General features: G+C 47.1%; 1 protein-coding gene and 1 long non-coding RNA gene across 2 annotated transcripts; both read right to left on the reverse strand.

The window, feature by feature from the left end:
• Positions 1-11,935: 11,935 nt before the first annotated feature.
• LOC143810214 (cysteine-rich venom protein-like) lies at positions 11,936-58,876 on the reverse strand. The gene is made up of 7 exons (XM_077293087.1): positions 58,766-58,876; positions 56,445-56,564; positions 51,412-51,502; positions 48,432-48,574; positions 47,068-47,162; positions 23,751-23,836; positions 11,936-12,720 (listed from the first exon to the last, which is right to left on the reverse strand). The coding sequence occupies exons 2-6, from the start codon at positions 56,445-56,447 to the stop codon at positions 23,818-23,820; spliced, it is 351 nt and encodes a 116-aa protein (XP_077149202.1). The 5' UTR covers positions 56,448-56,564; positions 58,766-58,876; the 3' UTR covers positions 11,936-12,720; positions 23,751-23,817.
• Positions 58,877-69,437: 10,561 nt separating this feature from the next.
• On the reverse strand, positions 69,438-79,891 carry LOC143810215 (uncharacterized). Its single transcript, XR_013222705.1, has 3 exons — positions 79,799-79,891; positions 69,626-69,674; positions 69,438-69,539 (listed from the first exon to the last, which is right to left on the reverse strand). It is a non-coding gene; the product is annotated as an uncharacterized LOC143810215 (long non-coding RNA).
• Positions 79,892-144,179: the final 64,288 nt, after the last annotated feature.

Genomic DNA, 144,179 nt, shown 5'->3' on the forward strand with positions numbered 1-144,179 from the left:
TTACGGGTGGTGATGGGGTGGAGTTTTTTATTATGGGTGGTGATGGGGTGGGGGTGCAAGATTACGGGTGGTGATGGGGTGGGGGGCGAGATTACGGGTGGTGATGGGGTGGGGGGGCGGGATTACGGGTGGTGATGGGGTGGGGGGTTTTATTACGGGTGGTGATGGGTGGGGGGCGAGCTTACGGGTGGTGATGGGGTGGGGGGGGCGGTATTACGGGTGGTGATGGGGTGGGGGGCGGGATTATGGGTGGTTATGTGGGGGGGTGGGACTACAGGTGGTGATGGGGTGGGGGGGCCGGATTACGGGTGGTGATGGGGCGGGGGGGCGGGATTACGGGTGGTGATGTGGTGGGGGGTGGGATTACGGGTGGTGATGGGGTGGGGGGCGGGATTATCTGTGGTAATGTGTGGGGGGGTGGGATTGTGTGGTAATGTGGTGAGGGGCGGGATTATGCGTGGTGATGGGGCGGGGGGCGGGATTTTGGGTGGTGATGTGGTGGGGGGCGGTATTATGGGTGGTGATGGGGTGGAGGGGCGGGATTACGGGTGGTGATGTGGTGGGGGGGCGGGATTATGGGTGGTGATTGGGTGGGGGGTGGGATTACGGGTGGTTATGTGGGGGGGCGGGATTACGGGTGGTGATGGGGTGGGGGGCGGGATTACTGGTGGTGATGTGGTGGGGGGTGGGATTACAGGTGGTGATGTGGTGGGGGGCGGGATTACAAGTGGTGATGGGGTGGGGGGGTGGTATTGTGTGTGGTAATGGGGTGGGATTATGAGTGGTAATGGGGTGGGATTGTGAGTGGTGATGGGGTGGGGGGTGGGATTGTGTGTCATGATGGGGTGGTGGGGCGGGATTGTGTGTGGTAATGGGGTGGGATTATGTGTGGTAAAGGGGTGGGATTGTGTGTGGTGATGAGGTGCGGGGGCGGGATTGTGTGTGGTGATGGGGTGGGGGGTCGGGATTGTGTGTAGTGATGGGGTGGGATTGTGTGTGTTGATGTAGTGTGGGCGGGACTATGTGTGGTAATAGGGTGGGTGGCGGGATTATGTGTGGTGATGTGGAGAGGGGCGGGATTATGTGTGGTAATGGGGTGGGGGGCGGGATTATGTGTGGTAATAGGGTGGGGGTGGGATTGTGTGTGGTAATGTGGTGGGGGGCGTGATTACGTGTGGTGGTGTGGTGGGGCGGGATAATGTGTGGTAATGTGGTGGGGGGCGGGCTTATGTGTGGTAATGTGGTGGGGGGCGGGATTATGTGTGGTAATGTGGTGGGAGAGCGGGATTATGTGTCGTAATGTGGTGGGGGGCGGGATTATGTGTGGTAATGTGGTGGGGGGGCGGGATTATGCATGGTGATGTGGTGGGGGAATGGAGTTATGCATCGTAATGTTGTGGGGGTGGGATTATATGCTGTAATGTGGTGGGGGCGGGATTATCTGTGGTGATGTGATGGGGTGGGATTATGCGTCGTGATGTGGTGGAGGGGCGGGATTAGGCGTGGTGATGCGGTGGGGGCAGGATTATCTGTTTTAATATGTGGAGGGGCGGGATTGTGTGGTAATGTGGTGAGGGGCGGGATTATGCGTGGTGATGGGGTGGGGGGTGGGATTACGGGTGGTGATGGGGTGGGGGGCAGGATTATGTGTGATAATGTGGTGGGGGGCAGGATTATGTGTGGTAATATGGTGGGGAGCGGGATTATGTGTGGTAATGTTGTGAGGGGGTGGGATTATGTGTGGTAATGTATTTGGGGGCGTGATTATGTGTGGTAATATGGTGGGGAGCGGGACTATGTGTGGTAATGTGGTGGGGGGGGCGGGATTATGTGTGGTGATGTGGTGGGGCGGATTATGTGTGGTAATGTGGTGGGGGGCCAGGATTATGAGTGGTAATGTGGTGGGAGGGATTATGTGTGGTAATGTGGTGGGCGGCGGGATTATGTGTGGTAATGTGGTGGGGGGTGGAATTATGTGTGGTAATGTTGTGGGGGGGTGGGATTATGTGTGGTAACGTGCTGGGGGTGCGGGATTATGTGTGGTGATGTGGTGGGGAGGAATTATGTCTGGTAATGTGGTGGGGGATTATGTGTGTTAAAGTACTGGGGTGGCGGGATTATGTGTGGTAGTGTGGTAGGGGGCGGGATTATGTGTGGTGATGTGGTGGGGGTGGGATTATGTGTGATAATGTATTGGGGGGCGTGATTATGTGTGGTAATATGGTGGGGAGCGGGATTATGTGTGGTAATGTGGTGGGGGGACGGGATTATGTGTGGTGATGGGCCAGGATTATGAGTGGTAATGTTGTGGGAGGGATTATGTGTGGTAATGTGGTGGGGGGCAGGATTATGTGTGGTAATATGGTGAGGGGCGGGATTATCTGTGGTAATGTGGTGGGGGGCGTGATTATGCGTGGTAATGTGATGGGGGCAGGATTATGTGTGGTAATGTGGAGGGGGGACAGGATTGTGTGGTAATGTGGTGGGGGGCGCGATTATGCGTGGTGATGTGGGGAGGGGCGAGATTATGTGTGGTAATGTGGTGGAGGGCTGGGGTTATGTATCTTAATGTGGTGGGGGAGCGGGATTACATGTGGTGGTGTGGTGGGGTGGGATAATGTGTGGTAATGTGGTGGAGGCGGGCTTATGTGTGGTAATGTGGTGGGAGGCGGGATTATGTATGGTGATGTGGAGGGGGTGGGATTATGTGTGGTAATGTGGTGGGAGAGCGGGATTATGTGTGGTAATGTGGTGGGGGGCGGGATTATGCGTGGTGATGTGGTGGGGGAATGGGTTTATGCGTCTAAATATGGTGGGGGGCAGGATTATATGTGGTAATGTGGTGGGGGCAGGATTATCTGTGGTGATGTGATGGGGTGGGATTATGCGTGGTGATGTGGTGGAGGGGCGGGATTAGGCATGGTGATGTGGTGGGGGCAGGATTATCTGTGGTAATGTGTGGGGGGGCGGGATTGTGTGGTAATGTTGCGGGGGGCGGGATTATGTGTGGTGATGTGGTGGGGGGCGGGGTTATTTGTGGTAATGTGGTGGGGGGGCGGGATTATGTGTGGTAATGTGGTGGGGGGGCGGGATTATGTGTTGTGATGTGGTGGGGCGGATTATGTGTGGTATTGTGGTGGGGGGCGGGATTATGTGTGGTAATGTTGTGAGGGGGTGGGATTATGTGTGGTAATGTGGTGGGGGGGGCGGGATTATGTGTGGTAATGTGGTGGGGGGTGGAATTATGTGTGGTAATGTGGTGGGGGCGGGATTATGTGTGGTAATATGGTGAGGGGCAGGATTATCTGTGGTAATGTGGTGGGGGGCGTGATTATGCGTGGTAATGTGATGGGGGGCAGGATTATGTGTGGTAATGTGGAGGGGGACAGGATTGTGTGGTAATGTGGTGGGGGGGCAGGATTATGCGTGGTGATGTGGGGAGGGGCGAGATTATGTGTGGTAATGTGGTGGGGGGGCGGGATTACCTGTGGTGGTGTGGTGGGGCGGGATGATGTGTGGTAATGTGGTGGAGGCGTTCTTATGTGTGGTAATGTGGTGGGAGGCGGGATTATGTATGGTGATGTGGTGGGGGGCGGGATTATGTGTGGTAATGTGGTGAGAGAGCGGGATTAAGTGTGGTAATGTGGTGGGGGGGCGGGATTATGCGTGGTGATGTGGTGGGGGAATGGGATTATGCGTCGTAATGTGGTGGGGGGCGGGATTATATATGGTAATGTGGTGGGGGCAGGATTATCTGTGGTGATGTGGTGGGGGTGGGATTATGCGTGGTGATGTGGTGGAGGGGCGGGATTAGGCGTGGTGATGTGGTGGGGGCAGGATTATCTGTGGTAATGTGTGGGGGGGCAGGATTGTGTGGTAATGTGGTGAGAAGCGGGATTATGCGTGGTGATGTGGTGGGGGGCGGGATTTCGGGTGGTGATGTGGTGGAGGGTGGGATTACGGGTGGTGATGTGGTGGGGGTGGGATTATGGGTGGTGATGGGGTGAGGGGGCGGGTTTACGGGTGGAAATGGGGTGGGGGGGCGTTCTTACGAGTGGTGATGAGGTGGGGGGTGAGATTATGGGTGGTGATGGGGTGGGGGGGCGGGATTACGGGTGGTGATGGGGTGGGGTTTTTTATTACGGGTGGTGATGGGTGGGGGCGAGCTTACGGGTGGTGATGGGGTGGGGGGTCGGTATTATGGGTGGTGATGGGGTGGAGGGGCAGGATTATGGGTGGTGATGGGGTGGGGGGCGGGATTATGGGTGGTTATGTGGGGGGCGAGATTACGGGTGGTGATGGGGTGGGGGGCGGGATTACTGGTGGTGATGTGGTGGGGGGTGAGATTACGGGTGGTGATGTGGTGGGGGGGCGTTCTTACGGGTGGTGATTATTACGGGTGGTGATGGGGTGGGGGGTTTTATTACGGGTGGTGATGGGTGGGGGGCGAGCTTAGGGGTGGTAATGGGGTGGGGGGGCGGTATTATGGGTGGTGATGGGGTGGAGGGGCGGGATTATGGGTGGTGATGGGGTGGAGGGGCAGGATTATGGGTGGTGATGGGGTGGGGGGCGGGATTATGGGTGGTTATGTGGGGGGGCAGGATTACGGGTGGTGATGGGGTGGGGGGCGGGATTACTGGTGGTGATGTGGTGGGGGGTGGGATTACGGGTGGTGATGTGGTGGGGGGTCGTTCTTACGGGTGGTGATTATTACGGGTGGTGATGGGGTGGGGTTTTTTATTATGGGTGGTGATGTGGTGGGGGTGCATGATTACTGGTGGTGATGGGGTGGAGGACGAGATTACGGGTGGTGATGCGGTGGGGGGGCGGGATTACGGGTGGTGATGTGGTGGGGGGGCATTCTTACGGGTGGTGATTATTACGGGTGGTGATGGGGTGGGGGGTTTTATTACGGGTGGTGATGGGTGGGGGGCGAGCTTACGGGTGGTAATGGGGTGGGGGGGCAGTATTACGGGTGGTGATGTGGTGGAGGGGCGGGATTACGGGTGGTGATGGGGTGGGGGGCGGGATTATGGGTGGTTATGTGGGGGGGCAGGATTACGGGTGGTGATGGGGTGGGGGGGCGGGATTACTGGTGGTGATGTGGTGGGGGGTGGGATTACGGGTGGTGATGGGGTGGGGGGCGGGATTATCTGTGGTATTGTGGGAGGGCGGGATTGTGTGGTAATATGGTGAGGGGCGGGATTATGCGTGGTGATGGGGTGGGGGGCGGGATTTCGGGTGGTGATGTGGTGGGGGGCGGGATTACGGGTGGTGATGTGGTGGGGGGTGGGATTACGGGTGGTGATGGGGTGAGGGGGCGGGTTTACGGGTGGTGATGTGGTGGGGGGCAGGATTATGGGTGGTGATGGGGTGGGGTTTTTCATTATGGGTGGTGATGGGGTGGGGGTGCGAGATTACGGGTGGTGATGTGGTGGGGGGCAAGATTACAGGTGGTGATGGGGTGGGGGGGTGGTATTATGGGTGGTGATGGGGTGGAGGGGCGGGATTACGGGTGGTGATGGGTGGGGGGGTGGTATTATGGGTGGTGATTGGGTGGGGGGCGGCATTACGGTTGTTATGTGGGGGGGCGGGATTACGGGTGGTGATGGGGTGGGGGGGGCAGGATTACTGGTGGTGATGTGGTGGGGGGTGGGATTACAGGTGGTGATGTGGTGGAGGGCGGGATTACGGGTGGTGATGGGGTGGGGGGGTGGTATTGTGTGTGGTAATGGGGTGGGATTATGAGTGGTAATGGGGTGGGATTGTGAGTGGTGATGGGGTGGGGGCGGGATTGTTTGTGGTGATGGGGTGGGGAGGTGGGATTGTGTGTGGTGATGGGATGGGGGAGCGGGATTGTGTGTGGTGATGGGGTGGGGGGGCGGGATTGTGTGTGGTGATGGGGTGGGGGGGCGGGATTGTGTGTGGTGATGGGGTGGGATTGTGTGTGTTGATGTGAAGTGGGTTGGATTATGTGTGGTAACGGGGTGGGGGGCGGGATTACAGTATGTGTGGTGATGTGGTGAGCGGCGTAATTATGTATGGTGATTGGGTGGGGGGCAGGATTACAGGTGGTGATGCGGTGGGGGGGAGGGATTATGGGTGGTGATGTGGTAAGGGGGCAGGATTACGGTTGGTGATGTAGTGGGGGTTGTTCTTACGGGTGGTGATGGGGTGGGGGGCGGGATTGTGTGTCATTATGGGGTGGTGGGGCGGGATTGTGTGTGGTAATGGGGTGGGATTATGTGTGGTAATGGGGTGGGATTGTGTGTGGTGATGAGGTGGGGGGGCGGGATTGTGTGTGGTGATGGGGTGGGGGGGCGGGATTGTGTGTGGTGATGGGGTGGGATTGTGTGTGTTGATGTGGTGTGGGCGGGACTATGTGTGGTAATAGGGTGGGTGGCGGGATTATGTGTGGTGATGTGGAGAGGGGCGGGATTATGTGTGGTAATGGGGTGGGGGGCGGGAATATGTGGGTAATAGGGTGGGGGGCGGGATTGTGTGTGGTGATGTGTTGGGGGGCAGGATTATGTGTGGTGATGTGTTGGGGGCAGGATTGTGTGTGGTGATGTGGTGTGAGGCAGAGCTACTGTGCAGGGAACGGGATTAGCGAGTAATCACGATGCCTCTAATATATATACTGTAGATTTAGTTTTTATGCTTATTAATATCGTGAGTGTATTTTCATAATAAATTGCTTTCTTTCTAAAATATAGATTTTTCCGCTGCATCTCTTTTTTGACACAAGGCATCTATTTTTATTTATTTCTTTATTGTTTTGTTTTGATCTACTAATAAAATATTGTCTATTTTACTTTGGATATATACACTACATTTTTTTTAGTCTGGATTTTTTCAATCTTGTTTTTGTTTTGTTTTTAAGTAGATGACATAGTAGAGGGTGCAATAAACTATACCCACTGGTAGTCACCGGTAAATGGAATATTACCATTTTTCTACTTTATCTACGCATGCGATGTGTGTGACATGGTCAGAAACATGATGTTCAATTTATGAAGGCGGGACTCTGAAACTTGCAAAGCCTTTACTGTCAATGCAAGAACTGACAAAAAGTCAAGGGATTCCAGACACCTTGTATTAAACAAAAAGGAGGGCCTCATATACATTCTATTAAAATTGTTAGGTAGTGGGACTCCATTACTCATAAAGGATATGCACTAAGTGCAAAGGCAGACCAAAAATTGAAGAAGGAACTGCAATATAACCTGGTAGACACATAGACGATGGCCTCAGAAAACATTTTTTCCCATTTTTAAGGATCGGGACTCGACCTAGACTGGTAAAGTCAACGCACTAAATGTAAGGGCTGGAAAACATTTACTCATGCAATTTATATGAGAACTGTAGAGGAAGGCCTCATACACATCCTATAAAAATTGTGAAGGACGTCATCAGACACACCCTGGAAAATTATGAACTAGGTTCGCATACTGACCCTCTAAAAATTTTGAGTGAGGGCTGCCTAATACCTGTGTAAAAATGTTAATTAAGGGCCGCATGATGACTCTATAAAAATATAGAGCAAAAGCTTTGAAATTACCCTATAAAGATTTTGAGTGAAGGTTGCCTGATGACCCTGTAAAAATTAAGCTGGTTTGGGTAGTAAGCTCTTTACCGAAGACCGCAGGCAACCATCTTCTGTTCATCCTCAGCCTCCACCCCATTGTTACCCAATCCATGCTGAGAAAATGGGATGAGGCTGGGCTGGGTATTATCACCCTGTGTACTCTCTTCCTCCATCTCCACTGTTTCTACATGCAAACCTTCCACTTTAATTGTGAGCAGCGAGCGTTTGAGTAGACACAGAATCGGGATGGCTATGCTGATTTTTACATCAGTGCTGCTCACTATCTTCGTTGTTTCCTCAGAGTTTTGGGGAACCTCACAGATGTCAGACATCCATACCCACTTGTTGGTTAAAATGTGCAGAGGCTGAAAGGAATACCGGCACGATGATGTAGGCGACATTCAATTACTATGATCTGCTGCTCACAAAGCCTTGCCAACAGTAGAGTTTCAGCATGTGGTAAAGATGTAAACCAGTCGGCGTGCTGGCACCTGAAAGGTCTGCTGCAGCACTGCCAGACTGGCACAGCTGTAGCTGACTAGTGGATATACTGTAAGCACACATGCAACATAAATTCATAAATGGCTCAGGCAAATCTGGGTAGTTTTTCAGAAATAGCTGAACCACTAAGTTTAGCACGTGGTCCAGGCATGGTACCTGTGCGAGGTTGCCAACTTTCAAAGCCACCACCAGGTTATGGCCATTATCAAACATGATCATGCCTGGTTGTAGGTTCAGTTGCAAAAGTCACAGATCTGTTTGGTCTGTTATACCTTTCAACAATTCTGCAGCAGTGTGCTGTTTGAGTTTGAGCAAAGCCTGTTACGGCATCACCAAGGCAGTGCTGCAGTGCTTCCAGCATGTGACAGGTATGGACGATGTGCTCCTAGATGAAAATTTGGAGATGGAGGATATGGGGCAGGGATTTGTGGGGCTCAAACATCTGCAATTCTCGAAAGAGTATCAAGCAGTGGAGAGCATGCTCGCTCTTCCTTAATATCCACTGTTGCTGCAGACACCCAGGAGAAAATTAGGAGAATTGATAGGTAATCAAATAAAAAATGATCCCAGCAGGAGCACATCAGCAGAACAGCAGCTCATTATGAGCTGAAATCCCTTCACCTTAATCTGCTGTGTGTCAGCAGTGCAAGGTTTAAATGAGGGGTGAATGGTCAAGTATGAAGAAGTATGTGGATATTGGCTGCTAAAAATATGTTGAAAGAAGGCCATTTGGAGGACTGATGAAGAGTAAATTACCTTAGACATTGCTATACTTCAGTATGAGGTGTAAAAACCTTTTCTTTTGGATAGGAATGTAGAAAATTAAAAGCATTAAAAATCATAAGCTGCTGAGGCACAAGCTCTAGTGATGTCACTGGCAGAATGTTGTGCACTTGATCTGTATTACTCCTTCGGCCTCACTCAATGGTCTTCTACAGCCACCCACAAAGATGGCCACACAATGGACCTCATCTTCACCAGCCTCTGCTCCCTATCTAACCTCTCTAACTCACCTCTTCCTCTCTCTGACCACAACCTTCTCACATTCTCTTCCCTCTCCACTCCATGTCTACAATCTCCACCCCACAAACTTTCACACCCTCGCAGAAATCTTAAACACCTTGACCTACACTCATTCTCTGAATCCCTCCTCCCTCTCACAGATATAAGTTCCTTACTAGTGTTGAGCATTCCGATACCGCAAGTATCGGGTATCGGCCGATACTTGCGGGTATCGGAATTCCGATACCGAGATCCGATACTTTTGTGGTATCGGGTATCGGTATCGAAACAACATTAATGTGTAAAATAAAGAATTAAAATAAAAAATATTGCTATACTCACCTCTCCGACGCTGCCTGGACCTCACCGAGGGAACCGGCAGCGTTCTTTGCTTAAAATGCACACGTTTCCTGCCTCCCGTGACGTCACGGCTTGTGATTGGTCGCGTGCCGCCCATGTGGCCGCGACGCGACCAATCACAGCAAGCCGTGACGTAATTTTCAGGTCCTGAATGCCTAATTCTAGGCATTCAGGATTTTGAAATTACGTTCCGGCTTGTGATTGGTCGCGTCGCGGTCACATGGGCGACGCGACCAATCACAAGCTGTGACGTCACGGGAGGCAGGAAACGCGCGCATTTTAAAATTACGTCACGGCTTGTGATTGGTTGCGTGCCGCCCATGTGACCGCGACGCGACCAATCACAGCAAGCCGTGACATAATTTCAGGTCCTGAATGCCTAATTCTGCATTCAGGACCTGAAAATTACGTCATGGCTTGCTGTGATTGGTCGCGTCGCCAAAAACCCTAGTCCATGCCCTCATCATCTCGCCTTGACTACTGCAACCTCCTGCTCTGTGGCCTCCCCTCGAACACTCTTGCACCCCTCCAATCTATTCTAAACTCTGCTGCTCCAGCTGTACCCCGCTATTCCCCAGCTTCTCCCCTCTGTCAATCCCTTCACTGGCTCCCCATTGCCCAGAGACTCCAGTACAAAACCCTAACCATGACATACAAAGCCATCCACAACCTGTCTCCTCCATACATCTGTGACCTCGTCTCCCAGTACTTTCCTGCACCCAACCTCCAATCCTCACAAGATTTCCTTCTCTATTCCCCTCTTATCTCCTCGTCCCACAATCGCATACAAGATTTCTCTCGCGCATCACCGCTACTCTGGAACCCTCTACCACAACACATCAGACTCTCGCCTACCATCGAAACCTTCAAAAAGAGCCTGAAGACCCACGTCTTCCAACAAGCCTACAACCTGCAGTAACCATCGATCGACCAAACCGCTCCATGACCAGCTCTACCCTCGCCTACTGTATTCTCACCCATCCCTTGTAGATTGTGAGCCTTCGCAGGCAGGGTCCTCTCTCCTCCTGTACCAGTTATGACTTGTATTGTTTAAGATTACTATACTTGTTTTTATTATGTATAACCCTCCTCACATGTAAAGCACCATTGAATAAATGGCGCTATAATAATAAATAATAATAATAATAATTATAATAATATAAATAATAGTAATATTACAGGTTCTAACTACAGGCTGATTATAATGATAGAAATGTACTGCTATGTTCAATCTATGTATTAGAATTCTAGAGGGGAAATACAAGCTTTTTTCATTCTATAAAATTTATTAAAAAAATAATAATGAAAAAAACACTTTATAATTTAAAAAATAATGTAATTTTTAATGTGTTTTGTTTAAAAAATAAACATAACAAATCAGCAAATAACATGAACCTATTTGGTGTCCCTTTAAGGGAATCTGTAAATGACGTGATTGATATTTTTTCTGTCTTAAATTTATAAAAAATGCATTAAAACTGTTCAAAGGTTGCATAAATGCTGCATTCTTTCTGCTGCTTTTCTTCTGCAGGTTTCGCAACACACAATGCAATAACAATCTTCCTTGATTATTGCGTGTTCGCTGTGTTTCTTTTAATCCTTTTCCTCCTTACTTTATTCTATTTTTTGGCAGATATGAAGCAGAGTTTGAACTCATTTTATTAGAATGAAAAAGCTTTGATTCTGCGCTTAAAAATGAAACGTCATGAAATCTGCGCCTAATATCAGAAATCAACAAACATTATTTTACATTATTAAAAAATGAGTATTTATCTATATGCTTCTCTCTCCTCCTGCTTTACGAATGTTCTTTCTTTCCCTTTTCTTTCCTTGCCTTTCCCTTTCCTTTTCTTTCCCTCCTTCCTCTTAAATGTTTTATATATAAGGTATCTTATATGTGTATCGTTACCTCTTTCCCTTTCCCCTCATTAGCGCAACGCGGGAGAGAACTCATTTGGCTGAGTGAGAAAACTCTGATAGAGGTTCTAAGAAATTACTACTTCCAATACGTGGCGCTAGAGTTCCAATTCTTTTTCACACTGAAGTGTCTACTTGCATAATTGCCAGATGAATATTTCATGGCCTATAAGTCTCCTTTCACTGACTTGGCATTCTCCACAAGGAGAAACTTTAGCCTTATACCTTCTGTTTTTTTATATGTATTGCATTCAAGTACAATAATATAGTGGCAATTTTTGATGATGCCACTGTACATTAACATGGTATATTACGTATAGAATACATAAAGATCTGCACAACCTCTCCTGTACTCCAGGCCGTTTTAATTTCTGCACATTATTGACATTTTTAGCATTGTCTATGGGGTCAGCATAAGTTATTATATGGTAACTGAACATTTTCTTTCTAGCAATTGCGTCCATATTTGTGCAAGTACGTGGGCGTCCTTTATACAAAATCTAGGGTGCATCCTTGAATGAGGCCATACTACCCAAAAAATGAGACAAAAAAACAGCAGAGATTGATTAAAATATTAGTTTTATTTCTCCATTTTGGTTACACACATCATGAAAATCATATGGGAATCATAACATAGTTGTCCTTAGGGTAAAATGCTAAAGCACCACTCAAGCATTGTTTTTTTTGTATTTATTTCATTGCGTCAGTGGTGCTTAAAATCCTAGTCCCTGTCCCCTGTCTAATACTCACTTTCCAGCATTTTCATCTGTTTTTGCCGCTGCTCCACTCCGTCCCCTGCAGTTTGTGACATGCCCGGCTGCTCCAGTGTTTCATGGGGAGTGCCAGAGGTCACTAATCAATGTAAATTTAGGAGAACCTCGTTCTGCCTCCCACAGACTTGCATTGAGAGCTTGTGATGAAGCTTCTGACTTACGGCCAGTCTGACGCTGAGCACACAAGATGGGCCCGCAAGACCTGAGCAGTGCCGAAAAATGGTGAAGATGCCGGAGGGTACCAGAGGGTGAATATAAGAGAGGGGGAAGGTAGCTTACATAAAAAGCACCACTTCAGTGGTGAAAAAAACCCTAAAAAATGCTGGAGTGGTGTTTTAAATAACCGCTATTAAAATATGCAAATAGTGTAATAGTAAAATAAAAGATAAATCATCTGAACTCGTAGGGACACAATCTGCTTGGATGGGGATACTGAAGAGCAGAGGGGCACTTATTTTATCTCTCCTTTTGTGCACTGACAGGTAGCAGGGCAGCTGCCAATCAAAGATTTGTCAGTGACACAATTATTTTTAAAGTCTGGACAGTTATTAAAGAAGTCTTGATATCCACAAGCATTTGCTGAAAAAGAAACAAAAATAGTTTACAGTATTTTGAAAAACACAACAATAAAGAGATGGTCTCCTAAAAGAAAAAAATACTCCTCACAGACCCCCTCTGATAGCCTTTTGGGAGTGATCACAGGTTATAGAATTAATTGTGACTATGGATTACTGGGGCTTCATGTTATGCCACATTTCTTCTGAAGTTTATTGGTAGACAAATGTGTAGCCACATGAGGCTTCCCCATGATTATTATGAATTGTTAATGACTAGTAAGATACATACTCCTTTCACAAAAAGGAGTACTCTAATGAATAGAGTGCCGTAATGAATAGAATGCTGTAATGAATAGAGTGCTGTAGTGAAAGGAGTGCTGTAATGAAAGAAGTGCTCGAATGAAAGGTGTGCTGTTATGAATAGAGTGCTGTAATGAAAGGCGTGCTGTAATGAAAGGCGTGCTGTAATGAAAGGCGTGCTGTAATGAAAGGCATGCTGTAATGAAAGGCGTGCTGTCATGAAAGGTGTGCTGTCATGAAAGGTGTGCTGTAATGAAAGGTGTGCTCTAATGAAAGGAGTGCTGTAATGGAAGGTGTGCTGTAATGAAAGGCATGCTGTAATGAAAGGCGTGCTGTAATGAAAGGTGTGCTGTAATGAAAGGCGTGCTCTAATGCAAGGTGTGTTGTAATGAAAGGTGTGCTGTAATGAAAGGTTTGCTGTAATGAAAGGTGTGCTGTGATGAAAGGTGTGCTGTAATGAAAGGCGTGCTGTAATGAAAGGCATGCTGTAATGAAAGGCGTGCTGTCATGAAAGGTGTGCTGTAATGAAAGGTGTGCTGTAATTAAACGTGTGCTGTAATGAAAGGTGTGCTCTAATGAAAGGAGTGCTGTAATGGAAGGTGTGCTGTAATGAAAGGCATGCTGTAATGAAAGGCATGCTGTAATGAAAGGTGTGCTGTAATGGAAGGTGTGCTCTAATGAAAGGTATGCTGTAATGAAAGGTGTGCTGCAATGAAAGGCGTGCTGTAATGAAAGGTGTGCTGTAATGAAAGGCGTGCTCTAATGCAAGGTGTGTTGTAATGAAAGGCGTGCTGTAGTGAAAGGTTTGCTGTAATGAAAGGCGTGCTGTAATGAAAGGTGTGCTGTAATGAAAGGCTGTTATGAGCTGGTGGTTTAGGAGCAACATGGGACGTGCTCTGGAGGAGGTGGTACCTGTACTGACCGCAGTTCCTGAGCTTAACACAACACTAGAAGTAGCCGTGGGATGTTCCTGTCACTCCCTAGACACCTCGTCACAGCCGGAGGACTAACTACCCCTAAAGATAGAAACAGGAAAGCTATCTTGCCTCAGAGAAAATCCCCAAAGGATAGGACAGCCCCCCGCAAATATTGACTGTGAGTGGAGAGGGAAATGACATACGCAGAATGAAACCAGGATGTAGCAAAGGAGGCCAGTCTAACTAGATAAATAGAACAGGAAAGAATACTGTGAGGTCAGTATTAAAAACTAGAAAAATCCACCACAGAGTTTACAAAAATCTCCACACCTGACTAAAGGTGCGGAGGGTAAATCTGCTTCCCAGAGCTTCCAGCTTAACTGAATAAATCCATACTGACAAGCTGGACTAGAAAAAACATAGAAAGTACAGAAAGATTAAGTCCACAACAAGTGGACGGAAAAAGAACAAAACAAGGACTTATATTTGCTGAACTGGTCAGAATATCAGGGAAAGGGAAATCCAAGCAGAGATGTGAATCCAACCAGGAACCATTGACAACTGGCACAGGCTGAAGGATAGAACCAGGCTAAATAGTCGAGCCAGAAAGACAATCAGTGGAAGCAGCTGCTGACTACTAAATCCAAGGAGCAGCAGTACCACTTAAAACCACCGGAGGGAGCCCAAGAGCAGAACTCGCAAAAATGCCACTTACAAGCACCGGAGGGACCCCAAGAGCGGAATTCACAACAGTACCCCCCCCTTGAGGAGGGGTCACCGAACCCTCACCAGAGCCCCCAGGCCGATCAGGACGAGCCAAGTGAAAAGCAAGAACCAAATCGGCGGCATGGACATCGGAGACAACAACCCAAGAATTATCCTCCTGGCCATAACCCTTCCACTTGAAAAGATACTGAAGCCTCCGCCTCGAAAAACGAGAATCCAAAATTTTCTCCACCACATATTCCAACTCCCCATCAACCAACACCGGGGCAGGAGGATCAACAGAGGGAACAACGGGCACCACATATCTCCGCAACAAAGATCTATGGAAAACATTATGGATGGCAAAAGAGGCTGGAAGGGCCAAATGAAAAGATACCGGATTGATAATCTCAGAAATCTTATAAGGACCAATAAACCGAGGCTTGAACTTAGGGGAAGAAACCTTCATAGGAACATGATGAGACGATAACCAGACTAAATCCCCCACCCGAAGCCAGGGACCAACACACCGACGACGGTTAGCAAAACGTTGAGCCTTTTCCTGAGACAACGTCAAATTGTCTACCACATGAGTCCAAATCTGCTGTAAACTGTCCATTACAGAATCCACACCAGGACAATCAGACGGCTCAACTTGCCCTGAAGAAAAACGAGGATGAAAACCAAAATTACAAAAGAAAGGCAAAACCAAAGTAGCCGAACTAGCCCGATTATTAAGGGCAAACTCGGCCAAGAAAGGCACCCAATTATCCTGGTCAGCAGACACAAAGCATCTCAAATAGGTTTCCAAGGTCTGATTAGTTCGTTCAGTTTGGCCATTTGTCTGAGGATGAAATGCCGAAGAAAAAGACAAATCAATGCCCATCCTAGCACAAAAGGCCTGCCAAAACCTAGAAACAAACTGGGAACCTCTGTCAGACACAATATTCTCCGGAATGCCATGCAAACGAACCACATGCTGAAAAAACAATGGAACCAAGTCAGAGGAGGAAGGCAATTTAGGCAAAGGTACCAAATGGACCATTTTAGAGAACCGATCACAAACCACCCAGATAACAGACATCTTCTGGGAAACAGGAAGATCCAACATAAAATCCATGGAAATATGCGTCCAGGGCCTCTCAGGGACCGGCGAAGGCAAAAGCAACCCACTAGCGCGGGAACAGCAAGGCTTGGCCCGGGCACAAGTCCCACAGGACTGCACAAAAGAACGCACATCCCGCGACAAGGAAGGCCACCAAAAGGACCTAGCAACCAAATCTCTGGTACCAAAAATCCCAGGATGACCAGCCAACACCGAACAATGAACCTCAGAATTACCTTACTTGTCCATCTATCAGGAACAAACAGCTTCCCCACAGGACAGCGGTCAGGTTTATCAGCCTGAAATTCCTGAAGCACCCGCCGTAAATCAGGGGAGATGGCAGAAAGAATCACCCCTTCCTTAAGAATGCCAACCGGCTCAAGGACTCCAGGAGAATCAGGCAAAAAACTCCTAGAGAGGGCATCAGCCTTAACATTCTTAGATCCCGGAAGATACGAGACCACAAAATCAAAACGGGAGAAAAACAGGGACCATCGAGCCTGTCTAGGGTTCAACCGCTTGGCCGACTCGAGGTAAATCAGATTCTTATGATCGGTCAAGACCACAACCCGGTGCTTAGCTCCCTCAAGCCAATGTCGCCACTACTCAAATGCCCACTTCATGGCCAACATTTCCCAATTGCCGACATCATAATTGCGCTCCGCAGGCGAAAACTTTCTGGAAAAAAAGGCACACGGTTTCATCAAAGAACCATCAGAACTCCTCTGAGACAAAACGGCCCCTGCCCCAATCTCAGAAGCGTCAACCTCAACCTGAAAAGGAAGAGAAACATCAGGCTGACGCAACACAAGGGCAGAAGTAAATCGGCATTTAAGCTCCTGAAAGGCCTCAACAGCCACAGAGGACCAATTCGTCACATCAGCGCCTTTCTTTGTCAAATCGGTCAGGGGCTTAACCACACTGAAAAAGTTGGCAATGAAACGGCGATAAAAATTAGCAAAGCCCAAAAATTTCTGAAGACTCTTCACAGATGTGGGTTGAATCCAGTCATGAATGGCTTGGACCTTAACAGTGTCCATTTCTATAGACGAGGGAGAAAAAATAAAACCCAAAAAAGAGACCTTCTGAACTCCAAATAGGCACTTAGACCCCTTCACAAATAAAGCATTATCACGAAGGATCTGGAATACCATCCTGACCTGCTTCACATGAGACTCCCAATCATCGGAAAAAATCAAAATATCATCCAAATGCACAATCATGAATTTATCAAGATAATTGTGGAAAATATCATGCATGAAGGACTGAAATACAGAAGGAGCATTAGAGAGCCCGAAAGGCATCACAAGGTATTCAAAATGGCCTTCGGGCATATTAAATGCAGTTTTCCATTCGTCACCCTGTTTAATACAAACAAGATTATATGCCCCTCGAAGGTCAATCTTAGTAAACCAACTAGCCCCCTTGATCCGAGCAAGCAAATCAGAAAGCAAAGGTAAAGGGTATTGGAATTTGACCGTGATCTTATTAAGAAGGCGATAATCAATGCAGGGTCTCAAGGAGCCATCCTTCTTGGCAACAAAAAAGAATCCCGCTCCCAATGGTGACGAAGACGTCCGAATATGCCCCTTCTCTAAAGACTCCTTAACATAACTCCGCATAGCGGCATGCTCTGGCACAGACAGATTGAAAAGTCGGCCCTTAGGGAACTTACAGCCAGGAATCAAGTTAATAGCACAATCACAGTCCCTATGTGGAGGAAGGGAACTGGACTTGGGCTCATCAAATACATCCTGGAAATCCGACAAAAACTCAGGAACTTCAGAAGAGGGGGAAGAGGAAATTGACATCAAAGGAGCGTCACTATGTACCCCTTGACAACCCCAACTAGTCACAGACATAGATTTCCAATCCAGCACAGGATTATGTCCCTGTAACCATGGAAAACCCAGTACAATAACATCATGCAAATTATGCAACACCAGAAAACGGCAATCTTCCTGATGTGCTGGAGCCATGCACATGGTCAGCTGAGTCCAATACTGAGGTTTATCCTTGGCCAACGGCGTAGCATCAATGCCCCTCAAAGGAATAGGGCTCTGCAAAGGCTGCAAGGAAAAACCACAGCGCCTGGCGAATTCCAAGTCCATCAAGTTCAGGGCAGCGCCTGAATCCACAAATGCCATGACAGAAAAGGACGATATTGAGCAAATCAAGGTCACAGATAAGAGAAATTTAGGCTGTACAGTACTGATGGTAACAGACCTAGCAACCCTCTTAGTATGCTTAGGGCAATCAGAAATAACATGAGCAGAATCACCACAGTAAAAACACAGCCTATTCTGGCGTCTGAATTCCTACCGTTCTGCTCTAGTCAAAATCCTATCACATTGCATAGGCTCAGGACTCTGCTCAGAGGACACTGCCATATGGTGCACAACTTTGCGCTCGCGCAGGCGCCGATCAATCTGAATGGCTAGAGACATAGATTCGCTCAAACCAGCAGGCATGGGGAACCCCATCATAACATCTTTAAGGGCTTCAGAAAGACCCTTTCTGAAAATTGCTGCCAGAGCCTCCTCATTCCATTTAGTGAGCACAGACCATTTTCTAAATTTCTGGCAATATACTTCTGCCGCTTCCTGGCCCTGACACAGGGCCAACAAGGTCTTTTCTGCATGATCCACAGAATTAGGTTCGTCATACAATAATCCGAGCGCTTGAAAAAATGTGTCTACATTAAGCAATGCCGGATCCCCTGATTCAAGGGAGAATGCCCAGTCCTGAGGGTCACCACGCAGCAGAGAGATGACAATTTTAACCTGCTGAATGGAATCACCAGAGGAACAGGGTTTCAAGGCAAAAAACAATTTGCAGTTATTTTTAAAGTTCAAAAACTTGGATCTGTCCCCAAAAAACAAATCAGGGGTTGGAATTCTAGGCTCTAAAGCCAGAGTATGGACATAATCTTGGATACTCTGTACTCTTGCAGAAAGTTGATCCACACGAGAAAACAAACCCTGAACATCCATGCCAGCTCCAAAATCATGAACCACCCAGAGATTAAGAGGAAAAAAAAAGACAAAACAGACTGCAGAAAAAAAATGGCTCAGAACTTCCTTTTCCTTCTTTTGAGATGCATTTAATTCATTTTTGGCCAGTTGTACTGTTATGAGCTGGTGGTTTAGGAGCAACATGGGATGTGCTCTGGAGGAGGTGGTACCTGTACTGACCGCAGTTCCTGAGCTTTACACAACACTAGAAGTAGCCATGGGATGTTCCTGTCACTCCCTAGACACCTCATCACAGCCGGAGGACAAACTACCCCTAAAGATAGAAACAGGAAAGCTATCTTGCTTCAGAGAAAATCTCCAAAGGATAGGACATCCCCCCACAAATATTGACTGTGAGTGGAGAGGGAAATGACATACGCAGAATGAAACCAGGATGTAGCAAAGGAGGCCAGTCTAACTAGATAAATAGAACAGGAAAGAATGCTGTGCGGTCAGTATTAAAAACTAGAAAAATCCACCACAGAGTTTACAAAAATCTCCACACCTGACTAAAGGTATGGAGGGTAAATCTGCTTCCCAGAGCTTCTCCAGCTTAACTGAATAAATCCATACTGACAAGCTGGACTAGAAAAAACATAGAAAGTGCAGAAAGATTAAGTCCACAACAAGTGGACGGAAAAAGAACAAAACAAGGACTTATCTTTCAAACACTGTAAAGTAACACACTGGCGCTATGTATTGGCCTGTACCTTCAGCTGCAAGCATCTTGGCACGTAGTGTGCAACCCTGCCAACCAATATTAAAATTAGAATAAAATCAACAAACAGGTGCTGCGCTAGCAGGAGGAACTGTGACTAGGAATACATCTCAGTCACCTACCTCACTGTTATGAACTGATGTGTCCACTTGGGACAATGAGCTGCTGCAGACCGTCCTCTGCTATCTTGGAAGATCTGTGATTAGACAGTGCAGCCACGTAAACGATGCACTACCATCCGGGGAGCGTCCTCCCGTAGTGCTGAAAACCCCACCAGTCTCGCCGCTGTAGTGTCCGGCAGGCAGCTACGGCCGATAGCGCCGCCGTGCAGTGGCGTGGTGAGCGGGGGGCGTGGCTACTAGGTGACATCACCAGTCCGTATGACGGACACTAACAGGGGCCAATCCCGACGCGTTTCGAGGGTACCGACCCTCTTTCTCAAGCTTGAGAAAGAGGGTCGGTACCCTCGAAACGCGTCGGGATTGGCCCCTGTTAGTGTCCGTTATACGGACTGGTGACGTCACCTAGTAGCCACGCCCCCCGCTCACCACGCCACTGCACGGCGGCGCTATCGGCCGTAGCTGCCTGCCGGACACTACAGCGGCGAGACTGGTGGGGTTTTCAGCACTACGGGAGGACGCTCCCCGGATGGTAGTGCATCGTTTACGTGGCTGCACTGTCTAATCACAGATCTTCCAAGATAGCAGAGGACGGTCTGCAGCAGCTCATTGTCCCAAGTGGACACATCAGTTCATAACAGTGAGGTAGGTGACTGAGATGTATTCCTAGTCACAGTTCCTCCTGCTAGCGCAGCACCTGTTTGTTGATTTTATTCTAATTTTAATAAAGGACTTATCTTTGCTGAACTGGTCAGAATATCAGGGAAATCCAAGCAGAGATGTGAATCCAACCAGGAACCATTGACAACTGGCACAGGCTGAAGGATAGAACCAGGCTAAATAGTGGAGCCAGAAAGACAATCAGTGGAAGCAGCTGCTGACTACTAAATCCAAGGATCAGCAGTACCACTTAAAACCACCGGAGGGAGCCCAAGAGCAGAACTCGCAAAAATGCCACTTACAACCACCGGAGGAGCCCAAGAGCGGAATTCACAACAAAAGGCGTGCTGTAATGAAAGGCATGCTCTAATGCAAGGTGTGCTGTAATGAAAGGTGTGCTGTAATGAAAGGTGTGCTGTAATGAAAGGTGTGCTGTAATGAAAGGAGTGCTGTAATGAAAGGAGTGCTCAAATGAAAGATGTGCTGTTATGAATAGAGTGCTGTAATGAAGAGTGCGCTAATGAAAAAAGTGCTGTAATGAAAGACGTGCTCTAATGCATGGTATGCTGTAATGAAAGGTGTGCTGTAATTAAAGGCGTGCTGTAACGAAAGGCGTGCTATAATGAAAGGCGTGCTGTAATGAAAGGTGTGCTGTAATGAAAGGCGTGCTGTAATGAAAGGCGTGCTGTAATGAACGTCGTGCTGTAATGAAAGGAGTGCTCTAATGCAAGGTGTGCTGTAATGAAAGGTGTGCTGTAATGAAAGGCATGCTGTAATGAAAGGTGTGCTATAATGAAAGGTGTGCTGTAATGGAAGGTGTGCTGTAATGAAAGGCGTGCTGTAATGAAAGGCGTGCTGTAATGAAAGGTGTGCTGTAATGGAAGGTGTGCTGTAATGAAAGGTGTGCTGTAATGAAAGGTGTGCTGTAATGAAAGGCGTGCTGAAATGAAAGGTGTGCTGTAATGAAAGGCGTGCTCTAATGCAAGGTGTGTTGTAATGAAAGATGTGCTGTAATGAAAGGCGTGCTGTAATGAAAGGTTTGCTATAATGAAAGGCGTGCTGTAATGAAAGGAGTGCTCTAATGCAAGGTGTGCTGTAATGAAAGGTGTGTTGTAATGAAAGGTGTGCTCTAATGCAAGGTGCGCTGTAATGAAAGGCGTGCTGTAATGAAAGGAGTGCTGTAATGAAAGGTGTGCCGTAATGAAAGTTGTGCTGTAATGAAAGGAGTGCTGTAATGAAAGGTGTGTTGTAATGAAAGGCGTGCTCTAATGCAAGGTATGCTGTAATGAAAGGCGTGCTGTAATGAAAGGTGTGCTGTAATGAAATGTGCGATGATGTTCGTTCTTCATTTTCGAACATGACCATAACTTCAGGATTAGAAGAGAATTAATAGTTATGGGTCCAGAGGTGGCTGATAAGTCCTATCCGGGCCCTGAGTGTTTGCCCACATACGTGACATAAGGAAGCAGATGTGGTCAGTACACCAGATTCTACGTGTGCCTTGCGCACAGCACGCTTTCTTTCCGCGTCACAGATTTTCCTATCTTCAGCTGCACGTGCACCTTAGGTGATCCTGCCCCGCCAACCTGGATGATCCAGGGCAAGCTCTTCCCATTCATTGGTGTTGACTTCCAGGTTTTTGAGAGACACCTTAAGGCAATCTTTATAGCGCTTCTTCTGCCCCCCAACTGCTCGCTTTCCTTGGCACAGTTCCCATACAGCAGTTATTTCGGTAGTCGGCTGTCAGGCATTCTGACCACATGTCCAGCCCACCTGGCTTGGACTTTCAGCAGGAGAGTGTAAATGCTGCAGAGCCCAGTTTGTTCCAGAATTGCCGTGTCCGGGACATTGTCCTGTCCGGGACAAGGTGTGCTGTAATGAAAGTCGTGCTGTAATGAAAGGAGTGCTGTAATGAAAGATGTGCTGTAATGAAATGAGCGTTGTAATGCAAGGAGTGCTGGAATGAAACAAGAGCTCTAATGAAAGGTGTGCTGTAATGTACGTCGTGCTGTAATGAAGGGTGTGCTGTAATGAAAGGCATGCAGTAATGAAAGGTGTGCTGTAATGAAAGGTGTGCTGTAATGAAAGGCATGCTGTAATGAAAGGTGTGCTGTAATGAGAGAGCTTTAATGAAATGAGAGCTCTAATAAAAGGAGTGCTGTAATGGAAGGTGTGCTGCAATGAAAGGTATGCTGTAGTGAACGTTGTGCAATAACAAAAAGAGTGCTGTAATGTACGTCGTGCTGTAATGTACGTCGTGCTTTAATGTATATCGTGCTGTAATGAACGTCGTGCTGTAATGTACGTCGTGCTGTAATGAACGTCCTGCTGTAAAGAAAGGAGTGCAGTAACGAAAAGTAGGTTCTTGTGCTTGAAGCGTTACATTATTAAGGTGAGCAATGTGAAAGGTAATGTCGTGTAGATAATATACCTACTAGTTGTTATTAAGGTACATTACTTGACAATGTAAAATACAGCTGATGTCATGAGGGCAGGGTAGCTTACTGTCTTTATCAGATACATTACCTGGCAATATGAGGTGGATACAGTTCAAACTAATTCTATGGGGCAATGTGGTTTCTTGTGCTTATGAGGGTACATTATCTGGCTGAATTATGTGGGCACTGAGGAAGATAATGTTTGGGGAGGGGGGAAGAATATGGCTTCCTGTGCTTAAGAGGCTACTTTTCTGGCAATAGTATGTGGGGGCTGTTGAGGCTAAAGTTTGGGTGGCATTGTAGATTCCACTGTTTATGAAAAAAGTCACAGAGAAAAAAGCAGAGATGATTGCCTGCTGAGGCCTCCAAAACAAATGCACTGGCAGGGTGCAGCGGACCCGATTAATGATGGCTGAAACACAGGTGCAACAATACCGATGAAACAACCACTTTTAATCTAGTGTTGGCTGTTTGGTATTTCAGTTCCCAAAAAGATAAAAAATACTAGTCTGTATGTGGCATTATTCACACCTGCCAGTGCATTTACTTTGGAGGCCTGAGCAGGAAATCATCTCTGCTGTCTTCTCTGTGACTTTTTTCAAAATTTTTGGAGGATCTTTTAAGTCCTATTTTTGTGTCCCTGAGCTTTGTTTGATGTTTAGCGTTAGGAGATGTTTAGCGTTTGGACCTCTTTTTCTCCTCTTTCAGGTAACATTGGTGGCTTATCTACAGCATTACAGAATGCTGTAGATAAGCCCCTGATGACGGAGAGCTTACCTCACCATCGATTTTGGGGGTGACAGGTTCCCTTTAAATAGGGGGCAATGTGGAGGCTAGTGTGTTGGGGGCACCCTGCTTTTAAGGGTGAAAACCACCTAATGTAAATGATTGTACAATAAAGGTTATGGATGACAAGTACCTGTGATACTTCAATGTCAGCCTGTGAACCTCACTAGAACTGATGTTATTTAATTCTCTACACATCCCCAGTATCTGGATTATAATCAGAAACTGACAGAAATTACCAAATGGGAAAAAATGAAATAAAATGTAATATTTTTCCTATAAGAACTTACTGCAGAGATTGTTTTCACATGAATTGGGGCAGTCCTCACACGGCTTCCCTTCCTTCCAGGGATAAAGTCAGGAGCCTTTGTTTCCTCTTTAATTGGAAATATAAACGGCAGCATAATTATTAATACATATATGTTAACAGAGTAATTAAATGGCGGCCTAACACCTAAAATGTCCTTTCTAAATATCTATCTTTACACACTAACCACCTAATCAGCTTTATTCTAAAATGCCCTACACTTTCCTCTTATCCTGCTAATCCCTAAATATGCTTTTTTTTACTACATTTCCTGAGACTTTCCGCTTGAATGAAGTCTAAAATGTAACATCATAGGAGTTTGGGGCCACTTCACTGCAGCGTCTACCGCCCTTCCTCGTACAGGATATTATCAGAATGCGGCGCTGCAGTTACTTACTACAGTTTCTTGCATGGCCGCCTTCTGAAGATGTTCGGAATCTACAGTGATAGATGCTGTGGGAGATGTAAGTGCAGCACTGGCACTTTGCTTCTATCTCCTCTGCCGCAGCATTTATGACACAAGATGTCATCAGGGAGCAGAGATAGAAGCAGTGAGTGACTTCATCGCTGCCCCACAGCTTCTAGCAGCGCTCTCAAACAAGTCCTCAGCAAGTGGCGATGATCGAAGCAATGAGTGACACCAACGCCACCGCCTGATTCATTTGAGGACAGTGCTATAAGCTGTGGAGAGGTGCTGGTGTCAATGTCTGCTTCTCCAGCTGCTCCCTGCTAATAATTCATTTACAGGCAGTACTAGAAGCTGTGAGATGTCCTGTTCCAAGAGGGGCGATGAACACTGTGGGGAGTGAGTGCAGCCCCAGCGTCCTTATACTCTCAGATAATACACAGAGAGACTGTTCTCTGATGGAGATCGGAGTGTTCCGCTGCACTGCACTCGCTGAACATGGGAAACTGAGCACAAGGATGTTTTAACGTAACGTTCATTCTTCTAGGACCCCGAAATCCACTCTTGATGAATCTTTAATAGGGGAAATACGTACGCACAATGAATAGTGTACTTATTCCAGATAAGTAATGTGGACTCTTCTACTTTTGGTTTATGTATGTCATATGCACATTACATGTCAGGTGTGAGGCACTGACCCCTGTTCCAGCTAGGGGGCGCTGTTTGTTCTCCCCAGGATGCGCACAGAGGCGTAGTGAGGCCATGAGGGGGCGTTCTAATCGCAGGTGTAGCTGTGATTATGTAGCGCCCCTACTGCCGCAGGGCCGAGTGGTACCCAGTACCGGGCCTCTTGAGTCTCTGCTCTGGGGTTGTCACGGTGGCTAGGCCCCGGTCCGTGACCCTGCCGAGGGGCGCACAGTGAATGATAGAAGTGGATGGTGGTAGTGGTGCTGTGGTGGTGCGGTGCAGTAAATAACGAGGACACCAGGTTGCAGTCTCTTTACCTCTCTACTGAAGATCTCTGGGTCCTCAGTCCGGAGTCCGGATAACCAGGCTTCGAAAGTCCGGCTGGTCCAATGGCACCTCCAGAGTTCTCTTAACAGGTGGAAATCTGTGCCTTCCTTCTAGCGCTATGTGTTGCGGTCCTTCCCTGCTGTGCTTACGGAAAGTCCCCACAACTGTTGTGTCTGTTTCTTAAGTTCCCTCACAACTCGATTAGATGATGTTCTGCTAATCCTCCATCCCTCCCTGATGTTACGGTTAGGACGGCACCCGTATGACGGGTAGGCTCGGAGCTCTTCCGGGACCCTAGAGTCGCCCCTCTCCACAAGTTGCCCCCCAAGACTGCATAGGTGATTTAGATGAGACAGCCTGCCTTTGACTGACTGTCCTGCCGTTGGTTTAGAGTATTGCATGAAGCTGAATATTGTAATACTCCCTCGGCGTTCCGGCCGCCGGTTATGCGGCTCAGTAGGATGTTGCCTCGGTCTTACAGCACGACTCCTACTGGTATTCTCCTTCTTGCTTTGATCTCGTTTCTCACTCAGCACAATCTATCTCGCTTCCAATCCCTCCTTGGGCACCGCCGCTATGCTGAGCAGGCACGGTCCCGTTACGTTCGCTCAAGTTGCCAAGTCTCTGTCAGGATCCCACCCCTGACAGGGACCCTACCGAATCTTCCCCTGCAACACCCTCTGCCACAAAGTGTTGCCTGGTTCCCATCCAGTCGGCTTTCTGTCTAACTTCCTGCTTGACCCCCAGTTTTACCAGTATGTGAGGAGTGGCCTAGTGAATAGAACCCTTAGCTCCCCCTGGTGGCCCGACGGTGAAATATATTGGTGTCTGTGATACCTGGTCAGATGAACTCCTTCAGTGCCATCAGACGTACCATGGCTCCCCTTAGTGGCGGAGCCACAGTACTGCAACAACCAGGACTCTGGGGCGCTGCACTCCCCCCCGGTTAAATCCAGTACTCCGGGACTGGGAAGAAAACAACAATACAGGTTAGCAAAAAGACATACAATTTTGTTGAGTGCAATAACAATAAGTATACTTGAACAGAGCTTCCCTTTATGGGAGGTGAGGACACTTGAACGTTACAAACATGGTTAAATGTTATAAATTACAGGCTATAAACAACTCCTGTTACCCAACCGGGTATTCTACTTAGTGCAAATTCTTGAACAATAATTTAACATTGCCTTTAAGGACGTACACTCTGAATCCACTAAAGACCTTCTTATAATCACATTATAAGGCAATTTAACTACATTCTCCTTCTTTACGTCTGCAGGACCGCCTGTCCTAACGGCACCAGACCTACTGCCTCTCCTTTCTTACAGGACCGCTCCTTTCAGCCCGAGCCTTCTGTCTTTTCAACTACTATACATAGTATAGAACATAACATACTTTCAGTTTAAGAGCACTGAGCCATCTCTATATGGCTCCTAGGAGGACTCACCACTAACCCCTACGGGTTCACTCCCTGTCCTCATTCTTCCTTCAACATATTATAAAACATTAAACTTCCATCATTACTTTTCTTACTGACAGATATGCAGGACGCAAGGTCTACCCCTACGGGTCTGCTGCATCTTTCTTCTAACTTTCACTTATGCAGGACTTCATGTCTACCCCTACGGGTCTACTGCACCTTTCCAAAAATTACTTTATCTCAGAACACATTATTAAACACTTCTTTCTTCCAACACGTTAGTTACATACATATCAGCAGCATCATTAACTTTCTCTTTTAAGACATTATTGCTATCTCTCAGTCTTAAAGCAATACCATTCTTTAAATGCAACAAGTGGATGTCCCCTTTAAGAAGGGACCAAGTCTTTATGAGGTAGCACGTCTTCTCAAGCTACCAGTCCATACTCAGCAAAGGCTCCAGTGCGGTATCTTCACAAAGAGTCTTTCTTTAAGTAAAACCAGTAGGGAGCACCTTTAAGAAGGTGCAAACTATTTACAAAAAGTTTGTATCATGCACTGTTCATGATTGCGGCAGTTCTGGAAACTCGTGCAAAACTTAGAAAAAGTAAACAAAACAATAGGGATCCCGGGTCAACAAAGGGATCCCTTTAAGAGTTAACCCTGGACGGGTCTAGCAGCAAAACAGTAGAACAGTAACTATTTACATTTCCATGGTATGGACGTTTATTCTCATAGTAGATCACAAGTAGTGTTGAGCGATACCGTCCGATACTTGAAAGTATCGGTATCGGAAAGTATCGGCCAATACCGGCAAAGTATCGGATCTAATCCGATACCGATACCCGATACCAATACAAGTCAATGGGACTCAAGTATTGGACGGTATCCCTGATGGTTCCCAGGGTCTGAAGGAGAGGAAACTCTCCTTCAGGCCCTGGGATCCATATTAATGTGTAAAATAAAGAATTAAAATAAAAAATATTGCTATACTCACCTCTCCGACGCAGCCTGCACCTTACCAAGGGAACCGGGAGCCTTCTTTGCTTAAAATGCGCGCTTTTACTTCCTTCCGTGACGTCACGGCTTGTGATTGGTCGCGTGCCGCCCATGTGGCCGCGACGCGACCAATCACAGCAAGCCGTGACGTAATTTTCAGGTCCTCAATGCCTAATTCTAGGCATTCAGGAATTTAAAATTACGTTCCGGCTTGTGATTGGTCGCGTCGCGGTCACATGGGCGACGCGACCAATCACAAGCCGTGACGTCACGGGAGGCAGGAGACGTGCGCATTTTTAAAATTACGTCACGGCTTGTGATTGGTTGCGTGCCGCTCATGTGACCGCGACGCGACCAATCACAGCAAGCCGTGACGTAATTTCAGGTCCTGATGCCTATTTCTGCATTGAGGACCTGAAATTACGTCACGGCTTGCTATGATTGGTCGCGTCGCGGTCACATGGGCGGCACGAAACCAATCACAAGCTGTGACGTAATTTTAAAAATGCGCGCGTCTCCTGCCTCCCGTGACGTCACGGCTTGTGATTGGTCGCGTCGCCCATGTGACCGCGATGCGACCAATCACAAGCCGGAACGTAATTTTAAATTCCTGAATGCCTAGAATTAGGCATTGAGGACCTGAAAATTACGTCACGGCTTGCTGTGATTGGTCGCGTCGCGGCCACATGGGCGGCACGCGACCAATCACAAGCCGTGACGTCACGGAAGGAAGTAAAAGCGCGCATTTTAAGCAAAGAACGCTGCCGGTTCCCTCGGTGAGGTCCAGGCTGCATCGGAGAGGTGAGTATAGCAATATTTTTTATTTTAATTCTTAATTTTACACATTAATGTTGTTTCGATACCGATACCTGATACCACAAAAGTATCGGATCTCGGTATCGGAATTCCGATACCCGCAAGTATCGGCCGATACCCGATACTTGCGGTATCGGAATGCTCAACACTAATCACAAGACATCAGCCGAAAGTGGACCCCTTCTGACTGCGCAGGCTTCAATCCTCGCTCCATGGCTGATGTCGCACCAGTGTCACTGGTGGATTTCCTTGGTGCGGTCAGACCACCTGATGTCTGAACCTGAAGGCGGACTCTAGCCGCCAGTTCAGTCGCTGCAATGAGACGTACGGCGGCAATGTTGGTAAGATCTGTCACGTCCGGTTCCATCATGGTTGAAGCAACAGATGACACTCTCCCAAGTTCACAGCGGCGAACGTTCCGGGCGTACCATCCGTATGCATTCCGATGACGGGTGTAGGTCACCTGATCCCCCTTTTGCAATGGGTCACCATCTCGGCTGCAGCAGGGAGTCTTCACGTTGCAGCTGGTAACGAAGACGTCAGTTGGTAGCCCCGGTTCCTGTATGGAGCCCCATCCCCTCTTCGGGTGGAAGGCCAACACAGTTCCCCGCTTTACCACGTCTTCCCTACCACGCGCAAGAGGCGGTTGTTGTACTCTCGGTGGGTCAGTTAATTCTGCCTCTTTTTGTCTTTTCCAATGTAGAATCAAACATTGTTTGTATTGTTCCCAGGTAAGCACAGCAAGGGTGAAACCTTCCTCCCGAGCTCCATCTGGCCCAATCCGGGGGGTGTCCCACTGGAGAATCACCCCGTCTGGGCCCACGTCTATGGGTTCTCCCATCCTGGTCGGCAGCGGTGGTACCAGCTTCCCCATTGCGTCGGGGGGTAACACCACTAACTCTGCCGAGAGGAGGCGGCTTTTACTGGGGTGAGGGTCGGTCGCGAGAGCGGGATCGAGCGGGGGAGCAGGGGCGTCTTCCATACCTGCGCCTGATGTGATCCCACCGATGTCGATCTGGTCCTCCAACGAGGACACTGGAGTCGGCTGCAGCCCGGACCACGGCTCCTCCATTGCGGTACCTGGATGCGGCTCCGCCCTCCATGGTTCCTCCTCCGCTGGCTCCGAGGTCGAGATGGGTAGGCTCAGCTCCGTTGCCGGTTCCAAGGAATTCAGGCCCTTCCGCTGCGGTGGACATGGGTCCGCCTCTGGTGGATGAGGGCAAGCCGGGATTGCTCCTTCCTCGTTCAGGCACTTGCTGTTCATCATCGCTGTCTGATAGTCGGTGGCAGTGCATGCACCTGACCCCGCCATTTCTCCGGGGCCGAGCTTCTCCGTCACCCGCTTCCCGCCACTGCAAATCAAGGGGTGGTCCTCTGCTTTGAGGCAGGTCCTCGCTTTGCAGCAAGAGGCGAAGGTGACGGTCGCCGCTTCTGGCGCCACTTTGGTAGTCTCCTCCCATGGCACGCCCTCCTTCTTCTTTGGTGTAGCAATGGCGGCGATTTTTGGCGGGAACTTCTGGCGGCAAACGGCAATACACAATCCTCCCAATAAAGCACAGTCCAAGCACGATAAATCACAGTCCTAAGGCACACATGACCTGATTCTTCAGGCTTAAGTAGATCCTGTTCGTGATGCCAAAATGTTGCAGCGCCCCCACTGCCGCAGGGCCGAGGGGTACCCGGTACCAGGCCTCTTGAGTCTCTGCTCTGGGGTTGTCACGGTGGCTAGGCCCCGGTCCGTGACCCTGCTGAGGGGCGCACAGTGAATGATAGAAGTGGATGGTGGTAATGGTGCTGTGGTGGTGCGGTGCAGTAAATAACGAGGACACCAGGTTGCAGTCTCTTTACCTCTTTACTGAAGATCTCTGGGTCCTCAGTCCAGAGTCCGGATAACCAGGCTTCTCAAGTCCGGCCGGTCCAATGGCACCTCCAGAGTTCTCTTAACAGGTGGAAATCTGTGCCTTCCTTCTAGCGCTATGTGTTGCGGTCCTTCCCTGCTGTGCTTACGGAAAGTCCCCACAACTGTTGTGTCTGTTCCTTAAGTTCCCTCACAACTCGATTAGATGATGTTCTGCTAATCCTCCGTCCCTCCCTGATGTTACGGTTAGGACGGCACCCGTATGACGGGTAGGCTCGGAGCTCTTCCGGGACCCTAGAGTCGCCCCTCTCCACAAGTTGCCCCCCAAGACTGCATAGGTGATTTAGATGAGACAGCCCGCCTTTGACTGACTGTCCTGCCGTTGGTTTAGAGTATTGCTTGAAGCTGAATATTGTAATACTCCCTCGGCGTTCCGGCCGCCGGTTATGCGCCTCAGTAGGATGTTGCCTCGGTCTTACAGCACGACTCCTACTGGTATTCTCCTCCTTGCTTTGATCTCGTTTCTCACTCAGCACAATCTATCTCGCTTCCAATCCCTCCTTGGGCACCGCCGCTATGCTGAGCAGGCACGGTCCCGTTACGTTCGCTCAAGTTGCCAAGTCTCTGTCAGGATCCCACCCCTGACAGGGACCCTACCGAATCTTCCCCTGCAACACCCTCTGCCACAAGGTGTTGCCTGGTTCCCATCCAGTCGGCTTTCTGTCTAACTTCCTGCCTGACCCCCAGTTTTACCAGTATGTGAGGAGTGGCCTAGTGAATAGAACCCTTAGCTCCCCCTGGTGGCCCGACGGTGAAATATATTGGTGTCTGTGATACCTGGTCAGATGAACTCCTTCAGTGCCATCAGACGTACCATGGCTCCCCTTAGTGGCGGAGCCACAGTACTGCAACGACCAGGACTCTGGGGCGCTGCACTTACAATTGTTAAAAGTCCTGTAGTATGGAGAGTTGAGTCTGAGGAGTCTCAGGTGTTTTAAGGCCAGAGTGAGGTCTGACAACCCACAGCATACACAGTGGTGCTGCTGTCCACGATGACTGATCACAGATGTGGACAGGTCTTGGGCCTGGAGGTGAACCGGAGGTAGACTGTCCTGTGACTAGAATAAGGACTGGCATGTGCCACAGTTGCAGACAGGAGAATGTCAAGGTCTGTGTACAGCTGTGAGTAGAGACTGTGTTACAGCAGTGCAGGACATCCATGGAACTAGTCAGACAAGGACTAGTGTGTGTAGTGACTGCAATCTAAAGGATGCTGTTATGAACTGGTGTGAATTTAACACTGAAGTCATATGCATTGAAGTTATGTGCTTGGAACCTTTTCTATGTGAAGATAATGCATTAAAGAGAATTTTATGTTTGAACTTTGTGGGTCACTGCCTCTTCACTGCTACCGGTGCCTTACATATGGTGGAAAGAATGTGGGCCGTGTGAATAAAGGTATACCCCAGAGAGTGCTGCAGATCGTTGTGCAAGGCTGCTGGAGAAATGAAGGAACTTTTGGAGCAGGTTGTGCTCAATCAGCAAAGGCTTCAGCAAGAGGCACTGCAGTTTCAGCTGTCACAGCAAGAAGTTCTGCAGCAGCAAGAGCTGAAGTTGCAGCAGGAGCTGCAGCTGTAGCAGCGACAGCAAGAGGTGCTGCAATGGAAGCTAGCAGAGATTCAGTATGGTAAAGAGGAGCTCCCTAAAGTGAAGGGCGATCAGCAGAGTCATGAAGAGACCCCAAAGGTAAGGGGCAATTACTGGGTGCACCAGTGGTCCTATGTAGAGTCTTGATCTTCCAGGTCTCAGGCCTGTTGCAGTTGGTGGAGGAATGGCTCCAGCCTGAGTTTTTTTCCCCATTCGAGATGATGAAGAGAATCGGGGCTGACGGGATGGTGAGGGCTCTGCCGTCCGCCATGCATCGTTGGGTCAGGCTAAGGGACCTAGGCACCCTGGAACTGCTGATAGAGTTGATTGACCAGCATAAACTCTCTCGGGACTTTATACCAGAGCCCGGGCATGGGGCTAGTAACTGTTTGGTGACATCTGAGCCCATGGTCTGTGGGAACACTCGCCATGAGTCTATGTGTGCCCAGCCAGTATGTACCATCACTACGGGCACTCTTGGCAACAAACCACGATTGTGCCAGGTACTCATGAATGGGTGCCGAACAGAGGGTCTCCTGGACACGGAGAGTAAAGTGACTCTGGTCCATAGGTCCTTTGTTGCCGGAGACAACACCAAAGGACAGAAAGTGAAGGAGATGGGTACCCACAGAGAAATCTGTTAGAACCTGATCACGGAGATCAATTTTTCCACACCATGTGGGGACTTTAAACAGGTGGTGGGAGTGGCAAACACCCTTCTATATGCGACTGTGTTGGGGAGAGACTTGCCCCTATTTTGGTCCATGGGGGAGGCCAGGGTCAACCCTCTCACGGAAAAATGTTTTACTGGGTGCAAAACCCAAAGATGTTGAGATAACTGCCTTAGGGATCGCCACCTAGTGACAGAGTGTAATTCAGATAGGCTTCCCCTAGAGGTAGTGGCAGGAGAAACTGAAAATGTTTTGGGCGTAAAACTTGAATAGATGCTAAGATGTCTGCCATAGGGGTCGCCAATTTAGGGATATAGTGTAATCCCAATAGGCTCCCCCTAGATGTTGTGGCAGTAGAGGTCATGGTGACCCATTGAATCCCGAGCTGGAAGTGTTCCCTGGTAAGTTTGGAACAGCTCAGATCCAGGGTTCCACATGGAGACGCAGGTATAAGAAACGTGCAAATAGAAAGGGCGCTGAGTAGAGTTGAGCGCCTTTTACTTTTTTCAGATCGAGTCGGGTTTCGCGAAACCCGACTTTCTCAAAAGTCGGGTCGGGTGAAATCGGCCGATTATTGCGAATAGTTGGGGGCCAACTGAAACACGAAATCCAATGCAAGTCAATGGGGAATCAAAGTCAGCAGTGAGTGGAGGACAGGAAAACACCTACAGTGCCCATTTTAATGCCAAAAACATCAATTCTTATTACTTAAGCTTGTCAATCTTAGTTTACTTTATAATAATAGTTAGGCATTGAAAACTGGGGTCATTTGGCTAAAGTTATGGGGGGTAGGGCTGGCTCAAGATTTTCGTGGGCCCAGGAAATGCGGAATACGTCACGGCAGTGGAGCAGGGAGAGGTAAGTATTTCAACTTTGCAAGTGCTGTGATCCTGAGCAAGCAAGGGGGCCCACTCGTTGGCACAGGCACAGGGCCCCTCATAGTACGGCGGTGTGTTTGACGGCAGATGGTGCCTCACACTGGCAGAGACACTATTGCATACTATGAGGGGCCCTGTGCCAGTGACGTCGCCAACGAGTATGCCCCCCCCACACCTGATGAAGGAACCTGCACTTTCATCTGCACCTTCCTCTTTGTCTCCGTGTAAGGTGGTATAGTATGCGGGAAGGGGAACCTGACTTTCAGCAGCGTCAGATTCTAGCTGTGTAGAGTGCAAGGGGAATGTAGTGGTCTGGGTCAAAGTACCAGCAGACTCATCTAGCAGTGGCTGGGTAATGGGCAGGATGAGGAGGAAACACAGATATAGGCCCAAATAATAAAGTCAGCTAAATGCAGTTCAAAATTGGTAACAGGACTAAACAGGCGGCATTGCTTTGTTCAGTGGAGGACAACTGTAATGAGTGGCAGACACAATTAGTAGGCCCAAATAATAAAGTAGGCTAAATGCAATTCAAAATTGGTAACAGGACTAAACAGGCGGCATTGCTTTGTTCAGTGGAGGACAACTGTAATGAGTGGCAGACACAGTTAGTAGGCCCAAATGATAAAGTAGGATAAATGCAGTACAAAATTGGTAACAGGACTAAACAGGTGGCATAGCTAGGTACAGGGTTGGGCTCCTCTGCTGAGATGTTCGAGCTGGGGGGAACACTCTCTCGTGGGCGGCAGTACAGGCACAGGGCTCCTCATATTACGACGGTGTATCTGACATTGGTTGTGCACCACCACTGTCAGACACTTCATTGTACTATGAGGGACCCTGTGCCAGTGCCGTTGCCAAGAGTGGGCCCACCCACCTTTCCAGGCAAACGGCACTCGCACGGGTGCTTGCGCCAGGTGGTGATCACGGCCCTGTGGGGGAGTCAGCCCATTTAGGGAGGCATAAAAATGGCCTATAGTGGACATTCAGCAGCTGCAAATGGAGGAATTGGAGAAGTCAGTAAGAGGAGGCCAAAAGCAAGACATTTTTCCGGCAAGCTACGTGTCAGCAGGGGAAGGTGGGGCAAAATAATTTGAAATCAATGATTGGTTCATTTTACTGAAGGTTAGATCATCAACATTTTGGGTAGCCAGACGTGTCTTTTTTTCGGTCAGTATTGAACCAGCAGCACTGAAGTTTCTTCTTTCTGATAGCACACTAGCAGCAGGGCAAGCGAGCAACTGTAATGCATATTCTGCCAATTCAGGCCAGGTGTCTATTTTAGATGCCCAGTAATCAAAGGGGAATGACCTGTGAGGGAGAACATCGATAAGGGAGGAAAAGTAGTTCGTTACCATACTGGACAAATGCTGTCTCCTGTCACTTTGAATCGATGCAGCAGTACCTGTCGTGTCAGCGGTCATTGCGAAATCATTCCACAAACTGGTCATAAAACCCCTCTGTCCAACACCACTTCGGATTTGTGCACCTCTAACACCTCTGCCATGTTGCCCCCTACTGCTCGGGTGAGAACCATCACCGCCTCTGTGTGCTGGGAAAGCCTGAACCAAACGGTCTACAAGAGTTGCTTGTTTGGTAGCCAATATTTGCTCAAGGTTCTCATGTGGCATGATATTTTGTAATTTTCCTTTATATCGTGGATCCAGGAGGCAGGCCAACCAGTAATCGTCATCGGTCATCATTTTGATAATGCGGGGGTCCCTATTTAGGATATGCAAGGCATACTCAGCTATGTGGGCAAATGTTCCAGGTGTCAATTCACTGTTTGTGCTGGGTTGAGGAGCATTTTCTTGCAAATCAACATCACTTGTGTCCCGCAAAAACCCTGTACCTGACTTTGCAACGCCACCAGTTTGTATTGCCCCCTGAGAAGCATCCTCCTCCCATAATTATTCATCCCCATCATCCTCCTCCTCTTCATCTGCCACCTCGTCCAGGAGAATTCCCTGAGCAGACAATGGCTGACTGTCATCAAGGCTTCCCTCCTCCTCGGCTGCAGACGCCAGCTCCTTAATGTGCGTCAAACTTTGCCTCAGCAGAGGCATTAGTGGGATGCTCATGCTTATGATGGCATTGTCTGCACTTACCAGCCATGTGCATTCCTCAAAACACTGAAGGACTTGACAGAGGTCTTGTAGCTTCGACCACTGCACACAAGACAACTCCATGTCTGCCATCCAAGTGCCTGCCCGTGTATGTGTATCCTCCCACAAATTAAATACAGCACGCCTCTGTTCGCACAGCCTCTGAACCATGTGCAGTGTGGAGTTCCACCTTGTTGCAACGTCGATTATTAGGCAGTGCTGGGGAAGATTCAGCGATCGGCGGATGTGCGAGCAAAGTCTGCGCACCTTCAAGAGCAGGGCTGGTAAATCAGGGTAATTTTTGAGGAAGCACTGCACCACCAGGTTCAAGGTGTGAGCCAGGCAAGGTATGTGTTTCAGTTCTGAAACAGCTATGGCAGCCATAAAATTCCTTCCGTTATCACTGACTACCATGCCTGCCTCAAGATGTACACTGCCCAGCCATGACTGAGTTTGTTGCTGCAAGTACTCGGCCAGTACTTCCGCGGTGTGCCTGTTGTCGCCCAAACACTTTATTTCTAACACAGCCTGCTGACGCTTACGACTAGCTGTTCGATAATGGGACACCTCGTGTGCAACATTGGCAGCTGCGGATGGAGTGGTCGTGCGACTGCACTCTGTGGATGAGCTTTCGCTTCTGGAGGAGAAGGAGGAGGGGGGGGTGGCGAACGCCTACAGCCAACTGTTTCCTACACCGTGGACTAGGCAGAACTGTCCCACCATGGCTGTCCCTTGTGGACCTTGCATCCACCACATTAACCCAGTGTGCCGTGTTGGACACGTAACATCCCTGGCCATGTCTACTGGTCCATGCATCTGTTGTGAGGTGCACTTTTCCACTGACTGACTGCCTCAGTGCATGGACAATGTGGTCTTTGACATGCTGGTGGAGGGCTGGGATGGCTTTTCTCACAAAGAAGTGCCGACTGGGTAGGTCATAGCGTGGTACGGTGTACGCCATCAGGTCTTTGAAAGCTTTGCTTTCAACCAACCGGTAGGGCATCTTCTCTAACGAGATTAGCATAGCAATGTGGGCGTTCAAACCCTGTGTACGTGGATGCGAGGATGAGTACTTTCTTTTCCTAACGAGAGTCTCTTGTAGCGTGAGCTGGACTGGAGAGCTGCATATGGTGGATCTAGCAGGGGTGGTGGTGGACATGACCTGTTGAGAGAGGGTTGGTAATGGTATTCTTGATGTTGACCTACATACAGTGTTTCCTACCAATAACCTTGTGATTGCCTGACTGCTTTGGCCTTGCGACGATACCTCCACATTTGCTGCTGGTGGTGTCCTAACCAGTGGGCTTACAGTGAGAGAAGCAATGTAGCATTGCTGACTACCTTCATTCTGAGCAGGTGCACCAACGGTACGGGACGTTTGGTAGTTAGTCCAGGCTTGCAAGTGCATGCTGGTTAAATGTCTAAGCATGCACGTTGTATTTAAATTTTGAAGATTCTTCACTCTGCTAAAGGAAATGTGAACATTTCTTACAGATAACTTTTGACTGATCATTCGGATCTTGGTTAAAAAATTGCCACACTGCATTCTTCCTACTATGGAATACCTTTTCAGGCATTGCATGTTGTGCTACTTTCACCGGATGGCCACGCTGTCCTAAAACTGTTTTGTTTTTGAGAAACGTTTTTGGCCTGATACGGGCCTGCCAGAAGACAGCTGTTGCTATGTAGATGGCTGCTGCAGATCTTCCTCCTCAGCTTCTGAGCTACTGGCAGCGGCACTCTCTTCCCCCAATGGCTGCCAATCTGGGTCAACAACTGGGTCATCTATCACCTCCTCTTCAATGTCATGTGCACCTTCCTCTGTGTCACCGTGTAAGGTGCTATAGCATTTGGGATGGGGCACCATAGTCTCAGCAGGGTCAGATTCTGGCTTACTACACTGCGAGAGCAATGTAGTGATCTGAGTCAATGGAACAGCATAATAATCTAGCTGTGGCTGTGCATCAGTGCACTCCATGTCCGATTCATCTTGTAATGGGCAGTTAACAATTTCCCTTTCTAACCCAGGCACGGTATGTGTAAAGAGCTCCATGGAGTAACCTGTAGTGTCGCCTGACGCATCCTTCACTTTTGGTTTGGGTGAAAGTCAGAAGGAAATGTCTTGTTCCTGACCAGGAGCATCCACTGACGACTCGCTGCTTTTATATTTGGAACTTTCTGAACAGGAGGCGAAAGAGCTAGAGGCTGAGTCAGCAAGGAAAGCCAAAACTTTTTTCTGCTGCTACGGCATTAAAAGCTGTTTTCCTACTCACAGATAAGGGAGCCTTTGAGGCCTTGTGGAGCCAGAGGATGATGCTGGCTCAACACCTGCAGCCTTAGGTGCTATTGTGCTTTTGCCACTACCACCAGATGCACCATCAGTACCAGCTGGCAACCACCAGACACGGGCACTTCCACCAGACTTCCTCATTTTTTGGAAAATCTAACCAAAATAACAACAGTTATATGGTACTGTAAAACAAGGTAGAAGGTGTATATAAACTTGTTGAGAATTTAAATCTCCTTTTCTTTGGGAGAATGAACCAAAACTCAGGGCCAGTGTATAAAATAACACAATGTCAGTGGCAGAAAGTGGCTGGCTGATATACGACAAACTAACAGGACTGAAGTATATCCACTTTGTGAGAATTTGAATCTCACTTTTTTGGGGGGGAGACTGAACCAAAACTCAGGCCCAGTGTATATAACAACGCAATCTAAGTGGCAGAAAGTGGCTGGCTGACATACGACAAATTAACAGGACTGAAGTATATCCACTTTGTGAGAATTAGAATCTCCCTTTTTTTGGGAGACTGAACCAAAACTCAGGCCCAGTGTATATAACAACGCAATCTACGTGGCAGAACGTGGCTAGCTGACATACGACAAATGTTTACCTGCTGAAGCCTACAACTGAATGCACTAGCAGGGTGCGGCAGACACGATTTATGATGGCAAAAACACAGGTGCAAAAAATACCGATGAAACAACCACCTTCAATCCAGTGTTGGCTGTTTGGCACTGGTTCACAAAAAGATAAGCGATAATAGTCTGTATGTGGCGTTGTTCACACAGGCAATGCAAAGCATCTGGTTTACAGCCTATTACTGACGCACATATATGCGGGCCGCCCAGTGCCACAAGATGCATGCTATGTGAATAGAGGCCAACAGTTTACAGAGCCATCTTGGTCCGACTGCACCCTGCAAGATAAAGTGCAAAAAAAACCACATATCAATGTATGTAAGGTATTAGATTATATTGGGGCCTCAACACGTAAGCTGGCAACCCACTTCAAGGGTCCTTACATTTTGCCAGTCCTAACGCTAAACATAGAGTAAAAGATCACCGACACAAAAAGAGGACCTAGAAATCCTCAAAAAAAAATTGAAGAAAAGTCTCTGTGACTTTTTTCAATTTTTTGGAGGATTTCTAAGTCCTCTTTTTGTGTCAGTGATCTTTTACTCTATGTTTAGCGTTAGGACTGGCAAAATGTAAGGACCCTTGAAGTGGGTTGCCAGCTTACGTGTTGAGGCCCCAATATAATCTAATACCTTACATACATTGATATGTGGTTTTTTTTGCATTTTATCTTGCAGGGTGCGATCGGACCAAGATGGCTCTGTAAACTGTTGGCCTCTATTCACATAGCATGCATTTTGTGGCACTGGGCGGCCCGCATATATGTGTGTCAGTAATAGGCTGTAAGGGCCCCTTTCCACTTGCGAGAAACTCGTCCGTATCTCGCATGTGGAAACTAAGCTGTGGCGCCGGCACTCAGGAGCGGAGCTGTGCGGCTCCATGTGTTCCTATGCGGCCGCACTCTCCGCTCCTGAGTGCCGGCGCCACAGCTTAGTTTCCACATGCGAGATACGGACGAGTTTCTCGCAAGTGGAAAGGGGCCCTTAACCAGATGCTTTGCATTGCCTGTGTGAACAATGCCACATACAGACTATTATCGTTTATCTTTTTATGCACTAATGCCAAACAGCCAACACTGGATTGAAAGTGGTTGTTTCATCGGTATTTTTTGCACCTGTATTTTTGCCATCATAAATCGTGTCTGCCGCACCCTGCTAGTGCATTCAGTTATAGGCTTCAGCAGGTAAGCACTCTGCATTTTTCTCTGTGACTTTTTTTCAATTTTTTTGGAGGATTTCTAAGTCCTTTTTTGTGTCAGTGAGCTCTGACATATGACAAACTAACAGGACTGAAGTATATCCACTTTGTGAGAATTTGATTAGCACTTTTTTGGGGGGAAAACTAAACCAAAACTCAGGTCCAGTGTATATAACAACGCAATCTAAGTGGCAGAAAGTGGCTGGCTGATATATGACAAACTAACAGGACTGAAGTATATCCACTTTGTGAGAATTTGAATCTCACTTTTTTGGGGGGAGACTGAACCAAAACTCAGGCCCAGTGTATAAAACAACACAGTGTAAGTGGCAGAAAGTGGCTGGAAGATTTATGAAAAAAAACAAGAACTGTAGTACAATTTAAATCTCCCTACAATGATCTCAGGAAAAGTATGGCAGCAATAAAAAAGGACTGCTGCACACAAAAGTGTGGACAAATAAACAAGATAACTGTGCAGAAAGGAGCAACAGGATTTTTGCTTTAAAAAAAGCAGTTGGTTTGCACAGCAGCGTGCAAACAGCAATGCAGCTATTAGGGAGCCTTATAAGGCAGCCTAATAAGCTACAGAGATGATGCACAAAAATATAGCCTCCACTGTCTCTGCAAAAAAATGGTGGTGTTGGACAGTGGAAATCGCTACAGCACAAGCAGTTTTGGGGTTAATCTTCCCTCCCTAACTATATCCTTTCTTCTGATGAAGCTACGGCAACCTCTCCCTATGCTAAGATCGGCAGAAGTAAGATGGCGGCCGGCATGCACGCCCCTTTATAGCCCTTGTGACACCGCAGAAAGCAAGCCAATCACTGTCATGCCCTTCTCTAAGATGGTGGGGACCGAGACCTATGTCATCATGCTGCCCACACTCTGCGTCCTCCTTCATTGGCTGAAAAATGGCGCTGAAAGCGTCATACAAAACGCGACTTTTGCGCAGATCACCAACCTCATGGCCAATCCCACACTAGGATCGGGTCGGGTTTCATGAAACCCGACTTTGCCAAAAGTCGGCGATTTTTGAATTAGTTCGATCCGTTTTGCTCAACCCTAGTGCTGAGAAGACTTGGGAGTCTATGGTCACGGAGGTGACTTGGGACATGCACACATGGAATCCTCTGGCACCGGCAAAAGGTGGGGCCGGGGTCAGGGTATATTAGCTAGAGCGTTCACTAGACAACAGTGTCGGGAGGCTCAGGTTCGGGTGCAACGTAATACAGACATATGCTCAGAGTTGCCGGCGTGGTCCGCGGCATTTCAGCATGACAGTCACCGGGGCACGGGTAAAGGTATAGAGTAAATGGTACCAAGGGCCTGAAGGCCAATATTTAGGTGACAGGATGAGCTGCAGGGTTAGTGAACCCAAAATAAACAAGGTCAAGATCACCCAAAACCAGCCAAAACCCACGGTAAAACATGAAAGTGAGCATGTCGTCAGTAACAGACACCGGGGTGGTGGGTTGAGCCATAAGGAAGTATGGGTGAGAAACGCAAAGGAGAGTGATGCATGCACCGATGGATGGCTCTGGTCCCTACTTTGGTTTTTTAGTGTAGTGTAAGGCTGGGATGTCATAGAGCATGAAGATGCCCTGTCTCACACCCATGTGGGGTGTCAAGTGTTCAACCCCACAGGTTTGAACATGGGAAGGGGATATGTGAGGCAGTGATCCCTATTACAGCTAAGGGGCACTGTTTGTTTTCAGGATGCGCACAGAGGCATAGTGAGGCCATGAGGGTGTGTTGTAGTCACAGGTATAGCAGTGATTACAATTGTTAAAAGCCCTGTAATAAAGAGAGTTGAGTCTGAGGAGTCTCAGGTGTGTCAGGGCCAGAGTGAGGCCTGACAACCCACAGCATACACAGTGCTGCTGCTGTCCACGATGACTGGTCACAGATGTGGACAGGTCTTGTGCCTGGAGGTGAACTGGAGGTAGACTGTCTTGTGCCCGGAGGAAGGACTGGTGTGAGCCACAGCTGCAGACAGGAGGATGACAAGGTCTGTGCACGGTTGTGAGTAGAGACTGTGATACAGCGGTGCAGTTCACCCACGAAACTAGTCAGAGGAGGACTAGCGTGTGTTGTGACTGCAATCTAAAGGATGCTGTTATGAACTGGTGTGAATTGAATGCTGAAGTTATATGATTGAAGTTATATGCTTGGAACCTTTTCTGTGTGAAGATAATACATTAAAGAGAATTTTATGTTTGAACTTTGTGGGTCACTGCCTTTTTACTGCTACCGGTGTCTTACATAGGTTAGATGTCATGATGTCTCTATGACAATTCTTCTCCTGCTTTGCCATTACATATTCCTTCTTTTGCATATATCTGTATATGGACACTTTAGTCCTTGATTTATTCGGTGATATATAGGGAGAAATGTAGGGCATTTTATAATAAAGCTTATTACAAAAGTGGTAAGGATGTAAAGATAGATATTTAAGAAGGACATTTTAGGTGTCAGACCATCACTTTAAGTGAGGGAGTGGGTGGAGCATTTATTCCAGATGCTGGGTGCCTGGAGCGATACCAATGACAAGCTTTGCTGCCTTGACCAGAATTATTTAGAAACAGGGTCAGGCAATGAACCGATTCATTGCCTGGGGTAAAGGGAAGCCTAGCTACAAACTAAAACTTTTTTCCATTAAACTGTAAACCTATATCCTTCACTTAATCAGAAGTATTGCACATTGCTTAAGAGAGTAAAAGTAATCCCAAACTGTTCTTCAACTATATCAATAGTAAAAAAATCAAAAGTGAAAGTGAAGTCCCCTTAAAAAATTGTGTGGAAAGAATGGTTGCAGATGACGAGGAAATAGCTAATACATTAAACACTTTCTTCTCCATGGTATTCACAGTTGAAAATGAAATGCTAGGTGAAATGCCGATAGACAAAGAAAACCCTATATTAAGGGTCACCAGTCTAACCCAAGAAGAGGTGCAAAACCAACTAAATAAGATTAAAATAGATAAATCTCGGGGTCCAGATGGCATACACCCACGAGTACTAAGAGAACTAAGTAATGCAATAATGCAATAGACAAACCATTATTTCTTATATTTAGGGAATTTATAGCAACGGGGTCTGTTCCACAGGACTAGCGCATAGCCAAGGTGGTAACAATATTCAAAAAGGGCTCTAAAAGTGAACTTGGAAATTTTAGTCCAGTAAGTCTAACCTCTATTGTTGCTAAAATATTTGCCGGATTTCTGAGGGATGTTATTCTGGATTATCTCAGTGAGAATAACTGTTTAAATCCATATCAGCATGGGTTTATGAGGAATCGCTCCTGTCAAACCAATCTAATCTGTTTTTATGAAGAGGTGAGCAATAGACTGGACCAAGATGTCGTGACTCTGGACGGGATTATCTAGCCTCCGTCCTGGTCACATCAGGGTTAACTAGGATTGCCTCTCTCTGGTTCTGGGGCAGCTATTTAATGCTGCTGGTTCCTGGGTCAGGTGTCGGTGGTACTTTCGTTTACTTAGTTTGTGGTTGCTGACCCACGCTACTCATATGTAATCGCTGTGCCTCAGTGTGTGTGAGCTTTGTTGCGTGTGACCCGGTTCTGTCACCTGACTCCGGCCTCTGTTTTCTGCTCAGTACTGTTCTGTCCTTCCTGGTTCTCTGACCCATTGGCTTGTCTCGGTTTACTCTTTGCTTTTGTCCTTGGTACCTCACTCTCATCTGGCTTTTGACCCTCGGCTCCCCATTTACTATATAGTTGTTCTCTGTCCTGTGCTCCGCGCTCTCAGCTGTCTCTCCGTCCTCTCACGCGGTAGCTCCGTCCCTCTGCGATCATGTGACTGTCTAGTCTCAGGCCCTGTGCTTACTGCATGCCTTAGTCTTAGGTCCTGTGAGCACTGCGTCCCGGACCCCCTGCTTGCGCCAGCTAGGCTTTCCATAGTGAAACTGTCAGTGTCACTACATTATCACCAACCATTATATTTTTGGGGAATCTTGTGACTCATTGTGTGTTATGGACCCGCTGAATGCATTGTCTGATCATGTGGCTAACCTGGCCAAGATAATGCAGAACCTCTCTGTTGAGCAAAGAGCGTTGGTTGCTTCACACCAACAGGTAAAAAAAGGGAGTTGGCAGATACTGTTAACACTGTTCGGGGTTCCTCCTCCCTGTCTGGCAATGTGGATGGTGCTGTGTCTGATGTCTTCTTGTCCTCTCCTGAACCCACTGTCAACCTTCCGGATACCTTTTCTGGGGATAATAGAAAATTCCAAGTGTTTAGGGAGAGTTTCAAATTACTTTTTTCCCTGTGTCCTTGGTCCTCGGGTGATGAGAGTCAAAGGGTGGGGATAGTTATTTCCCTATTACATGAGGGGCCACAGTCCTGGGATTTCTCACTACTTCATACCTCCCCTGAGAGATTGTCTGTTGATTGGTTCTTTGAGGCCTTGGGTCTGATTTATGATGAACCTGATCAAGTGAGATTGGCTGAAAACACTATTATGGATCTCACCCAAGGAAAGTTCTCTGAAGAGTGGTACTGTTCTGAGTTTTCAGGCGGTGAGTACCTGAAGTATCCTGGAATGACTCGGCTGTCAGGTGACTATTCTGAAGGGGTCTCTTCGAACATTTAAAGGATGCCTTGGCCCTACATCCTCTGCTCGATTCACTGGAGGAGGCCATGACCCACGCCGTCCGCATGGACCGCAGGATGCGTGAGAGAGAAGTGGTGCAACATGTCAGTGATACTTCTGTTTCCTCAGTTTGTGGTTGCTGACCCAGGCTACTCATCTGCAATCGCTGTGCCTCAGTGTGTGTGACCTTTGTTGTGTATGACCCGGTTCTGTCACCTGACTCCTGCATCTGTTTTCTGCTCGGTACTTTTATGTCCTTCCTGGTTCTCTGACCCCTTAGCTCGTCTGGGTTTACTCTTTGGTTTTGTCCCTGGTACCTCGCTCTCCTCTGGCTTTTGACTCTCAGCTCCCCACTGACTACATCAATGTTCTCTGTCCTGTGCTTGGCTCTCTCAGCTGTCTCCCTATCCTCTCAAGTGGTAGCTCCGCCCCTCTGCGATCACGTGACTGTCAGTCTCATGTCCTGTACTTACTGAGTGCCTTAGTCTCAGGTCCAGTGCACACTGCGTTGTTATGGACCTGGTGGTTAGGTGCCCCCGGAATGACCTGATGGTTAAACTTGAAAACAGGACAAGCTCTGGGGAAGTGGGAACTCTGCTGACCGCAAACCCTAATCCTATCACACACACTAGAAATAGCCGTGGAGCGTACCTAACTCTCCCTAGACGCCTCTTCACAGCCTAAGAGCTAACTACCCCTAAAGATAGGAAATAAAGCCTTACCTTGCCTCAGAGAAATTCCCCAAAGGAAAAGGCAGCCCCCCACGAATATTGACTGTGAGTTAAGAGGAAAGTCACAAACACAGGAATGAAACAGGTTTTAGCAAAGGAGGCCAGTCTTAACTAAATAGTCAGAGGATAGAAAAGGGAGCTATGCGGTCAGCACAAAAAAACTACAAAAACCACGCAGAGTGTGCAAAAAGTCCTCCACACCGACTCACGGTGTGGAGGACCCACTCTGGACCCCCAGAGCTTCCAGCTAGCAAGGGAATATCATGATAGCAAGCTGGACTAGAACTTAGCAAGTACTAAGAAATATATTCAGTACACAATGAACAACAAATGAACTAGCAGGGACTTAGCTTCTGCTGGAGTAGACAGGTCATCAGAGGAATCCAAGAGAGATCTGAACCAGTACTGATACATTGACAGCTGGCATGAAGTAACGATCTGAGTGGAGTTAAATAGGGAAGCCAGCATAGCAATAAACGAGGGCAGCTGAAGAAGCCAACCTCAGTGACCAGCAGTTCCACTCAAAGCCACCAGAGGGAGTCCAAGAGCAGAACTAACCAAAGTACCATTCATGACCACAGGAGGGAGTCCGAGAACGGAATTCACAACACTGCATGCCCTGTTCCTTATACTTCCGTCCCTCAGTCCCTGACCCCTGCTTGCTCCATCTAGGCTTTCCATAGTGACACTGTCAGTGTCACTACACAAGGTGAGTCATTGGACATGGTATATCTTGATTTTTCCAAAGCATTTGATAGCCAGCCACACAAGAGGTTGGTACACAAAATTAGACTGTTGGGTCTGGAAGAAAATGCGTGTAAATGGGTAAGTACCTGGCTTAGTGATAGAAAGCAGAGGGTGGTTATAAATGGTATACTGTCTAACTGGGTCACTGTGACTAGTGGGGTACCGCAGGGGTCAGTGTTGGGACCTATTCTCTTCAACATATTTATTAATGATCTGGTAGAAGGTCTACACAGTAAAATATCGATATTTGCAGATGATACTAAACTATGTAAAGCAGTCAATACAAGAGAAAATAGTATTCTGTTACATATGGATCTGCATAACTAGGAAACTTGGGACAAAAGGTAGCAGATGCGGTTTAACAATGATAAATAAATGTAAGATTATACACATGGGAAGAAGGAATCAATATCACCATTACCCACTGAATGGGAAACCACTGGGTAAACCTGACATGGAGAAGGACTTGGAGATCCTAGTTAATGATAAACTTACCTGGAGCAGCCAGTGCCATGCAGCAGCTGCCAAGGGAAACAGGATCATGGGGTGCATTAAAAGAGGTCTGGATACACATGATGAGAGCATTATACTGCCTCTGTACAAATCTCTGGTTGGACCGCACATGGAGTACTGTGTACAGTTTTGGGCACCGGTGCTCAGGAAGTATATAATGGAGCTAAAGCGGGTACAAAGGAGGGCCCCAAAATTAATAAAGGGGATAGGGGAACTACAATACGCAGAGAGATTTGCAAAATTAAGATTATTTAGTATATAAAAAAAGATGACTGAGTGGTGATCTAATAACCATGTCTAAATATATAAGGGGACAATACAAATATCTCTCTGAGGATCTGTTTATACCAAGGAAGCTGATGGTCACAAGGGGGCATTCTCTGCGTCTGGAGGAGAGAAGGTTTTTCCACCAATATAGAAGAAGATTCTTTACTGTTAGCGCAGTTAGAATCTGGAATTCCTTGCCTGAGGAGGTGATGATGGCGAACTCAGTCGAGGGGTTCAAGAGAGGCCTGGATGTCGTCCAGGAGAGTAGGAATATTGTATCTTACAGCTGTTAAGTTCTTTAGAAGGATGTAGATCTGGGGATTTATTCTGACGGAATATAGGCTGAACTGGATGGACAAATGTATTTTTTCAGACTTGCTAACTATGTTACTATAAATCACCAAATGTCCGAATATCAGCGTAACTATGTTACTATGTCAAGTATGAACCTAAACCAGGAGCCTGTGATGTAGAAATCATTCCACAATTAATACTTACACTGGACAATAGTGACAAACGTAAAGATATGCGAAATCGAGATTTCCGCACTCGGCTACTCGACATCCTATTGAATTGGAATTCACACACAGCACCTGAAATATTAAAAAAATGCATGAACTTATTTAGCATTGGATTAAAACCAGCATTGCAAATAATGAAGAGATTATTTTATTAGACAAGTTAATTTATCATTTTTGGAATGCTACTTTTAAAGGGAAACCATTCTGGTCCCCTGACTGTCACCATTTGCTATTATAGCAGTATTGGTGAAGATTTATTTAATTGGACAATGTATTTTGTTTGCTATACTAACGCTGCTATGTTTGAAGAATTAACTTTTATTCTGAATAGAAATCTGTGAACCCAAACAGTAAAGTTTGGGATCCTACTGTTTGGGCAAGGACCTGAATATTGACTTCATCAGGAAATCCGTGTTACTGTATGGGTTCGGTTAGATCACCATTAGCACAGTGAGAAAAAATGAGAAATTTCTCCCGGTGAACTTTCCGCTGCACCGTGAGACTTTTTGTCACTGTGTTAGCCGTGATCTCACTGAGATTACCGTAGTTCAGGGGCCCAGCTGGTAACGCAGCCTCAGTGACCGCACATTACAGTGTAGCAAACACTGGATATTCCTGCCCCCCATTCAAGTGAATGGGGTCCAGGCTGGGTTAGGGATTGGGTACTGTTCTGGTACCCAAACTTTTTTTAACTGTTCGTCCGAACCCGCCAGACTTGAGCATCCATGAGTCCACCCATCACTAATACTGAAATATTGCATATACTGGTGAAGTAGGACTAGTCAGGAGGGCTTCCCTTCTCCCAGACTAGTCCTGCCTCAGCTTTCCTAATCGCCCGTCTCTGGGCATGATTGACAGCTTGCGTTATACAACTACCATAATCTCTATTGGTTTCATGCTGTTACATCCAAGGCAAGACTAGCCCACGAGAAGATACTAGTCCTGTCTCATTAGCATAAAACATGCTACAAGATATAAAATATATATAAGAATAGCAGCAAAGAAAACATTTTGTCAGATTAAGGAAATCCAAATCCAAACACTCCTTTTACAGCAATTGGGCCGAGATGAAACACCAGACATAACCCATTTCTATCTCACCCTCTCTAGGACTCGTTTAGCCAGGACCCTTCCCAACAGAGCTAGAGACACTATATATATATATATATATATATATATATATATATATATATATATATATATATATATATATACATATATATATATATATATATATATATATATATATATATATATATATATATATATATATATATATATAAAATATATTGTGTCCAGAGATTTTTCCACTCACAAAAAGATCCAATGGATGCCACTTACCTGTGTGAAATCGCCAGGTTTTGGTTCAGATAATGCCCCAAATCCATTTTTACAGTCCACATATTCACTGTACCAGGAATCAATAACCGCATACCAGGGGGCCTTGAAGTTAGACAGAAATACGTTTTCTCTGCACTTGAAATCTGAAAAGATAAATGTTGCAGGAAAAGGTACAAAACATTAAGAAAATGCACAAATAATAATAGATATTTATAACAAATTCCCTCTTCCCAGATCTTATAATCCATCAAATTGAAGAAGAAAAAAGCAACCTGTGAAAAATATATAATGAATGATATAGACAAATGGACAAAAGTATTGGGAGACCCCTTTATATTCATGTTTTTCCTTTACCTCCATTACTCCCCAGTGTATAACATTCAGCCCAATTTGCCCAGTCTATAACATCTGACCCCATTGTCCCCCGATGTATAAGATGTGCACCCCCCAAATGTTAAACAACAGCTACTCACCTCTGCCATATAACATCATGCCCTATTGTCCCCGGTGTATAATTTCTGGCTCCACTGAGATTGATGTATAACATTTGGCCTCATTGTCCCCGGTATATAAAATCAAGTCCTGTCACTTCCAGTGTAAAGCATCTGGCTCCTTACCCCTAGTGTATAACATCGGGCTCCCCACCATGTCATCTGCTTTTACTAATGTGTGACAGAATAACTGGTGGTGAAGAGGTCTCTGATAACAGCGTGGTCCTGTAATAGAAGCTACCGCTGTAACAAGTCCTTTCATGACCGCTATTCTTCCTGAATCTTCCCCCATCCCCTGTGAGTGATGTTATAGAGAAGTAGAAGGAAGCACAGCAATTCAGCCACGAAGTGGAGACCTCATAATGTTACAGACTGGGGGGCCGAGTGCTGAGGAGCAGAGGATTCAAACTTTACTAACGTTCTGCTGATTCCATAACTGCAGAGTCCAGTCCTCCTCTGGTATTAACATCAGTAAAAATATTGCGCCCCGGCTGGGAGCTTAATGGACAAGCTGCTTCATGCATCTGCACATCACCATGCACAATGTCGAGCTTTGGATGGGGCGGAATAAAGTCTAGTGATGAGCAAGTCTACTCGTTGCTCGGTTTTTCCCAAGCATGCTCAGGTGTCCTCCGAGTATTTTGGGCGTGCTCGGAGATTTAGTTTTCGTTGCCTCAGCTGCATGATTTGCGGCTGCTAGACAGTCTGAATACATGTGGGGGTTGCCGAGCATGCTCGGGAAAACTTTAGCAACGAGAATACTCGCTCATCACTAATAAAGTCACCACTACTAGACTCTGGAAAAAACGTGTTCTATGCAAAGACGGATCACACTACTCTATCTGGTGTCTGGTGGAGGAGTCTGGGTTTGGTGAATGCTATGAGAATGTTACCCCCTGACTGCATTTTGCCCGCTGTACGGTTTGGTGGAGGAAGGATAATGCTATTGGGCTTGTTATCAGTGTTCTGCCTCAGCCCTTTACCACCATTGATGATAAATCTTAAGACATTATGACAATTATAGCTTCCAGCTTTGTGGGAGCAGTTTGGGGAAGGCCCTTTTCTGTAGCTCATGACTGTGCCCAATGCCTAAGCTCAATAACAACATGGTTGGGGGAGATTGGTGGAAGTACATGATCGGACACACAAAGCCCGGACTTCAGTCCAATCCAAAAACTTTGGGATGAACTGGAATGGAGATTATGTGACCGGCCTCTCCAGCAACATGAGGGTCTGACCTCACAAATGCTCTTCCGGGTGAAGGAGTGAGAATTCCCACAAACACCTCCACAATCATGTAGAATTTTTTTCTAGAGCAGGAGCCATTATATCTGCAGATGGATCGACTTCATATTAATATCTATGGATGTAGAAGGGGAGGTCAGGAAAGCTCCTGTAGGTATAATGTAGAGGGTGCTCAATAGTTTTGTCCATTTAGTATATTATATGAATCTAAGGAGATTGACCACATCTTTCCTTAATGAGATTTGTCTCAGATTGTAAGGCAACTGGCTTCAGCTGAAGCCCTCACTCTTTGCTCTGACTGGTATAAGAAAAAATTGAACTCATAGACAAACCGTGGAATAGAAAAGCAACTGATGTACTGAAGCTGAAGGACTCTACGTCTCTGTGCTTTAGTAAAGAGGCAAACGTTTTCTCTTGACTCAACATAGCCTGATATAAGAGGCACAAGATGGGCAGCACTGAAAAAAACTTTATTAGGAGATGGGCAGCACAATGGCTCAGTGGCTAGCACTGTTGCTTAGCAGTATTGGGGTCCTAGGCTTAAATCCCACCAACATCTGTAACGAGTTTGTATGTTCTCCGTTCGTTTGCGAGAGTTTCGTCAGGTGGCTCTGGATGGAATTAATGGTGCTATACAAGCAAATAAATTAAACATAAATGTTTATACTATTAAAGTCTACATATGGCCACCCAGTGCTTGTAATGTTCATGGTTTTAATAGCATTTTGTGAATTTGTTTCGTTAAAAATTGGAGTCCTGAAGCAAATATGAAGTTAAAAGGACCTTGTTAGCTGATTCATGCTGTACAAACCACAGGCAGCAAGAATCAGGGCCTGGGTGCACAATTGCAGCCAAGAATATATCTCTCTGCAATGATCCAATGTTTCAGAGAAAGTATAGTTAGAAGAAATATTTGACCCTCGTTCTATAATGCTGCCAGGGATGATTGACAGGTCTCTTCTTTAGAGAGAGGTCTGACAGTCACCTCCAGAAGGTTTGGAAGAAGCTGGAGGGTGGAAGCACCAGACTAGTCTAGTCTGACGCTATGATCTCCATATGGTTCATGTAGCTAAACTTTCTCAGAAAAGGCAGAACATCTCAGATGCAGTCAGACTCTGATTTATGGTGTACAAAGTTCCCTAAATAGTAAAAATAACTGTGCAAAGCTTCCATGCAAAATGAAAACCTAGCAGCAATGAAAAGAATGTGTTTCCTTGATAAGTCCAATCATTGTTGAAGCTTACTGGTTATTGCTCTTGAATTTTGAGGACTGTGTCCTACTATACATTGCCTGGCCCAATCTCCAGCTGTTTTAGCAGCTTCTGAGCTCCAAACCTACAAAAAAAAGTGAAAAACATGTACATGGGCTTCTCACAAAATTAGAATATCATCAAAAAGTTAATTTATTTCATTTCTTCAATACAAAAAGTAAAACTCATATATTATATAGAGTCATTACAGAGTTATCTATTTCACGTGTTTATTTCTGTTAATGTTGATGATTATGGCTTACAGCCAATGAAAACCCAAAAGTCATTATCTCAGTAAATTAAAATACTTTATAACACCAGCTTGAAAAATGATTTTAACATCCAAAATGTTCACCTACTGAAATGTATGTTCAGCAAATGCTCTCAATACTCAGTCGGGGAAAATGTAAGTTACATTTTCACTTATTAAAAGTTATATTTTCTTGCAGTCCTGACACAATGTTGGGTGTCGAGTTCCTGCCTCTGCACAGGGGGAATCATGAATCATCTCCGCTGAGGTCTCCCATTCTTCTCCAGCCGCAGTGGAGCCTGCTCAGCAGAGACGTCGGTCCCAGCGTCTAGCTCAACTGATACTGTGTGACTGGTTGCTGATTCCCTTCCAGGCTCTGTCTGGCTAGCACTGATCAGCAGCGAGCAGGTCTTTCTGGGACTAAGTCCTGCTTTTCTCATACTGAGCATGCCCATGGGACGACCTCCCATTCGAGGTCGGGGGTCACATGCTCAGGTCCTGCTGCGGCTCCTATTGGACCAATCTGGAAAGTCCCATAGCACTACTGCTATAAAAGGTTTGCATGACCGCTCGGCCATGCGCGAGTGTATACTTGAAAACGTGTGTGTGTAGATGTGTGAAAGTTGCTCTTTAATCATCCCCTTTCTAGTGTTGTTGTCTGCTTGCATATGGTGGATGGCGTATGGTGCTATCTAGCGCCCGACAGTGCCATCTGCACACCAAGCACACGTTACAGTGCCTTTGCAGTGCCCGCTTATGCGGCACCACGCGCTTTCCTGACAGCCTGTCAGTGTTGGGTGGGATTTCCCACTTGGACTCAGCATCTGACTCAGGGCGTCCTCAGGCGCAAGCTCAAAAGCCACCGAGGGTCAGAGCGGGTCCAATCACCAGCTTACTGAGGGTGATTCATAGGCATCCCACTAGTGTCTTTCAGCTGCTTCCTGTGTCTGGTAACAGGGAGCAGCGTATTTGTGGTGACTCTGTGAAGCAACAGAGTTCACTTCTATTCACACTGGGTGAGGTCTAACCCACGGGTGAGCAAGCGTTCGTCCGCCATTACTCAGCAGCATGCGTCATCTCTGCATGGTGGACCCCGGACTGCGAACGCACCTCATATTCCCTATTACTATTATTTGGTGCATTCCGCTAGTCCTAACACAAATAAGCAGTGGCGTATCCAGGGGGGGGCAGGCGGGGCATGTGCCCCGGGCGCAGCTGACAGGGGGCACCAGCGGGGCCGCCAGATGATGTGAATGATGCGGCATTGCAATTTGCAGCTGTCAAAAGCCAGGCTCCTCGTCGGCACGCCCGGAACATTCTGCCACCTGCCCTCCCCCCCGCAGTGAAATAATCCCATGCTGTGTGCTGCGCTAATACCCGCCGCCGCCGGCACCGGTGGTTCGCTTGCTTGCTTTGTTGTTGTGAGAGAAGGAAGAAGCCCCTTCCTTCTCAGTAGCGCCTGGCCGGCTGCGCCCCTGACAACCGCTGAGAGGCGCTGACCGCTGTTGGCACTTCCGCATCAGGGAAGCGCCAGCGGCGGCTGACGTCACAGTCTGACTGTGACTGAGCTGAGCGTGTGACACAGGCTGAGGCTGTTGCAGCGTGGTTGGGCGGTGTCGGTGACGTCGTCGGTGCCGGTGGTAAGACAGTGCTCCAGAGAGCGGCCGTGGGGGACCGGGTGGAGCTGAAGTTAGTTTGAAGACACCGAGGAGTCACCGAAGAGCCTGCCTGCATCTGCATGCATCATGCATGATAGGGGGAGGGAGCAGCGGCCAGGGCAGGGGCAAGTTGCAACAACAACGCAAACTGGCTGGGTATGTGACGAGACTGTCAGACTCACTGTTGTGAGAATGTGAGTCTGACGACTGTGATGGGGGCACAGCACAGGTCTGGACAGTATGGGGGCACAGATCTGGACATTATGGGGGCACAAATCTGGACAGTATGGGCCATAATGTCCAGATTTGTGCCCCCATACTGTCTACATTTGTGCCCCCCATACTGTCCTGATCTATGCCCCCATACTGTCCAGATTTGTGCCCCCATACTGTCCAGATTTATGCCCCCATACTGTTCAGATCTGTGCCTCCATCTCTGCTGGTTCTCATAATGCTGGACGATGAGGGTAAGCTTTTGTGTGGGGTCAGGAGTGGTTTGTGTGGATGTAGCAGAGCTGTGTGTGTATGAGGTGTACAGAGCGGAAGCCGTGTGTGCAAGGTGTATGGAGCAGAGCTGGTTGTGTACGGAGTGGAGCCATGTGTATATGAGGTGTACGGAGCGGAACTGGGTGTGTGCAAGGTGTACAGAGCTAAGCCGTGTATGTGCGAGGTGTACAGAGCGGAGCCGTGTGTACGAGGTGTACAGAGCGGAGCCGTGTGTGTACGAGGTGTACAGAGTGGAGCCGTGTGTGCAAGGTGTACGGAGCTCAGCTGCATGTGTAGGAGTAACTAGGTGTGGCCATTATACTGTACGCAATATGTGTGTGTTTGTGCGTGCATGCGTAGCGCTGCGGGTGAATGTGCAGAGATGTAAATGGTTTTGTGTGTGTGTGTGTACGGGGAGGAGAGGCGAGGGCAATGATGGGGCTGACAGGGAGAGTGCAATAATTGGGATGGAGGGGGAGGAGGAAATGATGGATGTGGTGGAATGGGCAATGATGGAGGTGGAATGGGAAATGATGGGGGTGGGGGGAAATAAATGATGGAGGTGGTGGAATCGGCAATGATGGGGTGGGGGGAGGCAATGATGGAGGTGGAAATTGGAATGGGCAATGATGGTTGTGGGGGGAGAATGCAATGATGGTGGGAAGGAGGAAATCATGGAGGTGGTGGAAAGGGCAATAATGAAAGGGGGAAGAAATGATGGAGGTGGTAGAATGGACAAGGATGGTGGTGGTGGAAAGCAAACTGATGATATTGGAGGGGGAGAAAATGATGGAGGTGGTGGAATGGGCAAGTATGGTGATGGTGGCGGAAAGAACAATGATGATGGTGGTGGAAAGGGCAATGGTGGGGGAAGAGAAAATGATGGATATGGTGGAAAAGGCAAAGGAGAAAATGATGGAGGTGGTGGAATGGGAAATTATGGGGTGGTGGGGGAGAAAGCAATGATAGTGGTGGTGGAGAAGGCAAAGATAAAGGTGGTGAAGAGAGCAATTATGGGGTGGGGTAGAGGAAAATAATGGGCATATATGAGGAAACAGTACAGGAGAATGGGGGCATATCTGAGGAAACAGTACGGGGGGATGGGTGCAGACAGTATGAGGAGCGAATGGGGGAATGTATGTGGACACAGTATGAGTAGTGATGTGAAAAATGTATGTGGACAGAGTACGGGGAGTGAGGGTGATGGGATGTGTGCAGACACAGTATGGGGAGTCAGGTGAGCAGGCAGTATAGAAAGTGAGGGGGTAAATATATGAAAAGACAGGATGGTGAATAGGGGGGATGTAAGAGGAGACAGTATGAGGAGGGAGGGGAATAGTGTGAGGAGACAGTATGGGGGAGAAAAGTGAGTGGGCACAGAATAGAAACTGAGTAGTGAGGGTGTTGCATGGGGGGACAGTGTAAGGGCACAGCCAGGAGGGGACAGTATACCAAGGAGGGAGAGTGTGATGAGAGAGTACAGTATAAATACTGAGCCCTATAGGGGGGGGACACAGTGTGAGAGGACAGTGTGAAGAGGGGGCCGGTATGGGATGGAGAGGTCAGTGTGAAGAGCATGTACCATAAGAGGGACAATGTGGGGGTCATATTTTGTGCAGACAATATAGTGAAGGGCAATTTTTTATTCAGGAGCATTATAATGACACTTGTATCTTTAAGGGCATCATGTGGAGATTTTCTGGAAAAGAGCGGAGAAGATGGAAGTCTGCAGAGACGGCTGTGGATGAGAAAACTCATCATGGGGTCTGGACAAGATGAAGAAAAGAAGAACGACTCCAGAGATGACGCCATCTATAAGGTACCTGGATGTAAATGTTATTTGTGATACTGACTAACTCTCATGTTTTTGTTTATGTTAGGAGCATTAAAGGGGATGTCCAGGTTTGTAATGAGTCTGCAGTCATTCTTTGTGACTGCAGACTTCTGACTTCTCACAGTGCGCACTGCACGCTGTCAGGATTCTCTCGTGCCAGCAATTTACATACATGCGGTCACGTGCTGACTAGACATGTGTGGCCTCCATCAATGAAAATGAACTGAGCGAGGCCGGGCATGTCTAGTTGGAATGTGGTCAGAAGTATACAAATCACATACTTGTGCTGACATGACTGTCCACCGGCAAGGAAGAATCCTAAAAGTGTGCAGTGCATTAGTTGTGAGAATTCAGAAGCTGCGATTTCAGGATTCAGCTCTGCAGGTTCCAGTAGTCGTCACATGGACACTTCACTCACATGCGATTTTCATAATTATGGTCCTGTGACAACGAGCCTCTCTTCTGCTTTTCTCAGTTTCTCACTGAATATTGAGAGCATTAGGGAGAGGAGCTCGTGGGTGCATGACTAAGTGTGCAAACCGCATATGTCCTGGGGGGGGGCGCCAAGATGTATTCTTGCCCCGGGTGCCAGAAACCCTAGATACGCCTCTGCAAATAAGTATATTTTTTGACACAAGACTGATGTCAGAAAGTTGCCACAATTCACTAGACTTACCACTAGGATGACTTACCACTACGGGCCATCATTGATCATGAGTTTTGCTATTGGATCCTGATGGGTGCAGAATGGGTAGAGCGACAACTATAAACCATCTAATTTCACCTGCTTTTGACTTACCATCTTCAGCACATTTCCCGCACCTGGAGCAGCCTGGCTTCTATATTTATTATGAACATCAAGAATCTCTTTCTGTATGGCCGGGACTTCGGGTGACAAAGCTGAAATCGGGGTATTAGCCTGGGAAATTGATAAAGCACACAATCATTTTTTTTTTTGCTTTATTAATTAAATTAAACAGTTTGTTCTAGAAGTGAATTAATCGATTCTAAACAGTTCATATTCATTTGCTTTCTTCAAAAAATGATAGATTCAGGTCCAATTTTTGGTGAAATTTAGGCAAAAAGTTTTTTTATATATTTATTTAACTCATCTTGTCCAACGCTGCACCTGTCAAAGCATACAAACCCCTATATGCTTCAGTCTGGTCTTCAGTCATCTTCTTCCATGTCCTGGCATCTTTAGCCACCTTGGTGCTGACTAGGCCCCAAAACACTATGCTGTTGCCCTGATGTCATGACATCATATGAGGCCTGGACATATCATGCTAGGAATTTTCAGTCTCCTACTTTGACCAGGTCTCACGTGACTTGATATTAGGGGGATCCTCTTCACGCTGTTTTGAGGACTAGCCAACATAGAGGGACCAATAGATGTCGGTATGCAACAGGAGAAGAAGTCTGAAGTGCAGACAAAACAGCAGAGGGGCTGTGTCGTTGGCTAGAAGATGACCGGGGTGAGGTGTGTATTTTCTATTCTAGACATATTAAGGCCAATGTGATTCGTAAAGCATAAATTTGAAGCGAGTCAAACTTATTGGCCAAAACTCAAGCAGATCTGTCAAATTTCATCAGATTGCTTCATCATTAGTATATAGACATTGTCAATACTTGTTATTAAACATTTGCCACCTTTTTGTATCTGCACAAGGCAGGTTACATTGTTACATAGTTATTAAGGTTGAAGGAAGACTTTAAGTCCATCTAGTTCAACCCATAGCCTAACCTAACATGCCCTAACATGTTGATCCAGAGGAAGGCAAAAAAAAAACATGCGGCAAAGAGTAAGCTCCACATTGGGGAAAAAAACTCCTTCCCGACTCCACATACGGCAGTCAGACTAGTTCCCTGGATCAACGCCCTATCAAGGAATCTAGTGTATATACCCTGTAACATTATACTTTTCAAGAAAGGTATCCAGTCCCCTCTTAAATGTAAGTAATGAATCACTCATTACAACATCATACGGCAGAGAGTTCCATAGTATCACTGCTCTTACAGTAAAGAACCCACGTCTGTTATTATGCTTAAACCTTCTTTCCTCCAGACGTAGAGGATGCCCCCTTGTCCCTGTCTCAGGTCTATGATTAAAAAGATCATCAGAAAGGTCTTTGTACTGTCCCCTCATATATTTATACATTAAAATAAGATCATCCCTTAGCCTTCGTTTTTCCAAACTAAATAGCCCCAAGTGTAATAACCTATCTTGGTATTGCAGACCCCCCAGTCCTCTAATAACCTTGGTTGATCTTCTCTGCACCCGCTCCAGTTCAGCTATGTCTTTCTTATACACCGGAGACCAGAACTGTGCACAGTATTCTAAGTGTGGTCGAACTAGTGACTTGTATAGAGGTAAAATTATGTTCTCCTCATGAGCATCTATGCCTCTTTTAATGCATCCCATTATTTTATTTGCCTTTGTAGCAGCTGCCTGACACTGGCCACTGAATATGAGTTTGTCATCCACCCATACACCCAGGTCTTTTTCATTGACGGTTTTGCCCAGAGTTTTAGAATTAAGCACATAGTTATACATCTTATTACTTCTACCCAAGTGCATGACCTTACATTTATCCCCATTAAAGCTCATTTGCCATTTATCAGCCCAAGCTTCCAGTTTACATAAATCATCTTGTAGTATAAAATTATCCTTCCCTGTATTGATTACCCTGCAGAGTTTAGTGTCATCTGCAAATATTGAAATTCTACTCTGAATGACCCCTACAAGGTCATTAATAAATATATTAAAAAGAAGAGGGCCCAATACTGACCCCTGTGGTACCCCACTGCTAACCGCGACCCAGTCCGAGTGTGCTCCATTAATAACCACCCTTTGTTTCCTATCCCTGAGCCAGCTCTTAACCCACTTACACATATTTTCCCCTATCCCCATTATTCTCATTTTATGTGTCAACCTGGAAAACTACAGTACATGACTACAAAATACTGGGGGTATTTCTGGGTAAGACTGATAGCAAGGGAATACACCATAGCTAAAAGCTTTCTGATGGGAGTGACCCACAGAGATATCCTTCTCGGATTCCAAAAAAAATAAGTAGGACATTATATTTACCACTTTTCTTTTAATGATGCTATACTCACCACACTCTCAACAGCCTCGGCTGGGATATTCACAACTCTTCCTAATGATCGTTTGCATAAGGATTTTCTGCGCCTAACATTGTCATTATCATCGCAAAGAGGCAGGTAAGCTTTATTCTGTAACACAAGGGAATGTGTAAGACATAAAACTACTGCCAGGTAGAAACGTGACAATCATAATTTCCATAATGCAATGTCAGAACAGTAACATGACTTCCCTTCATCAGCGGCAAATGGTCTAGTATATTTCTTCCACCAAGTATCTAAATACCTTGGCTCACAGCGCACACTGCTGGTGCCAGGATCGCGTGTTTGTGTGACTCCCAAGTATGCGATTTGAATACTTCCATCCACATTCCAACTAGACGTTTGACCTTGCTCAATGCACTTGCATTGATGGAGGCTGTGCATGTCTAGCCGGCACAAGACCACGTGTAAGCAAATCGCATACTTGCAGTCATGCGCCAACTCAAGAAACATCTCAGCTTGCGTACACAGAGTAACTGCAGACTTACACTCCAAGCCCTAACAACTCCTTTAAGTGATTAGAGCTGCACTGCTTTTCTTCGTGCAGTCGGGAGGTGGGGGTCAAGGAAACATCTCTTTGGAAGGATACCAGATACAGTGCTAAATCACAGCTTGGACGCTTTTGTTCTCTGGATCGTGTGGACCCCAGAGGACAGTACTTGCATATCGTAGAAATATACTATCGCTTTCTAAGGTGTAAAAACCCTTTGAAGGGTTCTCCTCATCTACCATAAGTGCTGAACCTCCTATCTCCATTAATCCAAGATTAAAATTTACATTTCTGTTCAAGATAAGGCAAAACAATATACTATATTTACTACTACTACTAATAATAATAATAACAGAAAAAGCTGATGTGTAGATATTGCAGTTATATGTTGTAATGGTGCACCCTGCCATTATTTTCATTGGTTTTAAGGATGTCCACCTTAGCGCTGGTGGGAAGAAGACATTTCTAAGGCAGTTATTTTGCCACCACAAAAGCAAGGATGACTCCACTACACATGTATACGAGGATGCAGGAGGTGGGACTGAGCTGTTGAGCATGAGTAACCACCACATTGAACAAATTAAGTGTGAGGGAAATAAAAGCATTCTAAGGACCCTATAACAGTGACCACTCTGAACCGGCAGAGATCGGCGTTGGGCAGAAGAGACAGACAAGTAGTAATTACATGAAGACACAAAAGAGCGCAGTGAGGTCAAAAATACTCTGTTGTAAAAAAAAAAAAAAAAAATCACAGTAATCAGCAAGTGCTAGTCAAAAGATGTAAAGAAAACAGGGTATTTAGTTGATACTTTTTTTGCAAAAAAATGTATACTAAGCTGCTCCACCAAATCGTCAAGGTATACCCTTATAGAGCAGTCCTAACTAATGTATAAAATCTGATATATTTAAAACCTGATAATCTGTATAGTACCTGAATAAGCAGGGTTCAGAGAAGGACTATCCATGTGGACATGCAGGATGGAACAGCTTAAATGCAAATGACCCACAGAGGAGTGGTGGACTCCCCAGTCTTGTAGAAACAAGAGAACAATTAGAGAACCAGAAACACATGGGCCACTTGCACATTGAACAAGTCTATAGGAACCTGTTCACACCACCAGAAAACTTGAAGACACAAAAGAGCACAGTGAGGTCAAAAATACTCTGTTGTAAAAAAAAAAAAAAAAAAAAAAATGTGCAAGTGGCCCATGTGTTTCTGGTTCTCTAATTGTTCTCTTGTTTCTACAAGACTGGGGAGTCCACCACTCCTCTGTGGGTCATTTGCATTTAAGCTGTTCCATCCTGCATGTCCACATGGATAGTCCTTCTCTGAACCCTGCTTATTCAGGTACTATACAGATTATCAGGTTTTAAATATATCAGATTTTATACATTAGTTAGGACTGCTCTATAAGGGTATACCTTGACGATTTGGTGGAGCAGCTTAGTATACATTTTTTTGCAAAAAAAGTATCAACTAAATACCCTGTTTTCTTTACATCTTTTGACTAGCACTTGCTGATTACTGTGATTTTTTTTTTTTTTTTTACAACAGAGTATTTTTGACCTCACTGTGCTCTTTTGTGTCTTCAAGTTTTCTGGTGGTGTGAACAGGTTCCTATAGACTTGTTCAATGTGCAAGTGGCCCATGTGTTTCTGGTTCTCAAGTAGTAATTATGCAGCACCCCAGAGTCCTGGTTGTTGCAGTACTGTGGCTCCGCCACTATGGGGAGCTATGGTACGTCTGATTACACTAAGGAGTTTCTCTGACCAGGTACACTGACACCACACTTCACACTCCGGCCACCAGGGGGGGTGGTCCTATCTAGTAGGCCACTCCTCACAACTCTGGTAAAACTGGGGGTTGGACAGGAAGACAGGGAGAAGTAGCTGGGAAGAGCTAGTGAGAGGACCTGTCAGGGATGGGATCCTGGCAGACTCCTCAGAGCAGAACTAACCAGTAAACAACGGGAATACAGAAAAGGAGAAATACCAGAAGGGGTCCTGCTGTTAGACCGAGGCAACATCCTTCTGAGGCGCAAATAGTCGGTGGCCGGAACGCCGAGCAAGTAAGAGACTTTAAGTACATTGCAAACCACGGCCGGACAGCTAATTACAGGTTGGCTGTCTCACTTAACACCTAAGCAGACAACGGAGGCAGCTGTGGGAGAGGGGCGACTCTAGGGTCCCGGAAGAACTCCAGGCCTACCCCGTCATACGGGTGCGTCCTACCATATCATCTGGAGGACGGAGAAAGAACAGTAGAGACAGAAAGAAACAGTTGTGAGGACTATCCCGGGAGCTCAGCAGGGAAGAACTACAACACACAGCGCTAGAAGGTAGATACTGATTCCCACCTGTAAGGAGGAACTCCTGATGTGTCGTTGGACCGGCCGGTCTCTGAAAACCCAGTTAACAGCGCTCTGGACTGAGGTCTCCAACATCTTCAGTAAAGAGGTAAAGAGACTGCAACCTGGTGTCCTCATTATTTACCGCGACCTGCACCGTTACAACACCACTTATTGCACCGGACGTCCCCCACTGACAGACAGGGCCACGGACCGGGTCTAGCCACCGTGACAACCCCAGGACTGAGATCTCAGAGGCCCGGCTCCGGGTACCCCTCGGCCCTGCGGCAGTGTGGGGGCGCTCCAAGTTTGGCGTCACGAACAGGATCTACTTAAGCCTGAAGAATCAGGTCATGTGTGCCTTGGAACTGTGATTTATCGTGCTTGGACTGTACTTTATTGAGAGAACTGTGTGCTACTGCTTGCCGCGGAGAGTTACCGCCAAAATTCGCCATTGCCGCGCGCGGAGGGAGGCGCCTTAGCTACGTGGGCGGGATCAGCCAAAAGAAGCGCGGAACGGAAAGCGCGGTAAGGCGCCAATCCCGGAAGAGGAACTCCGACCCCCAGCAGGTTAGTGGGAGGAAGGGACAGCCATGTCTGAGTCGGGAGGAGAGGAGGTGGCGGTCGCAGCCACGGACGCAGGGGCAGCTCCGGTCCCCGCAGCGGGCGAAGCCGCAGCCCTAATACCGCCACTGGCTGCCGCAGAGCCCGCTGCCCCCATCAGCCAGTCGGACACCGCCGCTAACGCAAAAGCCATAATGCCCTTCTCCATGCCCTACCTGCCCGGAGCGACCTGGCTCCCACGATACTCTGGGGAGGCGCATACATTCACTGACTTTAAAGAAGGGCTCTGCAGCCTGCTCGAGTTCTATCCCCTAACCGAGCCCCAGAAAGTTCATATGATAACCGGCCAACTCTTTGGGGCGGCTCTTAGAGAATTGAAATCCTGGCCCGCTGAGGATAAAGGAACTGCACAACAGATTTTTGCCAAGCTTAAAGCCACCTTTGATACTCGCACTGCTACAGAAATTAAACTGATTTTTTATGGATGCAAACAAAGGTCACAGGATAGCTTGCGGGACTATGCCCTTAATCTCCAGGAAGCGATGCGGGCCATTAAGCAGAGTGACCCCGGCAGCATGCAGGATGAAGATAAAATCCTGAAGGAGCGGTTCATTGAGGGGCTCCTGTGCAGTCACCAGCGGGGCCAATTGCACTTCCTGGCTATGCAAAATCCAGACTTGACTTTTGTGCAGTTTAAAGATAAAGCTATCCAGGCATTGCAGGAGCGACAGCCCAGCCGCGCAGTAACACCCAGGCGCCCCGCTCTCACCTACCACCAGGAGGTGGCATCGGATACCCCAGTTGCCGCAGAGGCCGACGCCCAGAGCTTCGAGGACGACTCCCCCGCAGGACTTCGGCTCCAGATGCAAGAGCTAACTAAGAGCGTCGCTGCCCTGGCCCGGACGGTGCAGTCCCTACAGGAGGCCCCCAAAGAGAAGATCCAGTTGGCTTCCAGCCCGGAGGATGTCCCTTGGATGCGACAGAGGAGGACTCTGCCGACCAGGAGCCGGCCCGACGACCGCTTCCACCAGGATGGACGACCCATCTGCCGCCGCTGTCACCAGGTGGGCCATCTTGCAAGGTACTGTCCTTTAAACGAGCAACCCCTGGGGCAAAGGGCCAACCCCCAGGAGTAGGACGGTCAGGCCCGCAGCATTGGAGAACCAAGTATATTGGAGGACGACCAGTTCTCCCTGTAGTGATTGATGGAATCCCCTTGAATGCTTTGCTGGACACCGGTTCTCAGGTGACGACTATACCTTACGTGCTCTACAAACGGTATTGGGAGGACGCTGATATTACTCGTGGCCCTGACGATGATTTCACCATAATCGCCAGTAATGGTCAGCCGTTGCCACAAGTGGGGTATAAGGAGGTCACCATCAAAGTGGGGCGGGTGGAATTGAAAGCCCAAGGGATTGTGATTGTAGATATTGATCGTCGAGAATGTAATCCCATGATGACTCTTGGTACTAATGTTATAGAAAATTGTCTTGCAGAAGTGATTGTTTTGTTGCAACAGGTGGCAGAAAACGCTGGCCACAGTGAGCAACGTGCCCTGCAGAAGGAAATCAGAGCTCTGATGCAGAGACAGCAGGTAGAGCTGACTGGTGGTGAGATTGGTCGTGTCACTGTAAGTGATTCAAACCCCATCGCGATACCTCCCAAGAGTGAAATGTTAATATGGTGTCGAGCAGCCATAGGCCTCAGGGGTAGGGACTACCAGGCCTTGGTAGAACCTGTATATTCAGACAATAGGCCTACTGTTCTGACAGCCCGGGGGGTGGTCGACGTCCGACAGGGGAGAGTGCCCGTACGTGTCCTCAATTGTGGGGAGGAAGAGGTCCACCTAACCAAGTATACCACGCTCGCCAAACTGTTCACTGTCAATAATAGTGTAATACAGACACCTGAACCCTTGGTCCCGTCAAACGTGGCGGAGAACAAAGGTTCTGCAGAGCACTCGAAAGACTGGTGTCGGGAATTGCATGTGGGCACTGACTCTACCCCATCTCATCAAATACAGGGGGCTTACAGGGTAGTACACGAGTACGAGCAGGTATTCAGCAAACACCCCTCAGATTTTGGACAGGTGAAAGGGATCCAACATCACATCCCCACGGGAGATCACCGACCCATAAAAGAGAGATATCGCCCTGTACCCCCAGCTCATTACCAGTGTGCCAAGGACATGTTGCGGGAAATGAAGGAGGCTGGGGTGGTGAGAGACAGCTGTAGCCCCTGGGCAGCTCCGTTAGTCCTCGTTAAAAAGAAAGATGGTACAATGAGGATGTGTGTTGATTACAGGCAGTTGAATCGCATTACACATAAGGACGCATACCCACTGCCCAGGATAGAGGAATCTCTGGCTGCTTTAAAATCTGCTAACTACTTCTCTACCTTAGATCTCACCAGTGGGTACTGGCAGGTTCCTGTGGCGGAGGCAGACAAGGAGAAGACGGCCTTCACGACACCAATGGGTCTCTGCGAGTTCAACTACATGCCCTTCGGACTGTGCAATGCTCCAGGAACGTTCCAGAGGATGATGGAGTGCTGCCTGGGACACATGAACTTTGAAACTGTGCTGCTGTATTTGGATGATGTCATTGTCTTCTCTAAGACCTACGAAGACCATCTGAAGCACCTGGCCGAGGTGTTCGAAGCCCTGTCCAAATTCGGCTTAAAGGTGAAACCGTCCAAGTGTCATCTGCTCAAACCTAAAGTGCAGTACCTGGGCCATGTGGTGAGCGCTGAAGGAGTGGCCCCAGACCCCGACAAGGTCACAGTGATCAAGGACTGGCCAAAGCCTAGTGACCTCCACGAAGTCCGGCAGTTCCTCGGGTTGGTAGGTTACTATCGGAGATTCATTAAGGATTTCACCAAGAAGGCCGCACCCTTGCAAAATCTGCTGGTGGGCCAACCAAAGAAGACCAAGGGGAGGAAAACCCCCTTTGATTGGAACGAAGAGCTGGAGGAATCCTTCACCTGTTTGAAGTCGGCACTGACGGGAGAAGAGATACTGGCTTACCCCGAATACGATCAACCGTTTGTGCTGTACACAGATGCCAGTAATGTGGGATTAGGAGCCGTGCTGTCCCAGGTTCAGAACGGCAAAGAAAGGGTGATCGCTTACGCCAGCAGGAAACTCCGTCCCACGGAAAGGAACCCTGACAACTATAGTTCCTTTAAGCTGGAATTCCTGGCCCTCGTCTGGGCAGTGACAGAGAGGTTTAAGCACTACCTGGCCTCCGCGAAATTCACCGTCTTCACGGACAACAATCCGCTAACGCATCTGGGTACTGCCAAACTCGGGGCTTTGGAACAGCGGTGGATGGCCCGGCTGTCCAACTATGATTTCACCATCAAATATCGGGCAGGACACCAGAATGCCAATGCCGATGCTCTGTCCCGAATGCCCAATCTACCAGAAGTGGGAGAAGACCCGGAGGCACTTGAAGAGGTGGAGCTGCCTGCCTTCCATCGCCCCAAAGCCACTCAGAACTCTCACCATGTGAAGAACAGGCACAAGAAGCAACCGGATGCCACGTTGAATCCCCTGCCCCACCACGGATGGGCAGAAACCCAGGACAGTGACCCCGCGGTCCGTCAGGTGAAGGAACTCTTGATGCAGGCTGGGTTGCACCCTGGCCCAGATGATCCACAAGAAACTCAACAGCTGTGGAAGGGGAGAAGCAAACTGTTTATCCATGATGGCAAGTTGTGCAGGAGGAGCATCGACCCACGTACTCATGAATTGGTGTGGCAGATAGTGGTGCCAAGGCGAGATGCGCCCATGGTTCTGGGAGCCTACCATGATGGAGCCGGACACTTCGGATGGAGGAAGCTGGAGAAGCTGCTCCGAGGGAGGTTCTATTGGATTGGCATGAAGAGGACCATTGAGAAGTGGTGTCGAGAGTGTGGTCCGTGTAGTCTGCGAAGGAAGGACCGTGACAGTCAACGGGCTCCCCTGCGGCCTATCATCACCAAACGGCCGCTCGAACTGGTCGCGCTGGATCATGTGAAGCTGACGCCTAGCCGGTCGGGCTATATCTACGCCCTTACCATCGTGGACCACTACTCCAGGTTTTTGGTGGTTGTGCCTGTCAAGGATCTAACAGCTAGGACTGCCGCCAGGGCCTTCCAGCAGCACTTTTGTAGACCCCATGGCTACCCAGAGAAAGTACTGACCGATCAGGGGCCTGCATTCGAAGCGGAAGTGTTCCAAGAATTCTGCCAGTTGTACGGGTGTAAGAAGATCAGAACTACACCGTACCACCCCCAAACCAACGGGATGTGCGAGAAGATGAACCAAGTAGTAATCGATTTATTGAAGACCTTGCCTGTGGAGGAACGGAACCTGTGGCCGACAAAGTTGCCTGACTTGGTGGATATGTACAACCACATCCCAGTAAGTTCCACCAACTGTACTCCAGCGTACCTGATGCGAGGAAGGTCTAGTCGGTTACCCGTTGATTTGGACATGGGGGTCCTAGTACCCGAAGATACCTCGCCGGAGGCAGATTGGGATACAGAAAGGCAGCGAAGATACCGCGAAGTACAGGAGTGTGTGGAGAGAAGTCTCGCCCAGGCTAGGCAGAAACAAGAAAGGGACTACAATCAACACGCTCCTGCGATTCCCCTGTCACCTGGTGAGCAAGTGCTTAAACGAAAGAGGAGGTTACACAAGCTTGATGACCAATGGGAAGCGGAACCGTATACCATCTTGCCATCCGACTTCGACAACACTAAGGTCTGTCTCATCAGCAAGGACAGAGGGGAGACCTCGACAGCGGTATCCAGGGATCACCTTAAGGTCTGCCCCGATAAGTTAAAAGAGAGGGGCACGGCCCCAGAAATCTCCCCGCCGGTGGAAAAGGAGAAGATGTTCCATACTGTCCTTGGTGACTTTCCCCAGTCCTGGACTCAGATAAATCAGGCCATCGTGGTACCTGTTCTAACGTTTCCACAGCCGGACCCACCAGAAACAACGGTGGTACCAGATCATCCGGTCCCGCAACCTCAACAAGCCTTGCCTGAAGAAGCCATGCCAACCGTTGAACCGGCAAATCCTCCCTCTGCTATCAGTGAGCCTGCCGTACCCACTGTTGATAGCAGCAGCTCTGAGAGCCCCAACCTGCCAGTGCTACCCAGACTCACTAGAAGTGTAGTTAGAAGACAGCGCACTACACCAGCGGTAGCAAGCATAGCGGGCCCTGTTAGGCCAATAGCAACCCCTGCGCTGCGAAGGTCCACACGCAGCACTCAAAATCAAACTCCCCTCCGCTACAAAACTTGGAGGTATTGATAGGGCTGCTATGTAATTGAAAATGTTTGTATGCATATCCTTTTGTTACAGGTTTTTAAATGGACACTAGAGTAATGGACGGTGAATTGCTCAAAAACTTCCACAAGGGGGGCACCTTTGTTTACCCGGGGTCCCCGCTGTTTAAACCACTGAACTGAGAGTCATAAACTGTGCATGACCAAACTTTCGCAACGTTCAAGAATCCTCACCTCCCGTAAAGGGAAGCTCTGTTATGTTCAATTGTTATGCTATTTCAAAAATCTGTGTGTTTTCTGTTAACATGTATTATTGTTCTTGTTTTCCCAGTCCCGGAGTACTGGATTTAACCGGGGGGGAGTGCAGCACCCCAGAGTCCTGGTTGTTGCAGTACTGTGGCTCCGCCACTATGGGGAGCTATGGTACGTCTGATTACACTAAGGAGTTTCTCTGACCAGGTACACTGACACCACACTTCACACTCCGGCCACCAGGGGGGGGGGTCCTATCTAGTAGGCCACTCCTCACAACTCTGGTAAAACTGGGGGTTGGACAGGAAGACAGGGAGAAGTAGCTGGGAAGAGCTAGTGAGAGGACCTGTCAGGGATGGGATCCTGGCAGACTCCTCAGAGCAGAACTAACCAGTAAACAACGGGAATACAGAAAAGGAGAAATACCAGAAGGGGTCCTGCTGTTAGACCGAGGCAACATCCTTCTGAGGCGCAAATAGTCGGTGGCCGGAACGCCGAGCAAGTAAGAGACTTTAAGTACATTGCAAACCACGGCCGGACAGCTAATTACAGGTTGGCTGTCTCACTTAACACCTAAGCAGACAACGGAGGCAGCTGTGGGAGAGGGGCGACTCTAGGGTCCCGGAAGAACTCCAGGCCTACCCCGTCATACGGGTGCGTCCTACCATATCACCTGGAGGACGGAGAAAGAACAGTAGAGACAGAAAGAAACAGTTGTGAGGACTATCCCGGGAGCTCAGCAGGGAAGAACTACAACACACAGCGCTAGAAGGTAGATACTGATTCCCACCTGTAAGGAGGAACTCCTGATGTGTCGTTGGACCGGCCGGTCTCTGAAAACCCAGTTAACAGCGCTCTGGACTGAGGTCTCCAACATCTTCAGTAAAGAGGTAAAGAGACTGCAACCTGGTGTCCTCATTATTTACCGCGACCTGCACCGTTACAACACCACTTATTGCACCGGACGTCCCCCACTGACAGACAGGGCCACGGACCGGGTCTAGCCACCGTGACAACCCCAGGACTGAGATCTCAGAGGCCCGGCTCTGGGTACCCCTCGGCCCTGCGGCAGTGTGGGGGCGCTCCAAGTTCATGTCTGTTAGCTCTTGGACCTGTATTCAAAAGGGATAAAAGTCCTTGAGAACCCCTTTACATCTGATATATAAAGGAGTACTGTGTGTTTTCATTCATTTATTTTACTCACTTAAATAGTGCCATTAATTCAACAGCGTTTTACAAACATTATTGACACTGTCCCCATTGAGGCTCACAATTTAGATTCCCTATCGGTATGACTTTGGAATGTGGGAGGAAGTTGGAGCACCTGGAGGAAACCCATGCAAGCACAGAGAAAACATACAAACTCCTCGCAGATGTTTTCCTTGGTTGAATTTGAACCCAGTACCCCAGCGCTGCAGTGCACTGCTAACCACTAAGCCACCGTGCTGCCCATATCCATTTCTATCTTTTTTCTTGTTTTGAAGTCAAACTCATGTTTGGCTGTAAAACATCTGGCTGAAGCAGAAGGTGAACCTCACTATTGTTTCCAATAAGAAATAAGGCACAAAAGGCCACCCAGAAAAAATATATATACATATAGTTGTTGTCACTTTCCAGCTGAAAAATAATGGAAATCCTTTACTTGACTACTTTTCTTCCATTTACTGTTATCTTTAGTTCTCCGTTTAGTGTAGCTTCAAGAAATACTCACTGGATGTGAGAGAACAGGCAGTCCTTCATCAATGTCTTCAGAGTTGGAAATCACAGCACTGTTTTCATTTTCAGGGATGGAAAAAACAGAAGAGATCTCCCCCTATGAACACATTACACAATTTGTTACAATTGTTCAGGATCTAAACAGTTGCTCATTCAAGAAGCAGATTTTCATACTACACACACCTGTAATAGTATCAGCATCAGCAGATTAGCAAGACGCTGCTCCATCGCTCTGTAAGACCAAGAAACTCAACATTAGATTTAGTTATATGAACAAAAAAGACTCCACTTTAGAATGTGTAACAAGACTTTAGATAGAAAAATGGACGCCAGATAGAACAAACTGATCTTGATCCTGTCAATCTTATCCCTCAGATGCTACAGTTAATACTGGTGCAGCATCTAAGTGGTTAGACTGGTTAGACATGGAGAATCGGTTTCTTCTGTCACCCTATAGCCCCCATGTATTCATACTGTATGCCAATAAGTTAACATGTCACTTGGGGCCTAACAAAGCCCTGAAGGTCTGCCATGTACAGTACATGAGTTTTCTTGGTCCCACTCTTGTGTTTTCTGACAATACATAGCAATACAAAAGTGTACAGACCAGAAGATCCCATGTTCAAATCCCCTTCTTGGACTGGAATACAAATCAGGGAAGATTTTGTGAAACTAGCAAAAAAAATTCCACTTAAAAAAAGTTTACCTGCTCACAATTTACATTTTTTTTTAATTTTTATATATATATATATATATACACTGCTCAAAAAAGTAAAAAGGGACCACTAAAATCCCACATCCTAGATAACACGGAAAGAAATATTGCAGTTGTAAATCTCTATTCATTATATAGTGGAATGCATTGAGAGCAGTAAAACCTAAAAAATGATCAATGTAAATCACAACTAATATCCCATGGAGGTGTGGAGTTGGAATGATGCTCAAAATCAAAGTGGAAAATAAAATTGCAGGCTGATCCAACTTCAGTGGAAATGCCTCAAGACAAGGAAATGATGCTCAGTAGTGTGTGTGGCCTCCACGTGCCTGTATGATCTCCCTACAATGCCTGGGCATGCTCCTGATGAGGCTGTGGATGGTCTCCTGAGGGATCTCCTCCCAGACCTGGACTAAAGCATCTGCCAACTCATGGACAGCCTGTGGTGCAACGTGACATTGGTGGATGGAGCGAGACATGATGTCCCACATGTGTTCAATCAGATTCAGGTCTGGGGAACAGGCGGGCCAGTACATAGCTTCAATGCCTTCATCTTGCAGGAACTGCTGACACACTCCAGCCACATAAGGTGTGGCATTGTCCTGCATTAGGAGGAACCCAGTGCCAACCGCACCAGCATATGGTCTCACAGGTGACCAGAAAAATGCCCACAGGAAAAATGCCAACAGGAAATTTGCCCACACGGAAATTTGCCCACACGGAAAAGTGCCCACACGGAAAATTGCCCACATGGAAAATCGCCCACACGGAAAATTGCCCACATGGAAAATTGCCATTTGCTGCATCACAAAGTTTTAGATCCATGATATTTGAGGTGCAAGCTAAAGAATGCCCTCAGAAAATTGCCCACAGGCTGAATTATAGGTTAAATGCTCTGTAGGACAGAGGGATAGTATATGCATGTATTTCCCTGAAATGCTCTGCAGGGCAGAAGAATAATATATAATTCACATGAGAACGGAGATAAAGAAAGAATGCGGCACTCACCCGGTTCCTTCCACTGTAATTCATCCTTTATTAAGCGTGGCATTCCATATCAAACACGGCACAATACAGGCTATGGCATGAAGAGGGAGCAGTGAGGGAGTGTGCAGAGACAAGACGGACGACGGCCGTTTCACGCACAGGCGCTTCTACGGCCTGTGCGTGAAACGGCCGTCGTCCGTCTTGTCTCTGCACACTCCCTCACTGCTCCCTCTTCATGCCATAGCCTGTATTGTGCCGTGTTTGATATGGAATGCCACGCTTAATAAAGGATGAATTACAGTGGAAGGAACCGGGTGAGTGCCGCATTCTTTCTTTATCTCCGTTCTCATGTGAATCATTGACTCTAGCTGCAGAGCACCGCTCCAACTTCAATAGTAGCTGACTCTGTCTGACCTTTGAAGAAGCTATCAGCCTCGTAGCTGGATTGTTTTATGATAGCTCGTTCAGTGCCGATCTGTTAGGCCATGTGCACACGTTCAGTTTTTTTCGCGTTTTTTCGCTATAAAAACGTGATAAAAACGCGAAAAAAACGCTAACATATGCCTCCCATTATTTTCAGTGTATTCCGCATTTTTTGTGCAAATGTAGCCTTTTTTTCCGCGAAAAAATCGCATCGCGGAAAAAAAAGCAACATGTTCATTAAAATGCGGAATTGCAGGGGATTCCGCACACCTAGGGGTCCATTGATCTTCTTACTTCCCGCACGGGGCTGTGCCCACGATGCGGGAAGTAAGCAGATTATGTGCGGTTGGTACCCAGGGTGGAGGAGAGGAGACTCTCCGCCACGCACTGGGCACCATATAAGTGGTCAAAAAATAAGAATTAAAATAAAAAATAGTCCTATACTCACCCTCTGATGGCCCCCGAAGTGTTCCCGCCTCTGTGCTGCACGCTGGCTTCGGTTCCTGTAGCTGGTGTGCGGTGAAGGACCTTGCCGAATGATGTCACTGTCCTGTGATTGGCCGAGACCGCTCACGTGACCGTGACGTCATGGAAGGCCCTGCGCGCACACATCAGCTATAGGAACAGACGCCGGTGAGGAGATCTGATGTCTGCGGGTGAGTATAAGCATTTTAAAGCAGCATCTATAGTAACAAGTTGGTCACACTTGTCAAACGCTATGTTTGACAAGTGTGACCAACTTGTCAGTCAGTTTTCCAAGCGATGCTACAGATCGCTTGGAAAACTTTAGCATTCTGCAAGCTAATTACGCTTGCAGAATGCTAAAAAAACGCAAAAAAAACGGAAAAAAAACGCAAAAAAAAAAAATGCGGATTTCTTGCAGAAAATTTCCGGTTTTCTTCAGGAAATTTCTGCAAGAAATCCGCAACGTGTGCACATACCCTTACTGTTTGTCTTCCTTGCGCTTGTGGAAATAATATATAATTATAGGTGAGATGCTCTGCAGGACAGAGAATAGCAAAGACCTATAGGTTAAATGCTCTGCAGGACAGGGGGATAGTATGCAGGTATAAGTGAGATGCTCTGCAGGGCAGAAAAATAATATAGAATTATAGGTGAGATGCTCTGCAGGACAGAGAATAGCAAAGAGATATAGATTAAATGCTCTGCAGGACAGGGGGATAATATGCAGGTATACATGAGATGCTCTGCAGGGCAGAAGAATAATATAGAATTATAGGTGAGATGCTCTGCAGGACAGAGAATAGCAAAGAGATATAGGTTAAATGCTCTGCAGGACAGGGGGATAGTATGCAGGTATACGTGAGATGTTCTGCAGAACAGAAAATAGTATAGAATTATAGGTGAGATGCTCTGCAGCACAGAAGAATGTCTGCGAAAATTGCCCACATAAAAAACTACCGACAAGTTTATTAAGAACAGTTTATTAAGGAGTTCTAATAACAACAATAACTTAAGTTTATTAAACAATCATTGCACACCTGCAAATAATTAGCTGCCGGGTGATTGTGCTTGACTTCTGTGGGCTCCATTGAAATACAATACAGCACAAAACAGGCAGCAAAGAAAATGCAGAATGGATTTCAACAAAGGTCTCTGGGCCCAGTTTACTTCTCCAGGTTCTCCAGGTTCGGTTCACTCATCCCTAGTCCCAGAGTACGGATTCTGTTCTTAGAAGTTGTAATTCCACTGTGCTAACAATAATTCTACTCTCATTGTGGTGTATGTGGGCCTAGAGACCCTTATTCCACTCTCATTGTGGTGTATGTGGGCCTAGAGACCCTTATTCCACTCTCATTGTGGTGTATGTGGGCCTAGAGACCCTTATTCCACTCTCATTGTGGTGTATGTGGGCCTAGAGACCCGTATTCCACTCTCATTGTGGAGTATATGGGCCTAGAGACCCTTATTCCACTCTCATTGTGGTGTATGTGGGCCTAGAGACCCTTATTCCACTCTCATTGTGGTGTGTCTGGGCCTAGAGACGCTTTTTCCACTCTCAGTGTGGTGTGTGTGGGCCTAGAGACCCTTATTCGGCTCTCATTGTGGTGTATGCGGGCCTAGAAACCCTTATTCCACTCTCATTGTGGTGTATGTGGGCCTAGAGACCCTTATTCCACTCTCATTGTGGTGTATGTGGGCCTAGAGACCCTTATTCCACTCTCATTGTGGTGTATGTGGGCCTAGAGACCCTTATTCCACTCTCATTGTGGTGTATGTGGGCCTAGAGACCCGTATTCCACTCTCATTGTGGTGTATGTGGGCCTAGAGACCCTTATTCCACTCTCATTGTGGTGTATGTGGGCCTAGAGACCCTTATTCCACTCTCATTGTGGTGTGTCTGGGCCTAGAGACCCTTATTCCACTCTCATTGTGGTGTATGTGGGCCTAGAGACCCTTATTCCACTCTCATTGTGGTGTATGTGGGCCTAGAGACCCTTATTCCACTCTCATTGTGGTGTGTCTGGGCCTAGAGACGCTTATTCCACTCTCAGTGTGGTGTATGTGGGCCTAGAGACCCTTATTCCACTCTCATTGTGGTGTATGTGGGCCTAGAGACCCGTATTCCACTCTCATTGTGGTGTATGTGGGCCTAGAGACCCTTATTCCACTCTCATTGTGGTGTATGTGGGCCTAGAGACCCTTATTCCACTCTCATTGTGGTGTGTCTGGGCCTAGAGACCCTTATTCCACTCTCATTGTGGTGTATGTGGGCCTAGAGACCCTTATTCCACTCTCACTGTGGTGTGTCTGGGTCTAGAGACCCTTATTCCACTCTCATTGTGGTGTATGTGGGCCTAGAGACCCTTATTCCACTCTCATTGTGGTGTATGTGGGCCTAGAGACCCGTATTCCACTATCATTGTGGTGTATGTGGGCCTAGAGACCCTTATTCCACTCTCATTGTGGTGTATATGGGCCTAGAGACCCTTATTCCGCTCTCATTGTGGTGTGTGTGGGCCTAGAGACCCTTATTCCACTCTCATTGTGGTGTGTCAGGGCCTAGAGACCCTTATTCCACTCTCAGTGCAGTGTGTCTGGGCCTAGGGACCCTTATTCCACTCTCATTGTGGTGTGTGTGGGCCTAGAGACCCTTATTCCACTCTCAGTGTGGTGTATGTGGGCCTAGAGACCCTTATTCCACTCTCATTGTGGTGTATGTGGGCCTAGAGACCCTTATTCCACTCTCATTGTGGTGTATGTGGGCCTAGAGACCCTTATTCCACTCTCAGTGCAGTGTGTCTGGGCCTAGGGACCCTTATTCCACTCTCATTGTGGTGTGTGTGGGCCTAGAGACCCTTATTCCACTCTCAGTGTGGTGTATGTGGGCCTAGAGACCCTTATTCCACTCTCATTGTGGTGTATGTGGGCCTAGAGACCCTTATTCCACTCTCATTGTGGTGTATGTGGGCCTAGAGACCCTTATTCCACTCTCAGTGCAGTGTGTCTGGGCCTAGGGACCCTTATTCCACTCTCATTGTGGTGTGTCTGGGCCTAGAGACCCTTATTCCACTCTCAGTGTGGTGTGTCTGGGCCTAGGGACCCTTATTCAAATCCACTCTGCATTTTCTTTTGTCCTATGCCTGCCTGCACCTGCAGTATATGTGTATGATACATAACTAGGTAGAGTCTGTTCACTCTTACTCTTGGCAGTCATAAGTGGGCAGGGAAAGAAGTGCAGGCCCCAGATTCACTGCCACTGAAGTCAATGGGAGAGCGGAGCTGCTATGGCACTTCCGCTCCTCTGACAGATTCTGACAGAATCTCACCTTTGTGCGGTGCCTTCTGGGCTTCCAGGACCATCTACCTCAGCCAGCAGCACCTGCTTTTGGTGGGCTCACACTGAGATTATAATGTATTAGATGTGACCTGCAGTCCCATATAACTCCACAGATAATAGAGTGATTCTTTTGTGAGTACTGATAGCAGTGATGGCTCCTCTGGATCACACTGCTGCTGGTTCTGCATGTGCTGCTATTCTGAGCTGGTGGGAGGAGTAAGGCAGAATCAGTGAGAGATGAGAGCAGACTAGATCTATCTTTTGCTGAGAATGACAGACTGCTACAAACCACAGATCTTCAGCATTTTTGCAGTTTTGCACTAGGTCAGCTGTAAATCACAAGTTGATCACACATCATGTGAACATCCTGACCTTTAACCTCTAATATCATAGAACTAAAACTTTGTGATGCTGCAATTGGCAATTTTCCATGTGGGCAATTTTCCATGTGGGCAATTTTCTGTGCGGGTAATTTTCCGTGTGGGCAATTTTCTGTGTGGGCAATTTTCCTGTGGGCATTTTTCCTGTGGGCATTTTTCCTGTGGGAAATTTTCCTGTGGGCAATTTTCCTGTGGGCATTTTTCAGGGAACCGCACAACCCCCATCTGTCGACGTTGGGCACTCAGACCATCCTCATGGAGTCGGTTTCTAACCATTTGTGCAGACACATGCACATTTGTGGCCTGCTGTGGGTCATTTTGCAGGGCTCTAGCAGTGCTCCTTCTGTTTATCCTTGCACAAAGTGTGAGGTAGCGGTCCTGCTGCTGGGTTGTTGCCCTCCTACGCCCCCTCCAAGTCTCCTGGAGTGCTGGCCTGTCTCCTGGTAGCACCTCCAGCCTCTGGACACTATACACTATAGTATTGTTATTTCTAAATGATTATGAACTTGTTTTCTTTGCATTATTTGAGGCCCGAAAGCACGGTGGTTTTTTTTTTTTTTTTTTCATTTTAACCATTTCTCCTTTTCAAAAAGAAATACAAAATGTATTGCTTGGAACTTAGGAGACATTTTGTCAGAAGTTTATAGAACAAGAGAACAATTTACATTTCACTCAAAAATATACCTATAAAGAGAAAAATCAGACAAACTGAACACTTTGCAGTAGTCTCTTAATTTTTACCAGAGCTGTATATTTCTGTGGAGAGGGGAACACAATTTAAAATATTTGTTTGTAAATTTATGGCTATAATGAAAAATAGAAATATGTGAAAAATAATCACATATTTGCTATTTTTCTTTAAAAAATTTTTTTTACCAATATACAGAAAAAATTTTTTAAAGCTGGTGAAAACACAATTGATAACACCTGAAAATGTGCCTGGTCAGAAATGGTGGATAATCGCCCACTCCTGATCTTGTTAAAGCTCATATTCTCTGTGGGGTTAAAAAAAAGGTATGCAGTAACTTAAATCTATAATTTGTTGCCCAGCCTGTGATTATCCTGCAGTTAATTATAGTTTTGGGGTTTAGTGAAAACATCTCAATTAGCACAGTGCTACAATAAGTAAAACCTGTTCATCTAACAGCTTTTCAGATTATGTCTCCTTGCCAAGATTTGAGGATCTCAGCTGTAACAGAGTGCCATATTTATATAATTACAACTGCCTGAGCATATCCATTCTTATAATAATAGTCCCCAAAATATTACAAATGGTAGCAATCAGCCAACAATAGTAACCAACAGGCCAGACCGCATATCAAATATAAGGGTTGGGGGTCACTTGGGTAATAGTGATCACAAAATAATAAGTTTCCATGTCTCCTTTAATAAGATGTGTAGTAGAGGGGTGACAAGGACACTAAACTTCAGGAGGGCAAATTTCCAACGGATGAGAGAGGATCTTGGTGCAATTAACTGGGACGATATCCTGAGACACAAAAATACACAAAGAAAATGGGAGACGTTTATTAGCATCCTGGATAGGACCTGTGCACAGTATATACCGTATGGGAATAAACATACTAGAAATAGGAGGAAACCAATATGGCTAAATAGAGCTGTAAGGGGCACAATAAGTGACAAAAAGAAAGCATTTAGAGAACTAAAGGAAGAAGGTAGTGAGGAGGCATTAAATAAATACAGAAAATTAAAGAAATTCTGTAAAAAGCAAATCAAGACAGCAAAGATTGAGACAGAGAGACTCATTGCCAGAGAGAGCAAAAATAATCCCAAAATATTCTTTAACTACATAAATAGTAAGAAACTAAAAAATGATAGTGTTGGCCCCCTTAAAAATAGTCTGGGTGAAATGGTGGATGAGGGAAAAGCCAATATGCTAAATGACTTTTTTCCATCAGTATTTACAAAAGAAAATCCCATGGCAGACAAAATGACTAGTGATAAAAATTCCCAATTAAATGTTACCTGCTTTACTCAGCAGGAAGTACGGCGGCGTCTAAAAATCACTAAAATTGACAAATCTCCGGGCCCGGATGGGATACACCCCCGAGTACTGCAGGAATTAAGTACAGTCATTGATAGACCATTATTTTTAATCTTTAAAGAGTCCATAATAACAGGGTCTGTACCGCAGGACTGGCGTATAGCAAATGTGGTGCCAATATTCAAAAAGGGGACAAAAACTGAACTCGGAAATTATAGGCCAGTAAGCTTAACCTCTACTGTGGGTAAAATCCTGGAAGGCATTCTAAGGGATGCTATACTGGAGTATCTGAAGAGGAATAACCTCATGACCCAGTATCAGCACGGGTTTACTAGGGACCGATCATGTCAGACTAATTTGATCAGCTTCTATGAAGAGGTAAGTTCCGGACAGGACCAAGGGAGCCCAGTGGATATAGTGTATATGGACTTTTCAAAAGCTTTTGATACGGTGCCACACAAAAGGTTGTTACATAAAATGAGAATAATGGGGATAGGGGAAAATATGTGTAAGTGGATTGAGAGCTGGCTCAGGGATAGGAAACAAAGGGTGGTAATTAATGGAGCACACTCGGACTGGGTCGCGGTTAGCAGTGGGGTACCACAGGGGTCAGTATTGGGCCCTCTTCTTTTTAACATATTTATTAATGACCTTGTAGGGGGCATTCGGAGTAGAATTTCAATATTTGTAGATGACACTGAACTCTGCAGGGTAATCAATACAGGGGAGGACAATTTTATATTACAGGATGATTTATGTAAACTAGAAGCTTGGGCTGATAAATGGCAAATGAGCTTTAATGGGGATAAATGTAAGGTCATTCACTTGGGTAGAGTAATAAGATGTATAACAATGTGCTTAATTCTAAATCTCTGGGCAAAACCGTCAATGAAAAAGACCTGGGTGTATGGGTGGATGACAAACTCATGTTCAGTGGCCAGTGTCAGGCAGCTGCTACAAAGGCAAATAAAATAATGGGATGTATTAAAAGAGGCATAGATGCTCATGAGGAGAACATAATTTTACCTCTATACAAGTCACTAGTTCGACCACACTTAGAATACTGTGTACAGTTCTGGTCTCCGGTGTATAAGAAAGACATAGCTGAACTGGAGCGGGTGCAGAGAAGAGCGACCAAGGTTATTAGAGGACTGGGGGGTCTGCAATACCAAGACAGGTTATTACACTTGGGGCTGTTTAGTTTGGTAAAACGAAGACTAAGGGGTGATCTTATTTTAATGTATAAATATATGAGGGGACAGTACAAAGACCTTTCTGATGATCTTTTTAATCATAGACCGGTGACAGGGACAAGGGGGCATCCTCTACGTCTGGAGGAAAAAAGGTTTAAGCATAATAACAGACGCGGATTCTTTACTGTAAGAGCAGTGAGACTATGGAACTCTCTGCCGTGTGATTTTGTAATGAGTGATTCATTAATTAAATTTAAGAGGGGACTGGATACCTTTCTGGAAAAGTATAATGTTACAGGTTATATATACTAGATTCCTTGATAAGGCGTTGATCCAGGGAACTAGTCTGATTGCCGTATGTGGGGTCTGGGAAGGAATTTTTTTCCCCATGGTGGAGCTTACTCTTACCACATGGGTTTTTTTTTGCCTTCCCCTGGATCAACATGTTAGGGCATGTTAGGCTATGGGTTGAACTACATGGACTTAAAGTCTTCCTTCAACCTTAATAACTATGTAACTATGTAACTATGTAACAAGTCTATACTAGTATACACTTGTAGAATTATGGTCAATTTATTTTGTTGCCATCATGCAAAGAATTATACTAAATTTACAATTCAAGTAGGGTTGGAGCATTGTTCTGTAATACCATGCCCCGCCACTTGGTTCGCTGTTTTATAATCTAGTTATAAAAGTAAACGCCATCTTGTTTTAGAAACATCTGGTGATTTTCAAAATAATAATTCTCAAATTGTACTGACATATTGTACAAAGCTGCAAATTCATAAACGTTAAAATGTAAAATAACCAATAAAAGTATGTATAGTGTCATCATATATTCATTCAATTACCTGAATTCGATAGTGGATGCTTCTCAGAGGTTTCTATGTTAGAGCGGAGAACCTCAGGTAATGTAAATTAAGCAGATCTTCAAGGTGTATATATAAGGCGAGAAGCAGGAAGACTTCCTGTTTGACCTTTCTTGCAATCAAACTTACAAAAACATTGTTGTAACATAAAATTATGTAACACGAGTTAAGAGAAGAGAGGTAAGAACATTTCTAAAACAATCCACAGAGAGGAGATTGGAGCAAACAAAATCCTCTAAACTGCATGCTCGCAAATGCCAGAAGCCTGACAAACAAGATGGAAGAACTAGAAGCAGAAATATCTACAGGTAACTATGACATAGTGGGAATAACCGAGACATGGTTAGATGAAAGCTATGACTGGGCAGTTAACTTACAGGGTTCCAGTCTGTTTAGAAAGGATCGTAAAAATTGGAGAGGAAGAGGGGATTGTCTTTATGAATAGTCTTGTCTAAAGCCCACTTTAAGGGAGGATATTAGCGAAGGGAATGAGGATGTCAAGTCCATATGGGTCGAAATACATGGAGGGAAAAATAGTAACAAAATGCTCATTAGGGTCTGTTACAAACTCACAAATATAATGGAAATCATGGAAAGTCTACTACTAAGGCAGATAGATGAAGCTGAAACTCATAATGAGGTCCTTGTTATGGGAGACTTTAACTACCTGGATATTAACTGGGAAACAGAGAAATGCAAAACCCATCAAGGCAACATGTTTCTGCTAATAACCAAGAAACATTATCTTTCACAATTGGTGCAGAATCCAACCAGAGGAGCAGCACTTTTAGACCTAATACCATCTAATAGACCTGACAGAATAACAAATCTGCAGGTAGTCGGGCATCTAGGAAATGGTGACCACAATATTGTACAGTGTCACTTGTCTTTCGCTAGGGGGACTTGTCAGGGAGTCACAAAAACACTGAACTTTAGGAAGGCAAAGTTTGACCAGCTTAGAGATGCCCATAATCTGGTTAACTGGGACACCAGTAACTGGGACAAGGTCCTCAGAAATAAAAATACAGGTAATAAATGGGAAATGTTTAAGAGCTTCCTAAATAGGTACCGTAAAAGGACAAGAAATAGGAAAAACCAATGTGGCTAACCAAAGAAGTAAGAGGGGCAATTATCAGTAAAAAGAAAGCATTTAAATTACTAAAGCAGGATGGCGCCGCTGAAGCTCTAAAAAATTATAGGGTGAAAAATATTTTATCTAAAAAACTAATTAAAGCTGCCCAAAAGGAAACGGAGAAGCACACTCCTAAGGAGAGTAAAACTAATCCCAAACTGTTCTTGAACTATATCAATAGTAAAAGAATCAAAGTGAAAGTGTAGGCCCCTTAAAATATTGTGAGGAAAGAATGGTTGTAGATGATGAGTAGTGATGAGCGAGTATACTCGTTGCTCAGGTTTTCCCGAGCATGCTCGGGTGGTCTCCGAGGATTTATGACTGCTCGGAGATTTAGTTTTCATTGCCATAGCTGAATGATTTACAGCTACTAGCCAGGCTGAGTACATATGGGGGTTGCCTGGTTGCTAGGGAATCCCCACATGTAATCAAGCTGTCCAGTAGCCACAAATCATCTAGCACCTGCAAGGAAAACTAAATCTCCAAGCAGTCATAAATACTCGGAGACCACCCGAGTGTGCTCTGGAAAACCAGAGCAATGAGTATACGTGCTCATGACTAATGATGAGGCAAAAGCTAATATATTAAACACCTTCTTCTCCACTGTATTCACAGTGGAAAATTAAATGCTACATGAACTGCCTAGAGACAAAGAAAACCCTGTATTAAGGGTCACCAATAGTGTTGAGCGATACTTTCCGATATCGGAAAGTATCGGTATCGGAAAGTATCGGCCGATACCGTCAAAATATCGGATCTAATCCGATACCGATACCCGATCCCAATGCAAGTCAATGGGACGAAAATATCGGAATTAAAATAAACCCTTTATAAACTTGTAGGTTCATTCTACATGAAGGAAAACAACTAAGAATAATGTAGGATGTATTGGGGGACGTGGCGGAGACATTAAAGGCACAGAGGTTTAGCCCAATGTAATAGAATAGCAGGATTTTGGTTTTTTTTATGACGTTCGGCGGTAGAAAGATTTTGACTATGTTAATTTTTTTTTTATTTTGTCAGATATTGATGTTTCACTACTTCCACGCCCTTCACCTTCTTTTTTACTTCTCCCACACTTTCTTCTTCATTATCCTCATCATCAGCTTCTTTGACATCAACTTCTTCACCTTATTCATCTTCTTCTTCATCTTCTACCTATTATTTTTTTGGTTACATTGTTCATATTCTTTTTATTTTACTATTATCTTCATCATATTCTACTTCTTCATCATATTCTTATTTGTGACAGGCATTCCCGTAGTTGTTATCTATAAAAGTTTGAAGATTACACCTTCCGTTCTGCCTGTCACAAAAGAGTTACATTTGTCCGGGTTCAGTTTGGCCTGCAGCATTAGGCTTTATCCAGGGGCACCACGAGGAGGAACGGACTCACCCCCATACACTGCTTAGTCTTCTTCTGCTTATAATTTAGATAATATTTTTTGCTCTGATATTTAGTGTTATGCTTAATGTTCTTCTGCTCTTTGTTCTGCAGCCTCTTGTTCTTCTGCTTCTCGGTCTTCCAGGTCGTCGTCGTCTCCAGGGTCGTCGTCTCCGGGGTCGTCGTCATCGGGGTGGTCTTCAGGGTCGTCGTCTCCGGGGTCGTCGTCATCGGGGTGGTCTTCAGGGTCATCGTCTCCAGGGTCGTCGTCATCACGGTGGTTGTCGTCTCTGGTGTCGTCGTCATCTTAGGGGTGGTCTTCCGGGTCATCGTGTTTAGTCTCTTGAACTTGGAAATGTAGCAGAAAGTACAAGAAGGCTGAGAAAATGCCGAGAACCAGCTGATGGAACTGGAACTCGGATGGCTACCCGAAGGTCCAAGAGCCAATGGAACTACCGAGGACCAGCTGACGTTACTGGAACCCGGTTACTAAGCAGGAGGTACCCGTGCCTGAAAGCACTACCAAGGACCACCTGACGTTGGTGGAACTCAGATACCCAGAGGGAGGCACCTAAGCCAAAGGCTCTGCCCAGAACCAGCTGACGGTACTGGAACCAGAATGGGGAGCAGAAGGTACAAGAGCAAAAGACACTGCCGAGAACCAGCAGATGGTGCTGGAACCCAGATGGGTAGCCGAAGGTCCAAGAGCCAATGGAACTACCGAGGACCAGCTGACGTTACTGGAACCCGGTTACTAAGCAGGAGGTACCCGTGCCTGAAAGCACTACCAAGGACCACCTGACGTTGGTAGAACTCGGATACCCAGAGGGAGGCACCTAAGCCAAAGGCTCTGCCCAGAACCAGCTGACGGTACTGGAACCAGGATGGGGAGCAGAAGGTACAAGAGCAAGTGTCTGCGTGGCTTTTGCAGGACACGATGCCGGCTGCACAGCAGGGGAACAGCTGGCGGTGCTGAACCCCACTGACACATTGGCTGGTGTTTTTCTCTGTGCAGCTAGCAGTACCGGGCCCCAACTGGCGGTGTTAGAGCCCGGGGTCAGCAGGAGGAGGAGATGGAGCAGAGTGTAGGCCGAAGCCTGCACTGGCGGCAGCTTTGGGTCTGTTGTGCCTGCGTGGCAGTTGCAGGACACGTTGCCGGCTGCACAGCAGGGGAACAGCTGGCGGTGCTGAACCCCACTGACACATTGGCTGGTGTTTGGCTCTGTGCAGCTAGCAGTACCGGGCCCCAACTGGCGGTGTTGGAGCCCGGGCTCTGCAGGGGGAGCAGAGTGTAGGCCGAAGCCTACTTGAACCAATTTCAAAGGTAACCTTTAACCCCCCCTCAGGGGTTACAAAGTAGAAGAGCCACAGCTTATGCAGCAGTAGTGCTGCACAAGTCAAAGGTTGCTCTTTTAATTTTGCTCCTTGCACACGCTGAATGAAACACGTATAACATTTAGCCCTTTATACAGTCAAACTGTGTTGGAGGCGCGAGTTCCCTTTGTAATGAGACGCAGCACAGATGTCAAGAATCCCACCTTGGTGCTGGGTGCAGCCTCCTGAGCGTTGTTATTTGCTGTACAGGAGTCTGCGCTGTCGTGTTATCCCCTGGCCTAGCGCTGTTAGCGCTGCCCATCTTCTGACCTAATTTAATGTCGGCCGGTGCGGTTCGCGATGACCATGAATCCCAGCCCCGCAGTGTCTTAACATTGTTAAAACACTGCGGGGCTGGGATTCATGGCCTGGCGCAGCACATATGTTCGCCTCTCGCACTCGGGTCCTTACACCCACTTCAGACTGTGCGGCGTCAGCTGATCCCTTATCGCATGCCGCGGCCATGAAGCCGCACAGTCTGAAGAAGGCGGAAGGAGATGAGGGACAGGCGAAGTGATGCACTGCTCATGCCCATCAATCACACCCTCGCAGTCCCAAGAAATAAGACACCGAGGGGCGTTGTGTGGGTCAGGGCGGCCGCAGAGGCGCAGGCAGCCAAACAATGATGCCAGAAGACGGGCAGCGCTACCAAGGGGGTTGCAGCGTGTCATTACAAAGGAAAGTCACACCACCGGGACGGTTAAATGGTCACACAGAGGACACATTTTAGACGTGTTTTCAGTTCCACATGTGCGAGGAGAATACGTTTATGAGCCACCTTGCACACATGCAGCATTACCGCTGTACAAGGTGGCCTTAAAAACGTACAAACGCCTGGGGGAGGGGGGACAGGTTCCCTTCAATTTCAGTTCTTGTGTCTGCGTGGCTTTTGCAGGACATGATGCCGGCTGCACAGCAGGGGAACAGCTGGCGGTGCTGAACCCCACTGACACATTGGCTGGTGTTTTTCTCTGTGCAGCTAGCAGTACCGGGCCCCAACTGGCGGTGTTAGAGCCCGGGGTCAGCAGGAGGAGGAGATGGAGCAGAGTGTAGGCCGAAGCCTGCACTGGCGGCAGCTTTGGGTTTGTTGTGCCTGCGTGGCAGTTGCAGGACACGTTGCCGGCTGCACAGCAGGGGAACAACTGGCGGTGCTGAACCCCACTGACACATTGGCTGGTGTTTGGCTCTGTGCAGCTAGCAGTACCGGGCCCCAACTGGCGGTGTTGGAGCCCGGGCTCTGCAGGGGGAGCAGAGTGTAGGCCGAAGCCTACTTGAACCAATTTCAAAGGTAACCTTTAACCCCCCCTCAGGGGCTACAAAGTAGAAGAGCCACAGCTTATGCAGCAGTAGTGCTGCACAAGTCAAAGGTTGCTCTTTTAATTTTGCTCCTTGCACACGCTGAATGAAACACGTATAACATTTAGCCCTTTATACAGTCAAACTGTGTTGGAGGCGCGAGTTCCCTTTGTAATGAGACGCAGCACAGATGTCAAGAATCCCACCTTGGTTCTGGGTGCAGCCTCCTGAGCGTTGTTATTTGCTGTACAGGAGTCTGCGCTGTCGTGTTATCCCCTGGCCTAGCGCTGTTAGCGCTGCCCATCTTCTGACCTCATTTAATGTCGGCCGGTGCGGTTCGCGATGACCATGAATCACAGCCCCGCAGTGTCTTAACATTGTTAAAACACTGCGGGGCTGGGATTCATGGCCTGGCGCAGCACATATGTTCGCCTCTCGCACTCGGGTCCTTACACCCGCTTCAGACTGTGCGGCGTCAGCTGATCCCTTATCGCATGCCGCGGCCATGAAGCCGCACAGTCTGAAGAAGGCGGAAGGAGATGAGGGACAGGCGAAGTGATGCACTGCTCATGCCCATCAATCACACCCTCGCAGTCCCAAGAAATAAGACACCGAGGGGCGTTGTGTGGGTCAGGGCGGCCGCAGAGGCGCAGGCAGCCAAACAATGATGCCAGAAGACGGGCAGCGCTACCAAGGGGGTTGCAGTGTGTCATTACAAAGGAAAGTCACACCACCGGGACGGTTAAATGGTCACACAGAGGACACATTTTAGACGTTTTTTCAGTTCCACATGTGCGAGGAGAATACGTTTATGAGCCACCTTGCACACATGCAGCATTACCGCTGTACAAGGTGGCCTTAAAAACGTACAAACGCCTGGGGGAGGGGGGACAGGTTCCCTTCAATTTCAGTTCTTGTGTCTGCGTGGCTTTTGCAGGACACGATGCCGGCTGCACAGCAGGGGAACAGCTGGCGGTGCTGAACCCCACTGACACATTGGCTGGTGTTTTTCTCTGTGCAGCTAGCAGTACCGGGCCCCAACTGGCGGTGTTAGAGCCCAGGGTCAGCAGGAGGAGGAGCAGGAGGAGGAGCAAGGGGGAGGGGAGTGTAGGCCGAAGCCTGCACTGGCGGCAGCTTTGGGTCTGTTGTGCCTGCGTGGCGGTCGCAGGACACGTTGCCGGCTACACAGCAGGGGAACAGCTGGCGGTGCTGAACCCCACTGACACATTGGCTGGTGTTTGGCTCTGTGCAGCTAGCACATCTGGGCCCCAACTGGCGGTGTTAGAGCCCAGGGTCAGCAGGAGGAGGAGAGGGAGCAGAGTGTAGGCCGAAGCCTGCACTGGAGCAAGTTGAAAGGGAAACTTTAACCCCCCCCAGGCGTTTGTAGCTGAAAGAGCCATCGTGTACAGCACTAATGCTGGAAAAGGTAAACTTAGCTCTTTTAATTATGGTCCTTGCACATGCTGAACCTAACACTTATAAAAAGTGTCCCCTCCTACCGTGATACCGTCCGGTAGGTGGAACTTTCCTTTGTGATGTGACGCAGCACAGCCGTCATTCTTACCCCCTTGGCGCCGTGCGCCGCCTCCTCAGCGTTGTTTGAATCAGTCCCGGAGCCTGCGCTGTTAGGTTAGCCCTTGGCCATGCACACATTTTGCGCTGCCCGTCTTCTGACATCATTTGGTGTCAGGCTGGCTGCGCCTGTGCGGCCGCGCTGGCCGAGAGCCCGCCTCGTACTGTCTTCTGATTTAATCCCACTGGGGGCCTGAGATCCATGGACATGCGCAGTGCATATCTGAACCTCCACCTCTCACTCATCTCCCTACGGCACTACCAGGCAACAGCACTACCAGGCAACAACTAGCGGTGTTGGAGCCCAGGGACAGGTGGAGGAGGAGGTGGAGGAGATAGAAGGGATTGCCACACACACAGCAGGGGAACAGCTGACGTTACTGAACCCCAATAACAGAGGAGGGACTGTTGGGACTGTGCGTACAGCACTACCAGGCAACAACTAGCGGTGTTGGAGCCCAGGGACAGGTGGAGGAGGAGGAGGTGGAGGAGGTAGGAGGGATTGCCACACACACAGCAGGGGAACAGCTGACGTTACTGAACCCCAATAACAGAGGAGGGACTGTTGACTGTGCGTACAGCACTACCAGGCAACAACTAGCGGTGTTGGAGCCCAGGGACAGGTGGAGGAGGAGGTGGAGGAGATAGGAGGGATTGCCACACACACTGCAGGGGAACAGCTGACGTTACTGAACCCCAATAACAGAGGAGGGACTGTTGACTGTGCGTACAGCACTACCAGGCAACAACTAGCGGTGTTGGAGCCCAGGGACAGGTGGAGGAGGAGGTGGAGGAGATAGGAGGGATTGCCACACACACAGCAGGGGAACAGCTGACGTTACTGAACCCCAATAACAGAGGAGGGACTGTTGACTGTGCGTACAGCACTACCAGGCAACAACTAGCGGTGTTGGAGCCCAGGGACAGGTGGAGGAGGAGGAGGTGGAGGAGGTAGGAGGGATTGCCACACACACAGCAAGGGAACAGCTGACGTTAATGAACAGCAATAACAGAGGAGGGACTGTTGGGACTGTGCGTACAGCACTACCATGCAACAACTAGCGGTGTTGGAGCCCAGGGACAGGTGGAGGAGGAGGAGGTGGAGGAGGTAGGAGGGATTGCCACACACACAGCAGGGGAACAGCTGACGTTACTGAACCCCAATAACGGAGGAGGGACTGTTGGGACTGTGCGTACAGCACTACCAGGCAATAACTAGCGGTGTTGGAGCCCAGGGACAGGTGGAGGAGGAGGAGGTGGAGGAGGTAGGAGGGATTGCCACACACACAGCAGGGGAACAGCTGACGTTACTGAACCCCAATAACAGAGGAGCGACTGTTGGGACTGTGCCGACAGCACTTCTGGACGGCAACTAGCGGTGTTGGAGCCCAGGGACAGGTGGAAAAGCAGAGGAACACAATGTAGGCCGAAGCCTGAGAAAGTCGAAAGGGAACCTTTAACCCCCCCCAAGGCGTTTGTAGCTGAAAGAGCCAGCTTGTGCAGCACAAAAGATGCAAAAGGAAAAGGTGGCTCTTTTCATCATGCTCCTTGCAAACACAGAACTAAACACTTATAAAATGTGTCCCCTGAAACCGTGAAACCGTCCCGGAGGTGGGACTTTCCTTCGTAATATGACGCAGCACAGCCGTCATTCCTACCCCCCCGGCGCCGCGCCCCGGCTCCTCAGAGTAGTTTGATTCCATCCCGGAGCCTGCGCTGTTATGTTATCCCTTGGCCAGGCACACTTAGCGCTGCCCATCTTCTGACATCATTTGGTGTCAGGCTGGGTGCGCCTGTGCGGCCGCGCTGGCCGAGAGCCCGCCTCGCAGTGTCTTCTGATTTTATCCCACTGGGGGCCTGGGATCCATGGCCATTTGCAGTGCATATCCTCGCCTCTCACTCCCCTCCCTACGGCTTCTTAAGACTGTGCGGTGTCACGGCCGTGGCATGCTATTAGGGACCAGCTGACACCGAACAGTCTGAAGAAGCCATAGGGAGATGAGTGAGAGGTGGAGGTTCAGATATGCACTGCGCATGTCCATGGATCCCAGGCCCCCAGTGGGATTAAATCAGAAGACACTGCGAGGCGGGCTCTCGGCCAGCGCGGCCGCACAGGCGCAGCCATCCTGACACCAAATGATGCCAGAAGACGGGCAGCGCTAAGTGTGCCTGGCCACGGGATAACATAACAGCGCAGGCTCCGGGACGGAATCAAACAACGCTGAGGAGCCGGGGCGCAGCGCCGGGGGGGGGAGGAATGACGGCTGTGCTGCGTCATATTACGAAGGAAAGTCCCACCTCCGGGACGGTTTTACGGTATCAGTGGACACATTTTATAAGTGTTAAGTTCTGCGTGTGCAAGGAGCTAAACCAAAATAGCTACCTTTTCCTTGTGCAGCATTACTGCTGCACAAGGAGGCTCTTTCAGTAACAAACGCCTTGGGGGGGGGGGACAGATTCCCTTACATTTCAGTTGTTGTGTCAGCGTGGCGGTCGCATGACACATTGCCGGCTACACAGCTGGGGATCAGCTGACGTTACTGAAACCCAATAACACTGGGTCGTATGTTTTGACTGTGCAGACGGCACTTCTGAGCCTCAACTGGCGGTGTTGGAACCCAGGAATTTAAGTTCAGGTGGTAGAAAGATGAACACAACAGGAGACCTGGATAACGTATACAGTGACCTAATTATTTAATCAGGAGGAGGAGTGGCAAATTCCTGCGAGATCCAGGCCTTGTTCATTTTCAGGAAAGTAAGCCGGTCAACGTTATCGGAGGATAGTCGCATGCGACGGTCAGTTAGTACACCACCTGCAGCACTAAAGACACGTTCCGATAATACACTGGCCGCAGGGCAAGACAGCACCTCCAATGCATACTGGCTTAGCTCTGGCCATGTATCCAGCTTTGAGACCAAAAACTTGAAAGGGGAAGAGCCGTCTGGGAGTACAGCAAGAGGGCAAGACATGTAGTCTGTCACCATCTGACGGAACCGTTGCTGTTGTGAAATTGGATTCTGGGCTCCCCCGGTGGCCACTTGTGGAATTGTACTTGTGTGCATCATCCCCTCTGTTCACCTGCTCCTATCAGGATGTGGGAGTCGCTATATAACCTTGCTCCTCTGTCAGTTTCATGCCGGTCAACAATGTAATCAGAAGCCTTTCTGTGCATGTTCCTGCTACTAGACAACTCCCAGCTAAGTTGGACTTTTGTCCTTGTGTGTTTTTGCATTTTGTTCCTGTTCACAGCTGCTGTTTCGTTACTGTGTCTGGAAAGCTCTTGTGAGCGGAAATTGCCACTCTGGTGTTATGAGTTAATGCTAGAGTCTTAAAGTAATTTCTGGATGGTGTTTTGATAGGGTTTTCTGCTGACCATGAAAGTGCCCTTTCTGTCTTCTTGCTATCTAGTAAGCGGACCTCGATTTTTGCTAAACCTATTTTCATACTACGTTTGTCATTTCATCTAAAATCACCGCCAATATATGTGGGGGCCTCTGTCTGCCTTTTGGGAAAATTTCTCTAGAGGTGAGCCAGGACTGTCTTTTCCTCTGCTAGGATTAGGTAGTTCTCCGGCTGGCGCTGGGCATCTAGGGATAAAAACGTAGGCATGCTACCCGGCCACTTCTAGTTGTGCGGCAGGTTTAGTTCATGGTCAGTATAGTTTCCATCTTCCAAGAGCTAGTTCTCATATATGCTGGGCTATGTTCTCTCACCATTGAGAATCATGACAGTTTGACCGGCCCCAAAAAAAGGGTTAAATTACTGGCTGAGAAAGGAGAGAAAAAAGAAGTCTGCTACAATTTTTTTTTTTTTTTTTTTTTTTCCCTCTAGTTCTGAGTGTGCTCTTAATTGAATCACTTGCTAGTCTGCCTATACTGCAGCCTTCCTCTCTTTCTCTCCTTCTTATCCTTGAATGGCTCTGTGTTCACCTGTTTCAAATGGATCTTCAGAGTGTAGCTACAGGTTTGAATAATCTCGCCACAAAGGTACAAAATTTGCAAGATTTTGTTGTTCATGCACCTATGTCTGAGCCTAGAATTCCTTTGCCTGAATTCTTCTCGGGGAATAGATCTCACTTTCAAAATTTTAAAAATAATTGCAAATTGTTTTTGTCCCTGAAGTCTCGCTCTGCCGGAGACCCTGCACAGCAGGTCAGGATTGTAATTTCCTTGCTCCGGGGCGACCCTCAAGACTGGGCTTTTGCATTGGCACCAGGGGATCCTGCGTTGCTCAATGTGGATGCGTTTTTTCTGGCCTTGGGGTTGCTTTATGAGGAACCTCATTTAGAGCTTCAGGCGGAAAAGGCCTTGATGTCCTTGTCTCAGGGGCAAGATGAAGCTGAAATATACTGCCAAAAATTCCGCAAATGGTCTGTGCTTACTCAGTGGAATGAGTGCGCCCTGGCGGCGATTTTCAGAGAAGGTCTCTCTGATGCCATTAAGGATGTTATGGTGGGGTTCCCTGTGCCTGCGAGTCTGAATGAGTCCATGACGATGGCTATTCAGATCGATAGGCGTCTGCGGGAGCGCAAACCTGTGCACCATTTGGCGGTGTCTACTGAGAAAACGCCAGAAAATATGCAATGTGATAGAATTCTGTCCAGAAGCGAGCGGCAGAATTTTAGACGAAAAAATGGGTTGTGCTTCTATTGTGGTGATTCAAATCATAAAGAAAACAGTATATAAAGTAAGGGAATAATCTAAACTGTGCGAACATGTAAACCCTTTAAAATGTTTTTTATTATTTTATTAAATATTTAAAACAGCAAAAAAATCCCAGTGAAAAAAGAAAAAACAGGATCAAAAAGAAGAAATGCACCTAACCTACTGCTGTCCCTATACTTCGCTGCTCTCCCTACCTGGCAGTGGAGGTTGGCACCCTGATAGAACGATTTTGGCGCCCCCACTCAACGGCGGCTGTCCACTGCTACCCCTGTTGACTTTCTTGATGGCTACAGGTGGGAAAACAATGAGCTATGGAAAGAGATGAAATAAAGTACAAAGAACAGCAAATGATAATAAAGTGTGCATAAAAAAATCCCCAATAGTTGTCCAATTTTGAAAAAAATTCTTTTACAAGACAATAATAAAAATGGGGAATATAATTGCGTCAATCCACATACATGGTTCAAGAAAGAAGTATAATTATTAACACCAGAATTCAAACGGTCTCTAATGGCCACAAAGAAGACTCCGCTTCATAGAGCAATTGATGCCCCCTCTTTGTATCAAAACATATGATTAAGGGCCACAACAAGACCAACATAAAATCATTGATATAAGTCTGGTGATATATGCAATACTATTATGGGTAGCTTAGCCAGGGTTGATGGCCCCAGAATTTGTAATACTTAGCTTCCCAACAGTGATTCAAGTCGCCTCGACGCGTTTCCCCGAACTACGGTTCATCAGGAGGCAATTCAAAACAGGAACCATAACGCCAAGAATGCAGGTGCCATAATGCAAGGCAGACCTGAAGATCCAGGGGAAGGGGAAGTGTTTTTATAACAATAGATAAACTCTCACTGGTCAGCAATAAACTGCCAGTCAGGTATCCACCCCCTATCTCAAAGAAAAAAACTGAGTCATATAGTGAATAAGTCAAAGCATATAGACCTAATTGATAACCTAATGTCTACAGGTGTCTATGGGTCCCACCCCACAGACAAACAGATCATAGATACAAAGTGTATATCATACCGGCAATAATTGCGTCCAAATGGAGCGCTTAAACGATACACTGGACGGCGCCATCTTAATGGCGCACAGACGCCGTCTTCATCAATTGTATGGCGCACGCGCCGACAGCTACAACTCGCGCCTGCGCATAGCGTCATAATAGACACGCCTGTACGGCGTCATAGTTACCACCATCTTGGTACACCGGATAGCCATCTTCATACAGCAAGATGCGCACGCGCCGGCATAACGAACCCGCGCATGCGTACAGTGCTTGCAGGGTAAAGTAATAGGTGGTGCCGCACACATACCAGGGATAATAGTCTCCACTGCACAATTATTAAAAATAACAGGCTTAGTATCTAATGGCTATATGACATATATATATTACTGTAAGCCAGGACAAAATAGATCTTATTATTGTTTAAATAAACATTCGACGTATATGGGCAAAAATGGCTATAATGTAATATAAATTGCTCAAAAGAATCCCAATATATATATACCTACAGCATTCTAATTTAAACAGCCCATTTTTATCATAACTTATGCCTTATATATAGATAGATACAAGACCCATATATATACCGGTACCACACTCAACAATATAAATGATAAAGGGATATAGAAGATCATTTTAAATGTTAGTCATAACAATAGACTAATGCAAAATATAAAATGCATTTCTTATCAGTAGTCCCTACATCAGTTTACCCCTTCTAAGACATATATAGTTACGCAGAGTGCCAGTCCAAATAAATATTACTAGGATGGATATGCAGAGAGTATCATAAAAAGCAAGTATAGGTCAGGGACTCGTTCAGTCCCCTAGGTGATACTGATTGCATGCGAAAAATCCATTCTGCCTCTCGTTTGAGGAGAGCTTTATCAAAGTCCCCACCTCTGAGCCTTGGTTTTAATAACTCAATCATACAAAGTGTTATTCCCTCCAATCTTCCTCCATGTACTTGATTTACATGTCGAGCCAGTGGGGTGTCCCTGCTGTGTCTTATATCGCCAAGATGTTCCCCAAACCTAGTTTTTATCTCCCTGGTAGTCTTCCCTATATAATCCAGGGGACAGGGACAGGTGATTTTATATACTACTCCCACTGACCGGCAATTTCCAAAGTCCCTTATGTCAAAAATCCTCCCATTGGCAGCACTAGTGAAATGTCTAGATGGTTTCACATATTGACACTTGCTGCAATTACCACATTTGTAGAAGCCAAGCGGTTTTCTGTCCAGCCACGTGCCCTTAGGTTGTTGTTTCTGGTACAAACTATGCACCAACCTGTCTCCAATGGACTTTCCCCTTCTATATGTGATGCTAGGAGTATATGGAATAATATCTCTAAGGCCCGGGTCCGCCCGGAGTACCCCCCAGTGTCTTTTCAAGATCTGATAAATTCTCTCAGATTGATTATCAAAAGTCCCTATCAACCTGACAGGACCAGAAGCGTTTACAGATTTCTCTTGTGTCCTAAGTAATAGGGACCTATCCCTATCAAGCGCCTCTCTATAAGATCTCACCAAAACACCTGTAGGGTAACCCCTCTCCTTAAATCTCTGATGAAGATCACTGGCCTGATGTTTATAGGTGGCCACATCGGAGCAGTTTCTCCTAATGCGGAGGAATTGGCCTTTAGGTATACCTCGTTTCAGAGGGATAGGGTGGTGGCTCCGCCACTGCAGCAAGCTATTCGTTGCTGTTGGCTTGCGATAAGTGTGTGTATTTATACCTCCTTTTTCATTTTTTGTGATGGTCAAGTCCAAGAAAGCAATGCTTTTTTCTTGAAATTCCGATGTAAACCTCATCCCGATATTATTGAGGTTAATCTCCTTCATAAACCTATGAAAATCCGCCTCTGAGCCAGACCAGAGAACCAAAATATCGTCAATGTATCTGGCCCAGAGGCAGATGAAGGGGCACCACCATCTATCCTCACCCGGAAAAATATGGGTTTCCTCCCACCAGCCCAGGAACAAATTGGCATAAGTGGGGGCACAAGGGCTCCCCATTGCCGTGCCCCTGAGCTGGTGGAAGTACTTCCCATTAAATATAAAATAATTCCTGGTGAGTACAAAATGAAGGAGGTCCTTAACAAAGAGATTATGCTCTCTACACTCAATGGCTCTTGTTTTGAGAAAATGATTAACCGCTTTAATTCCCCCATCATGAGGGATACTGCTATAAAGCGCCTCCACATCAATGGAAGCGAGTTTGACATGGGATTCCACGATCACATCCTCCAGCATACCTAACAGATGCGATGTATCCCTCACATATGATGGCAACGAAAGTACAAAGGGTCTCAAAACTTGATCTAGATACATCCCAATATTCTGAGACAGAGAATCTATCCCTGCCACGATTGGACGACCTCTGAGTGGGGACAGACCCTTATGCACCTTCGGGAGGGCATAAAAAGTAGGTACCGAAGGAGTGCGTGGGGTAAGAAAAGTACATTCGGTCTGTGATATGAGTTTCTTACACAAAGCTACATTCAAGATGCACATCAATTCATCAGAATATGCAGTTGTTGGATCACTTGCTAAAATCTCATAGGTCTCTCTGTCATTTAGGAGTGAGCCACACATCTCAAGGTATATTGTGTGGCTCATAACCACCAGGTTTCCGCCTTTATCAGATGATTTAAATATTAGATCAGTGTTTTTTTCTAATCTCTTCAAGGCCTGAAGCTCACTGTCTCCCATGTTTTTTTCTCTCATCATATTGTTACCAGAGATCTTACATAGGTCCGCTTCCACTAATTTCACAAAGATATCAACACTAGTGACTTCATTACCTGGTGGCATCTTTTTACTCTTACTCTTGAGAGTCGTAAATGGTCCCTCACCCCTATTTCTCTCATTTTCCTGTAACAAACCACACAAAGCATGATACCCCTCCAAATCATCCTGAGTTAGACCCAATTCTCTGCATTTTTCTAAATCATTCTTTTGAAAAAATAATTTCCACTTGAGATTTCGCCCGAACAAATTTAAATCCTTAACCCAATTAAAGCAGTTAAACGTATTTGTAGGGACAAAATTAAGACCTTTTTGCATCACAGCATACTCTTCTCTTGAGAAAGCATAAGAGGTCAGATTTATAATCTGACCTTGTACTATTGGTGTCTCCTTCTCAGGTCGTAATTTGCTGTTGGTCTCCTGTCTAAAAAAGAAGAAGACAATGCAGACGTAGAGGGCAAGGGGGATACCGGCTGCATGGAGCCATAAGTTAAGCCCATAGGGCCCCTTCCCCCCCCGTCCCTTCCTCCTCTCCCCCTTTGCTTGCGTTGGTTCTTGTTTGACCGCCATCTGTTGTTAGATATACTGCCCCGGTGTATATTTGTGGCTGTGCCTAATTCTGATCGTTCCGTATCTGATGTATCTACATCCGATGAGGAGGCATCCACACTATTCTGGGATTGAAAATCATAGGCTCTATTCTCTTTGAATTCTGCCAAATCCCTAATGAATTGTGTGTGTTTCCTTTCTTTTAATCTGTTTTGAAATTTTTCAATAGATGTCTGCAAAAAGTTTTCTCTCCTACTGTAGTCTGGGTCTGTCTTACTTTTTTGTACCTTTTCTATCAGTAGGTTCAACTTTTTGCTTGACTCCTCAAACAGTGATTTTTCTTCTGTTAACAGTATTTGCATAAAGCGTACGGAAGACTCCACGGACTCTTTAGTCCAGGCCGCCAACACAGCAGGACTTGTTGTACGGGGAGAGGGTCTGATAGAAATACGTAATCCTTTGGGTACTATCCTGTTTTTAATATAGTTCTCAAGCCCTTTGATCTCCCACCAGGATTTGATATTATCCTTATAACAGAGATATATATCTTTGAATTGGTTCTGCAGAGAAGGGTTCTCAGTACCCTCAAGGGAAGTATCACTAGTGGAAAAAACTATACTGGCATCCTGCGCCCATATATCCGTGTTTATGGGACCTGAGAGGAAACCTGCCATAGCAATAAATTCAAATCATAAAGAAAACAGTATATAAAGTAAGGGAATAATCTAAACTGTGCGAACATGTAAACCCTTTAAAATGTTTTTTATTATTTTATTAAATATTTAAAACAGCAAAAAAATCCCAGTGAAAAAAGAAAAAACAGGATCAAAAAGAAGAAATGCACCTAACCTACTGCTGTCCCTATACTTCGCTGCTCTCCCTACCTGGCAGTGGAGGTTGGCACCCTGATAGAACGATTTTGGCGCCCCCACTCAACGGCGGCTGTCCACTGCTACCCCTGTTGACTTTCTTGATGGCTACAGGTGGGAAAACAATGAGCTATGGAAAGAGATGAAATAAAGTACAAAGAACAGCAAATGATAATAAAGTGTGCATAAAAAAATCCCCAATAGTTGTCCAATTTTGAAAAAAATTCTTTTACAAGACAATAATAAAAATGGGGAATATAATTGCGTCAATCCACATACATGGTTCAAGAAAGAAGTATAATTATTAACACCAGAATTCAAACGGTCTCTAATGGCCACAAAGAAGACTCCGCTTCATAGAGCAATTGATGCCCCCTCTTTGTATCAAAACATATGATTAAGGGCCACAACAAGACCAACATAAAATCATTGATATAAGTCTGGTGATATATGCAATACTATTATGGGTAGCTTAGCCAGGGTTGATGGCCCCAGAATTTGTAATACTTAGCTTCCCAACAGTGATTCAAGTCGCCTCGACGCGTTTCCCCGAACTACGGTTCATCAGGAGGCAATTCAAAACAGGAACCATAACGCCAAGAATGCAGGTGCCATAATGCAAGGCAGACCTGAAGATCCAGGGGAAGGGGAAGTGTTTTTATAACAATAGATAAACTCTCACTGGTCAGCAATAAACTGCCAGTCCCCCTCATGATGGGGGAATTAAAGCGGTTAATCATTTTCTCAAAACAAGAGCCATTGAGTGTAGAGAGCATAATCTCTTTGTTAAGGACCTCCTTCATTTTGTACTCACCAGGAATTATTTTATATTTAATGGGAAGTACTTCCACCAGCTCAGGGGCACGGCAATGGGGAGCCCTTGTGCCCCCACTTATGCCAATTTGTTCCTGGGCTGGTGGGAGGAAACCCATATTTTTCCGGGTGAGGATAGATGGTGGTGCCCCTTCATCTGCCTCTGGGCCAGATACATTGACGATATTTTGGTTCTCTGGTCTGGCTCAGAGGCGGATTTTCATAGGTTTATGAAGGAGATTAACCTCAATAATATCGGGATGAGGTTTACATCGGAATTTCAAGAAAAAAAGCATTGCTTTCTTGGACTTGACCATCACAAAAAATGAAAAAGGAGGTATAAATACACACACTTATCGCAAGCCAACAGCAACGAATAGCTTGCTGCAGTGGCGGAGCCACCACCCTATCCCTCTGAAACGAGGTATACCTAAAGGCCAATTCCTCCGCATTAGGAGAAACTGCTCCGATGTGGCCACCTATAAACATCAGGCCAGTGATCTTCATCGGAGATTTAAGGAGAGGGATTACCCTACAGGTGTTTTGGTGAGATCTTATAGAGAGGCGCTTGATAGGGATAGGTCCCTATTACTTAGGACACAAGAGAAATCTGTAAACGCTTCTGGTCCTGTCAGGTTGATAGGGACTTTTGATAATCAATCTGAGAGAATTTATCAGATCTTGAAAAGACACTGGGGGGTACTCCGGGCGGACCCGGGCCTTAGAGATATTATTCCATATACTCCTAGCATCACATATAGAAGGGGAAAGTCCATTGGAGACAGGTTGGTGCATAGTTTGTACCAGAAACAACAACCTAAGGGCACGTGGCTGGACAGAAAACCGCTTGGCTTCTACAAATGTGGTAATTGCAGCAAGTGTCAATATGTGAAACCATCTAGACATTTCACTAGTGCTGCCAATGGGAGGATTTTTGACATAAGGGACTTTGGAAATTGCCGGTCAGTGGGAGTAGTATATAAAATCACCTGTCCCTGTCCCCTGGATTATATAGGGAAGACTACCAGGGAGATAAAAACTAGGTTTGGGGAACATCTTGGCGATATAAGACACAGCAGGGACACCCCACTGGCTCGACATGTAAATCAAGTACATGGAGGAAGATTGGAGGGAATAACACTTTGTATGATTGAGTTATTAAAACCAAGGCTCAGAGGTGGGGACTTTGATAAAGCTCTCCTCAAACGAGAGGCAGAATGGATTTTTCGCATGCAATCAGTATCACCTAGGGGACTGAACGAGTCCCTGACCTATACTTGCTTTTTATGATACTCTCTGCATATCCATCCTAGTAATATTTATTTGGACTGGCACTCTGCGTAACTATATATGTCTTAGAAGGGGTAAACTGATGTAGGGACTACTGATAAGAAATGCATTTTATATTTTGCATTAGTCTATTGTTATGACTAACATTTAAAATGATCTTCTATATCCCTTTATCATTTATATTGTTGAGTGTGGTACCGGTATATATATGGGTCTTGTATCTATCTATATATAAGGCATAAGTTATGATAAAAATGGGCTGTTTAAATTAGAATGCTGTAGGTATATATATATTGGGATTCTTTTGAGCAATTTATATTACATTATAGCCATTTTTGCCCATATACGTCGAATGTTTATTTAAACAATAATAAGATCTATTTTGTCCTGGCTTACAGTAATATATATATGTCATATAGCCATTAGATACTAAGCCTGTTATTTTTAATAATTGTGCAGTGGAGACTATTATCCCTGGTATGTGTGCGGCACCACCTATTACTTTACCCTGCAAGCACTGTACGCATGCGCGGGTTCGTTATGCCGGCGCGTGCGCATCTTGCTGTATGAAGATGGCTATCCGGTGTACCAAGATGGTGGTAACTATGACGCCGTACAGGCGTGTCTATTATGACGCTATGCGCAGGCGCGAGTTGTAGCTGTCGGCGCGTGCGCCATACAATTGATGAAGACGGCGTCTGTGCGCCATTAAGATGGCGCCGTCCAGTGTATCGTTTAAGCGCTCCATTTGGACGCAATTATTGCCGGTATGATATACACTTTGTATCTATGATCTGTTTGTCTGTGGGGTGGGACCCATAGACACCTGTAGACATTAGGTTATCAATTAGGTCTATATGCTTTGACTTATTCACTATATGACTCAGTTTTTTTCTTTGAGATAGGGGGTGGATACCTGACTGGCAGTTTATTGCTGACCAGTGAGAGTTTATCTATTGTTATAAAAACACTTCCCCTTCCCCTGGATCTTCAGGTCTGCCTTGCATTATGGCACCTGCATTCTTGGCGTTATGGTTCCTGTTTTGAATTGCCTCCTGATGAACCGTAGTTCGGGGAAACGCGTCGAGGCGACTTGAATCACTGTTGGGAAGCTAAGTATTACAAATTCTGGGGCCATCAACCCTGGCTAAGCTACCCATAATAGTATTGCATATATCACCAGACTTATATCAATGATTTTATGTTGGTCTTGTTGTGGCCCTTAATCATATGTTTTGATACAAAGAGGGGGCATCAATTGCTCTATGAAGCGGAGTCTTCTTTGTGGCCATTAGAGACCGTTTGAATTCTGGTGTTAATAATTATACTTCTTTCTTGAACCATGTATGTGGATTGACGCAATTATATTCCCCATTTTTATTATTGTCTTGTAAAAGAATTTTTTTCAAAATTGGACAACTATTGGGGATTTTTTTATGCACACTTTATTATCATTTGCTGTTCTTTGTACTTTATTTCATCTCTTTCCATAGCTCATTGTTTTCCCACCTGTAGCCATCAAGAAAGTCAACAGGGGTAGCAGTGGACAGCCGCCGTTGAGTGGGGGCGCCAAAATCGTTCTATCAGGGTGCCAACCTCCACTGCCAGGTAGGGAGAGCAGCGAAGTATAGGGACAGCAGTAGGTTAGGTGCATTTCTTCTTTTTGATCCTGTTTTTTCTTTTTTCACTGGGATTTTTTTGCTGTTTTAAATATTTAATAAAATAATAAAAAACATTTTAAAGGGTTTACATGTTCGCACATTGTGGTGATTCAACTCATGTTATATCAGCATGCTTTAAGCGTACTAAGAAGCCTGACAAGTCTGTTTCAATTAGCACTTTACAGTCTAAGTTTATTCTATCTGTGACCCTGATTTGTTCTTTGTCATCTATTACCGCGGACGCCTATGTCGACTCTGGCGCTGCTTTGAGTCTTATGGATTGGTCCTTTGCCAAACGCTGTGGGTATGATTTGGAGCCATTGGAGGCTCCGATACCTCTGAAAGGGATTGACTCCACCCCATTGGCTAGTAATAAACCACAATACTGGACACAAGTGACTATGCGTGTTAATCCGGATCACCAGGAGGTTATTCGCTTTCTGGTGCTGTATAATCTACATGATGTTTTGGTGCTGGGATTGCCATGGCTGCAATCTCATAACCCAGTCCTCGACTGGAGAGCTATGTCTGTGTTAAGCTGGGGATGTAAAGGAACTCATGGGGACGTACCTTTGGTTTCCATTTCATCATCTATTCCCTCTGAGATTCCTGAATTCTTGTCTGACTTTCGTGACGTTTTTGAAGAACCCAAGGTTGGTTCACTACCTCCGCACCGGGAGTGCGATTGTGCCATAGACTTGATCCCGGGTAGTAAATACCCTAAGGGTCGTTTATTTAATCTGTCTGTGCCTGAACACGCGGCTATGCGAGAATATATAAAGGAGTCCTTGGAAAAGGGACATATTCGTCCTTCGTCATCTCCCTTAGGAGCCGGTTTTTTCTTTGTGTCTAAGAAAGACGGCTCTTTGAGGCCGTGTATTGATTATCGACTTTTGAATAAAATCACGGTTAAATATCAATATCCGTTACCACTGCTTACTGATTTGTTTGCTCGTATAAAGGGGGCCAAGTGGTTCTCTAAGATTGATCTCCGTGGGGCGTATAATTTGGTGCGAATCAAGCAGGGGGATGAGTGGAAAACCGCATTTAATACGCCAGAGGGCCATTTTGAGTATTTGGTGATGCCTTTTGGTCTTTCAAATGCCCCTTCAGTCTTCCAGTCCTTTATGCATGACATTTTCCGCGATTATTTGGACAAATTTATGATTGTGTATCTGGATGATATTCTGATTTTTTCGGATGACTGGGACTCTCATGTCCAGCAGGTCAGGAGGGTTTTTCAGGTTTTGCGGTCTAATTCCTTGTGTGTGAAGGGTTCTAAGTGTGTTTTTGGGGTTCAAAAGATTTCCTTCTTGGGATACATTTTTTCACCCTCTTCCATCGAGATGGATCCTGTCAAGGTTCAGGCTATTGGTGATTGGACGCAACCCTCTTCTCTTAAGAGTCTTCAGAAATTTTTGGGCTTTGCTAACTTTTATCGTCGATTTATTGCTGGTTTTTCTGATGTTGTAAAACCATTGACTGATTTGACTAAGAAGGGTGCTGATGTTGCTGATTGGTCCCCTGATGCTGTGGAGGCCTTTCGGGAGCTCAAGCGCCGCTTTTCTTCCGCCCCAGTGTTGCGTCAGCCTGATGTTGCTCTTCCTTTTCAGGTTGAGGTCGACGCTTCTGAAATCGGAGCTGGGGCGGTGTTGTCGCAGAGAAGTTCCGACTGCTCCGTGGTGAGACCTTGTGCTTTTTTTTCCCGTAAATTTTCGCCCGCCGAGCGGAATTATGATATTGGGAATCGGGAGCTTTTGGCCATGAAGTGGGCTTTTGAGGAGTGGCGTCACTGGCTTGAGGGGGCCAGACATCAGGTGGTGGTATTGACTGACCACAAAAATTTAATTTACCTTGAGTCTGCCAGGCGCCTGAATCCTAGACAGGCGCGCTGGTCGTTGTTTTTCTCTCGGTTTAATTTTGTGGTGTCTTACCTACCGGGTTCTAAGAATGTTAAGGCGGATGCCCTTTCTAGGAGTTTTGAGCCTGACTCCCCTGGTAATTCTGAGCCCACAGGTATCCTTAAAGATGGAGTGATATTGTCTGCCGTTTCTCCAGACCTGCGGCGGGCCTTGCAGGAGTTTCAGGCGGATAGACCTGATCGTTGCCCACCTGGTAGACTGTTTGTTCCTGATGATTGGACCAGTAGAGTCATCTCTGAGGTTCATTCTTCTGTGTTGGCAGGTCATCCTGGAATCTTTGGTACCAGGGATTTGGTGGCAAGGTCCTTCTGGTGGCCTTCCCTGTCACGAGATGTGCGAGGCTTTGTGCAGTCTTGTGACGTTTGTGCTCGGGCCAAGCCTTGTTGTTCTCGGGCTAGTGGATTGTTGTTACCCTTGCCTATCCCGAAGAGGCCTTGGACGCACATCTCGATTGATTTTATTTCGGATCTGCCTGTTTCTCATAAGATGTCTGTCATCTGGGTGGTGTGTGACCGTTTCTCTAAGATGGTCCATCTGGTTCCCTTGCCTAAGTTGCCTTCTTTTTCCGAGTTGGTTCCTCTGTTTTTTCAAAATGTTGTTCGTTTGCATGTTATTCCGGAGAATATCGTTTCTGACAGAGGGACCCAATTCGTGTCTAGATTTTGGCGGGCATTCTGTGCTAGGATGGGCATAGATTTGTCTTTTTCGTCTGCTTTCCATCCTCAGACTAATGGCCAGACCGAGCGGACTAATCAGACCTTGGAGACATATTTGAGGTGTTTTGTGTCTGCGGATCAGGATGATTGGGTTGCTTTTTTGCCTTTGGCGGAGTTCGCCCTCAATAATCGGGCCAGCTCTGCCACCTTGGTGTCCCCGTTTTTCTGTAATTCGGGGTTTCATCCTCGATTTTCCTCCGGTCAAGTGGAATCTTCGGATTGTCCTGGAGTGGATGCTGTGGTGGAGAGGTTGCATCAGATTTGGGGGCAGGTGGTGGACAATTTGAAGTTGTCCCAGGAGAAGACTCAGCTTTTTGCCAACCGCCGTCGTCGTGTTGGTCCTCGGCTTTGTGTTGGGGACTTGGTGTGGTTGTCTTCTCGTTTTGTCCCTATGAGGGTTTCTTCTCCTAAGTTTAAGCCTCGGTTCATCGGCCCGTACAAGATATTGGAGATTCTTAACCCTGTGTCCTTCCGTTTGGACCTCCCTGCATCCTTTTCGATTCATAATGTTTTTCATCGGTCATTGTTGCGCAGGTATGAGGTACCGGCTGTGCCTTCCGTTGAGCCTCCTGCTCCGGTGTTGGTTGAGGGTGAGTTGGAGTACGTTGTGGAAAAGATCTTGGACTCTCGTGTTTCCAGACGGAAACTCCAGTATCTGGTCAAATGGAAGGGATACGGTCAGGAGGATAATTCTTGGGTCACTGCCTCTGATGTTCATGCCTCCGATCTTGTCCGTGCCTTTCATAGGGCTCATCCTGATCGCCCTGGTGGTTCTGGTGAGGGTTCGGTGCCCCCTCCTTGAGGGGGGGGTACTGTTGTGAAATTGGATTCTGGGCTCCCCCGGTGGCCACTTGTGGAATTGTACTTGTGTGCATCATCCCCTCTGTTCACCTGCTCCTATCAGGATGTGGGAGTCGCTATATAACCTTGCTCCTCTGTCAGTTTCATGCCGGTCAACAATGTAATCAGAAGCCTTTCTGTGCATGTTCCTGCTACTAGACAACTCCCAGCTAAGTTGGACTTTTGTCCTTGTGTGTTTTTGCATTTTGTTCCTGTTCACAGCTGCTGTTTCGTTACTGTGTCTGGAAAGCTCTTGTGAGCGGAAATTGCCACTCTGGTGTTATGAGTTAATGCTAGAGTCTTAAAGTAATTTCTGGATGGTGTTTTGATAGGGTTTTCTGCTGACCATGAAAGTGCCCTTTCTGTCTTCTTGCTATCTAGTAAGCGGACCTCGATTTTTGCTAAACCTATTTTCATACTACGTTTGTCATTTCATCTAAAATCACCGCCAATATATGTGGGGGCCTCTGTCTGCCTTTTGGGAAAATTTCTCTAGAGGTGAGCCAGGACTGTCTTTTCCTCTGCTAGGATTAGGTAGTTCTCCGGCTGGCGCTGGGCATCTAGGGATAAAAAAACGTAGGCATGCTACCCGGCCACTTCTAGTTGTGCGGCAGGTTTAGTTCATGGTCAGTATAGTTTCCATCTTCCAAGAGCTAGTTCTCATATATGCTGGGCTATGTTCTCTCGCCATTGAGAATCATGACACGTTGCCTCCTGCTGACTGGAGCCGTCTGTGATGGTGTAGACTTTTGTGGGGGGCACAGAAAACTGTGCCACAGTTGGGCCATACTGGTCTTGCCTTGGGCAGAGGCACTGCTTCTGCTCCCTCTTTGTGCAGAGCCTCCACCACTGCCTGGACGCACTGAGCTGCTTTGGAATGCACTAGCAGCACTTCTCTCAGTTGGAATGGAGAAGATGATGGAATTGACCAGTGTGTCTTGGTACTCCCGCATTTTTCGCTCCCGGTTCAACGGTGTGATGAGGCTTTCTACGTTGTCCCGGTAGCGAGGATCGAGGAGGGTGAACACCCAATAATCAGACATGTTGAGAATGTGGGCGATGCGGCGGTCGTTTCTCAGGCACTGCAGCATGTAATCCACCATGTGCTGCAGACTGCCAACTGCCCAAGAAACGCTGTCCCCTGCTGGAGGCGTGATATCTGCCCGCTCGTCATCACCCCACCCTCGCTGTACACACTGAGTACTGGACAATTCGGTAACTCCCTCCTCTGGACGGATGTCTTCCTCCTCCATTGACTCCTCCTCATCCTCCTCACAAACTGTCCCCTGCCTACGCGTTTGTGAGGAACCACGTGGCGCTGACTGTCCAGAAGATGATGGAAATGGTGAATCCTCATCCTCCACCTCTTCCACAACATCATCCCTTAGCGCTTGCAGTGATTTTTCAAGCAGGCAGATAAGGGGGACAGTCATGCTGACTAGTGCATCATCTGCACTCGCCATCCGCGTGGAATAATCAAAGGGACGCAAAACCTGGCAGACGTCATTCATAGTGGCCCACTCTGTGGTTGTGAAGTCTGTACGGCGCTGACTGCGACTTCTTTGCGCCTGAAGCAGCTGGTACTCCATTACAGCTTGCTGCTGCTCACACAACCGCTCCAACATATGTAACGTGGAATTCCACCTGGTAGGTAGGTCACATATGATGCGATGTTCCGGCAGGTGGTGTCGGCGCTGCAGAGCCGCAATGCGCGCTTTTGCCGTGCTGGAACGCCGCAAGTGAGCACACTCTAGGCGGACCTTGTGCAGCAGTGCATCAAGATCCGGATAGTCCCTCAAAAAGCTCTGCACGACCAAATTGAGCACATGTGCCAGACATGGGATGTGAGTGAGGTTGCCGAGGCCCAGAGCTGCCACCAGATTTCGGCCATTATCACACACTACCATGCCTGGCTGGAGATTCGCTGGCACAAACCACACATCGCTCTCCTGCTTGATGGCATTCCAGAGCTCCTGCGCTGTGTGGCTACGATTCCCCAAAAAAATTAATTTCAAGACGGCCTGTTGACGTTTGGCCACGGCTGTGCTCATGTCGGTCGTAACAGGTACACGTTCATCACGGGTCCATGTGGAGGTGGACTGTGACGGCTCCTGCAGCGATGATTCTGAGGAACTGGTGTAAGAGGAGGAGTCAATGCGTACAGAATGGATTCCTGCAATCCTTGGAGTGGGCAGGACACGTCCTGCGCCACTCGCACGGTCTGTACCCGGCTCAACGACATTAACCCAATGGGCAGTGAGGGAAAGGTATCGCCCCTGTCCATGTTGACTGGTCCACGCATCGGTGGTGAGGTGGACCTTGCTACTGACGGCGTTCAGTAGCGCGTGTTTTATGTGTCCCTCCACATGCTTGTGCAGGGCAGGGACGGCTTGCCTGCTGAAGTAAAAGCGGCTGGGCACATTGTACTGTGGGACTGCCAATGACATCAAGTCACGGAAACTGTCAGTCTCCACCAGCCTGAATGACAGCATTTCCAGTGACAGAAGTTTGGCAATGCCTGCAGTCAGAGCCTGTGCTCGTGGGTGGTTTGACGAGAAAGGCCGCCTTTTCTCCCATGCCTGTACTACCGATGGCTGTAGACTGGGCTGGGAGTGTGTGGATGACTGGGAAAGTGGTGCTGCGGGTGGAATTACAGCGGGTTTCTGGACAACAGGGCCAGAGGTTCTTCCACGGCGATCCTGGGAGGAAGCCGAACCAGCTGCGTGTGAGCTAGAGGAAGAGGCAACACGAGCTGAAGAGGTGGTAGCTGCCGCTGTTGGTTGGCCTAGCTCTTCAGTGTGTTTTTCTAACTCCGCCGGGTGCCTGTTGCGCACATGTTTCCACATGTTGGAGGTATTGAGGTTGCTGACATTTCGACCTCTTTTGACTTTTTGATGACACACCTTGCATCTGACATAGCAAATGTCATCTGCAACTGTGTCAAAAAAGGACCAGGCACTGCAAGTCTTGGGAGCGCCCTTTTTGGCTTTTGGAAGAGACATGCTCCTAACGGGTGCCAAAGCGGAGGCTGCAGGATCCGCAGTCTTCCCCCTCCCTCTCCCTCTTTGGGCCGTACGGGGAATCTCTTCCTCAGAGCTGCTCCCACCACCTTCCTGTCCCTCACGCCAAGATGGGTCAAGGACCTCATCATCTACACTACCCTCTGCCCCCAACTGCTCCTCCTGGGTAGTCTCAGCAGCAGAGCACGCACCAGTAAGTGGCACCTGAGTGTCATCATCAGCTGATGCGGCCTGCGATGTGGTGACCGGAGCCACTGGCCCACCCGCCTCTTCAGAGGAAGAGAGAAAAAGCTGTTGGGCATCACTGCACCCTGCCTCTTCTTCCATTTCTCCAATGCTGCTTGGCTGGCCCCCTGTTTCCAAGCCAAGAGATTCAGAGAACAGAAGTAGAGACGGCTCCTGTCCTGGGCTCTCTGTCTGCCTGGGCAATTTGGCAGGTGGTGAAGAGACAGATGGCTGCTCTCCAGTGCTCTGTGTCTGAGAGGATGTGGCACTAATTGAAGTTGATGCATTAGCTGCCATCCATCCGACAACGGCTTCAATTTGTTCTTCACGCAGCAGCGGTGTACGGCGCTCTGACACAAAGCTGCGCATGAATGACTGTTGCCTGGTGAAAGTGGGTGCTGATGAGTCACCGGTGCCCGCAGCAGGCACAGAATCCCCACGTCCCCTCCCTGCTCCGCGCCCACGCCCACGCCCACGTGCCTTACTCACTGCCTTCTTCATCTTGGTTGACTGATAAAGATAAGCAGAAAAGTACTAACGGCTTTGTGTGCTTATTCCTGAGCAACTCCTCCTAACAGGTATAAGAAACACTAATTTTCTAAAGTGTGGACTAGACTTTAATATGAGCTAATGTGGCCTACACAAATGTAAAGTGGTGTAACTGGTGTGTTTGGTGAACTTTATTATTTATTTATTTTTTGGGGGCTGAACTGACAACGGATAGAGCTGCAGTCACACGGAGACCGTGCAGACAGACGTAAACGGCGCTGCAAGGCCCAAAAACCCTCCTCTACGTTATCCTATGTAGTGTTTTTCCACAAGTTAGCTGGAGACGGGTGGAAAGACACTAATAGGATTTTTTTGAAAAAATGTGCAGCAGCCTGCACTACTTAAAACAAAATGAAAATTGATTTGGCGGTATGACGCAGTGAACAACCCTGAGCTGGAGACAACCAGGCTATGGCTGCTCACAGACTACAGGGCGAGCTGCAATCACACGGAGACCGTGCAGACAGCCGTAAACGGCGCTGCAAGGCCCAAAAACCCTCCTCTACGTTATCCTATGTAGTGTTTTTCCACAAATTAGCTGGAGACGGGTGGAAAGACACTAATAGGATTTTTTTGAATAAATTAGCAGCAGACTACACTACTTGAAAAAAAAAAAAAAAAAGAACAGTATGAGGCAATGAACCACCCTCCCTGAACTGAATACAACCAGCTATGGATGGCCTATGTGGCTGCACTCAGACTAGAGAGTGGGCTGCACTCACACACACACACACACAGACCTTGCAGATCGCTGTGAAAACAGCGCTACAAGGCAAAAGCAAGGTGAATAGTAGGTGAACACAGCGGTTGCTAAATTAGCCTTTGGAAAGCACAAAGAAGCAAATTGCTATCTCTAAACTGTCCCTCAGTCAGCAAACAGCGTCCTGTCACTAACTGAATTCACAGCAGAGTGATCGCAAAATGGCGCCAGCGACTTTTAAACTGCATCATGACATCATTTCAGCAGCCAATCACAGCCTTGCCAGTAGTTTCATGCCCTCCATGCTAAACAGGATGTGCCCACACTTGGAATCATTCTCATTGGCTGAATTTCTGCATTTTGAATCTTGGAACTTCCGATTCCGGTATCCGATACGCGGCAAGTATCGGAATCCCGGTATCGGAATTCCGATACCGCAAGTATCGGCCGATACCCGATACTTGCGGTATCGGAATGCTCAACACTAGTCACCAATCTAACCCAAGAAGAGGTGCGAAACTGGCTAAATAAGATAAAAGTAGATAAATCTCTGGGTCCGGATGGGATATGTGGCACCCCAGGAGTTCAGGTACCACATTGTTATTGCCTTCCTCTCGGGGAGGGTAGTGCCATGCCTGGAAACAAGGAGGGTCCCTTTGACAGGTGAGCTGGACATGCAACATATTCTGACTCCAGGCCAGAAAAAGGAGCTCCAAATCCAGCTTAAGGGAAACTTCCCAATATACAATCTGGTCTGGAGGAGGAGTTAGTTAGTCTGGTGCAGACAAGAGACACTGAAGGAACACAGGAGAACTAAGGAGCTGGAAGGGAGCCATAACTTGGCTCCTTCCAGGCTAAAGCACAGAAACCGGGCACCCGGAGCCCGAGGCTGTGTGGAACTACAAGTCCCACGGCAGAACCAGAGGGCAGGAAACTGATATTGACTTGCCCACATTACACCTGAGGTACAGCAACATTCCAGAGCCCGGAGTCACCATGTGTAGAGACCCCAAAAAGATGGCTCAAGTTGCCTACCATGCAGGGACTGTCCCAGGACAGATAAAAGAGGACCTTGTCAGGAAACCACAGACAGCAAGGGACCATTAACCAGCGCATAGAGGAAGGCTCCCATACTGACCTGGCAAAAGGATTGCCACTTGTTTTCAGGCTGCCTGGACTCCATCGACACATGTTGCCGGTACCCTGGACTGTGGCCTGTTTCCACCAGTAAACCAAGTAAACCCTGTATCTTCCATTTATTTGCCAGCCTTCACCATCATAGCCATACACACCGGGAGTCCTAGGGACCCCGCTTCATCTGTGGGAAGCGACATCATCCTTGCTCCAGCACCAAGACCCCCAGAGGACCCCTTTAAGCAGTGTCAGTCACCTCTGACTGAGAACCACAGGTGGCATCACAAATTCAAACTTTATTACAACTCCCTTTAAAGACCTTTCCCCTTTTACTTGGGTGCCCACATCCATGGACCAGGTCTCTGCCACCTTGACCATCCCTTTAATTGCGACCGGACCTGGTACCGAGTATCCAAGGCCCTGACAGGCAACTGAACTTGGCATCATGATCAGTATCTGTATCCTGGCAGCGCCAGGTACTCTGTGCCATAGACTGTGTTAACCCCTTCCCGACATTTGACGTACTATCCCGTCGAGGTGGGGTGGGCCCGTATGACCGCCGACGGGATAGTACGTCATCACCGATCAGCGGCGCTCACGGGGGGAGCGCGGCCGATCGCGGCCGGGTGTCAGCTGCATATCGCAGCTGACATCCGGCACTATGTGCCAGGAGCGGTCACGGACCGCCCCCGGCACATTAACCCCCGGCACACCGCGATCAAACATGATCGCAGTGTACCGGCGGTATAGGGAAGCATCGCGCAGGGAGGGGGCTCCCTGCGGGCTTCCCTGAGACCCCCGGAGCAACGCGATGTGATCGCGTTGCTGCGAGGGTCTCCTACCTCCTTCCTGGCTGCAGGTCCCGGATCCAAGATGGCCGCGGCATCCGGGTCCTGCAGGGAAGGAGGTGGCTTACCGAGTGTCTGCTCAGAGCAGACACTTGGTAAGCCTGCAGCCCTGCACAGCAGATCGTCGATCTGGCAGAGTGCTGTGCACACTGCCAGATCAATGATCTGTGATGTCCCCCCCTGGGACAAAGTAAAAAAGTTAAAAAAAAATTTTTCCACATGTGTAAAAAAAAAAAAAAAAAAATCCTAAATAAATAATAAAAAAAAAAAATATATTATTCCCATAAATACATTTCTTTATCTAAATAAAAAAAACAAAACAATAAAAGTACACATATTTAGTATCGCCGCGTCCGTAACGACCCAACCTATAAAACTGCCCCACTAGTTAACCCCTTCAGTAAACACCGTAAGAAAAAAAAAAAAAAAACGAGGCAAAAAACAACGCTTTATTACCATACCGCCGAACAAAAAGTGGAATAACACGCGATCAAAAAGACTGATATAAATATCCATGGTACCGCTGAAAACGTCATCTTGTCCCGCAAAAAACAAGCCGCCATACAACATTATCAGCAAAAAAATAAAAAAGTTATAGTCCTGAGAATAAAGCGATACGAAAATAATTATTTTTTCTATATTTTAGTTTTTATCGTATAAAAGCGCCAAAACATAAAAAAATGATATAAATGAGATATCGCTGTAATCGTACTGACCCGAAGAATAAAACTGCTTTATCAATTTTACCAAACGCGGAACGGTATAAACGCCTCCCCCAAAAGAAATTCATGAATAGCTGGTTTTTGGTCATTCTGCCTCACAAAAATCGGAATAAAAAGCGATCAAAAACGGTCACGTGTCCGAAAATGTTACCAATAAAAACGTCAACTCGTCCCGCAAAAAACAAGACCTCACATGACTCTGTGGAGCAAAATGTGGAAAAATTATAGGTCTCAAAATGTGGAGACGCAAAAACTTTTTTGCTATAAAAAGCGTTGCTGGTTTCACACTTGCGTTTTTGTCTGCAGCGTTTTTTGCACAAAAAAACGCATGCGTTTTTTCCCTATATTTAAGGCTACGTTCACATTTGCGGCCAGCGCCGCAGCGTCGGGCGCCGCAGCGGCGCCGCATGCGTCATGCGCCCCTATATTTAACATGGGGGCGCATAGACATGCGGCGCACTTGCGTTTTGCGCCGCATGCGTCGCTGCGGCGCCCGCGTCGGGGCGCAGAGGACGCAGCAAGTTGCATTTTTGCTGCGTCCAAATTCAATGAAAAAAACGACGCATGCGGCGCAAAACGCAGCGTTGTGCATGCGTTTTGCTGCGTTTTTGTTTGCGTTGTGCGCTGCGGCGCACAACGCAAATGTGAACGTAGCCTAACATTGAAAACGCATGCGGTTTTTTTGTACGCGTTTGGTCGCGTTTTCAAACGCATGCGTTTTTTTTCTGCATGCGTTCATTTTCAGAAATACAACCTGCAGTATTTTCTTGCGTTTTTAAGCACATGCGTTTGTTTGCGTTAAAAACGCATGCATTTAAACACACTGAAAAGCCACCCACCACCATCAAGGTGATAAAGGGATCCAAACCCTAACCCTAACTCTACCCCTAACCTCACCCCTAACCGTTTAATGAACATTTTCTGACAGTCATAGTGCCACGTATTTCAGTGCCACGTATTTCAGTGCCACGTATTTCAGTGCCACGTATCACGTATTTCAGTGCCACGTGTTTCAGTGCCACATATTTAAGTGCCACGTATCACGTATTTCAGTGCCACGTATTTAAGTGCCACGTATCACGTATTTCAGTGCCACGTATTTCAGTGCCACGTGTTTCAGTGCCACGTATTTCAGTGCCACGTATCACGTATTTCAGTGCCACATATTTCAGTACCACGTATTTCAGTGCCACGTATTTCAGTGCCACGTATTTCAGTGCCACGTATTTCAGTGCCACGTATTTCAGTGCCACGTATTTCAGTGCCACGTATTTCAGTGCCACGTATTTCAGTGCCACGTATTTCAGTGCCACGTATTTCAGTCACGTTTAGGGTTAGGGTTAGGGGTAGGGTTAGGGTTAGGGTTAGGGCTAGGGTTGGAGGTAAAGTTAGGGTTGGGGCTAAAGTTAGGGTTAGGGTTTGGATTACATTTACGTTTGGATTAGGGTTGGGATTAGAATTATGGGTGTGTCAGGGCTAGGGGTGTGGTTAGGGTTACCGTTGGGATTAGGGTTAGGGGTGTGTTTGGGTTAGGGTTTCAGGTAGAATTGGGGAGTTTCCACTGTCCAGGCACATCAGGGGCTCTACAAGCGCGACATGGCGTCCAATCTCAATTCCAGCCAATTCTGCGTTGAAAAAGTAAAACAGTGCTCCTTCCCTTCCGAGCTCTCCCGTGCGCCCAAAAAGGGGTTTACCCCAACATATGTGTTATCAGCGTACTCGGGACAAATTGAACAACAACTTCTGGGGTCCAAGTTCTCTTGTTATCCTTAGGAAAATAAAAATTTGGGGGGCTAAAAATCATTTTTGTGGGAAAAAAAAGATGTTTTATTTTCACGGCTCTGCGTTATAAACTGTAGTGAAACACTTGGGGGTTCAAAGTTCTCACAACACATCTAGATAAGTTCCTTGGGAGGTCTAGTTTCCAATATGGGGTCACTTGCGGGGGGTTTGTACTGTTTGGGTACATCAGGGGCTCTGCAAATGCAACGTGACGGCTGCTGACCAATCCATTTAAGTCTGCATTCCAAATGGCGCTCCTTCCCTTCCGAGCTCTGTCATGCGCCCAAACAGTGGTTCCCCCCCACATATGGGGTATCAGCGTACTCAGGACAAATTGGAAAACAAATTTTGGGGTCCAATTTATTCTGTTACCCTTGTAAAAATACAAAGCTGGGTGCTAAAAAATCATTTTTGAGAAAAAAAATAAAAATTATTTTCACGGCTCTGCGTTATAATCTGTAGTGAAACACTTGGGGGTTCAAAGCTCTCAAAACATCTAGATAAGTTCCTTAGGGGGTCTACTTTCCAAAATGGTGTCACTTGTAGGGAGTTTCAATGTTTAGGCACATCAGGGGCTCTCCAAACGCAACATGGCGTCCCATCTCAATTCCAGTCAATTTTGCATTGAAAAGTCAAATGGCGCTCCTTCCCTTCCAAGCTCTGCCATGCGCCCAAACAATGGTTTACACCCACATATGGGGTATCAGCGTACTCAGGAAAAATTGCACAACATTTTTTGGGGTCCAATTTCTTCTCTTACCCTTGGGAAAATAAAAAATTGGGGGCGAAAAGATCATTTTTGTGAAAAAATATGATTTTTTATTTTTACGGCTCTGCATTATAAACTTCTGTGAAGCACTTGGTGGGTCAAAGTGCTCACCACACATCAAGATAAGTTCCTTAGGGGGTCTACTTTCCAAAATGGTGTCACTTGTAGGGGGTTTCAGTGTTTAGGCACATCAGGGGCTCTCCAAACGCAACATGGCGTCCCATCTCAATTCCAGTCAATTTTGCATTGAAAAGTCAAATGGCGCTCCTTCCCTTCCAAGCTCTGCCATGCGCCCAAACAATGGTTTACACCCACATATGGGGTATCAGCGTACTCAGGACAAATTGCACAACATTTTTTGGGGTCCAATTTCTTCTCTTACCCTTGGGAAAATAAAAAATTGGGGGCGAAAAGATCATTTTTGTGAAAAAATATGATTTTTTATTTTTACGGCTCTGCATTATAAACTTCTGTGAAGCACTTGGTGGGTCAAAGTGCTCACCACACATCAAGATAAGTTCCTTAGGGGGTCTACTTTCCAAAATGGTGTCACTTGTAGGGGGTTTCAGTGTTTAGGCACATCAGGGGCTCTCCAAACGCAACATGGCGTCCCATCTCAATTCCAGTCAATTTTGCATTGAAAAGTCAAATGGCGCTCCTTTCCTTCCGAGCTCTGCCATACGCCCAAACAGTGGTTTACCCTCACATATGGGGTATCAGCGTACTCAGGACAAATTGTACAACAACTTTGGGGGTCCATTTTCTCCTGTTACCCTTGGTAAAATAAAACAAATTGGAGCTGAAATAAATTGTGTGTGAAAAAAAGTTAAATGCTCATTTTTATTTAAACATTCAAAAAATTCCTGTGAAACACCTGAAGGGTTAATAAACTTCTTGAATGTGGTTTTGAGCACCTTGAGGGGTGCAGTTTTTAGAATGGTGTCACACTTGAGTATTTTCTATCATATAGACCCCTCAAAATGACTTCAAATGAGATGTGGTCCCTAAAAAAAAATGGTGTTGTAAAAATGAGAAATTGCTGGTCAACTTTTAACCCTTATAACTCCGTCACAAAAAAAAATTTTGGTTCCAAAATTGTACTGATGTAAAGTAGACATGTGGGAAATGTTACTTATTAAGTATTTTGCATGACATATGTCTGTGATTTAAGGGCATAAAAATTCAAAGTTGGAAAATTGCGAAATTTTCAAAATTTTCGCCAAATATTCGTTTTTTTCACAAATAAATGCAAGTTATATCGAATAAATTTTACCACTAACATGAAGTACAATATGTCACGAGAAAACAATGTCAGAATCGCCAAGATCCGTCAAAGCGTTCCAGAGTTATAGCCTCATAAAGGGACAGTGGTCAGAATTGTAAAAATTGGCCCGGTCATTAACGTGCAAACCACCCTTGGGGGTGAAGGGGTTAAAACTGTGTGGAAACCGCCATTGCTGCGCCGTGAGGTGAAGAAAGAGGCGTACCTTCATGGGCGGGGCCTGAAAAAGAGTGCGAAGAGGAAGTGGGTGCCGTGCAAGAGAGCCACAAGTGAGGACATCGGAAAGCCCTAAATGGAGGACCGGGAGAAGTGCCTTACCGAGTGCAGGAGGAACCGCTGCAGACTCCGGTGGTGAGACGTCAGGCCTCTGCAAAGCGAGCATGGGGAAGGGACATGTCTGACCCTAGAGGCGATCTGGCGGTGGTCAAAGCCGCAGGTCCCATGATGCCCCCAGGCCCTGTGGTGCATGCAGTCGCAGGCCCCACGGTGGATGCAGCCGTAGGCCCCATGATGCCATCAGGCCCGCTGCAGTAATAGCTCCTATAATGACGCTATCCATGCCCTATATACCAGGAGCGGCCTGGCTTCCACAATATTCAGGGGAATCCCCCACACTGAGTGACTTTAAAGAAAGGCTATGCAGCCTATTTGAAGTATATCCCCTGACAGACCATCAAAAGGTCAACATTCTAACTGGTCAATTAATTGGCGCAGCACCAAGAGAAGTGAAATCCTGGCCAGATATGGAAAAAGGAACTGTTAAGCAGATATTTACCAAACTTAAAAACATTTTTGACACCCGCATTGCTGCAGAGGCTTTTCAGGTGCAAATAAAGAGCACAGGATAGTATGCCCTCAATCTCAAGGAGGCATTGCGGGCCATTAAACAGGTTGACCCGAACAGTGTGCAGGATGGGGACAAGGTATTAAAGGAGCAGTTCATTGAGGGACTCCTGTCCAGTACCCATAGGACACAGCTGCATATCCTGGCCTTGCAAAAGTCTGACCTGGACTTTGCACATTTTAAAGACAGGGCCATTCAGGTGCTGCATGAACCACAGCCCAGCCACAAAGTGCCTCCTAAGCTTCCAGCAGTCACGTACCACCAGGAAGTGGCATCGTTTCATCAGGCTCCCTTTAAGGCGGACGCACAGATCCTGGATGATGATCTCTCCGCAGGAATGCGCCTCCAGGTCCAGGAACTGACTAAAAGCATAAATGCACTAGCCAGAACCGTGCAGTCCCTGCAGGAATCCCCAAAGGAGAAAATCCAGTGGCTTCCAGTCCAGGTGACGTCCCCCGGCGATGACAGAAGAGGATCCCACCGATCAGAGGAAGAGACAACGACCGCTATCATCAAGACGGAAGACCCATCTATCGCAGCTACAACCAGGCGGGACACATCGCAAGGTTCTGCCATTTAAACGAGCGACCCCTGGGGCAGAGGGCCAACCCCCAGGAATAAGATGACCAGGCCGACAAAGCTGGAGAGCCAAGTCCTCCCCATTGTGATCGATGGCATCCTGATGAGGGCTTTACTGGACACCGCCTCACAGGTGAAGACTATGCCTTACATGCTCTACAAATGGTATTGGGCTGACTCGAAAATTACCCGTGGCCTAGACAGGGATTTGACAATAGTAGCCAGTAATGGTGAGCCTTTGCCACAGATGGGGTACAAGTTGTTAACCATTATGGTGGGGCGGGTAGAATTGAAGGCCCAAGGACTGGTGATTGTTGATATTGACAGATGAAAATGTAATCCCATGATGACCTTAGGTACTAATGTAATAGAAAACTGTCTAGCTGAGGTTATTGACTTGTTACAACAGGTGGCCGAAACTACTGGTTCCAGTGAACAGCGTGTCCTGCAAAAAGAAATCAGAGCCCTGATGCAGGGACAATAGGTAGGATTGTCTGCTGGAGAAGTTGGCTGTGTCACAGTGAGTAATCCGATCCCCATTGCAATACTACCCAGGAGTGAAAACAAAACACAATTTGAGCGGGCGCCATCCACTTACAATAAATAAAGGGTTCTCCTAATGCATATCTCATTTACAGTAGACACAACCATAAAGAAAAAAGTGTATGCATCAAAAATGGGATCACCAAATCAATCTTTACAGTACAAAAGTAACAATTTTTATTGAAAACACCACACAAAAGGACATTAAAAACAATTAAAAACCCAACAACATCTGTAGAGGATTAGGGCCCACATAAATATAAGGTAAATACCAAAAGAACATTTCACAGCCAGTTACAATAGAATACATATCAATATAATCAAATCATGATAGCCAGATAATATATGATATATGCATGCTGTTATTCCCAAACAATCCCCATAAGAGTAACAAATTACAGGATTGTAGATACCTATCCAGAGACAGCATTCATGACTGAGGAGGGAACCTCAACTGTACGTTGGTCACACGGAGATCAAATACCCCAAGCAATCCAGTGGAAGATTCTACTGGATTGGCATGAGAAAAGCCATTGAAAAGTGGTGCCGAAAGTGTGGCCCATGCAACCTGTGCAGAAAGGACCGTGACAGCCAGAGGGCTCCGCTACTGCCCGTAGTCACCAAACAGCCACTTGAACTGGTAGCTTTGGATCACCTGAAGCTAACCCCTAGCCGGTCAGGCTATGCCTATGCTCTGACCACTGTGGACCATTACTCCAGATTCCCAGTAGTAGTGCCTGTTAAATATCAAACAATAAAGATGGCAGCCAAAGCCTTTCAACAACACTTTTGTCGACCGCATGGTTACCCTGAAAAGGTGCTGCTCACAGACCAAGGCACAGTCTTTGAGGCAGAAGTGTTCCAAGAGTTCTACAACCTGTACGGATGTAAGAAAATCAGAACAATGCCGGTACCATCCACAAACCAACCGTATGTGTGAGAAGATGAATCAGGTGGTAATTAACTTACTTTAAAACCTTGCCTTTGGAAGAGAGAAACTTATGGCCAGAGAAGTTGCCAGACTTGTTCAATCTGTACAATCATATCTCAGTGAATTCCACCAACTGCACTCCAGCCTCCCTGATGAGAGTAAGACCTAGCAAATTAGCTGTTGAACTTGATATGGGAGTCCTAACACCAGAAACCACATCACCGGATGCAGATTGGGATACTGAGTGATAGCAGAAATATAGCCAAGTACAAGAATGTGTGGAAAGAAGCTTGTCCCAGGGAAGACAAAAACAAGAGAGAAACTATAATCGACGTGCCCATGCAATTCCCTTGTTGCCAGGTGAACAAGTGCTAAAGCAGAAAAGAAGAATGCACAAACTTGATGACCAGTGGGAAGCAGGACCATATGCCATCTTATGATCAAACTTTGATAATGCTAAAGTGTGTCTCATAAGCAAAGATGGAGGTGAAACCTCGACTGCGGTATCAAGGGATCATCTTAAAGTGTGCTCTGACAAACTGAAAAACAAGGAAAAAGATCCAGGTACTTCTCAACCTACGGAAGAAAAGGAAAAGAGAATCCATACCATTCTTGGAGACTTTCCCCAGTCGTGGACTCAGGTAAATCAAGCAATAGTGGTGCCTGTTTTACTTTTCCCCAGTTGGAAATACCAGTACCAGATGTGACTCAAAATCATCCTGAAGCAGAAGAGACTTTATATCAGCAGGCTCAAGCAGCAGACATGACATCAGCAGTGGAACCAGAGAATCCACCCCTGCTATCGGTGAATCTGTCATGCCCACAGTGAACAGCAGTACTCCTAGAAGATCAGGTACACCTGTGCTACCCAGAATTCCCAGTAGCGTAGCCATAAGAGAACGCATAACACCAGTGATAGCAAGCCTAGTGAATCTGGTCAGATCACTTTCAGTGCCTGTGCTGTGTAGATCTACCCATAGTACTAGAGGTCAGATCCCAGCCCGTTACATGGACAAAACTGTGAAATGTCAATAATTGGTGTTACCTGTGTAAAAATGTTTGCTCATATTTATTAGAAAACTTTAGCTGGACAATAGGGTAATGGATGGTAAATTGCCCCAAAACTTTGCTGTAAAAAGTTGGCACCTTCAAGGTGCACCTTTGGTTCTACCCACATTGCCAGCGTGGGTAGGGCTTTGTTTGTCCACAGACCTGAATCAAAACCATCTGGCATGGCTGAACACCGGGTCTGGATATACTCCTTGTAGCCTGTTGTGAATTTACCTTTTGGCTCCCTCTAGTGGCTACTAGTGATTTTACTCTGGGTATGTCATTCATCCCTTGTATGCTCACCTGGGTCGTTAGGTCAGGGGTGTTGCTATATAAGCTCCCTGGACCTTCAGTTCAATGCCTGGCAATGTTGTTATCAGAACTAATCTGTAGTGCTCTGGTCTTCTGTACCTGGTTCCTGTTTGATTAAGCTAAGTCTGCTTTCTTGCTTTTTGCTATTTGTTTTCATTTGCATTTTTGTCCAGCTTGTATATAATCTGTTTCCTGACCTTGCTGGAAGCTCTAGGGTGGCTGGTGTTCTCCCCCCGGGCCGTTAGACGGTTCGGGGGTTCTTGAATCTCCAGCGTGGATTTTGATAGGGTTTTTGTTGACCATATAAGTTATCTTACTACATTCTGCTATTAGTAAAGTGGGCCTCTCTTTGCTAAAATCTGGTTCATCTCTGTGTTTGTCATTTCCTCTTACCTCGCCGTTGTTATTTGTGGGGGGCTACTATCCTACTTTTGGGGTCTATTCTCTGGAGGCAAGAGAGGTCTTTGTTTTCCTCTGCTGGGGGTAGTTGGTCCTCCGGCTGGCGCGAGACATCTGGCGACCAACGTAGGCATGTTCCCCGGCTACTGCTGGTGTTGGCGTTAGGAGTAGATATATGGTCAACCCAGTTACCACTGCCCTATGAGCTGGATTTTGTACGTCGCAGACTTACTTGTTTCTCTGAGACCCTCGCCATTGGGGTCATAACAGTTTGCCAGGCCAGAATTAAATGTTAAATGCATTGCAGAAGCGGGATTATAAGAAAGAAAGTTCTGAGGTTTTTTTTCTCTCTCTCATTTTTTTTTTTTTTCCCCTTTACCTCTGAGTGGCTTGTGTTTGCTGCAGACATGAATGTCCAGACCTTGATTACAAGTGTGGACCAGCTTGCTGCTCGTGTGCAGGGCATACAAGATTATGTTATCAGAAGTCCTATGTCAGAACCTAAGATACCGATTCCTGAACCGTTTTCCGGAGACCGATTTAAATTTAGAAATTTCAGGAATAATTGTAAATTGTTTTTGTCCCTGAAACCCTGTTCATCTGGAGACTCCGCTCAGCAAGTAAAAATTGTTATTTCTTTTTTACGGGGCGACCCTCAGGATTGGGCCTTCTCGCTGGCGCCAGGAGATCCGGCATTGGCTGACATTGATGCGTTTTTTCTGGCGCTCGGTTTGCTTTATGAGGAACCCAATCTTGAGATTCAGGCAGAAAAGGCCTTGCTGGCTATGTCTCAGGGCCAGGACGAGGCTGAAGTGTATTGCCAAAAATTTCGGAAATGGTCCGTGCTGACCCAGTGGAACGAGTGTGCATTGGCTGCTAATTTTAGAAATGGCCTTTCTGAAGCCATTAAGAATGTGATGGTGGGTTTTCCCATTCCCACAGGTCTGAATGATTCTATGGCCCTGGCTATTCAAATCGACCGGCGGTTGCGGGAGCGCAAAACCGCTAATTCCCTCATGGTGTTGTCTGAACAGACACCTGATTTAATGCAATGTGATAGAATCCTGACTAGAAATGAGCGGAAAATTCATAGACGCCGGAATGGCTTGTGTTACTACTGTGGTGATTCTGCACATGTTATCTCAGCATGCTCTAAACGTCTTACTAAGGTTGTTAGTCCGGTCGCCATTGGTAATTTGCAACCTAAATTTATTCTATCTGTAACTTTGATTTGCTCACTGTCATCGTATCCTGTCATGGCGTTTGTGGACTCGGGTGCTGCTCTGAGCCTTATGGATCTGTCATTTGCCAAGCGCTGCGGATTTGTTCTTGAGCCATTGGAAAATCCTATCCCTCTTAGGGGTATTGATTCTACGCCATTGGCAAAAAATAAACCGCAGTTTTGGACACAGGTTACCATGTGCATGACTCCCGAACATCGGGAGGTAATACGTTTTCTTGTTCTGCATAAAATGCATGATTTGGTTGTTTTGGGTTTGCCATGGTTACAGACCCATAATCCAGTCTTGGACTGGAAGGCTATGTCAGTGTCAAGTTGGGGCTGCCATGGAATTCATGGAGATTCCCTGCCCTTGTCTATTGCTTCTTCTACGCCTTCGGAAGTTCCGGCGTATTTGTCTGATTATCAGGATGTCTTCAGCGAGTCTAAGTCCAGTGCACTGCCTCCTCATAGGGAATGTGACTGTGCAATAGATTTGATTCCTGGCAGTAAGTTTCCTAAGGGGAGACTGTTTAATCTGTCGGTACCTGAACATACCGCGATGCGTTCATATATCAAGGAGTCTCTTGAGAAGGGGCATATCCGTCCTTCTTCTTCCCTTCTTGGTGCGGGATTCTTTTTTGTGGCCAAAAAGGACGGATCTTTGAGGCCTTGTATTGACTATCGGCTTTTAAATAAGATCACTGTTAAATTTCAGTATCCTTTGCCGCTGTTGTCAGATTTGTTTGCCCGGATTAAAGGTGCCAAGTGGTTCACCAAGATAGACCTTCGTGGTGCGTACAACCTTGTGCGCATTAGGCAGGGCGATGAATGGAAAACCGCATTCAATACGCCCGAAGGTCATTTTGAGTACTTGGTGATGCCATTCGGTCTCTCTAATGCACCTTCAGTTTTTCAGTCCTTCATGCATGACATTTTCCGGAAGTATCTGGATGAATTTTTGATTGTTTATCTGCATGATATTCTGTTTTTTTCTGATGATTGGGACTCGCATGTGGAGCAGGTCAGGATGGTTTTTGAGATTCTGCGTGAAAATTCTTTGTTTGTAAAAAGGCTCAAAGTGTCTCTTTGGTGTACAGAAGGTTCCCTTTTTGGGGTTCATTTTTTCCCCTTCTGCTGTGGAGATGGATCCAGTCAAGGTCCGAGCTATTCATGATTGGACTCAACCCTCGTCAGTTAAGAGTCTTCAGAAGTTCTTGGGTTTTGCTAACTTCTACCGTCGTTTTATCGCAAATTTCTCTAGCGTTGTTAAACCGCTGACGGATATGACCAAGAAAGGCTCTGATGTAGCTAACTGGGCTCCTGCTGCCGTGGAGGCTTTCCAGGAGTTAAAACGCCGGTTTACTTCGGCGCCTGTTTTGTGCCAGCCTGATATCTCACTTCCTTTTCAGGTTGAGGTGGATGCTTCGGAGATTGGGGCAGGGGCCGTTTTGTCACAGAGAGGCCCTGGTTGCTCTACTATGAGACCTTGTGCCTTTTTCTCTAGGAAGTTTTCGCCGGCAGAGCGAAATTATGATGTGGGCAATCGGGAGTTGTTGGCCATGAAGTGGGCATTTGAGGAGTGGCGTCATTGGCTCGAGGGTGCTAAGCATCGTGTGGTGGTCTTGACTGATCACAAAAATCTGATGTATCTCGAGTCTGCTAAACGCCTGAATCCTAGACAGGCCCGCTGGTCATTGTTTTTCTCCCGTTTTGACTTTGTGGTCTCGTATTTACCAGGGTCTAAGAATGTGAAGGCCGACGCTCTGTCTAGGAGCTTTGTGCCTGATGCTCCTGGAGTCGCTGAACCTGTGGGTATTCTTAAGGAAGGAGTTATCGTGTCTGCTATTTCTCCAGATCTGCGACGTGTGTTGCAGAGATTTCAGGCTGGTAGGCCTGACTCTTGTCCACCTGACAGATTGTTTGTGCCTGCTAGATGGACCAGCAGAGTCATTTCCGAGGTTCATTCCTCGGTGTTGGCAGGGCACCCGGGAATTTTTGGCACCAGAGATCTGGTGGCCAGGTCCTTTTGGTGGCCTTCCTTGTCAAGGGATGTGCGGTCATTTGTACAGTCCTGTGGTACTTGTGCTCGAGCTAAGCCTTGCTGCTCTCGTGCCAGCGGGTTGCTCTTGCCCTTGCCTGTCCCGAAGAGACCTTGGACACACATCTCTATGGATTTCATTTCTGATCTTCCGGTGTCTCAGGGCATGTCTGTCATCTGGGTGATATGTGATCGTTTCTCCAAGATGGTCCATTTGGTTCCTTTGCCTAAGCTGCCCTCTTCTTCTGATCTGGTTCCTGTGTTCTTCCAGAATGTGGTTCGTTTGCACGTCATTCCTGAGAATATTGTGTCGGACAGAGGATCCCAGTTTGTTTCCAGGTTCTGGCGATCCTTTTGTGGTAGGATGGGCATTGAGTTGTCGTTTTCATCCGCTTTCCATCCCCAGACTAACGGACAAACGGAGTGAACTAATCAGACTCTGGAGGCATATTTGAGGTGTTTTGTCTCTTCTGATCAGGATGATTGGGTGACCTTCTTGCCGTTGGCTGAATTTGCCCTTAATAATCGGGCTAGTTCCGCCACCTTGGTTTCGCCATTTTTCTGCAACTCTGGTTTCCATCCTCGTTTTTCCTCGGGACATGTGGAGCCTTCTGACTGTCCTGGGGTGGATTCCGTGGTGGATAGGTTGCAGCGGATTTGGGGGCATGTGGTGGACAACTTGAAGTTGTCACAGGAGAAGGCTCAGCGTTTTGCCAACCGCCGCCGCGGTGTGGGTCCCCGACTTCGCGTTGGGGATTTGGTATGGCTGTCTTCTCGATTTGTTCCTATGAAGGTCTCCTCTCCCAAATTTAAGCCTCGCTTCATTGGTCCTTACAAGATATTGGAAATCATTAATCCTGTATCCTTTCACCTGGATCTTCCGGTGTCGTTTGCCATCCACAACGTATTTCATAGGTCCTTGTTGCGGCGGTACGTTGTGCCTGTGGTTCCTTCTGCTGAGCCTCCTGCTCCGGTGTTGGTTGAGGGCGAGTTGGAGTACGTGGTGGAGAAGATCTTAGATTCTCGTCTCTCCAGGCGGAGGCTTCAGTACCTGGTCAAGTGGAAGGGCTATGGTCAGGAGGATAATTCCTGGGTGGTCGCCTCTGATGTGCATGCGGCCGATTTAGTTCATGCCTTTCACGCCGCTCATCCTGATCGCCCTGGTGGTCTTGGTGAGGGTTCGGTGACCCCTCACTAAGGGGGGGGTACTGTTGTGAATTTACCTTTTGGCTCCCTCTAGTGGCTACTAGTGATTTTACTCTGGGTATGTCATTCATCCCTTGTATGCTCACCTGGGTCGTTAGGTCAGGGGTGTTGCTATATAAGCTCCCTGGACCTTCAGTTCAATGCCTGGCAACGTTGTTATCAGAACTAATCTGTAGTGCTCTGGTCTTCTGTTCCTGGTTCCTGTTTGATTAAGCTAAGTCTGCTTTCTTGCTTTTTGCTATTTGTTTTCATTTGCATTTTTGTCCAGCTTGTATATAATCTGTTTCCTGACCTTGCTGGAAGCTCTAGGGTGGCTGGTGTTCTCCCCCCGGGCCGTTAGACGGTTCGGGGGTTCTTGAATCTCCAGCGTGGATTTTGATAGGGTTTTTGTTGACCATATAAGTTATCTTACTACATTCTGCTATTAGTAAAGTGGGCCTCTCTTTGCTAAAATCTGGTTCATCTCTGTGTTTGTCATTTCCTCTTACCTCGCCGTTGTTATTTGTGGGGGGCTACTATCCTACTTTTGGGGTCTATTCTCTGGAGGCAAGAGAGGTCTTTGTTTTCCTCTGCTGGGGGTAGTTGGTCCTCCGGCTGGCGCGAGATATATGGCGACCAACGTAGGCATGTTCCCCGGCTACTGCTGGTGTTGGCGTTAGGAGTAGATATATGGTCAACCCAGTTACCACTGCCCTATGAGCTGGATTTTGTACGTCGCAGACTTACTTGTTTCTCTGAGACCCTCGCCATTGGGGTCATAACAGTAGCCCACCCACGCCTACGTTGGGGGTTTATGACAGGTCCCTCGCTTCGTTACTGTTGTACATGAACAAGGACACCCTGGTATAAGACCTGTTGTACTTTTGTAAATATGTTTGCAACGTAAAAAGCAAAGTGCCTCCCATAAGGGAAGAAAAAGTTTTTACCTGTTTGCCCTGTTTAAATGCCTTTTTCAAAATATTGCAATTGTCTAACCTGTAATATTTATGTTTTCTTTTCCCAGTCTGGGAGTACTGGATTTAACGAGGGGGAATGTGGCACCCCAGGAGTTCAGGTAACACAGTAGTATTGCCTTCCTCTCGGGGAGGGTAGTGCCATGCCTGGAAACAAGGAGGGTCCCTTTGACTGGTGAGCTGTACATGCAACATATTCTGACTCCAAGCCAGGAGGGGAGCTCTAAACCCCGTTAAAAGGGAACTTCCCTATATACATTCTGGTCTGGAGGAGGAGTTAGTTAGTCTGGTGCAGAGACAGTGAAGGAGCACATGAGAATTAAGGATAAACAAGAACACGGAGGAAAAAAGTCCACTTAAACATATTTAGAAAACAATATTCAAAAGGTTTATTAAGTAATAACAATCATATACAAATACAAATATGTAAGATACAAAACATGGGTGTATTGTCAATACAGCCATATAGCAGAAGACACATAAAGAAGAAAATGCGGCAATGACCAAGTCAGGGGGGAGCACACGAATAAACCTTTCGGGTAGCAACATCAATTCAAAGTATAGAGAAAACGTATGACCAAATACAGTCACTATATCCAACTCACGTGGCTAAATTGCCCAAAATACATGATCACATATTCATATTGATATATAATCGCTGCTTACCCATTGTGGATCAGGTATGGCCTCCCCACCTCACTCGGTCCCCCCGGACACGCGTCTCGCGTAGCTTTTTCAACAGGGTGTATCCATAGTGTGTCTCATTGTGCTTAAATATCATAAACCCGGAAGTAGAACCGGTGAAATCGGCGCATGCGCAGTGGCATCCAGGGTGCATCATCCAGTAGGGCCATCACAGTGGGGCGTGTGTTAGAGGCGGAACTCCACCTTCTAAACACAAGGAGTGTAACACTCCCCACTTGTAAGTGATAGGTCCACGAGAAGATGGCTACGATGGACTACACCGGGCATGCGCACCACCAGCTCCCAATTAAAAGCCCATGGCTGCAGCCATTTTTTTAGTGATGAAAACAAACTCGAAAAAAAGATTGCCGCAGCGTCCCAAAATGTACGTAAAACCGGAACGCTAAATAGATTCAAAACGTCCTCAGTAGAGTGGAAAAGCGGGTCGCTAAAGAGATGCAAAAATTTATAACGCAACCCATATATTCAGAGTAAGTGAATTTACATATAAACAATAAAAAAAGAGAAAAAACACAATTTTAGAAAGAGACAACCAACAAAGAAAGACGGTGACATTCATATAAATATGTGATGTCAAAGAAGCATATATCATGCATGTGAAGCATTTATGTGACTCTCTGTGTATATATTAGGAAACAGACCCCACTTCACAATGGGGAATATAATATACTATGTGCTAGTAGACGCTTACAACCCCAGCGTACATTCTTAATATAAAAAGGTCCTCTAAGAAGACCTTAATATAAACAAATAAGGTCAAAACTGGTATGTGGTCCTGCACATTCTTAAAAATCGCAGGGTGCCAAAGTGAAACCTAGTGAGTAACCAATGGACCCCAACCCCAAAACAGGGCCCAATCATATAAACATATGGAACAGTCTCATACAGACATTCATTAAAAGAGTAGTGTATAAATATGAAAACCACATATTAAAAGTGAAAACACATAAAACACATAAAAAACATGTAAAAAGCATGTAAACAACATATAAATAACATGTAAAAAACATGTAAAAAACACTTCTTCTTTTCTTCTTTTTTTCTTTTTTTCTTTTTTTCGTGCTCCGTAACGTTGAACGGGTATTGCTGCGGCCTCATCACCAGTACATGGCCATGGACGACTAATAACAAAACTAAAAGGAAAAACACAACAAGACAGTAAATACATAGAAAAATTAAAAGCGAATGGTGAAATAGTCACCCAAGAGAGGACAGCCAGGTCAAAGGTCACAAACTGTTATCCATATTACATCCATATTATATCGCTGCACACAAGAACAAAGCCGAAAAACTACATTAGGGACAAGGTGACGATGTCAAATATAACAGGGATCCTACGGGACTCTCACAGAAAAGGAGCGAAACTGAGCTGTTCATTAAGTCCCTTGGGGGCAAGGGTATCAAGGGTGACAATCCACTTACACTCGCACTGTGCGAGTAGCTTGGTCATATTGCCACCCCTGATACCTCCATGTATTTTGTCTATCCCTCTCACTTTTAGGCCCCTAGGGTCTGATCCGTGGAACAGCCGAAAGTGCCTGGGTATTGTTTTTAAGACCGATGGATCTTCTTCTTCTTTACCAGCCAAAATATCCCTTACGTGTTCGCGCGTCCGAACCTTTAATTCCCTAGATGTGAGACCAACATAAATCAGGGAGCAGGGACAGGTCGCATAATAGACCACAAAAGTAGTGTTACATGAGATGTATTCTCTTATCTTAAATTCCCTGCTCCCATCCGAATTCCTGAAGGTCCCACATCTAAGGATGTTCGGACACGCGACACACGAGCCACAAGGAAAACATCCCTGTCTAGGATTCCTCATGCCAAGAAATGTTTTACTTTTTGTTGTTATGTAATGGCTCCTTACTAATGTGTCTTTCAAGTTTTTGGCTCTTCTTTGTGTCATCAGAGGAGATTTTGTAAGATATGGGGCCAAAGCACTATCGGTCTGTAGCACGGACCAGTGTTTACTGAACACCTCACGAATGCGGTGCCATTGGCAATTTTCAGTAGAAATAAATCTAATTGCCATCTCATCATTCGCTCCTGATCTGTTCGACCCCCTAAGTAGGTCCTCTCTCCGTGTATGTCTAGCCCGTCCATACCCTGCCCTGATGCTACGATGGCTGTATCCTCGTGCCCTAAAACGTTCCGTAAGGATGGCGGACTGTCTCTCAAAGCGGGCATCTGTAGAGCAAACCCGCCTGTTCCTCAAGAATTGTCCAACTGGGATGGCTTTGATAACCGAATAATTGTGTGCCGAGGAGGCGTGAAGCAAGGAGTTCACAGATGATTCCTTGCGATATAAATCTGTTTCGATAGAGCCATCCTCGGCAACACACAAAGTAATATCCAAAAAATTAATTTCCTTGGAATGCCAAGTATGTGTAAATTTCAAATTAAAATTATTAATATTCAGGGCCTGCATAAATTTGGATAGGCTGGCTTCGCCCTGCTCCCTGATTTATGTTGGTCTCACATCTAGGGAATTAAAGGTTCAGACGCGCGAACACGTAAGGGATATTTTGGCTGGTAAAGAAGAAGAAGATCCATCGGTCTTAAAAACAATACCCAGGCACTTTCGGCTGTTCCACGGATCAGACCCTAGGGGCCTAAAAGTGAGAGGGATAGACAAAATACATGGAGGTATCAGGGGTGGCAATATGACCAAGCTACTCGCACAGTGCGAGTGTAAGTGGATTGTCACATGTTGTTTACATGCTTTTTACATGTTTTTTATGTGTTTTATGTGTTTTCACTTTTAATATGTGGTTTTCATATTTATACACTACTCTTTTAATGAATGTCTGTATGAGACTGTTCCATATGTTTATATGATTGGGCCCTGTTTTGGGGTTGGGGTCCATTGGTTACTCACTAGGTTTCACTTTGGCACCCTGCGATTTTTAAGAATGTGCAGGACCACATACCAGTTTTGACCTTATTTGTTTATATTAAGGTCTTCTTAGAGGACCTTTTTATATTAAGAATGTACGCTGGGGTTGTAAGCGTCTACTAGCACATAGTATATTATATTCCCCATTGTGAAGTGGGGTCTGTTTCCTAATATATACACAGAGAGTCACATAAATGCTTCACATGCATGATATATGCTTCTTTGACATCACATATTTATATGAATGTCACCGTCTTTCTTTGTTGGTTGTCTCTTTCTAAAATTGTGTTTTTTCTCTTTTTTTATTGTTTATATGTAAATTCACTTACTCTGAATATATGGGTTGCGTTATAAATTTTTGCATCTCTTTAGCGACCCGCTTTTCCACTCTACTGAGGACGTTTTGAATTTATTTAGCGTTCCGGTTTTACGTACATTTTGGGATGCTGCGGCAATCTTTTTTTCGAGTTTGTTTTCATCACTAAAAAAATGGCTGCAGCCATGGGCTTTTAATTGGGAGCTGGTGGTGCGCATGCCCGGTGTAGTCCATCGTAGCCATCTTCTCGTGGACCTATCACTTACAAGTGGGGAGTGTTACACTCCTTGTGTTTAGAAGGTGGAGCTCCGCCTCTAACACACGCCCCACTGTGATGGCCCTACTGGATGATGCACCCTGGATGCCACTGCGCATGCGCCGATTTCACCGGTTCTACTTCCGGGTTTATGATATTTAAGCACAATGAGACACACTATGGATACACCCTGTTGAAAAAGCTACGCGAAACGCGTGTCCGGGGGGACCGAGTGAGGTGGGGAGGCCATACCTGATCCACAATGGGTAAGCAGCGATTATATATCAATATGAATATGTGATCATGTATTTTGGGCAATTTAGCCACGTGAGTTGGATATAGTGACTGTATTTGATCATACGTTTTCTCTATACTTTGAATTGATGTTGCTACCCGAAAGGTTTATTCGTGTGCTCCCCCCCTGACTTGGTCATTGCCGCATTTTCTCCTTTATGTGTCTTCTGCTATATGGCTGTATTGACAATACACCCATGTTTTGTATCTTACATATTTGTATTTGTATATGATTGTTATTACTTAATAAACCTTTTGAATATTGTTTTCTAAATATGTTTAAGTGGACTTTTTTCCTCCGTGTTCTTGTTTATGTATTGGTTTGGAGTAGTCCCAGAAGGGCACCAGAGGAGTGCCTAGAGAGAGTTGGTATTTACCACACATCTATACAAAGTATATTGGTGCTTCATGACTGTAATATTAAATATGAGAATTAAGGAGCTGGAAGGGAGCAAAAACTGGGCTCCTTCTAGGCTAAAGCGCAGTAACCGGGTACCGAGAGCCTGAGGCTGTGTGGAACTACGAGTCCCATGGCAGAACCGGAGGGCAGGAAGCTGAAAGGGACTTGCCCACATTACACCTGAGGAACAGCAACATTCCAGAGCCCAGAGTAACCATGTGTAGAGACCCCAAAGAGACCGCTCAAGTTGCCTACCATGCAGGGACTGTCCCAGGACATTCAGTAAATGAGGACCTTGTCATAAAGGTCCTGTTTGCCCTGTTTAAATGCCTTTTTCAAAATATTGCAATTGTCTAACCTGTAATATTTATGTTTTCTTTTCCCAGTCTGGGAGTACTGGATTTAACGAGGGGGAATGTGGCACCCCAGGAGTTCAGGTAACACAGTAGTATTGCCTTCCTCTCGGGGAGGGTAGTGCCATGCCTGGAAACAAGGAGGGTCCCTTTGACAGGTGAGCTGTACATGCAACATATAGGAGCTGGAAGGGAGCAAAAACTGGGCTCCTTCTAGGCTAAAGCGCAGTAACCGGGTACCGAGAGCCCGAGGCTGTGTGGAACTACGAGTCCCATGGCAGAACCGGAGGGCAGGAAGCTGAAAGGGACTTGCCCACATTACACCTGAGGAACAGCAACATTCCAGAGCCCAGAGTAACCGTGTGTAGAGACCCCAAAGAGACCGCTCAAGTTGCCTACCATGCAGGGACTGTCCCAGGACATTCAGTAAATGAGGACCTTGTCATAAAACCACAGGCAGCAAGGGACCATTAACCAGCACATAGAGGAAGGCTCCCAAACTGACATGGCAAAGGGATTCCCACTTGTTTTCAGGCTGCCTGGACTCTATCGACACCTGTTGCCTGTACCCTGGACTGTGGCCTGATTCCACAAGTAAACCAGGTAAAGACTAGGGATGAGCGAAACGGATCGGACAAATTCAAAAATCGCCGACTTTCGGCAAAGTCGGGTTTCATGAAACCCAACCCGATCCTAGTGTGGGATCGGCCATGAGGTCGGCGATTTGCGCACAAAAGTCGCATTTTGTATGACGCTTTCAGCGCCATTTTTCAGCCAATGAAGGAGGACGCAGAGTGTGGGCAGTGTGATGACATAGCTCTCGGTCCCCACCATCTTAGAGAAGGGCATGACAGTGATTGGCTTGCTTTTTGCGGCATCACAGGGGCTATAAAGGGGCATGCACACCGACCGCCATCTTACTTCTGCCGATCTTAGCATAGGGAGAGGTTGCTGCAGCTTCATCAGAAGGGATATAGTTAGGGAGGGAATATTAACCCCAAAACTGCTTGTGCTGTAGTGATTTCCACTGTCCAGCACCACCTTTTTTTGCAGGGACAGTGGAGGCTATATTTTTGTGCATCAGCTCTGTAGCTTACTAGGCTGCCTTATAAGGCTCCCTGCTAGCTGCATTGCTGTTTGCACCACTGCTGTACAAACCAACCGCTTTTTTAAAAGCAAAAATCCTGTTGCTCCTTTCTGCACAGTTATCTTGTTTATTTGTCTACACTTTTGTGTGCAGCAGTCCTTTTTATTGCTGCCATATTTGTCCTGAGATCATTGTAGGGAGATTGAAATTGTACTACAGTCCTTGTATTTTTTCATATATCTTCCAGCCACTTTCTGCCACTTACATTGTGTTGTTTTATACACTGGGCCTGAGTTTTGGTTCAGTCTCCCAAAAAAAAGTGAGATTCGACTTCTCACAAAGTGGATATACTTCAGTCCTGTTAGTTTGTCACATGTCAGACGGCCACTTTCTCCCACATAGATTGCGTTGTTTAATGCACAGGGCCTGAGTTTTGGTTCAGTCTCCCAAAAAAAAGGGTGATTTAAATTCTCAATAAGTTTATATACACCTTCTACCTTGTTTTACAGTACCATATAACGGTTGTTATTTTGGTTAGATTTTCCAAAAAATGAGGAAGTCTGGTGGAAGAGCCCGTGGGCGGTGGTTGCCAGCTGGTACTGATGGTGGTGGTGCATCTGGTGGTAGTGGCAAAAGCACAATAGCAACTAAGGCTGGAGGTGTTGAGCCAGCGTCATCGTCTGGCTACACAAGGCCTCGAAGGCACCCTTATCTGGGAGTAGGAAAACAGCTTTTAAAGCCAGAGCAGCAGGAAAAAGTTTTGGCTTTCCTTGCTGACTCAGCCTCTAGCTCTTTCGCCTCTTCTTCCAAAAGTTCCAAATTTAAAAGCAGCGAGTAGTCAGTGGATGCTCACGGTCATAAACAAGTCGCTTCCTTGTGTCCTTCACCCAAAGCAAAAGTGAAGGATGTGGCAGGCGACACTACAGTTTACTCCATGGAGCTCTTTACACATACCGTGCCTGGGTTAGAAAGGGAAATTGTTCACAGCCAAATACAAGATGAATCGGACATGGAGTGCACAGATGCACAGCCACAGCTAGATTATTATGCTGTTCCATTGACTCAGATCACAACATTGCCCTCGCAGTGTACTGAGCCAGAATCTGACCCTGATGAGACTATGGTACCCCGTCCCGAACGCTATAGCACCTTACACGGTGTCACAGAGGACGGTGCACAGGACATTGAAAAGGAGGTGATAGATGACCCAGTTGTTGACCCCGATTGTCAGCCATTGGGTTAACAGGGTGCCGCTGGCAGTAGCTCTGAAGCGGAGGAGGATGAACCGCAGCAGGCATCAACATCGCAACATCTTTCATCTGGCAGGCCGACCTCAGGCCAAAAACGTGTGTCAAAAACCACAACAGGTGTAGGACAGCATTGCAATCCAGTGACAGTAGCACGGCGTGCAAAGCCTGAAAAGGTATTCCATAGTAGGACGAGTGCAGTGTGGCAATTTTTTAACCAAAATCCGAATGATCAGTCTAAAGTTATATGTAAGAAATGCTCCAAGACCTTTAGCAGAGGGAAGAATCTACAAAGTTTAAACGTGCATGCGTAGACATCTAACCAGCAGGCACTTGAAAGCATTGACTAACTACCAAACTTCCCGTACCACTGATGCACCTGCTCATATTGAAGTTAGTCAGCAATACAACATTGCTTCTCTCACTGGAAGCCCACCGGTTATGACACCACCAGTAACAAATGTGGAGGTATTGTTGCAAGGCCAAAGCAGTCAGGGAATCACAAGGTTTTTGGTTGGAAACACTGTAGGTAGGCCCACATCAAGAATACTATCACCAAGCCTCTCTCAATCTGCCATGTCCACCACCACCCCCGCTAGTTCCACCATATGCAGCTCTCCAGTCCAGCTCAGCCTACAAGAGACTCTAGATAGGAAAAGTACTCTTCCTCTCATCCGCGTACACAGTGTTTGAATGGCTACATTGCTCTACTAATCTCGTTAGAGATGATGACGTACCGGTTAGTTGAAAGAGAGGCTTTCAAAGCCCTGAAGGCCTATGCAGTACCACACTATGACCTACCCAGTCGACACTTCTTTGCGAGAAAAGCCATCCCAGCACTACACCAACATGTCAAAGAACGTATTGTCCATGTACTGAGGCAATCGGTCAGTAGAAAGGTGCACCTCACAACTGATGCATGGACCAGTATGCATGGCCAGGGATGTTACGTGTCCATCACGGCACACTGGGTTAATGTGGTGGATGCCTAGCCCATGGTCTAGGAAATAGTTGGCTGTAGGCGTTTGCACCTTCTCCTCCTCCAGAAGCGAAAGCTCGTCCACAGAGCTCAGTCGCACGAACACTCCATCCGCAGCTGCCAGTGTTGCACCCGTGATGTCCCATTATGGAACAGCTAGTGGTAAGCGTCAGCAGGCTGTGTTAGAAATGAAGTGTTTGGGCAACAACAGACACACCGCGGAAGTTCTGGCCGAGTTCTTGCAGCAAGAAACTCATTCATGGCTGGGCAGTGTAAATCTTGAGGCAGGCAAGGTAGTCAGTGTTAACGGAAGGAATTTTATGGCTGCCATAGCCCTTTCCGAAATGAAACACATACCTTGCCTGGCTCACACCTTGAACCTTGTGGTGCAGTGCTTCCTCAAGAATTACCCTGATTTACCAGCTCTGCTCCTGAAGGTGCGCAGACTTTGCTCCCACATCCGCCGGTCACCCGTACACTCCAGCCGTATGCTTAACCATCAGCGATCGCTGAATCTTCCCCAGCACCGCCTAATAATAGATGTTGCAGCAAGGTGGAACTCTACACTGCACATGCTTCAGAGGCTGTGCGAACAGAGGCGTGCTGTCACGTATTTGTGGGAGGATACACATACACGGGCAGGCAGTTGGATTGGAGACATGGAGTTGTCTGTTGTGCAGTGGTCTAAGCTCCAAGACCTCTCTCAAGTCCTTCAGTGTTTTGAGGAATGCACACGGCTTGTCAGTGCAGACGACGCCATCATAAGCATGAGCATCGCACTAATGCGTCTGCTGATGCAAAGTTTGATGCACATCAAGGAGCAGGCGTCTGCGGCCGAGGAGGAGGGAAGCCTTGATGACAGTCAGCCATTGTCTGGTCAGGGAATTCTCCGGGACGAGGTGGTGGATGAAGGGGAGGAGGAGGAGGAGGAGGATGATGGGGCTGAATATTTATGGGAGGAGGATGCTTCTCAGGGGGCAATAGAAACTGGTGGCATTGCAAGGTCAGGTGCAGGGTTTTTGCGGTACACAAGTGAGGTAGATTTTCAAGAAAGTGATCCTCAACCCAGCACAAGCAGTGGATTGACACCTGGAACTTTGGCCCACATGGCAGAGTATGCCTTGCTTATCCTAAAACGGGACCCCTGCATTATCAAAATGATGACCGATGACGATTACTGGTTGGCCTGCCTCCTGGATCCACGATACAAAGGCAAATTACAAAATATCATGCCACATGAGAACCTTGAGCAAATATTGGCTACCAAACAAGCAACTCTTGTAGACCGTTTGGTTCAGGCATTCCCAGCACACAGCGGTGCTGATGGTTCTCGCATGAGCTGTAGGGGGCAACATGGCAGAGGTGCTAGAGGTGCACAAAGCCGAAGAGGCATTGGACAGAGGGAATTTCTCACCAGGTTGTGGAGTGATTTCGCAATGACCACAGACATGACAGGTACTGCTGCATCGATTCAAAGTGACAGGAGACAGCATTTGACCAGTATGGTTACCAACTATTTTTCCGCCAATATCGATGTTCTCCCTCACAGGTCATTCCCCTTTGATTACTGGGCATCTAAACTAGACACCTGGCCCGAATTGGCAGAATATGCATTACAGGAGCTCGCTTGCCCAGCTGCTAGTGTGCTCTCAGAAAGAGTCTTCAGTGCTGCTGGTTCAATACTGACCGAAAAAAGGACACGTCTGTCTCCCCGAAATGTTGATGATCTAACCTTCATTAAAATGAACCAATCATGGATTTTGAATTATTTTGCCCCACCTTCCCCTGCTGACACGGAGCTTGCCAAAAAATTTCTTGGTTTTGGCCTCCTCTTACTGACTGCTCCAATTCCGCCATTTGCAGGTTGCCGAATGTCCACCATAGGCCATTTGTATACCTCCCTAAATGGTCCGACTCCCCCCACAGGGCCGTGGTTACAATGTGGCGCAAGCACCCTTGAGATTGCCGTTTGCCTAGACAGGTGGGTGGGCCACTCTTGGGCCACGGCACTGGCACAGGGTTCCTCATAGTACAATGAAGTGTCTCTGACGGTGGTGGTGCACAACCAACGTCAGACACATGGTCGTAATATGAGGGGCCCTGGGCCAGTACCGCCGCCCACGAGAGAGTGTTCCCCCCAGCTCGAACTGTGCTCTACCACTTGCAAAACTTACCTCTCCCTGCCCCACCACTGTGTAGTCTGTGCTGTTAAATCCTTAAATGACACTGCCATAACAAATTTGTTGCAATGATAGATGATAGTAAAAAAATACAGGGGCCGTGGCCTCCATTTAGACCCCTTAATACTTTGGACCAACTACCCCTGTCTGCAACTCTGCAGAGGAGCCCACCCCTGTACCTCGCTATGCCACCAGTTTATTTATGACTAGTGTTGAGCGATACCGTCCGATACTTGAAAGTATCGGTATCGGAAAGTATCGGCCGATACCGGCAAAGTATCGGATCTAATCCGATACCGATACCCGATACCCATACAAGTCAATGGGACACCAAGTATCGGACGGTATCCTGATGGTTCCCAGGGTCTGAAGGAGAGGAAACTCTCCTTCAGGCCCTGGGATCCATATCAATGTGTAAAATAAAGAATTAAAATAAAAAATAGGGATATACTCACCTCTCCGGCGGCCTCTGGCGGTTACCGCCGTAACCGGGAGCCGTTGTACCTAAGAATGCGCACTTGAAGGGCCTTAGATGAGGTCACTGCGCTCTGATTGGTCGCGTAGCGGTCGCGTGACCGCTACGCGACCGATCACAAAGCCGTGACGTCACCTAAGGTCTTTCAAGCGCTTGAAAGACCTCAGGTGACGTCACGGCTTTGTGATTGGTCATGTAGCGGTCACGCGACCGCTACGCGACCAATCAGAGCGCAGTGATCTCATCTAAGGCCCTTCAAGTGCGCATTCTTAGGTACAACGGCTCCCAGTTACGGCGGTAACCGCCAGAGGCTGCCGGAGAGGTGAGTATATCCCTATTTTTTATTTTAATTCTTTATTTTACACATTGATATTAATCCCAATACCGATTCCCGATACCACAAAAGTATCGGATCTCGGTATCGGAATTCCGATACGGCAAGTATTGGCCGATACCCGATACTTGCGGTATCGGAATGCTCAACACTATTTATGACCAATTCCTTGGCTGATATTTAGCCCACTTTAGTATTTTGGCCTACTAACTGTGTCAGCCACTTCTAACAGTTGACCTCCGCTGAACAAAGCCATGCCACCTCTGTACTCCTGTTACCGATTGTGAACTGCATGTAGCCTACTTACTGATTTGTGCCTAGTAACTGTGTCAGCCTCTCATAACAGTTGTCCTCCCACGCTGAAACAAGCTAGGCCGCCTGCTTAGTCCTGCTAGCAGTTTTGAATTGCCTTTAGCCACCTTTTTTTAGGTTAGGCCTCCGTCTGTCTGTCCAAACATTACAACTGTCCCCTCCTGAAACACGCTAGGCCGCCTGGTTAGTCCTGCTAGCAGTTTTGAACTGCATTTAGACACCTTTTTTTAGGTTAGGCCTCTGTCTGTCTGTCTGTCTGTCGGCGCCACACATTACAACTGTCCCCCCCCTGAAACAAGCTAGGCCACCTGGTTCTGAATATGAAAACTAAATCGCATTACTGCACTAGAAATATGAAAAATGAGAGTGCTTAGCGCATAAAAATGGCCAATTTTATGTGTACCTGATAGCCACTTTACGGCATCTCCGCCTCCTAGCCACAGGTGATTTAATTGCAGCAGGTCCAGTATCCAGTATTTCATATTTCTAGTGCAGTAATGCGATTTAATTTTCATATTTCATGTTTGCATGTTTTAGCGCTGCAGTGTGCTACCTTATTTGTTTGGCTGTATGGGAGTTGGTTACTCTAGGTTTAGCACCTGTTCACACTTAGTCTATGTTTGGATGTGACGGTCAGTTTTTTCAAATGTATTATTTAGCCTTCTGACCGAGCACTCCGCCTCCTAGCAACAGGTGTTTTAATTGCAGCAGGTCCAGTACCCCTCCACAGAGATAGAGAATATGAGTCTAGGAAGAGGTTTTCACAGGTACCCATTCACATGGAGACGTTTATTCTCAGCGAGGAAGGCAAGCGTAGGACCTGATATAAGAGAGATGCCGTAAAGTGGCTATCAGGTATACATAAAATTGGCCATTTTTATGCGCTAAACGCTCTCATTTTTCATATTTCTAGTGCAGTAATGCGATTTAGTTTTCATATTTCATGTTTGCATGTTTTAGCGCTGCAGTGTGCTACCTTATTTGTTTGGCTGTATGGGAGTTGGTTACTCTAGGTTTAGCAACTGTTCACACTTAGTCTATGTTTGGATGTGACGGTCAGTTTTTTCAATTGAACTGCATTTAGACATCTTTTTTTAGGTTAGGCCTCTGTCTGTCTGTCGGCGCCACACATTACAACTGTCCCCCCCCTGAAACAAGCTAGGCCGCCCGATTAGTCCTGCTAGCAGTTTTGAACTGCATTTAGACACCTTTTTTTAGGTTAGGCCTCTTTCTGTCTGTCTGTCTTCGCCACACATTACAACTGTCCCCCCCGAAACAAGCTAGGCCGCCTGGTTCGTCCTGCTAGCAGTTTTGACCTGCATTTAGCCACCTTTTTCATGTTAGGCCTCTGTCTGTGTCTGTCTGCTCCACACATTACAACTGTCCCCCTGAAACAAGCTAGGCCACCTCCTTAGTCCTGCTAGCAGTTTTGACCTGCATTTAGCCACCTTTTTTAGGTTAGGCCTCTGTCTGTCTGTCTGTCGGCTCCACACATTACAACTGTCCTCCCCCCTGAAACAAGCTAGGCTGCCTGGTTAGTCCTGCTAGCAGTTTTGAACTGCATTTAGACACCTTTTTTTAGGTTAGGCCTCTGTCTGTCTGTCGGCGCCACACATTACAACTCCCCCCCCCCCCTGAAACAAGCTAAGACGCCCGCTTAGTCCTGCTAGCAGTTTTGAACTGCATTTAGACACCTTTTTTTATGTTAGGCCTCTGTCTGTCTGTCTTCGCCACACACTACAACTGTCCCCCCACCTGAAACAAGCTAGGCCGCCTGGTTCGTCCTGCTAGCAGTTTTGACCTGCATTTAGCCACCTTTTTTTCGGTTAGGCCTCTATCTGTCTGTCTGTCTGAGCCACTTATTACAGTAGTCCTCCGCTGAACCCAGCTATGTCGCCTGTGTACTCCAGCGGGTGGGCTGTAGGCACGCAGTTAACAAAAGCTCCCCATGACTGCGTTGCCAAGGGGACTGGGGGAGCAGTTTTTAAATTTAAAGCAAGGCCAATGGGGATTGGCTTTGGGGGAGGAGAAAAGGGGTGGCCTGTAGCTTGTGGGGCGGGTTTTTGGGGAAAAGTGCAGGATTGGGGCCATTACCTCATTAATCAGCAGAGCGAGAAGACGCACGATGTCCTCGGTGGATGCATTGGTGACGCAGCTGCGGGAGATGGCCTGGTCCAGGTACAGTGGCTGGCTTGAGGAGCAGCTGGCATCCCTTCTGGGCGGTTCCGGTGTCCAGGGGACCAGATCCAGGAGGACCCGTCCCCCAGAGCGTTTGTCCCCGGAGCTCGGAGAGTGCGGCAGACGCCGGCCACGGAGCCCCTCTCAAGACCCTGCAGAGGGCGCGGGCCGCGGGTCACCACTTCTCCCTGGCCCGTCCTCTGGCAGGAATCCTCCGGCCGGCGCTGCAGGTGCTGGGCGGCGATCTGGAGCATCAGCGGTGCAGGCCCGAAGTGAGGCGCGGGCTGCACTGGAAGTACCTGGGGTAGTTCCGGTTCCCAGGCAGAACATGGCGGCGGTGAGCAGGAGCGTTACCCGGCGCGGAGCAGCACGGATGGCTGCGCCGGCGACGGCAACGTCGACGACCAGGACCCCTCAGGGAGCAGCGGTGGTGCGGAGGGCCGGCGGGAACGGAAGCAGCGATCCGGCGGCGGGTAACAGGGGGTCTGACCCACCCCTGGTGCCTGGCAGGGGCAGCGTGGCAAGAGGCAGGGCGACGGGCAGGCGTACTTCAACACCCCAGCCTGGCCCAGTTCGGAGGGGACACGGTTCGGCGGACGCTGGGGCTCATGGCAGGGCCCAGCAAGAAGACAGGCATGGAGACGGGCTGGCAGCGACCAGGTCCAGGTCGCCCAGAAGATCGGGAGAGAGGTCCGTTTCATCTGCTCCGGTCCCCCCTGGTGACGAGGAGGCAAGGGGTGCAGGCCAGGAGCAACACAGCAGCGCAGAGGAATCCGGATCCGGGAGTGACCCACACGACTTCGGTGATCGTACGGCTGGCGGGGACACAGCACCTCCGCAGCTTCGTGAGTATGAGATTGATTCTTTTGCGGGGTTAGATAGTGGAATACGGTCTGGGGATAGCTTGTATGGGGGGGTCAGTTTGGCAGGGAGAGGAGGGACTAGCGCTGTTGGTGTTCTGGGGGTCAGGGAGCTGTCGGAGGGTATGTCTCAGTTTTTGCGGAGATTGGATCAGGGGGGCTCGGATTGTGCGCGGTCATCTCCGGTAAGCGCGTGGTTGCCGGTGTCCGGCCAGGGTGCCGGGGTGGTAGTGGGATTGGGTGGTGCGAGTGGCGGTGAGCCAGTGTCGGCTGCGGGGGTGTCAGTGTCGGTTCAAACAGAAAAGGGAAAAGCGGATACGATTAAATTGGATGATAGAGCTAAGGGAGAGGTTTATGTGTGTTTTGAGGGGCCGCTGGGGGCTCATTTAAAGAAAGAAATAAAGGAGAAAATTTGGAAAGATGAATATGTGGAGATTTTCTCCCTCCTGCCTTTGGAGAAGTTTAATCTAGATAAGGGTAAGAAGGAGGATAGTAAAAAGGTGGAGGAAGAAAAGAGGCGCTGGCGTTTAATACCGCAGACTTTTGTGAATTGGCAGCAGGCGTTTTCAATCTTGGCGAGTGTTATTGGGGAAAAGTTCCCAGAGAACTGTTCGGGCCTGTTTTGTTACCAGGATGCTATAGGGGAAGCGCACAGGGCGTACGGGGGCCAGGCGTGGCTACGGTACGATGAACAGTTTTGGCAAAGGAAGGCGGTCAGGCCCGAGATAAAATGGGAGCAAAAGGACATAGGGTTGTGGTTGAAAGTTATGGCACGAACGCGGTTTGGGCAGTCCTTTCTTGGCGGGGGAGCGGGTAGCAGTCAGCAGTCAGGACAGGGAGCTGGGGGACAGGGGTCACAAGGGGCTAAGGACAAAACAGGGACGTGTTGGCAGTTCAATGATGGCCAATGCAAGTATGGCAGTACATGCAAGTTCAAGCATGTCTGTTCTCACTGCAGCGGGGCCTCTCATGGAGCGGCCAAATGTTTTAAAAAGGCAAGGGGTAAACCAGCAGTGGGTGGCGGTCAAGGGGGCGACACCAGTGAAGGTTCAAAGGATGGCCCCTTATCTAAGTAGGTATCCAGATCAGGAAAAGGCAAGGTTACTATGGGATAGTTTTTCTGAGGGTTTTCGGATTCCTCATCCGGCTCATGCTATCCCGTTTTCAAAAAAGAATTTGAGGTCGGCTAATTTACAGGCGGAGGTAGTTACAGCTAAATTGGCGAAGGAGGTCGAGCTAGGACGTATGGCGGGGCCGTTTAGCGTTTTACCAATGGAAGGGGTGGTTGTTTCGCCTCTGGGGGTTGTCCCTAAAAAGGAGCCTAACAAGTTCCGCCTGATTCAGCATCTGTCGTACCCGTAGGGTCAGTCGGTTAATGATGGCATCGCTGAGGAGCTTTGTTCGGTGGTTTATACTTCCTTCGATGCTGCGGTACAATGGGTGCGTAGGTATGGAGCAGGGGCCTTAATGGCTAAAACGGATGTCGAATCGGCTTTCCGATTGCTTCCGGTTCACCCCGATAGTATCCCATTGTTAGGATGTTTTTGGAATGGGGGGTTTTATTTGGATAGGTGTTTGCCTATGGGTTGTTCGATTTCATGTTCATTGTTTGAGTCTTTTAGTACTTTTCTTGAGTGGGTTGTTCGGGATGTTTCCCAAATTCCGTCTGTCATCCATTACTTGGATGATTTTTTGTTTGTTGGCCCCCCGGATTCGTTGTTGTGTGGAAATCTGTTGGCTAGCATGGAATGGGTGGCGGGACAGTTTGGTATGCCTTTGGCGCAAGAAAAAATGGAAGGCCCTTGCACGGCTTTGAGTTTTTTGGGTATTCTCATTGACTCAGAGCGGATGGAGTGCAGGTTACCAGAGGAGAAGTTGCTGGCGTTATGACAGGAGGTGCTGAGATGTGAAAAATTGCGCAAGGTTACGTTAAAAGAATTGCAGTCGTTGGGGCGGTTGAATTTTGCGTGCCGTATCATGCCTATGGGCAGGATTTTTTGCAGAAGATTGTCAAGGGCAACTGCGGGTGTGCGGTCTGCACATCATTTTATACGATTGAATAAGGAGCATAGGGAGGATTTAGTCATCTGGCGGCGTTTCTTGGATAAGTATAACGGCCGGGCGTTGATTCAACAGGAGGATGTGAATGATTTTGATTGCGAAATCTTTACGGACGCAGCTGGCAGTGTTGGCTATGGGGCCTATTGTGCTGGTAAATGGAGCGTTGGCGGATGGCCTGATTGGTGGTGTGAAACTGGTTTGACGAGAAATTTGACATTGCTTGAGCTTTTTCCAATTGTGGTTTCGGTGTTCATTTGGGGTTGTACGTTTCAGGATAGGCGTGTACGTTTCCATTGCGATAATTTGAGCGTGGTGGCGATGATTAATAGTCTTTCGTCTTCCTCTACCCCGGTAATCAGATTGGTTCGGGAGTTAGTGTTGCGGTGCTTGGAGTTGAATACCTGGATCTCGGCGGTGCATGTTCCCGGCGTTCAAAACTCTATAGCCGATGCTTTGCCTCGTTTGCAGTGGCAGCGGTTTCGGGAGTTGGTTCCAGAAGCGGAGGATGTAGGAACACCATGCCCTTCTCATTTATGGTGGATTGTTGCGGACGTGGAGGTCGGCTGATACAGGCCTCGGTGTCGGGAAGGACGTGGTCAGGTTACGAATCGTCGTGGCATATGTGGGAAGGCTGGTTGGAGCAGTTGGGTTTGGTTCATTCAGATGGTGACAAGGTGATGGCGTTGTTGTTTTTGATTGGGTCAGCGGAGGAATGGGGTTGGTCGGTGTCACGGCTGAATAAATTTATAGCTGGATTGGCTTTTGGTTTCAAGCTTCAGGGTTCTGTGGATGTTACTAAGGATTTCTTGATTCGGCAGGCGATAAAAGGTTTTCGGAAGGGTCCATCCACTTGCGATGCGCGGTGGCCCATTTCTTTTGGGACGTTGGAACATTTGGGGGAGGCGTTGGAGGATATTTGTTGTTCTCATTTTGAGGCTGTTTTGTTTCAGTTGGCGTTTTCATTGGCCTTTTTTGGGGCGTTGAGACTTGGTGAGTTAGTGTCCCCTAATCGGTTTGAAGTGGGGGGTTTGTTAGCGGAGGACGTGGAATTTTGGGCTGGTGGAATCGCGTTTTGGATTAGGCGGTCAAAGACTGATCAGTTGGGTAAAGGGAAACGTGTGGTTTTAGGGAAAGTGGTTGGGGGTTTGATGTGCCCTCATCGGTGTTTGGAGGATTACTGGGGATTGTGGCCTGGCAGGTCTGGCCCACTTTTGCGGCATCGTCAAAGGGAGTTTTTGTCTCGGTTTCAGTTCACGGCAGTATTGAAAAAAGGGCTGATGTCGTTAGGCCTGGATCCACTTTCTTTTGGGTCACACTCGTTCCGGATTGGGGCGGCTTCCGAGGCTGCTGGTTTGGGTTTGGGTCCAAAAATTATTAAGCGTATTGGCAGGTGGGCGTCTAATCGGTACCTGTCTTATGTTCGACATTGATATTGGTATTGTTTTGGTGGTTATTAATTGTTGTTGTATTTTGCAGGTCGGACCCCACTTCTGGCCTGGATATTTGGACACTCTTTTGTGCATTGGGGTGCGATTTGTGCGGATGATAGGCCTGATGGTAGGCAAATGGGGTTTAAGAGGAATGAGGTGTTGGTTCGTTGGTTGGGTTTTCGGGGCATGTTGTGGTGCAGGATACTATCCGAATTTGCCCGCGCTGCTAGTTTGGATCGTTCCCCTGACATTGTCGTGGTACATTTGGGTGGGAATGATTTGGGGTTTAAGCCGGTTAGAGAGTTGATTTGGGATATCCGCTTTGATTTCTTGAGATTGTGGGTATCCTTTCTGGGAATGGTGACAGTTTGGTCGGACATCGTGCCCAGGAAAACGTGGAGGGCGGTACGTTCCCTTAAGGGGATTAATAGGGCCCAGGTGAAGCTGAATAGGGCCGTGGCAAGTTTTGTCTCCCGAAATGGAGGTGTGGCAGTTCGGCACTTTGAATTGGAGGCTGGTGTTGGAAATTTTTGGAGGCGGGATGGCGTTCATTTGAACAATATTGGTATGGACTTGTGGATGTTGGCTATTCAGGAAGGTGTTGAGAGAGCCATGGCGGTGGTGGGGCACTCGCGAGCATGAGGCGTCAGTGCTGCTCATGGTTGGCGGGGGGCGGGGTTCTTGGAGTTGGTGTTTTTATGGGGCTGATCTGGCTTTGGTTTACTGGCTCTGGACGGGGAGTTTACCCCGGGAGCTTTGGGGTTTTGTTTGCCCGGAAAATCGGGTTACATGGTGCCCTCGAGCTGGTGGTTACGGCTGAGGGTAAAGAAGGTTTTTGTTTTAAAAGTTGGTTTGGGCTTTTGCCTATTGGGGGTCAGATTTTTATTAGCTCCAAGAACCCTCCCCTCAAGTCTTTATACAAATGTATAAATGGTTATTTATGTTGTTTTGTTAATAAAATGGCCGCTGTGGCCAAATTATCCAAAGAATTAATTGTCGCGTTTTAATTGTGGGTAAGAAATATATTTTGGGGGAAGGT

This window comes from Ranitomeya variabilis, chromosome 2, assembly GCF_051348905.1.
Source record: "Ranitomeya variabilis isolate aRanVar5 chromosome 2, aRanVar5.hap1, whole genome shotgun sequence".
Taxonomy (NCBI): domain Eukaryota; kingdom Metazoa; phylum Chordata; class Amphibia; order Anura; family Dendrobatidae; genus Ranitomeya; species Ranitomeya variabilis.

What these genes read in the sequence shown, in the direction of transcription:
- LOC143810214 (XM_077293087.1), bottom strand. An exon ending in AAATTCAAGAGCAATAACCA is followed by an intron (nt 48,575 to 51,411) that starts GTAAGCTTCAAC and finishes TTATCTTTTCAG; the next exon opens with ATTTCAAGTGCAGAGAAAAC. An exon ending in AACCTGGCGATTTCACACAG is followed by an intron (nt 47,163 to 48,431) that starts GTAAGTGGCATC and finishes TTAATATTTCAG; the next exon opens with GTGCTGTGTGTGAATTCCAA.